This window comes from Sarcophilus harrisii, chromosome 2, assembly GCF_902635505.1.
Source record: "Sarcophilus harrisii chromosome 2, mSarHar1.11, whole genome shotgun sequence".
NCBI classification, from domain to species: Eukaryota; Metazoa; Chordata; class Mammalia; order Dasyuromorphia; family Dasyuridae; genus Sarcophilus; species Sarcophilus harrisii.
This window is the reverse complement of record NC_045427.1, coordinates 111,037,846-111,182,024: the sequence shown is the minus strand read 5'-3', so window position 1 is coordinate 111,182,024 and position 144,179 is coordinate 111,037,846.

The following is a 144,179-nucleotide window of genomic DNA, read 5'->3' as shown; positions in this document are numbered from 1 at the left end:
AATGAAATAATAGAAGGATCATGTATTATATCACAATGGGAGTACTTTAGCATGCTTATAAAGTGATTGTTTTAGTCCTTTTGAGGAATAAAGCAAGGAAGAAAATGTGTCTATCTTAGAAATGGAGTATTTGCCCATCCAATCTCTTCATTCCTGTGATTCCTATACCATTTGTTTTTGGTTCCACACAATTAAGCACTTGGCTAAAGATTTTCTTACATTGGTTTTGTTTTGGCTCTTGACTTAAATTTCTTGTGTTTAATTAAGTATCACTTACTAAACTGAATTGTAATAAAGAAAACAAGTGTTCCATCTTCCATTTCTGTTGTAAATCTAGAGTATCTATTATAGTGTTGGACATGGAATAGACACTCAAAACCTATTTGCTGATTATAGTCTAAAAACATAACTACTTCCTTGAAGCCCATTATAAAAGTCAATCAACTCACAAAAGACCTAGTAATGACAATAACAAGTATTCTTACTTTTTTCATTTCCACCTTAATGGCACTATGGCCAGAAAGAATCGAATTGTTGCCTCCAGCCTTAAATGTTAAGTCCCTGATTTCATCACAGAATTCATCATCTAAGACTTACATGGGCTATTAGCAACAAATTTGCTTAGAGTCTTGCAAATTTAATCAGAAGAGCTTTAAATCTACAAAAAAGGACGTTGGGGGTGTTTCCAATGTAAAGCTACCAAGTCAGATATCCTAGAGGATAACAATATGATGGAATGAAAGGAATGGCAGTAGAAACACCCAGGAATTCACCTGATATCCAAGAGTGTATCCAATAATAAACCTCATGGATAAAAAATGACCAGACACAAATGTAACGAGAAAGGAAAAAGTAATAAGCCAAATGAAGTAGCTTTCCTCATGCAAGGAGAAGAAAAATGACCTGAAAGGTGTCGCTGATATTGTAAATTTAATCCCAGGAACAAAATATGATTCCAAAAGTGCTTAGCTTTTTCCAAAGGAAAAAATATGCAAAAATATTTGCTTACCAAGCCAAAGAAATGAAGAGGTCAAGAGTTTTGTCTTCCATTTCTGTTTTACCTTTAAATATCTATTATAGTGATAGACTTGGATTTGAGTAGAACTGTATAATTTAAAAGATGGGTTACACATATAGATGATGTGATGCTGACTGATGGAATAATCCTTATTTGCTTGGTATCAATTATGAAGTAAAAGTTATCACAAGCAGCAGAGAACTGATTTATACTTTGCTGCATCTGAGCATCAGAAGCTGCATTGAGTGCATAATCATCTACAAACAAAATATCTCTCCAATCCTTCCATTTTAGTTTTAGCTCATAGCTTTTTCACAATTAAGAAACTACCACTGGTGCAATAGCAAACCTTGATGGTATATTCATTTTCATTGAAGGTGTTTGATAACATGCTAAAAATCATGCTAAAAAGCATGGGGAGCTAGTCTCACTCCATTGGTGACTATTTAGTGTGAGAGCATCACCCGTTGTTCAGAGCCCAAGCAAGCATGTCATTGTGAAATTGATATACAATATTGATGAACTTTTCTGGGCAATCAAATTTTTAACATGATTTTCTATAAGCCTTCACAACTGAAGATATCAAAGGCCTTGGTCAGAGATACAAATGTGGTATTCACACCTCTGTTTTGTTCCTGGCATTTTTCCTGGGCAAGGTATTTCTGTGGGGCAAGAAAAGGTCTGCAAATACTGTATCAACTATTTCGCAACCCTTCTGAAGCCACATTGACCTTCTTCCAGGTGTGGGATTTGCCTAATAGGGAGGATTCTGGAAAGAATCTTGCAAATGGAGAAGTTTTGAATGCTGTGAGTAAGCTCACTTTCCTTAGCAGTGTGCTTTCCAGGGATGTCCATGATGATTACATAGTCATTGCCAGAGTTAGCTCAGTATTTGAGAGGCTCTGAAATAAAATGCGGGAGAGGAGAAGTATTAGACTGACTACCAAATTAAAGGTCTACAGTAGCATTGTGCTGACCTCATTGTTGTATACCTGTGAAACTGGACTGTGTACCCATACTATATTAGGAAACTGAATTGCTTCCAGTTCAGTTATTTTCAAAAGATTCTGGAGATCACCTCGCAGAAAGAACTAAGGTCCTTTCTTGAACTAAATTGCCAAGCATTCAAACTCTACTGCAGAGAGCTCAACTCCATTGGGCTGGCCACATTGTTCAAATGCCAAATGTACACTTGCCAAAGACTATTTATGGAGAAGTCACACAGGACAAGTATTCATGTGGTGATCAGGAAAAAAAAATGATACAGGGACACTTTCAAGTTCTTAAGAACTTTGGAATATATTTCATGATATAATAGACATGGGCATAGGACCTCTCAAAATGCTGTGTCTTCATCAGAAAAAGTACTGTGCTCCATGAGCAAAGCAAAATTGAAGTAGCTCAGAAGAAACCTGAGATGCTCAAAGTTAGAGAATTTGCTCCAAATGCTAACACAGACTATTTGTGCCCAACCTGTGGCAGAACATTCCAAGCATGGATTGGTCTGATCAGTCACACTATATACAGACATACAAACATATATACATACAGACACACTGCAACTTGTTTCTCTTTGAGAATGAAGGACACCCAATCAACCAATTTAAAAGATATAACCATGTGAGAAAATCTAGAATGGAAAGGAAAGAAACATGGTAGAGAGCATAAGAGGGGAGGTGTAGATGTGTTTAGAATATACCAAGAATCACTGATATGAAAAGAAAAATAAAAATCATGAAGAGTTCAGGAAATAGAATGAGTCTGGAATAGAAATATAATATACTGGTGATAGATGACTTCACTTACACAGATATCTGTTGAAAGTCTGTATAAAAGCCAAATACCTAGTAATTTCTGGAAAACAATTTTGATTTCATATTCCAAAAGGAGGAGGAACTCTCACCTACTGTGAGGAATTTGCTACTAGGATGAAAATGGAGCATAGAATTGTGTTTCAAAGAAATAACCCTAAGTTTGCACTTAAATACCTTCGATTGACTGATTCAACCAAATTTTGTTCTCACTTAATCAAAGTATCAGGGCTAAGTTTGTTGGGCAGCTTGATTGCTTGGGTACAAGACAATAAGTATACATTTATTAAGTATCTCCTCTCCTTTAGTAATGTGTTACATGTTAGAAAAGAAACAAAGTTTAGATAAGTCACAATCTCTGTCCTAAATGAAGCTATGGTATCATAAATAAAATGAAAGAAATATTTCAATATAAAGAAATGAATAACAAAATAATTAATAAAAGACAAAAGCAATATACAAATTACTCTTATCAAGCAAAACTCAAGAAATATCTTTCTTTTTTTAAATCATGCTGAGCGAGGAAAGGACTAACAGTCATATTTCAGACAAGTAATGTTATATATCAAATATTCATCATGTGTAATTATGCTTTCAAAGACATGCTTTGATCTGTTTTATCCAAGTCCATGAAACAATAAAAATATATTTTTCCTGAAATTTGAAAGTATTTTATTTTAATTTCTTCATTTCATAAATGTGGTGACTGGATTGGACATCTTTAATCTATCTAGCTCTTAATTTATATCTATACTAAGTCAGTAAAGGTTTTTGAACCTCATCTCAGACAATAATTATAATTCTGAACAAGTCACTTTCTTCATCTCCAAAATAAATATGGTGACCATATCTTATTGTCTTCCTGGGAGGATCACGTTATATAATACACACACACACACACACACACACACACACGTGTGTGTGTATGTGTGTGTATATATATATATATATATTCTCTGGGAAGTCAATTCAAATTCTCAAATGCACTTGGCAAAAAACAAACCCAACAACATATATATATATATGTACACATATATATTTGTATATATATATATAAAATATTTTGCAAACATCTAAGCACTGTAAAATGTAAGTTGCTGTTATTGTTGTTTTTATCTTTCATCTATTAATTTATCTCTTTTTCTCAACTGGTAGTCTGGAAGATTTGCTCCTTTCTGTAACAGCAAATTTGAAGAAAGAAAAGAACCATGCTATGAGAATAGAAGGGCTGGTTGTGAGGATTGTTCCAGTAATACGTCCTTAATACCCATTAGCCCAACTTAAACTGTCCCTGGCCAGATGGATCTAATGGGTAAAGCTGGCACTACACTCAAGGATCTAGGGTTAATCTTGTGAGATTATATCTTCCCAAGCACTTGTTTAGAAAAACCCACTTGTCTGCTGCTCCTTAACAATCAACTAATTAGCTATTTACTCAAATGGCACCGTAAAAACAGTAAATATGAAAAAAAATTCCCTATATCAAAAATATACCTTTTTTTTAAATGAGAAGGAACCCAAAATATAATGGTGATGAGACATATAGTGAACACATATGGCCAAAATAGCTCAAAACTGCAGATCAGAACTATTTTCTTTGTCATTTCTCTCTCCTGAGGGTCCCTGTTAGAGTTAATTTTCCACACAGGGCTTGATTTCCACAGTGTTTTCCATGAACCAATATTACTGAATCCCAGAATACTAAAGGGGAGTAATGTATAAAAATATTGGAAATACATGTAGGTAGGGCTTCAAAAAGATAGATTTATATTTGACCCTGGAGCTAACAGTGAAACATTGGATAGCCATAAGCTTCAAAATGATCCCTTTGATGGTAGAGGAGTGGAAAGACTGCTGTGGGAAGAAGCTTAAGGCAGACAGAACAACCAACCATGGACTACTGCAATAGTCTAACCTAGGCTTTAGTCAATAAAGGTCTGTACCAGGGTAGTTTCAAGGTCAAAAGAGAAAAACAAGGTATACTGTAAAAGTAGAATTGGCAATACTTTGCAATGGATTGAATATGAGAAGAATCAAAGATGATGGCTAGTCTTTAAACCTGTAATTGGATGCATGCTGGTGCCCTCAAAAGTAATAGGAAGATAGGAGACTTTTGGGGAAAAGATAATAGAGTCAGTCTTGGACATGTTGAGTTTAAAATGTCCACAGATTTTTAGTTCTAGATGTCCAATAAACAATTGTAAATGTGAGACTAGAGGTCAAAATAGGGGATAGGTATGGATAAAATGGAGAATTATCTGCACAAAGATGCTATTGAATTCACAGAAGTTGATAAGATAGCCAAGTGAACTAGTTTAGAGGGTGAGGTGAAGTGGAACAATGGCGGAGCCTTCAGAGACATTCAGTTAGTGTATGGAACCTTCATGAAAATGCAGTAAGAAAGACTGACAAGGAGCATTAGAAGGTAGGAGAAGCAGGATAGAGTAATGTCACAAAAACTTAAAGAGATCTATTAGAAAACACAGTGTTAAAGGTTGCAATGAAATCAAGAATAATGAGAAAAGGTCATTAGATTTGGCAATTATGAAATCATTGGTAACTTTGGAAAGTGAAGTTTCAGTTTAATGGTAAAATTGGAACCCATACAATAGAGAATAAAAAGACTAAAAGAGAAAAGGAAGAGGAGAAATGAACTATAAATGCTATTCTCAAGAAGGTTAGCTATGAATTGGCATCTATTTAGGCTATCAAATAACATTGCTCACTTCTATTCAACTTGTAGTTCACTAAAATCTCATTGTTGGTTCCTCTATCTTTTGAAGGATGAAATTATCGTTACAAGAAGTAAAAAATATTTTAATTGCTCTGCTTTTATCAGAGTGACAGATCTCTAGTAAGCCTGGATAACTGAACATCTCCATCATAGCTACATGGTTCAATGAAAAGAGAACTGGACTGGAAAATCAGGAAAATTCATCTTTATGAGTTCAAAACTGGCCTCAGTTTTGAGGCAATTAGCTGTGTGACCCTGAACAAGTCACTAGCCCCTAAGACTGGTGGAGTCCCTTCCTCATTTGTAAAATTAGGTGGAGGAAGAAATGATAAACTACTTCAGTATGTCTGCCAAGAAAATCCTAAATGAGGTCATAAAGAATAGGACATAACTACAAAATAACGGAACAACAAATCACTATTCCCTCATGCTTATGAGCTTTATATCTGTTTTCCAAGTTCTTTATTTATTCCTTTTTTTTAAGTGTATGTCAGGATCACTGCCAGAATACATTGACTTAGAAAATCTTATGTTAAATTACCTACATTTCACTACATTTGTAATTGTGATAAATATTTTATATTACATTTTAATTTAGGTTAGACCTACACTAGAATGTTGGGTACTACATTCAACCCACAATTGGCATGTTTAACACACTAATAACACAATTAAAGAATTCCTTCCTTCCTTTGATCTTCATATAAATATGCTATTTTATGTTCCCTCTCTCTGATCCTGGATTTCTTCATATACACATGCATACATACACATGTGTATATATATATATATATATATGTGTGTGTGTGTGTGTGTGTGTCTGTATGGAAATATGCACAGAAAGTCTACCTACCTCATCCTGTTTCAGTGTAAAGCCTTTTTGGTTAGATTTGTAGAACACTTGGAAAATGAATTTTTCTATTTGTACTCTATCTCTGGCCAGGAATCTGTCAACCCATCTGTGATCCAGAAATCTAAATCCTCTTCTGAGACACCATATTTTTTGCCAGATATTTACTTCTCATATTAATTTTTCTCTTATGCATCCCTTACCTTTGATTGGTAATGAGTAGCAAAAGCATGATTTAAAATCATTCCTCTGGCTGCAAATAATGGGGCCATTTTTTTATACCGAGAGTCATTAGAGTATTGTTCTGTTAATGTATGCATGCATACATGCAAACATGTGTGTTTGTGTCTATACATATGCATGTATACACTTTGTTCAGATAAGTTGTTATTGTGTAAAATAAAAAAAAATTACCGTCTTTCTTGGCCCCTCTAAAAAGGAAAAAAAAGTCAGTTTATTTTGTCCAAGCTGGTTCAAAAGCTGAAGGTAATCTTATTCTCTCCAAAAGATGTTAAAAGCAGAGGGCTCTGAAATGAGAAAGCATAATCTTTGAGCTCCAGATATAATTAGTGCAAATGTCCTATTCATTCTCCATAATTAACTTGGCTTGGTATTGATAACAAGTGGACAATGGTAGGTGGATTGGTGGTCAGTTACATGGAAGACATTGAATCTTGAGGCTACATTTACCTCCAATTACCTCTGTAGAAGGCAAAGTAGAGGAAGGCCAGGGAAGACTAGTGATTCATCAGTAGCTTAGAAAGTTACTTTTGTCCCTACCTAATATTATTCTCAACATTGAAACCTTCAAATAAGAAACAAAACATCCCCATCAGCTGGTGAAAAACTTCCCTGAGTATATCTGGAACTAAGGTTTTGTTGATAGCTGACACTTGAGGGGGAACTGTGATTCAAATTATGAAAAGAACTAGAATATTTTTTATAGATGTAAGTTTGTAACTAATTTTTGTCTCTCTCCCTGCCAGTGTAACCGTTTGAATGTTAATTTAATTTTACAGAATATCATTTATGTAAATGTAATTAGAAGGGAAACATGATCGGGAGATGCACAGCACCAAAGAGAATTTATTACTCCGAGGGGTATTGCTCTAATCATTCAACTGCAATATTGAGTTTCCCCAGATTTAATCTAAAAGCAATAAATTACAAAAGGCTAATGTCCTGCCCAACAAAAAGCTGTCACGAACCCAAGTTTTAGAGGGAAAAAAAATAGAGCGAAAAGTCCTCAACTTCATTTTAGCAACAGGCTTTCTGATACAAAATTCAGTATACATAAAACAGAAAAATTGATTGTTTTTATATGAAAATAAAATTCCTACTTTAAATCCTTTCTCTATTCAATTGACCACCTTCTTTCTTTCTAGAAAATATTTCTAAGTACATGGTGATAAAGTAATGTTTAAATTTCCTTAATTATTCCATGTCCTGGATTCTCCAAAAAAAGAAAATGGAAGAATAGGACCAAAATTAACCTTCTTCTTATTATTCCTGTATAGAGGCTCTAAAAAGAAATTCTGTGATACAGAAAATAATGTACTGGATATGGAGCAAGAGAGCTCATGTTCAGATTCTGACTCTGCTACATATGTGACCTTGAACATAGCCTTTCTGACCTTTTGGTTATGCTTGTGTCCCACAAATTCTTCTGGAATTACTTGTTTTATTCAAGACTCACCCCAAGTGCCACTGATGATTTTCTCCAATGGGAGATCTTTCCTAGAATATCCTGAATTCTAATGCCTTCCCTTTTAAGTTTATATTAGAATATATTTGTCTCTGTTTCCTCTATACCTGAAGTATATATGTACATGTATTTCTCATTAAAGTGCAAATTCCTGAGAGTAGGAGCTGTTTCATTTTTGTCTTTATAACAATTAGAAAAGTGCAAGGAATGTAATATATGCTTCAAAATGCCTGTTGATTGACAAATGTAATTTCCTCATTTGCAATGAGAGGGTTGAAAACTATGACCACTTAGCCCTCCTTTTGCTTTAAGTCTCAAATTCCTCCAGAAGAAAGGGGGGGAAAAGCCCTGACCTGAATGTCAACATCTTGGTTTTTTTTTTATTGTTTCTGTATTTCAGGTAGGAATACTACCAAATATCTAGACTTGAAATTTCAGTCATTTTCATTTATTTATTGCACTAACTACAATATAAGAAAAAAAAAAAAAACAGAATAGAAAAAAAAGAAAGAAAAGGAAAATAAACAAAACAAAACATTGTCATGTGTCCAGCAGAACATCAGAGAATACATAAAAATATTTTATATTTACTTTTATATAAATATATATTACATATAAATATGTACATATTATATATACATATAAATCTATATGTACATAAAAGTAAATTTTCATTTCAAAAAAGAATATATAATAATAGAAGAGATTATTTTCATGAGTATCTATCTTTTCTTTGTTTCCTTGTAGGTTATTCTTTTGTTCTCACTGTATACTTTAAAAAACTTTATTATTTTTCCCCTTTCATGTCCCCCTATTCCTACAAAAGCTTATATATTTAAATTGTTTACAATATTGCCATATTGATAATCATATCATATAATTAATATAAATATATTCATATGATCATATATTGTTCAAGTTGTAAGAATTTTGGAAGTCATCTAGTCCTCTCTTTTTATTTTACAAATGAGGATGTTGAGGCTGAGAGAATTCTCAGAGTCTAATAATTAATGATAGAATTGTAACACAAAGCCCAAATCCTTATCTAATTTGTTGTGGGGGTGGTTTGTTTTTTTATTTTTCCCTACTATACTTGGCACCATATGTCTCACATCTATCTTCCTTTTTCCTTCCCATTGGTATTACCCCAGGTCAAGTATTTATTTCCTCTCTCTTGAATTACTCATTTCACCTCTTGCAATAACTTTCTAATAGATCTCCCCTTCTCCAGTCTCTCCTGCCACCAATCCATCCTACACACTACTGGAAGATTAATCTTGCTAAAGCATACTTGTAAGCATGTCATCATACTCTAAATGGTTTCCTATTGCTTTCACTGACCATTCAAGGCTCTTCACAACCTGACTTTCCAGAATTTTCTCTCACTACTTATTTGCCTTACATAGTTCTTTTGTAACACATTTGACTCTGGTCCCACTTTCTCAGTGGCAGGTGTGTTACTTTTTCTTTGTTGGAACTCTGATACATGGAAGCTCTCAAAAGAAGTTAGGGATTCTCTTTTCTCTGTCATTAGTTAAAGTCCCCAGGGGCTATAATTAATGTGATTTTAGGGGGACTCAATAACTAGTACCCCAATTCCATTTAAACACCCAACATTGGATTAGCTTTTGCAAAAATATATTTACTTCAAAGATATAGCAAGAACAAACATATAAACATCCCCTCAGTATCTTGGGGACATAATTCCCCCTCCCCAACAATCTTAATTTGGAGGGAAGAAGAACTAGGTTCACAGTGTAGCTCAGTTCTTACATAGCTTTTGTCCCACCAATTTCAAGTCCCATAGCAAGAAATACTTTCTTCTGATAATCTGGCATTCCCTCAGGATTTCACAACTGTGCTGGTGGCAACTGACTTGGATTCCTAGACTCTTGGCTCCCTGTGATTGGTGCTCGCAGACAGATTGGAGATGTACAGAGGAAAAGAGTAAACAAAATGGCTTAAGACTCAGGTCCATTGGCCACATGACCTATGTGGGAGGACAAGGCGAAAAAATGATGTCCTCAGTTTCCCACTCCCCTTAGTGGATGGAATGAGTAAAGAACTCCTTTATCTTCAGACTGAAATGGAAAATAATAGTATTATTGAGTGAGGACATTTTAAAAATATGTATAGTTCCAGCCATACAGCCAATCGAGAAAAAAAAAAAAAAAGACTGCCTTCAATTATGCAGTAATTCAGGAGAATCTCCACTTATGTTCCATTATTTCAAAAGCAATACCCCAGGATTGTATAAGGAAAAAAGGAAATAAAAATTTATTAATTATCTAACTGTCACAGTTGGACCATACCATCTTAGGAGACCTAAGCATGTACCAAATTCCAATTATAAATGTCTTAGCAGTCCCATCCTTTTTTTCACATAGATGTTTTTGTTCGGGCACAATATTCTTTCCTATCTTTCCTTAAAGGAATGCTACAAGGCCCGGAATAAATGCAGCATCCTTAGTGAAGTCTTCCATAATTTCTATTAGCCAGAAGAACAGAGGACATGGAGTTAGGAAGAAGCAAGTTGAAGTTTCCCTCAGAATTCATTTGTGACCATGAATAAGTCACTGAAACTCTCTCAGCCTCAGTTTCTTCATATTTACAATGGGATTAATAATAGCACTTATCTCACTGGGTTGTTGTGGGAATCAAATAGGACAGCTTATCTAAAGTTTTTTTTACAAATAATATTTTATAAGTATTATTATTAGCATTATCACTTTTTTCTCACACGTCTCATAACATTTTATTTCCTTTGTGCATTTAACATACTTGAGATGTTTTAAATTATATTTTATATAAATGTGCCTCTACTAAAATCTGACTCTGATGCCTCATCACTATATAGAAGGGAACTTGCTTTTTCTTCTGTTTTAACAGAAGAATATAAATTCCAGCAGTTTCTCCCTTGGTGGAAAAAACTCCATGTATGATATTGGGAACATATTGTGTCTACTTTCTAAGGATTGGTCTCACTTAAGGACAAGAAGTTACCAAAAAGCTAAATACCAAGTAATGAATTATTTGGCCATAGCCACCCACAAAACAAAGACAAACACAAAAAAGTCCTTAGCCTTGAATTATCTTTTTCCATTTTCCTTATAATGTTGGAAGCCTATCTATAAAATTGATTTAATTGCTGATCATTTAAAAGAAAAAAATTGTCAATTACCAATCACCATGACCATCAAACCTGAATCATATTAATCTTGCTATTCTCCCTATAAATGACACCAAGAGACAAACAGGAGTGGCCAATAAATAACAGATTTTCATTGGAGGGGCAAGTATAGCAGCTAGTAAAGTTAGTTTGATGATGCATTAAAAGGCAAGAAGAAATATTATTTCATGGGATATTCATCATCTTGTATGACATTGTCCAAAATGTTGTTATTCAGTCATTTCCAAATCTTTATGATTTCATTCAAGGTTTTCTTGGTAAAGATGTTGGAGTGATTTTTCTACAGCTCATTTTATTGATGAGAAAATGGAGGTAAACAGAGTTAAGCAACCTATCCAGCTATTAAGTGTATGAAGCTATATTTGAACTCAGGTCTTCTTGACTCCAGCAATAGTACTCTATTATACCACCTATTGTAACTTTGCTCATAATAAGCATTTTCAAAAACAAAACAAAATACCATAAAGAGAATTACAGCTTAATTACCAACATCTGTGACACAGTATGAGCAGGTAGAGAATTTCTATAAAGAGCTCCAACTTAAATCAACATAAATTTAATAATTGGTCATTTCAATGGAAAGGAAGGCATAAGAAGAAGAGCCAGAAAAATGATAGAAAATAGGACTGAGAAAAAATAGAGACTAAACTCTGATGCTCTATGAATTCCAGTGGCTCTCTACTACCTCTAACATCAAAGATAAAGTTCTTTACCACTTAAAGCTTCTGTCTAATCTTCCTCTTCTATTTTTCTGGGTTTTTTTTACTCCCCTTCATATATCTTACAATCCAGCTACACTGGTTTACTTGCTGTTTCTCAAAGAGAATACTCTATTTTCACCACCTTAGCTAAGACTCTGTTCTTGGAAGGCTGAGCTCAAATCTCACCATATACAAGAAAGCCAGTGCTTTCCCTTCTAAGATCACCTTCCATTTATGCCACATTCATCTTGTATGTATCTTGTTTTGTTTTGTTTTATATCATCTCTCACAGAAGAATGGAAGTTCCTTAAGGGAAAGCTAAGGCTTTCTTTTTCTCTGTACCCCAGTGCTCAACATAGCATCTGACATATTATAATGGCTTACTTAGTGAATGTCCAATTACTTACTGTAGAAACATTTTACAAAGATAAGAATTTACTTGGAGAGTAAACCAATCAAATAATCAATAAACAGACAAACCTTTGCCAAGAAAACTATAGGTTTCTTGGGAACAATTAAAACTATTAAGGAGTAAGAGTCAGTCTGGTATAGTATATATAGATAGATTTGTTCTTAGAGTCTGGATGTTATGGATTAAAATACACGTTCTTCCTATGTAACCCTGGACAAACCACTTAATTTCTTAGTGCCATAGGCAACTCTCTTATGCTATTATCTGCAGAGAAGGTGCTGGCTTGCATTGGTAGAGAGAGTTTACTTATCTGGGAATACAAATATAATCAGAGGTCTATTCAGAAGAATGGATGCTAAAACTAGAGTTTGGAGAAACCTGGAGGTTTTAGTCTGTCTCTAATAGTTTGGTATATAATAATGAACAAATCACTCAACTTCTCTGAGCCTGTTTTCTCTTCTATCATATAGGTATAATTCCTATGAGTTGCTATTAAGGTTACATGAGATAATGGATAAAAAGACTTTGCCACCTTAAAATTTGGGATTTGACCACTACAGGAGCTATGATTTCCAAGTTTAGGAAACTCTTAAATGAAACAACTCTTGTTTACCAATACAAATGGTCACTTTCTCTGTAGTTTTTTATCTTGAGGGTTTCTAAGCCATTGAAAACTTAAGTAACTTGTTCACTGTAACACAACTAATATATGTTAGAGGAAACCTTAAATGCTATAAAATAATAATTTGGGAAAGAAAAGAAGGAAGGAAGGAAGGAAGGAAGGAAGGAAGAGACAAATCTATTGAAAAGGAGAAAAGAAGATGAAATAAAAGCTCTATTTTTGTTATTAATTATTAAGTGCTGTTAGAATTATAAAATTATTTTTAAATATTCTTCTCCCCAAATTATAGATAAGGATGCAGTGACTGTATATTGTGCATCTGTCCATTATGTTATTTAATTATATTGTTTTTACTGAATTAAGTTACAGAAGTGATTTTTATAAAAGTAGGATCGACCCCTATCATGAATTGTTCAGGTTGTACTTCCTTACCTTTCCCCAGAGCACCAGGCTTCTTGTCATAAGGTATTCTATTTCAAGGCTATCATATTATATTTCTTACACAACTTTCTCCCCAAAGAAAACATCTCAAGAGCATTAAATTAAGTGATTTGTTGTCACGGCTCCTGGATCATATTACAAATTTAATCGGCTAATTATTTCTTTACCTCAGAGATGTTTAATTATTAGATAGTTTCTCTCTTTGGAGACAACCTATTCAGATAAGCCAGTCTACACAGATATCAAAAAAGTAAGTCCCATCCTTGTGTTCTTGTTAAAAAGAGATCATGAAGAGTTTCTTTTCATTTTAGAATACTTTTTTTTTCTATGATTCATTCCCACATGCTCACCAAATGAAATTTGCAACGGTCTATTTAGCTATTACTATATCACTCCTAACCCATGCCCACAAAATACTTGAGAAATTGTTGATAAACCTTTTCAGATTTATTGATGAAAACAATAAAGTATCATGAGAATGTGTATCTTCTTTGAGGAAGAACTGTGTTAGGAGAATTGGATTCTGGTTCTAGCTTTCTCCCTCTCTATGTGACTTTGGACAAGCACTTAGATCTTCAACTTTCTAATCTGTTCGGTATAAGGTATTAGAAAGATGAAAAGCAAAATTTTGCTAGAGACAGCTAGAATTTCCTCAGTTGAGCAGATTGTCAAAATTTCAACATGAGCATTTATACCTTTGAAATTGACAAGTGCTATATAAAGCAAGACTTTCTTTATTGCTTTATCAATTGCCTAGCTTAAACATGTGGTAGAGAAAATGTTAATAAAACAGATTAACTTTTTAAAATGTGTCATACATACTTTTTCCCCCTCTGGAGAGCTGGTTATTAAATATTTTTTCAGCATACCACTGAGAAAAGTTCATTTAAGTTCTAATACTCTATAATGATTGGAAGTGAATTATAGAGACACAGTCTGCTTGACAAGTTCACAATGGAATTCTACAAAAATAAAAAATAGCAATAGCTTTTAAATGTAAAACACTGTGAGATTTATAAAGCTTATATAATTATATGTTAATACATATAATTCACATGAAAGCCCTGTAAGGTAGGCATTATTATTATCACTCCCATTCTTTAAATGAGGAATATGAAGTTAAGTGATTTGTCCAGCTTTACATGTCGATTAAATACCTAAGGAAAGATTTCAATCTCAGATCTTTCTGATTCTCAGTCCCAAACACCAACTACTATTCTCTAGCCATGTGCTGGTTGGAGACCATAACACTCCAGAGTGAGGCCCAAACTGGATTAAAGTGTAACTGGGAAATATTTAATAAAATAAATAAAAACACAAAAAAATATAGCTGATGTTAATATGTGGTTTTTTAGTTCACTATGCTGCCCACAAAGATTCTTATATATGTTTTGGTTTAGTGGACTCATTTATATTCGAGCCTGATGCCACTGATCTAAACAACAAGATTGTCTTTGATTTTGGGTTCAAATCAAAGACAATTATATATATATATATATATATATATATATATATATAGTATGTATAATTGATCAATTATTAAAGTATGTAATCAGTATAGACTCTTAATCCAAAGGAATTCTTATACTCGTCTCTTTTTCTAAAAGATTACTTTTCACAGGAAATATCCTAAAATCTTTTCATTTAGCATATATAGACAAATGACATTCTGGCTTTTCTTGATGATTCTAATTTCACAGATTCAGAAGGAAGAACCTGGACAACCTGAAGATTTTTCTATAATCCCGAATCAAGGGAAAAAACTTAAAAGCTAAGATTATGTCATAGAATCAGGAGAAAAATAACACTCAACTTGGTGTTGAGGCATATAAGGACAGAATCTTGAAGAACAGTAAATGAAATATAGAGTCCCAAAGAGAGAACTATAAGAACATTCTATCTGAAAACAACAACAAAAGTAAGGATTCTCAGCAAAAGAAAAATATATTCTATGGGACCATAAAACTGGAAGAAACCTCATTGTTGTTCATTACTTTGTGGATGATTCTTCATGAAGCCAAGAACCACAGTACCCCTATACTGTCCATGGAGTTTTCTTGGAAAAAAAAAATTGGAGTGATTTCGCCTTTTTCTTCTCTAATGGATTAAGACAAACAGACTTGCCCAGGGTCACATAACTTATAAGTTTCTGAAGTCATATGTGAACTCAGGCTTTCCTCAGATATCATGTATTCTAGTTCTCTCGTTTTACAAACGAACAAGTTGAGGAAATACTTGCCCAAAGCTGTATAGTTTGTGATATAGTCATAATTTTAGTTTTAGCAAAATACTTGAGAATACTTCCATCAATAACCTTAGAAAGACATTCCTTTGGTTAGCAGATAGATCATACAATGGATAGATCATTACATTTGCAGCAAGACTCAAGTTCAAATCCATTCTCAGTCATTTACTATCCATGAAATCATGGGAAGTTTAACAATATTTGTTTCATTTTCCTCATCAATAAAATGATCAGGGGAAGGAAATGATAAATCACTGCAGTATCTTCACCAAGAAAAAACCCCAAAGACATCAAGAAGAGTTAGATGTGACTAAAAATGACTAAATAACAATACATATAAACCTTAACTTCAAAAGAATCATTTTCTGTAGCTAAACCAAGCCATGCAGTAACAATTTTAGAAGAAAGAAATAGAGGACAGAATTGTGGAGAGACAAAGGCAAGAGGGCCCAGATTCCCCAAAGACCCCAAATGCCAGTCGCAATGTATCTCCCATATCACATTGGGATTCACCAATGGTTAGCCATATGCATATAGCATGAAAGTTAGGTCATGACCATCTGCTCCAAGAACCACAGATGTTATTGACAATCATGCTGAGAGGGGAAAACTTCTGATCCCTTTGGCTTTTCAACCACTAGTGGGCTAGATAATTGCTAAGTGGCTAACATGTGAGCAGAGTTGGTATATTCCATTTGGCCAAGAGGACATATGTTACCCTCAAACTGGTAGTTTATAGATTCCAAACCCAAGAAATCTGTCAAGTTCAGTAAGCTATCAGACTGAAAAATACAATCCTATTTATGCCACAAGATGTCAGAATGTTATATTTCTCTGGCACTTTTTTAACTTTCCCATTTGAAATGTTGCCGTTGGTGAAGTCAGCTTGGGAAGCTGTAAATTTAGCAGTGAACAGAGTTCTGTGTGTGGAGAATCAAAGAATCTCAGAATCAAAAGGATTTTCAGGATCCTTTTTTTTTTAATCAAACTACATTAAAACATCAGTCTCCATATAATAACCCTAAAAAGTGGTAATTCAGAGTTTCCTAGAAACCCTCTAATAATGGAAAACCCTCTCCCTCTCAAAGTGGTACATTGCCCTTGGGAATAGTTCCAATGAAGGAAGGCAAGGAGTAAGCATTTACTAAGTACCTACTGTTTACCAGTAGCAAGCACTTCCAATCAATAAATTAAATGACTGCTATGTGCCAAGAACACTACAATTATTACCTAATTCAAATCTCAGATAACCCTTTGAAGTAAGTGCTATTAATATCCATACTTTACAGCTGAGGAAACTGAGGGGAGCAGTGTTTAAATGACTCGCCCAGGATCACCCATCTAGTCTTTGGGTCCAGATTTGAAGTTCCCAACTCTAGGTCTAGTATTCTACCCATTATAGTATATAACTTCCCATGACTAAAATGCTTATTCTTATAATCAACTAAAATCTGACCTTTCTCCATCTTACATCCATTATTCCTAGTTCAGTCCATTGAAGCCAAGTCTAAGACATTCTTCCACATGAAAGCTTTTCAAATACTTAGACAAACATAATTCAGTGTGAATGGATTCAAGAGAAGGAATTACTAAGATTTTTAATGTACACATTTATGCTTTGGGAATAGCAAATGTGACAAGTAAAAGACTGATTTGTTTTGTTGATTATTTAGATTTGTGAAAATGATGGGGAATTTTTAAGAATGCAGATTAAACTTGAACATGCTTTCTTTTTTTACTATTATTGTCCCAACTTTTTTCATCATTAGAAATGAAAAAAATATTATTTTTATAACCATTATATCCCTTATTTTACAAATGAGAAAATTGAGGCTGAGAGTGATTAAGTGACTTGCTCAGTTAAGTGGCTGAAAGTCCTCTTAATTCAAATCTTAACTCAAATCTACACTCTTTTGAGTGTATTCTACATACTTTTTTTCAGAAAGCCAAATATTAGAGAGGGGTAGGTAGTGCACTGGATAGCATGCTGAACCTCAAGTCAGCAACACCTGGGTTCAAATTTGACTTTACATACTTTGTATGATTATGGGAGAGTCATTTAATCTCTGTTTCCCTTAGTTTCTTTAATTATAAAGTTGGGATAATAATAGAATTTATCTCACAGGGTAGTTGTAAGGATTAATATAATGTTTATAAGATGCTTAGTATAGTGGCTGGTAATGGGCACCATATTATTAATTATTATTACACATTTACCAGCGTACCTCTAAACATAAGCTTTCAAAATAAACATCACTAGTTCCCTTCATAGAATCTCAGTGGTGTATTAACCAGACTCTTTATTTTTCTGGATTTTCCTACTAGACTGCTAATGTCCTTCCTAAAAGGTAGCACCCCAAACCAAATATATTGGTCCGAAGGTAGTCTGAAAAAGGAAAGAGTTCACAAGGTGATACCATTTTCCTTGGTATGTAGATTGTGTTTTTATTGATACAGCATAAAATCTATTTTTGGCTATCAAGTTACAATAAATTCATAATATACTTAGAGTCCCTCAAAACCCAATTTTATTTGAATTTTCCTCATTACACTTTAGAACTTAAAAAAATTAAATAATGTTATCCTTCTTTATGTATATACCTCTTGCAGTTTATTTTTATTTGACTTGGCCCATTATTGTAGGCTGTTGAAATTTTCTTGGATCATGACTTTTTCATACATTATGTTAACTATCCACAAAGTTGTTAAGCACGAAAATTGGGCATTCATTTGAATCATTGATGAAATGTTAAACAGTCCAAAGTTAGGTACAAGTTTTTAGGACATTCAAAGACAGAATTCCTTCCAGGGGGATAATAATCTATTAATCATTTAACTTGTTTTGTATTCAGTCAACTGTGCAATAATTGAGTACAGAGGTTCCTACTCAATGAATAAATTTTGAACAAAGTAGAATTATGTAAAGAAATTATTACTTCTTTCCTTTATCTATTTCTTGTATGAAATTTAAAAGAAAAAAAATTGTGAAAACTCACTTATCCAGCAATACTATGTGTTTTGTACTGTGCTGAATTACTGGAGATACAAATACAAAAACAAGAGACTCCTTGCTCTCAAGGAACTTTTATTATCTTTAGAGGAAAGGTTCATTTTAATGCAGATAATAGTCTGGTGGACCTTGAGGAGCAATGACCAAGCCAGGTCATTTCAACAAAAGCTTGGATAATAATAGGCAAGAACAGGGATAGGGAAGAGGATAAGTGGCCACTCAGGAGAGATATCCAGTACCTGCTAGCAAGTGAGTTTGGGGTTAATGCTAGGGAAGAACTCTATTCCTATTGTGCTATTAGACACCTGTTGGCACAAGGAAAATAGGGCAGGTTCCAAGGATTGTTCTTTCATTGACCGAGCATCAAGTAACTATTTTGACTGAATTTTTCACTTCAATTTTATTTTGGAATAATGTGGATACTGGCTATACTTATGTAAAGGAAATAAAAAATATTCATCAAATAAATTCAATTATCACACAATTTGGTTAATTCGGGCCTTTAAGACCTGATCATTCTTAATGGTAAGAGCTATTTATTTAGTTAGTTCTATATCAGAAGCGTAGGGTGACAGAGTTGAGTTATCTGGATGCTTGATAGATACTTATACTTCATTTTATTTCCTCTCATTATAGGCTAAAGCAGATCCAGAGCCTGAATTATTTTGATATTTATATTTGATCATTATACTCCAATCAGTTTACAATAGCATAGATTGAGACTCCTAGAGATGCATGATGGGAAATCTACACTATGGAAAATGCATTTGGCTCAGGTCAAGCAGTTATTTACAAAACTTTTGCCAAACACTGCTGTTTTCATTATGCCAGGGCTTTCCCAGAGCATCATTATTTATTACAATTCCTTAATTATTCATTCCAGCAAGGTTTATAATTATAAACCAACCACTAATGAGAAGGCAATATGTAATTCCTTAGGAATCTCATTTTATCTGACATTAATTAATGCCCACTTATAAATTGTGACTTAACTATAAAAACCACTTGGTGCTTGAATTTAATCTTCCACATTCACTGAGAAACTAGAAGGAATCTCTTCTATAGCAGCAATATTCGTCTAGAGTACCAGGCTTATTACCAATGGAATATACAACGTGTTTATTTCTATATGTGAATTGTGTGATTCCCCTACATAAGGCGACGCCTCCCCAGAATTTGAAAGGGGGTTTCATCATTTTTTTTCTTTAAGAGGCAGCTCTCTGTCAAGACTTCCACATTTTTAAATGTTGACAAGCATGCATACTCTATTGCTTGGATTTTTGCCTGGCTCATTATGCAAATTATATTCATGTAATGCATCACTCGGGTATTCAGGTGCAAGCCCATAGTGTCTAATACAAGTCCTTCTTGTCAGGAGCGACAGTAATGTACATTTTTAGTAAAGATAACCGATCAGGTGAAAGAGAAAAATAACTGCTATTTTCAATCAGAACTATAGAAAGTGCCTTCAGCCCGGAGAAGATGTGATGCCAGGCTAAGGCTGTAAAATACAACATCTCTGACCTTATTATTCAGGCTCCTGTGCTAAATAATGTGGATATAATGGAATTTGTATGCCCTAGTTTCTGACAGGTTGAATGTTACTTAGTGATCCAGAAGTGGGAAAATGGCTTCCTGCTTTCCAAGGGGACTACAGGTCTCCCAAATTTTTTTAGGCAATGCAATCAGAAGAATATTAAAATGGGGGTAGGCTTGAAAATATAGCCAATGACCATCTACATGATATGATTTAAGGAGTGTAAAGAAGAACTATTTGGAAAGAAAATCAGTCACTTATCCATTATGGTACTTGCAAATCATCCACTAGGGATTCATCCTTTTTGAAAGATAAAAAACTCCAGCAGGGTTAAATTTGGACCCTTATCCGAACCAAACTAGCAAAAAAATTATTAAAGAACTTATCATGTACAAAGAAATGTTTTTTGTGCTAGAAATTCAAAAACAAAAAGAGAAAAATGTGTTTGCCATCTTGGAATCTGCATTTGACTAAAAGAATATAACATGTAAACAGAGAAGAATGTACATCTAAGCACATCCTCAAAGTCAATAATGGACAAGCTCCAGTGAGAGTAAAACATAGTATAAAAATTACTGGGGGATGAAAAGAATGACAAAGTAAATTCAAGGCAAATTCATCCCACTTCGCATTTGGGATATTTTGCTGCTTGGGTTTTTTGTTTGTTTGTTTTAGTCCTTTTTTGGTGGGGGAGGGGGAGTTTTTTGCCCCTGCCCAGTACTAGTGCAGAAATGAACAAGGTTTAGAGAATATAATCTTCAGGTGAAATAGAATGAAGCATTTGTCTAATAACTCTTTGTGGTAACCTGCATTTTTGTCAAAGTAGGGAGGAAGCAGGAAATGAGATTAGTGGCCTAGCTTTCTGGGAATTTGTCCTGCCTCCTTTGTGAACATTTCCCCTCCCTCATAAAATCACACAATGAGGGAATATCTCATGAGTTCTCAACATTTCTTCTAGCTCTATGGGGAGGTGAAATTCTCACATCTCAAAATTGCTTCTGTCAGATCATCCTTTCCCCATATAGAATGATTTGGCTTTGATCTCAAAACCAAGTGAAGAGTTCAGAAAATGTTTGAAGCTGCATAGTGTATTGGTGAAGAAGAGTAGATCTACAACCAGAATGAAATGAGTGAAACTTTTTCCAAGAGCAGCAAAACAGGCTCCCTCAGAGCAGCTTTGCAATGTTCCAAGATCTTCTCCATGTGAAAAATTTCTGATTCTCTCTCTTGTCATGGCTGATTCAGATAGCATTTGTTAAGAATTCGGTGTGTTTCAGGCACTATCCTAAGCCTTGGAGATTTGAAAAAAGGCAAAAACATGGTTCTGACCATCACAGAGCTTAAGTTCTAATAGGGAAGACACTAAGCAGACTCCTACATATATAAGATATATATATAGTTATCCCTTTCGCATCATGGGGGATTGGGGTGTCCCCCTTCTAGCCTCTGTACCATCTGGAAAATCCATGTAAGGTTACTGAATCACATTTTGGGGATAGAGGGTGTAAGATGTAAGAAGACTGAAAAAGCAGAAATGGACTAGGTTATGGAGGTCTTTAAAAACTCCCCACACTGATGAGATCAGATCTTATAAAAATTATATATATATATATATATATATATATATATATATATAGTGTTAGGAACCTATGTAGAATAAGGGAAGAGTCATCTTAAATCATAGGTGCTTGTAAGATATGGTAGAGAGAGGGCTGTATCTAATGTCAAATTGAAATTTTGGATTCAAATTTCCACTCTACTTTTTCTCAACTGTATGACATTAGATAAATCATGTCCTCTCTAGCCCTTAGATTCCACTAATGTGAAATAAACAGAATTTGACTAAACTATTTTATTTAAAAAAGAAAGAAAGAAAGAAACTAAGGCTCAGAAAAATCAAATGACTTGCCAGGTTGTTACAAAGAAGTCTGAATTTTTGTGTTTACAGGACTATTATGCAATATATGTCTATTTTATAATTTCTAATTTCCTAAGCTTTTCTGTGTCATTTGCTGATCTTTACTCATTGCCAGCAGCTTCTACATAACTCACACACAGACAAAATCCCCATTTAATTTCTTATGCTGGCTCATGATACATTAAAACCACATTGGGGAAAGTCACAATGTAAAAGTGATAACTATTAAGGGGAAATGGAAGGAAATCTTGAAGGAAAGGGAAGAATAGGAGAGAGAAAAGAGTTCTGCAAAAGGTGGGATTTGAGTTAAATCTTGAAGGAATCAGAGATAATTGGAAGTAGAGGTGAGGAGAGACAACATTCTAACTATATGGCCTAGTCATTGAAAAGGCACAAGGAGACTGGGTGTAATTTTTGAGGTACAGCAAAAAGCCTATGTTGCTAGATTACAAAGTAAATGCAGGAAAGTAAGGTTTAAGAACATGAGAAAGTTAGAAAGAGGCCAGGTTATAAAGGATTTTAATTGGCAATTAAGATGCGTTTCAGAAACAAAATTATTAATTGTATATTTCTGAAGAAGTTGAAGGATTAAATAAGTTCATTGGCTAACTCTAAACTCATTGAGCTATAATACTCAAGATAAATTTATAAAATAAATTTGTATTTACCAATATAACACTGGATTTTAAAATTGTATGATGGGGAAAGAAGAGAGTCAAGAAAGACCATGGAAAGATCCTCAAGTCCAAATATCTGGATATGGTCAGAGTATACTTATTTGGTACAGACTGGTTGGTTTATGCTGGAATTTTAATTTTGAGTTTCCATTGTTGACCAGAGCATATATAGGTTAAAATGAGATCTGCAAAATAATGAGCTCTTAACACATCTTAAGGTAAATTTCCAGTGAGTTGTCTTGAATTGGTGTTTTCCTTGGGTGCAGTGGGAATAAAGGTGACTTATTTTCCTTAGTGTAGCTAATTACATTAAGTAAAAAATTTCAGGACATAAAAGGGAACTAGGAACTTGCTGCACACATGTCTTCTTTAAAGTTCATCAGAGACCTCTTGAACCCTCTCAATTTCAGTCACTATTCTTGCTATGAATACACCAACACCCCAGAATTAGAGATGGAACTCACAGTACCATATAATTATAACCCTGCTTAGAAGGAATTTAAAAGGCCATCTCATTTAGCTCATGTAAGCCTGGACTCAATGGAGCAAAATGTGTAAAGCGCCTATCTTTTGCAAGTTACTGTCCTAGTTGCTAGGAATAAAAACACAAAGATGAATAAGCAATCTATCTGCTCTCGGTGAGCTTACTTTTTTTCCCCTGGGGGAAACTGCAAAATATATATTAATAAATAAACATGAAATAATTTCAATAAGATAATTGTTGGAGGAGGTAATAAGGTATTTGAAAATTTTCCACAAAAATTGTATTCTTTAAGTTGAGCCTTAAGGGAAGCTGAAGATTCTAAGAGGCAGAAATGGGTGTATGTCAAATAGGACAACTTATATAAAAACATGAATATGAGAATAGAAAGCAAAGTACAGGGAACATGTTGAAAGCCAGTTTGATAGGTACAGTTTGATATGAATGGGAGTGATAGGAAATCAACCTGAAAATGTACATTGGAGTCAGGTTCTAAAGGATTTTACATGATAGGCTAAGGAGTTTGAATTTTATCCTTGAGACAAAAGAAATCCCTTGGAAATTTTAGGCTGAGGGAATGACATGGATTTGTGCCTTAGAAAGTTGTTTTGTTGCTGCTGCTGCTGTTGTTTGGCTATTTATTGATGATGATTCAGATAGAGGAGAGGGAGAAAGTCAAGGGAATCAATTAGGATGCTTTTTCAAATGATATAGTTCATGAAAACCTAATATAATATACTTAGATGCATATGTAGAAAGAAGGGAATAGATGCAAGACACATCCTAAGGGTAAAAGTAGTCAGACTTGGTAACCTATTAAATGTGGGTATTAATAGAGAGGGAAAACCAAAGATAATTCCAAAAAAAAAAGAATTTTAATAATCTCAACTCAAAATAGGAAATTCTAGAAGAGTGGGTAGATAATGAGATTTTTGCAATATTAACGCTGAGAAGTTTATTTGTCATTCAGATAGAGATTTCTAGCAAGTGATTGGTAATGAATTCATGGCATTATAGAGAGAAATTTGAAAAGAGTAAAAATCTATTTATCGTATTTTTAAAGGCAGAAAAATTGAAAACATGAAGATGTGATGAGAGAGAGAGACAGAGAGGAAGAGAGAGAAGAAAGGAAGGAGGGAGAGGCAGTAAGGGAAGAAAAAAAGAGAGAAGGTAAGAGGAAAGGAGAGAAGAACAACAACCAAAAAAAAAACAAGAAAAATAATAAGAATGAGAATAAGACAAAGGAGAACAAGAAGAGGAAGAGGGAGAAAAGAAGAGAGAGGAGAAGGAGGAGGAGGCGATAAGGAAAGAGAAGTGAGAAGCAGGAGGGAGAGAGGGAGAGAGGCACAGGAACAAATACAGAGATAAAAATGGTAGGTATAGGGAGATTGAAGACGGTTCAGAGGAGGAGCTTGAAAAATAATCACACTTAGGTGGTAGGAGATAGATGATGATCCATCAAGAAGACTAAGGAGCAATTAGATCAACAAAAGGAGAATATTTTTGCTCTCTCACTAGAAACAGTTTTCCAAGCTGACACCACATCATTACTGATGATTCTTTTACCAATTTTTTTTGTCCATTGAACAGTTCTAAATCTTCCTATCTATACCACATTTCTCCATCATAAGATAAAGATGGGGACTGGACCTGACTTTCTCATGACTTCAGAGAACTCTAGATAAAGAACTTTTTTTTTTCCTTTTTACTAACGTAGGCTAGAAGGTTTTAGCAAATGCCTAACATAAGTGTCAAACTCATAGCTGTAGCCATTGGCAACCAGCAAAAACACTGAATTTTGCCTGAACCAGATTAAAATGTAATTGTTTAATGTTTAAGAAAATATAAAAATGTGACAAAGCATAGATAAAGCTAATTTGTGGTTTTCTAAATCAATATATTGGGAGCAAGGATCTCATTCTATTTATACTTGACACCATTGATCTACAAGACTAGAAGATTAAATAAGTTGTCCAGAATCTCACAAACAGTCTGTGTCAGAATTAAATCCTAGTCTTCCTGGTTCCATGTCCAGGTCTATATCCATTATAGTATCATAAACTTTATCAAAAGTTTTTTTTTTCCTTTACTCTCTGATATTTGCCTAATAAGTCAGTATAGTAACTGATTTTTTTTTTTTAATGAAGTTAATCTAATTTGACTTTCTCTTGAAGAAACCATGCCAACTCTTTGATTATTGCTTCCTTTTCTTGACATTAACTAATGAACCTTTTGGCAGTAAGTTTTAGAATTTTGCCAGAAATTAAAGTCCAACTCTTTGACTTAATGTTTGTAGATTTCACCTCTTCTCATTAAAAGCTGGAATAACATTTTCATTTCTTTAATTCTGTGCCACCTCTATCATTGTCCTCAAACTTTCAGAGACCTCTGATTGAAAATAGCCATTCGATATAGTTTTGTTGTCATTGTCCTGTCCTTTACAATCCAAAGGATATTTTTTTGGTAGAGAAAATAGATGCAAAATAAGAGTTGAGAAATTCCTCCTCTCTCTATAACTACCCAATGCACATTGAATAACAACACCATCCCCTTTTCATCTACCTTTTTCCTCTAATACAGGTTAAAAAGACAAAATAAAATAAACCACCAATTATAGAATTTCTTAACAGATTCTCCTTATTTTGAGATTTACCTTTCTGATACTAACAAAACTATATCATGTTTTTTTATTTATTGTGTTACTTTTCCTTGTTTTCTTCTTCTATATATATATTTCTGAGTTGTGATTAATGAGTATTCTGTGAAACCATATTAACTCAATAACTGCCTCTATTCTTAACATGAGTTTTCAGAATTTCATTCCTGAAACCCATTTATCCCTCTTGAAGTAATTTATCCTATAGCATAATGACCTAAAGATCCAAGATCTTCTTTCCTTAAAACCTCTGAAATCTATACTCCTCAAATCTTGGCAACCTATCAGCTTATGTTTATCTCTTTTCTCTTTCTCTATTACAAATACTTTTCTCATCCAAAGATTTTTCTCTTTTCTTTTTAAGCAATTATGTTCTTGTGGTGGTGAGAATCAGGTCTATGTGTGAAGGGTCAAGTTCATTATAAAGTTAAGAAATTCCTAACTTTTCTGTTATGGGGAAAGACAAAATTCTTGTAGTTATACAGGTTAATTTCAGTTGCCCATCATTGTTATATTATTTTTCCATCTGAAACTTGTGACCTGTTTCTCAACTTCCTTACTTATCTCATCCTTCTAGTTAGCTGGTATTTGTAGGAGATACCAATATCAATCCTTCAAACTTTTTCAGTCTCCAATGTTCCTTACCCAAATTACTTTTTTTTATTCTATATTTCCTCTCTCTAATTTCCAAATTTTCTCTCACAAGTAGTATATCTGACTCCCCTAACACCTTTTCTCACTAACTCATTTTAAATAAGGTATACCTTTTCAAAACTATATTTTGTTCATGGGTTCTATCTCAAATTTGAACAACATCAATGAAATAAAAAATAATTTCCCCTAATCTCTAGTTTATTTGCTCCAGTGTGTGTGCGTGTGTGTGTGTGTGTGTGTGTGTGTGCGTTTTATAAGCAACTAAGTCCATGTGCTTAATTCTAGCTTCTTTCTTGGATCTTATCTCCTGTAATTTTGTCTTTTCTTTCTATGGCCTTCATACTGATATTTTTCCTTCATTATAATTACTCAACCTATGGTTTATATACCCTTGAGGGATCCAAAGAAAGATTCCAGAACATAGATGGAAACATATATCTTTATTTTAATCAACTCCTAACAGAAATTTAATATTTCTTTCAATTATCTCAGAGTATTATTCTGGAATATGGTATGTAATTTTTTTGGACTGTCAGATAGGTCCATGATACATATGCATAAGTTCAACACACATATACCTCTTCTCTATGGCATCTAGCATGATACATCTCTATATTTTTTTGATTCCTATTTTCTTTTTATTTTCCTAAATTTTTACTTAGTGTTGGAAAACATAAGAAAAAAATGTGTGTATATACATACACATACATAGATATAAATATATGCATATGTGTGGGTATTTATGTGTATATGTATGTGCTTGTGTGTGTATACCAACCATCCTGGGTTCATACTATCCCTTTATTTGATCTAGAAATCCAAAACCCATTCTCAGATAATATCTCCCTTTTTTGTACCCTATTTCTACCTTTTTTTTTTCCTGAAGCACTATTCATCAATAGTATGGAACATAATAGTAATGTCCTAAAAGCTTCAGTTTCTTGTCTAAGACGTCATAATCCTTAATGATATTTCCTAGGTTTCCTCTTGGTAACATCATTTGTGACCAAGTGAATCATTAAAAATGGGAGTAGTTATCCACTTTGACAAGTCTTAGGAAGTTTGGTCATATACTGGATATATGCATTAGGATAATAAAAACTTCTTTATTGTAAATTAAAGCTAATAATAAAAAATAGTAACCTTAATATTTTTATTAGGAAAATACTCCTTTATTTTTTCCTCTGACATAAGTTTATTGTGTTTTTTCTTTTAGACTGCAATCATGTATTGATATCATTCTTTAAAGGACAAGTAGCTACTTCCTCCTAAGAGGACTCAATACTCTCATCTGTGAAAAAAGCCTGTTTCTTGTTTGGATCCAAGAATTCATAATAGTCCTTCATTTTTGTATCTTTCATGTTTAAACCTCCTAGCATGAATAAGTACTCCTGCCTCTTCAGATATACTCATACACACATACAAATATATATGTATATATTTATTCTTTCTTTTTGACATTAATTTCCTTCTAATTTTAGCATGTAAATCTATGCATTTATATGTTGGTTTAGATAATTCACTTGTAGTTTTTATTCTGCTGATATAGAATCTTATAGAGACATCTTACATTAATCAACCAATAACTGAATATTCATACCATACCCTAGCTTGCTATTCAAAGAGTATCTTCCCATTTTTGATATATTAGCACTTACACCAGGGGGTAGGACATACATAGATTGAGTATAGACTATTATTGATAGTCATTGTTGGAATCATTGCAAATTTTCTGTGTTTAATTTTTATTTATGTGATTGCCTTTTCTCTCAATCTTTTAAAAAATGTTTTATTGATTATTTTTGTCCTGACATCACTGTTTCCTAATTCTTTGAAGAGCAATTAAACAAGTATATCTGATAGAGAAAACTTCTTGGACAATGTAAATAATATTCTGTTCTATTACTCCCTTACCTCTCATCTTTGAGGAGGAGCATATATTTTATTATTCCTTATCTGGAATCTTCATTGATTTTTCCATTATTCAAAGCTAAGCTTCCTTTTAGTATTAGTTTCATTTTCCTACTTGAAGTAATTATTTAGATTATTCACATGGTTCTACTTATTTTGTTCTGCATCAGATAAGATAAATTTCCCTAATTTTTCTGAATTCTTCCTAGTCATTATTTCTTACCTTACAATAGTATTCTATTGCATTTATATAGCTTAATTTTATTAGGCATTCTATCACTCCTTGGACATTCATTTTGTTTGTTGTTTTCTTAAATCACAATGGATACTGCAATAAATATTTTCATATATTTTGAGCCTTTATTTCTGTCTTTTATTTCTTTGAGGTATATGCCTATATATAGTAAAATAGCTGGCCCGAGCAAATGAAAAACTTAGTCCCTACTGAATTCCAAATAGGTATATACAATTTGACATTTACATCTCTACCCACCATACATCGGTGTGCCGGTCTTCTCTTAGCCCCTCTAAACTTGGTTGTCTTCATCTTTTTTTTTTTTCTTCTCCAAACTTGGTTGTCTCCAGGAAAGAAGGAAGGAAGAAAAGAAAGGAAGGAAGGAAGGGAGGATGAATGGAAGGAAGCAAGGAGGAAGGGAAAGAAAGTAAGGGAGGGAGATGAATAGAAGGAAGCAAGGAGAAAAGAAGGAAGAAAGAAAGGGTGGATGGAAGGAAGGAAGGAAGAAAAGAAGGAAGGAAGGAAGGAAGGAAGGAAGGAAGGAAGGAAGGAAGGAAGGAAGGAAGGAAGGAAGGAAGGAAATAAACATTTATTAAGCACCTGTTATGTGCCAGACATTGTGTTGAATCCTTTATAAATATTATCTCCTTTGACTCTCACAAGAGATTCTAGGATATTGGCTCTATCATTATCCCATTTTACAGTTGAGGAAACCAAGGAAGATAGTTTTTTAATATTTTCACAGCAATTTTCCTTTCACTCATTTTTTCCCTTCTTCCTTTGCAATTCTAGACCTTTTATTCTTTCAAATGAATTTTGTTTTCTTGTAGAAGGAAAGAGTGACTTTTATTTAAGTTGGGCGGATTCTATAAGAAAAAAGTATTCCCTGCCACAGGAAGCATAAAAGGCTCTGCCTATGGAGTTTCAATTCTGGGGAGTTTTAAACAAATTCTCAGTGTGCTGAGAGGATGCCTTTCTGAGCTAGCATTATAGCTTGCTGTGGTGAATGTATAATGAAGCAGTCTTTTGTTAGAATTTAATAAGGAATTTCAACAAATTTTTGTCTTTTAATCAATAAAGTTGTTTTTATTACAATTTATAATCCATGAGTATCTTGTTGCATTGTAACCTTGAGTTGCAATCACTGGCCTGGCCTGAGCTGGGCTCACTCCAAATATCTTATTTACTTTTAAAAAGTATATGCTTTATAATTTAATTTGTATAATAGGAAGATTATAAATTAATTTAGAAAATAACATTTTATTATATTGACATGACCCAATCGTGAGTAGTAAATACCTTTTCAAATATTTCTCTATTTCTGTCAAAAGTGTTTTGTAGTTTTATATATATATATATATATGTGTGTATATATATATATATATATATATATACACATATATATATGTCACTTGGTAGATTAACTTGGTAAATTAGATGTTATTTATTTTGTAGATATTTTAAATAGAATTTCTTTTATTTTTTTTTCTTTCTGGCTTTAGTTAATACTACACAAGATGGTAACTTTTTAATGGATTTATTTTTTATATTGTAACTTAACTGTGTTAAGTCTCCCAATTTATATCTTAACTGATTTTCTGGGTTAAATGTAATGTAGTAATGAATTGAAGCCTGATCCTGATTTTCTGGTCTCTGGGCCACTTTCAGTAGCAAAAACTAAGTGTTATTGATGAGGTCTTCAATGTTAAGTGTGGTTAGAAGAGGAAATGATCCCAAGGGGAAGCAGGCAGAGGCTCTGATAGAGATCGATTTAGCTCCATGGTCCCACCTTTTGGGGAGGTGGTCCAGTCTGAAATCCAAGTTCTGTCAAACTCCTGAGACCTAACAACAGAACAATTTGTTCTGTAAGAAAGGTTCAGGAAGATGATTTCAAAGAGGCCTGGAGAGACTTAAATGAACTGATGCTGAGTGAAGTGCGCAGAACCAGGGGATCATTATATACACAAGACTATATGATGATCAATTCTGATGGATGTGGCTCTCTTCAACAATGAGATGATTCAAACCAGTTACACTTGTTTAATAATGAAGAGAGCCATCTACATAAAGAGAGAGGTCTGTGGGAACTGAGTGTGTATCACAGCATAGCATTTTCACTCCTCTTTGTTGTTGTTTGCTGCATCTTGTTTTCTTTTTCTTTATTTTCTTTTTTGGTTTGATTTTTCTTGTGCAGAAAGAAAACTAGAAATTTTAGCTCTCTTCCATGGACCCATTTTATGAATGCTTAAAGGATTTATTACATTTTAATATAATCAAAAGTACATATTTTAAAACAAGACCTACTACTGTTTACAATAAACACGAAAAGCTTTACCAATACAAATAGGGGTAAAGATATTATCAGTCCCCACTATTATACACACAATATATTTTTTAAAAGAAATATTAGCTATAAAAATAACATTAGACAATAGAATCAAAGGAATAAAAATCAAAGAGGAGATAAAATTATTTGTATTTTCAAATAATTTGATGATGTTCTTATTTCATGGGATCATATATTTAGACCTGAAAAAGATATTAGATATCCTCCAGGTCTGTCCCTTTATTTTACAAATGAAGAAACTGAGGACAAAAGAAGTTATATGATTTATCCAGATGTTAAATTGCTGAAACAAGATTCAACCCACTCCTCCCTTTTTAAGTTCTGCATAAGATCTACTATACTACACAGCCTTGTACTTCTAGCCCAGGGCACCTGGGTGTTTGCCCACTACCTTTAAGGAGGTCCTTTAGCTCATTATTGAGCCTGACTTCCTTGTTAGGGAAATCTGTCTCTTTAAGTGAGAAGAAAGTTTTTTATCTCTAGAGCAAAATAATTATACGAATATGCATATATTGGACTTAATATATATTTTTACCATGTTTAATATATATTGCATTACTTGTTGTCTAGAGAAAGGGGTAGGGAGAAGGGGGAAGTGGAACACAAGGTTTTGCAAATGTTAATGTTGAAAAATTGTCCATGTATATCTTTTGAAAAGTAAAATGCTTTAATAAAAAAATGAAGGCAAAAAAAAAATCTACTTATGAGCCATTCCATGGCCACTACCCTCCTTTGGGTCAGTCTGCCTGGGAACTCTGCTTCATGCATTTTTCTTCTTACGTTTTCTCCCCCATGCCATGTGGTATCTCCCCTAATTCCCTAACTAATCATGTGGTAAGTCCCAATCCCATTTCTCCTCCTTACAGCTAACTAATTTTTTTCAGGGGGCTAAGTCCCTTTCAGGATTTAACCTGCCATTTAAGGGCATGCCCCAACATCATGGGATGTTTCCTTTCTTCTGAGTAATTGCAAATTTCCACTGAGGAATTTGTCTTTCTATGCTCTCCCACTCTATTTCATATTTACCATTCCTGGTGTCTATTGCATTCCTTCATTTTGTCTGTAAACCTTTTCCCTAAATAAATCTACTTTTTGCCAAAGAGAGTGGCCATTGTGAATTCTTCACATAACCAAATCCCAATTTTTGATGTCTGCTGTCATCTGTTGTCTACATCACCACATCATTTTGATCCAAGAAGGTTAAGTGACATGCCAAGTTATACACAAGTAAAATGACTAGGATTTGAATTGCCATTTGAATTCAGATTCTCTTTGGAATCAGATACTCCAAAATTCATTCTGTTCTCTAATGAATATAGCACAAGTGCCTTTCTCTTCATGAAGCCTTTCCTGATTCTCCCAACTGTTAGTGCCCTCTCTTCCAAACAACCTAGTATCTAACTCTTTGATAGAGATTTTTACTTGTTAACTTGGTATTAATGTGGTATATGATTTAAATGTACTTATTAACTTTCCTATGAGAATATAATCTAATTGAGGGTAAGTCATTCTTTGTACTTTTATTCCCAGAACCAAGAAATGTCCTTGAACATTATACATGCTTAAAAATGCTTATTGATTAATTGATTGCACCACCTTCATCCTGAGTCTTTATATTTGTGATCTGCTTATTATCATGCAATATATTCCCACAGATCTGAGTTCTCACATTTTTTTTGGATATTCAGTTTAGTCATGTTTCACTCTTCATGACCCTAATTTGGATTTTCTTGGCAAAGATACTGGCGAGGTTTGCCATTTCCTTCTCTAGCTCATATAGATGAGGAACTGAGGCAAACATGGTCACATGGTTAGTGAGTGTCTGAGTTCAGATTTTAACTCAGGAAAGTGAGTCTTACTGACTAGAAGTCTGGTTCTCTATCCATTGCACCACTTAACTGTCCCATTCATATTCTCAAACCCTTCTATTTATCCTCAGAAATAATGCAAAGTTATGCCTACAGATAATGTGAATTAGAAATTTGAGCAATACTCAAGGGACTTAAGATTTCAAAGTCAGTAATATATCTTATATACTTGATAGAATTATTGCCTTTATCCTATAGAGTTAACATTGAACTAAGAATCAGAAAGATCTGGATGTAAATGCCACTTTTGAAACTTAATAGCTATATGACCACGAGCATAACACAATTTTCCTGAGCCTCAGTTTATTTTTTAAAGAGGAGATAATCATCTCTACATATAACAGATTCGTTGAGTCAATCAAATGCATGAAGTACTTTCAAATTTTAGAATTCTCTATCTTAATTATTACTGAGGTTTTTCTTTGTGAAAGCAGAAAATAGTCCAAAGAGAAGGATAATTGCATTTTTCTGATTTTGATTTAATAGAATTGGAGGGAATTTTAAAATTTTAGAGAAATAAAATGAAAGTGGCAGGGTGGTGCAATGGAAAGAATATTTTTAGTCAGAAAATCTGGGCTAAACTACAACTTCTTTCATTTATTACTGCCTTCCACAAACTCAACAATCCAATATTACTGGCCTCTTTCCTGTTCCTCATGCAACATATTCCTACTCTTATCTGTGTATTTTCATTGGCTGCCACAATCTCTGAATTCTGTCTATCATCAGCTCTGCTCGTGGGTCCCCTGGCTTCCTTCAGGTATCAGCTAAAATCTTGCCATTTGCAAGAAGCCTTTTCCAGTCCCTCTTATTACATTCCTTTGGAAATTCCAGTTATTCCTTCACAGAGCCCTGGCAATCTGGAAAAAAAAAAAAATGTATAAAAAAATTTTGGCCTTCCCTTTGTACTAGCGAAATCTGAATTTTTCTTTTACGGGGTGTTTATAATACTTTATTGTAAAATTTGGATTAAATATTTAGTCATAGCCTCTGTATTGCCTGTTGGCCTTTGAATATTGTCTGCTGCTTCCACAAAACTCTCCCTAAATTATCATTTAATTTCTTATGATACAGCAAAAACATAATGGGGAAAATTGAAATGTGAAAGGAATTACTGTGCCTCCAACTTATCATGTCCATATCTTGTGTGAATATTGTTGTTTTTATAGTATCTCTCCCATTAAATTTTGAGCTTCTTAAAGACAGAGATTGTTTTTGATTTTCTTTAAACACTTCCCCAGAGCTTAACACAGGTCATGGCAAAACAGGCACAGAATAAAATGCTTTTTGACTTCTTCTAATTTGATTTCTGACTCTGGACAAGCTACTCATGCTCTCAGCTTTTGAGTACTCATTTGCAAAATGAGAGGTTTAGACAAGATAGCCTCTAATGCTCATTCAAGCTCTAGATTTTCCTAAAAATGTAGGAAATTATAATTTGACCTAAATCGCAACAAATGTTATTTTTGCTTGGAAGTTTTGTTTTGTTTCATTTTGTTTTTTTAAGTTTGCTTGCTGTAGGGAAGACCATAGGGAGCAGCAGCAGAACTCTGTTGAATCTTATCAACAGAAAATCATTTATGTGTCTTTTTGTGCCTTCTTTGGCTATGAATACATTGTAAAGGGCAGGCAAGACACAGATTATGCTTCAAGTGAGGACATTATGAAAGCCTAAACTACACAGAAAGTATATTTTACTCCTAATAATTAGTATTGGATGAAGAGCTAGAAAAAAATATGAGCTTGGCAAAATCCAATTGGTGTAGCTCTAACTGATCAAATGCAGTTTTCCAGGGAATAATTGATATTATATAATCATAACTGCCAGTTTATGTCAGAAAAGTGACACTTGACACTTTCTGGCTAACCAGCTTAATATCATCAATTAAAACATCACTGGCATAATGACATTTTAGTAACAAGTTTAACATCATCAATTATGACATCATCTCCTTTATGGCACCAGAGGGTTGAAAAAAGGGTTGAAGGAGGGGTGAGGAAGATAGACCAGAGGACATATTCCCTGAAAGTTAACATTTTCTACATATTTGTGATTTCAGGAGCTCTTAGGCTCAAATCTCCTCTTTGGTATACTTATTTCTAAGCAACAAGACCACAAAGCCACAAAGACCATTCTTGGTGAAAGCCATAAGAGCAAATTGTATATTTCTTTGCTTTCCTTAGTTATGGCTATATATCCCAAGGCAGCAATACTGTGCTATTTCACAGTATTACTGTTGTGTGACAGCTTCACAAAAAAAATCACTAGCAAATGGGGAAAAAAAAGAAAAAAAATTGGAGTTTAAGTTTGAATTATGAATCTTCAGTATTACAACCAACTCTAGAAACCCCCCCCCCTTTTTTTTGTTTAATACTTATGTGTCACATAATCTATATGCCATCTTTGGGATTTCCAAAGGCTAAATATTTGTTTTTTACCCAAAGTTCAGAGGAGCATACACAGAGGGCAGGGCAGTAAGTGGTTATTTTATGAAGAGAGGCTCCTGAGTTGACCATGAATTGTCATTAGCACAAATTTCTGCTGTAGAATGTAATTGCTAGAAGGAAACATAGCACTTTTTAGCCCAAATTTCTCATTCTGGAGATGAAAAAAACTGAGGCCCAGAGAAATTGTCACCTCTCCAAGGCTCCACAGATAACTCAGTGACAGAACTAAGAGAAACAGGGCTATCCTGGTCCCTAGACTTTTGCACTATACCAGGTTACCTGCTGCTGTTTAAAAGGCCATATTAAATTGATTTCTGTCAATTGGGGAAAATAATTTTCAAAACATAAGAGTGCATTATAGAAATGCTATATTTTAATGTTTCAATAAAGGAGGTGGGGTCCATAGAAATAAGCAATATGGCACTTTTGAAGTATTGCAATTTATTTCAGCAAACATTTACTAAGTGCCTATGATGTACAAAATGTTGACTATAGAGGTGATTCTGTGTTGTTTTCTAGAGATAGTAAAAATGAAAAGGAACATTTCCTGCCCTCAAGGACATTGCATTCTAGTAGGGCAATAAAACAGGAACCTATTTATATAATCATTAAATAATTTGAGGAAGTAGAAAGAAGCATTAGCAATGGTGATAGAAGGGAGATAAGAAAAAGTTTCAGAAAGAGGGACTATTTGAGCTGAACCTTGACAAAGAGAAGGTGATATATTCTAAAAATGGGAGATAGTCTGTGCAAATACAAGAAGGTAAAAAGTATACATAACACACCAATACATCATGAAAGCATTTATTAACAAGGCATCTCCTTTCTCTCCTTTTCCCTGTCATTCTCCCTCTCCCTCTCCCTCTCTTTCTCTGTCGATCTCTGTCTCTGTCTCTCTGCCTTTCTTTCTCTCTGTCTCTATTCTTTGTCTTCTCTATCTGTCTCTGTGTGCATGTTTCTGTCTATCTCAGTTTCAGAGTGTCTCCATCTCCTCAGTCTCCTCTGTATTTCTGTCTCTCTGTCTTCTCTCTCTTTTAGTAAAATAATTAGAGGAAAACAGTGCAAATTTTTAACTTACAACTTGTTTAGAGTGATGTTCACTCAATTCTCCTTCACCAGACTAAAAATGAATTTACTTTAAGCAATGTTCCCCTATTCAAAAAAAGAAGCATTACCTTTTCTAGTCACAGTCTCCAAAACATATTGTAATATACCACATCCAAATATTGTAGCCATAATGACAAACAATTCTAATCACTGTACCTCATTGGATTTTGTGGTTTTCTACACTATTCAAGGAGATAAAAAAATAACAGACCAGTAATATCAGAGCGGTATCTTATTTGTCACACAGAACGAGCCACTCCTTCAGTCCAACAAAACTGGTATATTGTAATTAATTTTAAAATTGATTAACCATCTCAGTCAAGGTCAAAATCGGACTGTCTCTACAAACCAGGCATATCAAATGCTTCAGATGTCAAGCAAAAGATAGTTTCCTTGGCTAGCAGACCACTGGACTAGAAAGGACAAAAAGAGCTGGTTACTTTATAGGCCTTATTGCACCTAGGGGAATTTCTCCCTACTAGAGAGTATATTTTTATCCTCTCTCCATACAGTCACTCAGAAAGCGTTTTAGACTTTACATTTTTAGAAAATCCTCTTCCAATTTAGTCCTTATGATAACATTGTTACCCATTAGAGGGCTTCAATTTCATGATTCTTAAGGGAAATCTACACTAGGCCAGACTTTTCTCAAGTTTCATAAGATGAGAATTAATCTTAATTCTGATAGTTGCAATAGGTACTACTATTGCTAGTGGATGTTTCTGGTCATATAGACAAAACATCTGGATATGAGGCTTAAAGATGGCATTGTAATAGATGTTTAGATTTTGTAAGATGGTTTTGACTATGAATAAATAGAACTAGAGAATAATCAAATGTGGACTAAATTCCAATTTTCCAAATGATTTAATGAAATAGGAGTTATCCTATTTTGAAACACAAAGAAGTTCCTAGCATTGTTAAAGGCACAAGGGAAAGAGAATAAGTTCATTTAAGGCAAAAGGAAAGTTTGATGGATTATAACAAGGTCCTTGCATTTCCTGTTTAGAGAGCAAGGTGTTAGTGAGACATCTGAGTACTAGGACAGGCTATGTGCAAGTTGCTATGATAACACTTCTTAAATAACAGAGAAAAATCTTAAGCAAATCCATGCAAATTGTCAAGGCACATCTTAGTGGTCTCTTGAGGGAGAAGTGATTTACACAGTCTCATTTTGTCACTTTTTTCCCAAAGTTTTTTGTCATGAATATTTATGCCAATACTTCATTTCCTGCCTGAATTTCCACTCTGTTGGAATTATGTATCCCTATAGTACACCCAGGAAAGGTGAGCAGTCAGAGGTGAGGAAAGAGATTTCCTGACCTTTTGGAAATAGCAAGTTACATTGGATTAAGCATAGCTTGAACTAGGTTTACATATGCATTGATGGGGCATAATCTTAGCACAATTTTCTCACTAAAACAATGAGTGTACCCTGAATCTGCTAAACTGCAATTGTGCTAGAGTAAGAGATTTTATTAAGTTCCAGTGCTGTCCTGGGAGACATGGAAGGATACTACATATTTCTATTCACAGGCTCGGGTTTATTTATAATCAATGTTTCTCAAGTGTTCTGTAAATTTGAAGGTGTTAGATTTCATGCTAATGATTTGTATTTCCTTGGAAGTAAAGCTTTCTCTAAACAGAACAGGTTATCCATGCCTGGGGATTGTGTAGTTCAAATATGAGACCAAATATGGGTTTTGGCTATTGGTCTTTTAGGTTGCATGTTACACTATTTTCATTTCCCAAATCTCTCCAACTAGTGCTTTTTAACAACAAAATTTTGGTAGAAGGGATTAAATTTGGATAGATAATGTGGTTTGCTGTTGCTTAAATTTAATTGGCATCTGGATGGTACTAGAAAGAGTATTAGACTTAAAGATAGGTGGATAGAAGTTCAACTTTTCCCAAGAACTTCTTGACTAACACATTAGTTAATATTTCTTAGCCTCAGTTTCCTTATCTGCAAAATAAGATTGATAAAAGCACTTTCCTTCTAGTATTTTGACAATCAAATGATATAATAATATTATAAAGTGGTGTTTAGACATTAAAGCATTTTTATTAATATTAGGTATTGTTATAATTTGAATGTATTGTTTTTTGCTAGAGAATATTCAGTTTTTATCTTAACTCTCAAATTATATATACACACACACACACACACACAATTATCACTTAATCTAATCTTAAATAAAAGTCAGTTGAAAAGATATCAACCAGGGAAGACTGACTATAAATGTTTGTGAGCCTTGAAAGACATGAGACATAAAATTATAGTATATTCTATTTGCATTCACAATCTATATCCAATGTTGTATACAAACCTTTCTGGACAGACTAGAAAACAAATACCATATTATTTCTATTGTCCACACAGGGAAAACAATCTATCCCAGTCAATACAGTATACTATCAGAATACTGGCATCAAAACAAACATCCAAGTCACACTTTATTCAATTTAGACAATGTGGCTTACAGAAAGGATGCAAAAGTAAGAAAATACATCTTCCCTACTGATTAGTTATGTGATTCCTGGCCAGGTTCCTCCCATTTATAAGACTCAGTTTCCTCTTCTGTAAAGTAGCCCTGACATTATTTTTAGTCTAGCTTATTAAATTGTGGTTTGTGACTCCATATGAGATTTCATAACTAAATGTGGAGATCAAAAAAGTATAATTTATTATCAGTAAATGCCTGATTTGGATATCTATTTTATATACATGTATACCCAAGATCATATAAAAATTTCTGGGTGAAAAAAGTGTGGAAGAGCAAGTGAAAAAGATTCAGAAACTCTGAATTATGGTATCTACCTATCTCATAGTATTATTTCAAGGCTCAAGTAATATAAAATATATAAAGCACTTTGCATTGTTAAAGTACAAGATGCCTATCAACTTATTATACGACAGCAGATTGATTTCCTTCTTTGGATAGGTATGTGTCTATTAACATTCAAATTGGAGATGCTATAATTTTCAACAGTCATCAAGCCTGAAATGGAAAGAAGTATATTAAAAATAGCATAGTGAAAGTTATGGGATGAGGACTGGTGAATTTGTATGTTAAAATCAATAGGATTTTAAAAAAATACTTTCAAGAAATACTTTAATGTGCTATGTGGATATCTAATCAGGACACAGAAGTTTCTATGTTCTAGATTTCATTCTGTTAGCAACATAATTTTGGCATATCTTCTGGGTTTCTGTTTTCTCATATATAAAATGAAAGCATTATACTAGATGATTTCTAAACCCCTTTACCTCATTATAATCTTTAAATTTAAGGTCTTTTTTTCAAAAGAATTTAAATGATCCTGTAAGTATAGCTGAGATTTGTCTCTGGACTATTTCAGTTGCCTAATTATTTGTTTCTGGTCTCTCTTGCCTTCCATTTATCCTTCATATAGCAACCAAATTGATATTTCTAAAACATCTTTGTCAACTTCTCTCCATTTAAAAACTATTCAATGGCTTCCTACTGCCTCTAAGGAAAAATATATGATCCTTAACCTGACATTTAAAACTCTCAACAATCTAACTCCCACTTACCTTCCAGCCTTATTTCATGTTAAATTCCTTCAGACTTTCTTTGTTCTAGTCAAACTGACCTGCTTCAAATATCTGTTGTTCTATACCAAATTCAGGTAAGTATCTAAGCTTGTCCAGGTATGTAATGAAAACATCATGGTACTGGTCATCGTCAAAATGTCCCAGCCTACAATGAAATTGTCTTCCATCTTCATCTAGATAAAAGAATCAGTTGCTTTCCTAAGTCTTTGCCCATTCATTCTTATCTTTTTTCTTAATGCTCTGCTTTTTCTTACATCATCCATGAACTGTGGTGACCTTTGAGAATGATAGGGATGATAGGGGCACATCTGGAGACCGGTCCATCAAGTGGTGTAGACAGCAGGGGCTAGGGTGATCCATCAGCCCCTCAAAAATCTGGTGTACAACTGCCCTCGACCAGATTAGTAATGGTGACCTAGAGGTGAAAGGCTCTGTATCCCATTACCAGTCTCTTGAGTAATCCCTCTAATTCAGTATCCTTTCATTTAATTGAAACATTATTTTCTCCCTGTTAGCCAATGCACTCAAGCCAGTGTATCAGTGTTAATCTTTCAGCTGATTTCCATCTTTGCAGAATTACCTTTCTGGCAATTAGGTGGACTGGTATAAATTTGTCTTGCACCTTGCTGGGGTTCACTATTAAAATAGAAATCTCCAAATCCAATGAGGTTTGCAAGAAGCTTACCCAGAGCAGATATTAATTAACTAGAGCTCTGGGAGAAGATTCAGTTCACAAAGTTAAAGGGGAGAATTTTTCTCTCTGGATGACTTTATGAACATATGGAACAAAGGATGAGGAAGGGACCTGACTCTGAAACCTGTGTTGAATTATTGGACCAATCATCAGAGTGACTGAAAAATGTCCAGACAAACACAGTTTTAGACTGCAAAACCTTAATGATGAATTCTGGATTCAGCACATTTTATGGAATTTGACATTATATTTATGAAATCAGGGCCACATTCTGAATAGCAGGAAGATGGCCTATTGCTTCCTTCCTTTCATTAACATTTAGAAACTTGTTTTTTAGTTTGCACTTGTGATTTTCCTTTTCTAATCATCATCCACTCACTCTTAACTCTCTGCAAGCTGAGACTTTTAACACTGCAAACTGAGATCCTTTTCATAACAGAGCTCTGGAGTACTAATCTAATCTTTATTCAAAGACATCCAGTAAAATGGAATCTGTTATATTCTGAGACAGCTCATTCGGCTTTGGAATAATTCTCTTTAAAATAATAAGATTTGGATTAATTTATGTATTGTGTGTGTTTTTTTCTTTTTCTTTTTTTCTTTGCCTTTGTATCCCCAGTGCCTTGAACATAGTAAGCTGGATATATGAGCTCTAAATTACATCATAAAATATAAAATTATATTATGTTTAAAGGATAGATTAGCAATGCCAAAGTCATTTTTTAATTCCCCATTTGTGAATAATTCAACTTGTGAGAGCTAAGACCAAAACCAAGAACAAATTAATATAAATGAAACCATTTGACATAAAACCAAAACAAGTCCAATCTGACCTTTAAATAAACATGAAATAAACAAACAGAGGAAAATAGGTAGCATTAACTTGAATTATTATTTCCTAATTAATTTTAACTAATCTAAAATAATCACTATAATGAAGATGCCAAAAGAATCTAGTAACTGTCTCAGCCAGCAGACACTCGATTTCCTTGCCAGGTGGCATTATATGTCTGTGAAACACAATACCAGTTTAGAATATAAACTAATTTATAAAATATTGCTAGAAATAATAACCAAGAAGAAAAAGGATTAAAAGCTTTAAGAAACTTTAAAAACATTAAAAGGAACAGAAAGAACACATTGCCAGGTAGGGCAATTATATTACTATCTTGTTCATTTTAATATACCATTAAAAAAAAAAAACTCTTGCAAGGTAAACAAAAGATAAATAAAAAGTGGAAAAGATCTGTCAAGAATTCTACAAAACATTGTTTTCTCCATGAGGGGAAGTAGAAACATCACTTTTAGATGCTAAAATCAGTCCCCAATATGCTGCATGAGGAAGAAGAGGCAGTATTAAAGAAAACAAGGCTGGAAAGTGCAGCTGCATCAGATGAAGTTTATTACTAAAAAGGTCTATGTTAATAGTGACACATTCTCGAAAATTCCTTCTCTGGGTATCTAAAAGAGGAAAAATGTTAAATGAGGGTAAAAACCATAAATGTATTAGAAATCTCCATCATTCATCAAAAGCAATAGTGTTGGATAGAGCACCAACCCTATAGTCAGGAGGACCTGAGATTAAATTCTGCTTCAAATACTAGCTGTGTATTGTCCAGTGAACCTGGGCAATCACTTACTTAACCCTGATTGCCTCCCAAAACAAACATAACAAACAAAACACAGTAGTTCAAGATGATGTCAGAAAAAGCCAACTTTTATGCCTACTTTTTCATCTCAAACTAATTTTTGAGAGCAGTTTATACTTTTGATATGGATATTCTTCATAATAATATGGAAAAAATTTGATAGATTTTTGAAAATTATATACATCTATAGATGACATGATTTGGTGAAAGGTACAGAAAAATAAACAACGTGCTTGCTATTTTCTGTTCAACTGCATATTACAAAGTTAGTCCACCAGTACATATACCTTGAAAACTCAATGCCAATAGGTCCAGTCAATGCATGAACACACATTTATTAAGTGCCTACTATGTTCCAGGTACTGTTTTAAATTCTGGGCAAATCAAGCCAGATACAATCCTTGCTCTCAAGGATCTCTATTGCAGTAAGCAATAGGCAAACAAAAAAGAGACAAACAAAATTAATTAGGAATATTCTTAGAAGGAAGGCCTAAGTTTTATTAGGAGAGAGGAAAACATGGCTTAAATTTGGGAAAATGGGAAAATGCTTTTGTTGACTTAAAAACTTCTTTCTGAAAAAAATTCCACTTTGGAAATAGAATTTGATCTTAAGAATAAACATAATACAATTCAAATCATAATATAAAACAAATGATATAAAGCTTCAAATCATGAAATTCCAATGAATCAAAATTACATATTACCTACAGAGTGATTTTAAAAAGGGAGATATGCATAAATAAGCTGTGGTAAATTGTCAGAGCATATAGGATCACATTAATGATATCATTAAATAAATAACTGAAAATAGAGGTACATCAATCATTTATTGAGAGCAAACTGAAAGGAAAAAAGCATTTTTAAACACCATCTATATGACAAGCACTGTTCCACATGATTTACAAATAATATCTCACTTGATTCTCATAGTTATCCTGGGTGGCAGATTCTATTATTATCCCCAATTTAAAATTGAACAAACTGAGGAAGACATAAATTAAATGACTTTCCCAGAATCATATAGCTAGTAAGTATAAGAGGCTAGAGTGAAACACATGGTTTCCTGACTCCAGGCCCAGAGATAGCAACTGTGCTATCTAGTTGTTTGGTACTTAAATATTGTTAGAAATTGAGTTGAAGATTCCCACAACATTAAACAGACCCAGGTCAAGGATTTATGGGGGAATGTGGTCAAGATGTGGTCTTCTCATCAAATGAGAAGACTTGCGTGGGTAGCAACCTATACCATGGGAGGGAATACTTACATCAGTAAAAATCTAGATCCATTAAACTATTAAAGAATCCCTATGTACTTTGCATTTGAAAGGATCAATAAATGTATGTTTCTTTCAATTGAATAATCTTGAGCAGAGGGACATAATAAAACTATGGTTGCTTTTTTGCATGCAATTGAGATTTATAATGCAGAAATAAATTGAAGAAAAGACTATGGTTCTATTAATGTAAGAATCCAAATTACTGAGTTTTAAGTTTTTGTAGGGAAAAAATGAAAGTGGGGGACAATATATTAGAATAGGTTGTTCAGAAACTTATTAATATACATTGGGGCATTGAGGTTAAGAATGGAAAGTGAATGCTTCAGATTTCTAATAAAGGCCTAGTAGAATGCTGAGGAAGGAGAGAAGGAGACCAGCCTACTCAATTTCTCTAAGAATCTATGTACCTTTAATATAAAGAATTTGTAAGAATATGACTTATATTTGTCAATGTATAGTGGCCAATATGGGAGTCTCCTAAGCAAAAATACACAAGCCTTATATCATTGTTTGGGAGGAAGAGATTTAAAAAAAGAACAGATTCCAGTTTTTGGCATAGTCCAGCTTGATTATTAGATGGTACACCATTAACCATGGATTCAGGCAGTAGCTGGGCTGTTTGTACCCTGGAAATTCAGGAGAAATAGGACTTCTGGGAACAGTTCTTAGAACTTGTATTTTCCCCAGATGTATAATTTGGGTTTCAGGGCAGATCTGCTTTAAGGTCAAAAACAAGAATTGCCATGGATATACTGGTCATAGTTTTCTCATTAGGACAAGGAACAGGCCTTTAATCACCTTAAAAACTTAAGAGTGGGGTAGGGTGGTTGTTTTTGTTTGTAGTTTGTTTTTATATCATGCTTACTGATAGTTTGATAGTAGTAGGTATCAATGTTGAAGGCCAGCTTGGTCAGCTCCATCAGGGAATAAGTCATGGGTAGGAAGCTCCGTTAGTGCTCCTCCCCAGGCACCTCTCAGAACAGTGCACAAGGCAGCCACTTAGTGACTGCCATGAGTAATTCGTTAAATGGTCCCCTCTTGCCCTGCCAGACTTAATAAAGTTCCCCTGCCCTTGGGATTCACAGACTCACTGGCAGAATCTGGCTGAGTACAAAATACACAGGAACATACATATCTTGGATTTTAAAGATAGAATTAGATCCCAATGGCCAAATATTATAGCAAAATGTGCTTAATATATCTTCCTATGATCAAAATGTTATCAAAAGCACCTCTGGGCAAACTAAAGCCTTGAGAAAGGAATCCCATAGCATCAGGTGTCAATTTCTTAAGCCTCTTTTATCAACACTGAGAAGCAAAAATATAAGATATAGTTCTTGGTATCCATAGATGGTTTTAAAAATGTAATATTGCTGTTATTTAGTCATGCCTAACTCTTCATGATCTTGTGGACAATATTATCTATTGCTTTTTCTTGGCAAAGATACTGAAGTGATTTGACATTTACTTCTCCAGTGAATTAAGATAAACAAAAATTAAGTAACTTGCCTGGTATCACTTAGGTAGAAAGCATCAGAAGTCGGATTTGAATTCAGGTTTTCCTGGTGCTATATTCACTGAGTTATGTAACTACCCAATTGACAACATAGCATGATGCATTGCACATAGTAGGAACTCAATAAAAATTATCAAGCTAAATTAAAACTGAATTGCATTTATTTAAAGAACACACATTGTGTCTAAAAACTAAGTCTAGTTGATGTGGCACATATATATATATATATATATATATATATATATATCACACACATATACTCACAGACACATCAAAATACATCAGTACAAGTTCAGAGAGAGAGAGAGGACCCAAAAACTATGTTCATACTTTTCCTAAAGATATCCATTTTTCTTAGACTAAGGTGTTTTTTATTTTCAAATGCAGCAAAGCCACACCAAATCTGATTAATCATGGGAAACCTGTCTGAATTACAGCATTTTTAAAATATGGGCACTATTTTTTAAAATTTTATTTCTAAATGTACAGAATGGAACTTTCTTTAAATACTTTTATCTATAATTAGTAGTATATATATATAAATACTAATGAAGCAGTAAAGCTTTTAGGGGAAACAAGAGATTTAAGCAGGTTAAAATTATTTATTGCTATTTACTTTTATGAGATTAGAAAAATCATCACTGTGGACCTCAGTTTCTTGATCGATGTGCATTGAAGCACTGGTCAATGGGTCCAGTCTTTATATATACACTTCATACAGAAAATAAGAATGTTGGATTAGGTAATCTTCAAGATCTCTTTAAACTCTCACTCTATTACCCTATACTCTACCATATAAGCTGCTTTAAATGAGTACTTGAATGAGAAAAACTTTTATTTATTTATATCAGTTATTTATATTTATTTATATTTAATAGCAATATTATACCAATATTATATATATAATATATTTAATACCAGTTATTTATATTTATTTATGTATATCAGTTAGTTTTCATCCTATTGTTCACAAATTCCACATTAGTAGAATTCAAGTTAATAGATTTTTATTGGATAAATTGGTATTTTTCCCTGTTTTCAATGCTATTTTGTTAGCTATTCTTCATAAGATGGCCCTGATTCAATCACTGTGAGTTCTCAACTTTCTTGTCGAGGGCTAAAAATATCATTTTGCGATGATGCCACAAATCATTCAAAACTGGGCAAAAGAGAGAATATAAAGGTAGGTTCTTGGTGGGATAGGAATGATAAGGCAGTGTGAAAAGATAAGACATCAAACAATATAAGCTATTCCTTTCTTACATCTCCTAAATAATTTCTGGGAACCTGATTTTTATTCTAGAAAATTCTTGAGATCACTAGAGGGAGCAGTCCCAAAGGGCAATGGGATATTTTTTAAGATATCCGGTTCCCTTCCACTGGACGTCTTCCAGTTTCTAGATTGTCAGAAATGTATAGAAGAGATTTAGGGTCATGTATAGTTTAGACTAGATAGCTTTTGAGAAGTGAAGGCACCAATGAGGGAAGGAGCACTGTGTCTCCTGGTGAAAACCCCAAACAAATTTGTGGGAGACAGGGCTATGGTGCAACAACTGGCTCAAGAAAAACCAAGAAAAACTCTGAGAAATAAAGTGCACCTGATTTTAGTAAATGAGGAATGGGGTGGGGTGAAGATTATGTAAATACAGTCAGAAATACTCTTTTTTTTTTTCTTTCTACAATCTCTGCTTTATTCTCCAGCCATCTCCTTTCACTCCTATAATCCCCCTCCAGGGTACCAGTGTCTTAATTGGTGGCTGCCTCACATCATTATATACAGCCTAAGTCCAGTAATGACTCACTTCATTCTCTGGCTGACCATTTTTATTATTAGCTCCTTTGTCAGTTGAATCAGAAACCTGGTCCTTGTGAATTTTAATCAATTAATTCATCAACAGGTATTTATTAGACATTTATTATTTTCTAGGTACTGAACTAAATACTGTGAATACAAAGAAAAGGAAAACCATAAAAAACAAACTCTGACCCTATTTGAATAAAGAGGAAATCCATGATACAATGTAAAAAGAAGGTAATACTAGAGAAGGTAAAAGCAGCTGGGGCACCTGTAATGCCTCTTGAAAAGACAATATTTGAACTGAAGTCTATTTTCACAAGAAGCTAGAGAAAGCAAGAGGCAAAATTATGGTGGGAGAGTATTTCAGATATAAGACACAAATAGTGCAAAAAATCAGTGATGAAATATACAGTATTGTGAGTGAGGAATTGCAAGTAGGCCAGTATCTTTGGTTTTAGAATGTGTGAAGTATAGTTTGAGAAGACCATATCTACAGGAAGAATCCAAATTGTCAAGACCTTAAAAGGGCAAACAAAAGACTTCATATATAATCCTGGAAGCAATTGGCAGCCATTAAAAATTACTGAGTAGGAATATGCTGTGATTAAGAAAATCATTTTGGCATCTGAGTGGAGGGTGGATTGAAGAGGAGAAAGCTTTGAAATAAGAGATGAACAGAAGACTACTAGAGGAGCACCATCCAGGACTTCCATGTCATATGACCAGCAAGAATAGACATTTCCTCCAATTATCATGACCTCTCAAACCGCTGTAAAATAGAAATTAGTGCAAGAGATAAAGCAACTCCAGCTATCTTCATGGTCTAAGACATCAAGAACCCAAATGAGGTAAAACAATAATAAAAAAATCAAAAAGCACCACAATTCTTAAACTTTGACTAACTCACTCACTATCCCCTCCTCTGTTCCCCATTATTCTGTGGTAGGATACTGGAATTAGTTAACTGAAGAGCTTTAAACAAAATTCAACTTTATGCTCACCTCCCTCTTCCAGTGCTGTAGAGACCTAAATTACAGGAGTTTCCTTAGGCTTCAGTAGCAATATACCGTTTTTAAAGTCTATGTGAGAACTCAGTCAGAGACTGAGGAATAGAGGAAATTCAGACAAAATGCTTTTATTTCTGTGTAGCACTCCACTAAATCCAAGTGAAAAAATTCAGCATCTATCTGGGTCTAATTGTGACACCAGTCTTATCCTCAGCAAATACTTGGGACTGAGACCAAGGCTGGTAAACCATGAATTTTCCTGTGTAGGAGGAGGCTGAGAGAGCTTTAAATTCAGCCCCCAGGGAAACTACCATCAAAATGTAAGGAGTCATAAAGTAGGCAATGAAGAAACATAAAGAAAAGAAAACTGACATCATGGAAGATCTGAAGTGATGATGAAGATAATTCAATTAAAGACTGAATATAATGAGATAAAGTAACAAGAAAGATTAATAATAGAAGGGAATATGGCTGTCAGATAAGGTAAAAGAGTTCTCTGACTATTATAAGACAAAAGGAAATTAATTAATACCTACCAAGGTAGAGGAACCTATAGATTTCCAAGTTTTTTAAATGATTTAGAATAAAAATTCGAATTTCAAATGTAGAATTTATGGATAGCATAGAAGAAATGATTGGTGAAATCAAAAAACTTAAATCCAAAGTATTAAGTCTCAGCAAATAACTGATTAGTAATAGGACTACATGGAAGTGAAGAACTATCTAGAAGAGAAGCAAAGATCAATAATATTAAAAGTATAATTTCCATACACTCAAAACATAGTGTTCTCAAATATATAATACATATAATATCATCCTCCATTTTGTACCCTTCCTTTCCTCACTTGTCCTCATAGTCAAATCATTTCTGTTATTGATCCTTAAAAGAGAATGTCACAATTATAGGGATGGTATTTGAATGCATTCCTATAATTTCCAAAAGAAAACATCCCTCTCTGGCCACTACAGCTCTATGTGCATTTTCTTCTCTTGTTAGAATGTAAGTATCTAAATGATAGGTACTTTCTTACCTTCTTTATATTTAAACCCAATGCTTAGTACCTAAAAAGCAATTTAAAAATACTTTTTCCAATTTCACCAAGCTAGAAATATCACATATCTTCCAGCAGCACTTCAACTATTAGACATCATTTTTGCAAAATGATGAATTAATTTATGAATCTTGTTAACATAATAGTTCTTGAACTCTGGTTCTAGAAATTCCTGTAACAAATAACAAGAATACTGTTTCAATCATGTGTTCTCTGTTGGGTAGAATAATCTTCATTAGAAATTATGGTCATGAAGACCTTAAGAGGGAAGAGAAAGTTATTCAATACTTCCTTTTCTTTAAGTCTTTTATGAGTCAGAAAAGAATGATTTTTATTTTTAATTTTCCCAGGTGCCCCACCTAGTCTTCATCACACCAATCTCAAACTCTTCCTTCCCTGAAGTAAACACAGAATTCTGAAATGATTGCCTTTCAAGATATATTGCACTAATACATCATCAACATTGTCATTATGATGTATTAACACAATGCATCATCATAGAACTGTCAGAGACATGATTTATGACTTGAAAATGTGTTGTGGTAAAGAGAGGCATCAGGGAACACCATTGACTGAATGCTTGTTTATTTTTACACTTAAGGGCTTTGAAAGAAGTCTTCGGCATATTTTCTTCTAAGTACTCAGAGAAGACTTTAAAAGAATGACTGGATTTCCAAACACTAGAATGAATAAGTCACATGTTTATATTCACATTTATATTTTCCAACAATCAAACTTCCATACCTTTCATCATTTCAGGACTACAAGGAACTATTTTGTCATTTTTGTTTCACTTTCTCTGCTTGGAACTCCTTCAATAGTTGAATGTCATAAGAAACTTAAATTCCTCTCCTATCCTCTTTCCCCCTAGTCCTACAATTTCATTCACAGGGAACAGAAATTTCCTCTAATAATACAAATTAATAACTATTCTGCCATTTAAAATCTTAGAGAGTTGCCTGAACCACCAAGAGGTTGAGAGAGTTGTGGAGAATTCAATAGACAGTGTCTTGGAAGAAGAATTTGAACATGTCTCCTTAATTTGAAGTTAGCTATTCATCCACTAAGTCATGTTGCCTAGCAAAGATATCTATCAGAATCCTTCTTCTATAGTCAACAGGACTAATTCTAACTCTGTCTTATTCACATGGGAGTATTGAATTGCCTACGTACACAGAGGAAATTAACCCAGAAGTTAGCTAGATGCCAGTACAGTGGTGTGCTTAATGAATGTACAAAGTGAATTATTTGTTTATCAATAATTTATACTATACATGTAAGTACATCATATTGGTCATGTAAATTATTCTTGAGAGATAAAAAAATGTAGGAGAGATAGACCCTACTCCCAAAAATCTTATTATCTAGTTAGATAAAATAAACATTCTTGGGATAATTTGGGCATACTAAACAATTAAAAATATAGTATTGTCCAAATCATATGTGCTGAAAGCTAATCAAGGGAGTGATTAGTGTAGAATAGGATTATTCAGGGAAAGCTTCTTAGAAAAGGTAACTATTGGAGAACTTAAAATAAAAGACGACTAATTAGAAAGCTAAACAAATAAACTGGTTACTAACTATTTAATTTCATCAATTATGAGATAATATTTCAGAGGCATAGTTTTTATCCATATTCACCAAGTTATTGAGATCTATAGCATTAAAACCAAAAGAAAAGTTTAAAGTTGAAATCTGTAAACTTAAATTAGACTAGTACTTTCCCTATTCCTTTGTTCTCCTGCCTTAGATTTATCTAGTCAAAGGCATGATCACTTGCATTAATGAAAAAATCTGCTAATGTCCCAAAATGCAGAAAATAAATGCCTTTGGCCAAGTGTTCTCTATTACAGCAACCAAGAGACCCCGGGGCAAAGCCACAAAACTTGGCTGGCCTGTGGAAATGTAACCTTAAGGATATCTGCATCCTAGGACAAACTCTTTCTCTTTGCCAAAAATGCTTAATGTAATTACAGTCAGGCCTGGTTCTTCCAGGCTCAATTCATCCATATGTCTGGGGAGCCGGAAATGTAACTGGTAAAGAATCCCATAGCATGCAACTCAGAGTATGTGCCAAGAGTTTGTTAATCTTAAGGTTTATTTTTTATCCAAATAAAAAGGGAGTTTGCAAACTGGTTCAGATTAACCAGGTCAGGTTGTATATTTTATTAACATTTAAAAGTTTTTTTTTTCTTTTTGCATTAAAAAGTACATATAGTTAGCCTGGGGTGGTGGGGATGGTAGGGAGGTTGTCTACTCAATAAAAGTGGAGATGTGTCAGCTGCTTAATTTCCACCCTCTGACTTCAGCCAGAAGCAGCTGCAAAGTATCTGCTCTATGCAAGTCATTTATTACATTTCCTGACTTATTTTTCAAAAATGTCTTTTATTGATTTTTTCCCTAAATAATATCACAATAAAGAGACCCACAGAGGGGGGGAAAGAGCAAACTTGCACACTTAATATCCTACTCATACAGTAGCCAAGTCAGAAAGGACATGGGAACTATTTTACATATTCAAGTTGGCCTCCTACATTCTTTGGACAAATAGCTCAACTTTCATCCCTTAACTTATGCCCAACTGTTACACTGCATACTCACTGAAATGTCAAACAAATTAAGGAGGTAATCATCAAATTCCAATCATTGCAAATATTATATGTCAATTCAATGCCCTTTTGTAATTTCTTACACTATGGCTTGGACGGTTTCTTAAGTGTATAAAATAACTTTAAATTATATGAAGGTAAGATCAAAAACTTAGTCTTTCTTAAATTTCCCACAATGCCTCACGATGTCTCTTGTACACATTAGCCACTCAAATATTTATTGATTGTATACTTTGAACTCAATGAGTATTTATTATCCACCTACTATGTGCAAGATATTTAAGAAATTTTGTAATCCATTTAACAGAATTCATAATTTTTTTGATTAATGGGGGAGACGGAAATGATCTTTTAAAAACAACTGGACCAGAGTTTCAACCTTTATTTCCTTAACAGAATTTTCACTGCTCACTAAACAAATCTTTATTGAATGTCTACTATGAGCAAATACTGAGCTAAGTCAAGTGGATTTAAAATTCAATAAGACATAGTCTTTGCCTGCAAGAAGTCTAAAATCTAGTAGAGTGAGTAAAACATGATCACAAATAACTATAATACAATATAAATATATACATATTTTTTAAAATTTAGAATGAAATAAATCCTTTCAAGGATATAAAAAATGCAAAGTAGCATAAAAATTCATAAGCAAGAGGAATCCTATCTGGTGGTATGGGTGTAGGTGGCTTTGGAGCTCTGTGAATGAATCATGGCTGGTCTTAATCCTAAGAATCTAAATGAATAATAAATAGACTCACAATTTATCTTAACTGTCATGGGGTCAGAGAAATAATCTAATTCAACTTTTATCTGATTAAGAACTTATTCCATAATATGTCTCACTTGAAGACTATGAATAAAAGTGAATAAAAGATGACTACTTTTTGAGTCACTCTATTCCACTATTAAGTATAAAATGTGCTTCTCCATAACAGTCATTCATCTCATCTAGTTCTACTTTTTAGGACAAATCTAAATCCTTTTCTATGTGACAACATTCTACATACTTGAAGACTTGTTTTCCCTCCACCCAATTTTCTCTTTATTCCTGAATCCCTAAGCCAAGGGCCCAGAACTAAACTCAAGATTACTTAGTCTGATCAGAAAGGAAGGGATAGAACAAAAACCTTTTTCATTCTCCAATAAGACTGGTTTTGATGCAGTCTAATATTCCATTAGTTGGGGGATCTTTTACATGTGAAGAAATCTCCTACTGAGTGCCTAAGCTGTTTTCATATGAATAACTTTTGAGTCACATCTCCCTTTTCTAATACTTGTGGATTTGAGTTTTTAAACTACATTCCATAAATCATGGAATAAGCTATATTGTTATTTAACTTAATAGGTTTCCCTTCCTATATAACTTAACTCCTTAACCAAGTTTAAATTCCTTGAAAACTTTAAGAGGTGATATTTGTGCTAGAAATTTCAGATATTAAGATATAAGTAACTAATCACAACAATGCTGTCCCAATAGAATTGAGCTAATTTGCAAACATTTTAGAGTTATTTGAAACTTCTTTAATTTATCTCATTATTTCACTCTGTTGAAATTTTTTTGAGTGCTGACTCTACTTTCCAATGTATTATCTAGATAACTGACTAGTCTTCATGACATCTAGAAATTTGATGATAATGTCATTGATGCTGGGGCATGTTGCATGGTATAATGCATCAAGTACTGGACCTGTAGTCTTCAGTTCAAATCTGACCTTAGACCAGGGGGTATCATTAAATTTCTGTTGCCTCAGTTTCCTCAACTGAAAAATGGGGATAATAATAGCACCTACCTCTGAGGGTTGCTATGCAAATTAAATGAGATAATATTCCTAAAGTGTTTAGCATGGTGCTTTGGCACATAGTCAGTACTAAAAAAATACTCAGTTTCTTCCTTCTGTTATCAAAAGACACTAAATAAAGAGGGACAAAGTCAGATTTCTCTATCTGTCCACTGAAAGATTCCTTCTTTTTTGTTTTTATCAGTCTATAAACTACATTTCTTTATATTTGATCATTTAATTAGTTCTCAAATCTTCCAGAACCCTCTGCTATCATCTAGTCTATACCTCTTCATCTTGCTTGCAAAAATACCATGATGAACTGTCAAATGGTTTGTTGAATACAATTGTACCAAACCAGCCTCATTTCCTTTTTGAGTAAAGTTAATAAAATAGAAATGAGGGGAATATTTTAGACATACTGTAGCAGAGTTTTATCAAAGCATTTGGCAAAGTCTTCCATGATGTTGTTGATGAGATGGAAAAAATGTGAATTAGATGTTAATATTTTTAGGGCAATTTAAAACAAATGGAATATCAAACCCCAAAAGTAATTGTGATTTGATCAATTGTAATTGATTGATTTCAAATTGAAAAGGGGTCATTAGTGGAGTATTACAGGAATCTATCCTTGATATATTGCTGTCCAAGATTGTTCTCAATGACTTGAATAAATGTATAAATAAAATAAATATTTTTTAAAAAACTGAATTGTTTAGCAAACTGAAAATACTATATAGAATAATGGTAGAATAAGGTAAAAAAACAAACAAACATATAATCTTAAACTACTTTGGGAAGGCATAGTGTGTACAGGAAAGTGATAATCCTGACTACACAGATCACTTATATAGTATTATGTTTAGTTCTAGGAACCGTATGAAAGGAACATTGGCAAATGAGTACAATATTCAGAATGTCAGAAGGTACAGAGGCTATGATATTGGGATCATTGCGAGCAACTTTAGATATTTGGCCCAGGAAAGAAATTTAGGAGGCTCATCATCAACCATTTAAAAAAAAAAACAAACTACCATTTGGAAGAGGGACTAGACATTACTTAGAACTAGGAATAATGGGTGAAAGATGTAGAGAGGCAGATTTAGGTTCAACATAAGGAAAAACTTCTAAATAATTTGTTGTTGTTTGTTATAGTTTAAATTATGTCTAATTCTATGTGACCCCATTTAGAGTCTTCTTGGCAAAAACATGGTGTTAGTCTGCCATTTCCTTCTCTGGCTCATTTTTGTAGATGAGAAAACTGAAACAGAGTTTTAAATGGTTTTTCAGGTTCGCACAACAAGTAAATATTTGAGGCCAGATTCTAATGTTGTGCCACAATTCTCTTTTAATGTCCTGATCCAATTTTCCTAACTGTCCTATTCAGTTACTCTGCCTTATAATCATTCCCTCTTAATGTTTGATGGGATAAAGGTCTTTATCATTAGAATATCAGGAGCCACTCCAGCACCTCCCATTATGTCATCCTAGGTGCCTCCCCTTCATTAGCTCGTTCCCATCCAGGTACTTCCCCCATTATGTCATTGTTCTTGTGACCCTATAAAAGAATCATGTATCTAACATTCGCTGCTAGATTCTTTGAGACGCCAGTCTCATTCAGCCCTGGGTTCAAACCAAATGGATCCATTTGGTCCCAGTAAATCTCTTCCATTTAATAAATTATTAAATACTTTCTAATCTCTATATTGCTCAGTTTCTCCAGCATTACACTAACCCAGGTTTTCCTGAATGTAAACCTGAAATTATTTCCAAAGTGAGCTATGGATTTTTAACATCAGCTGATGAATTCAAAAGAAGGATGGTTGACCAATGTCATGCTGCATCTAGATGACAAGTGAGGAAACCATAGAGCTAGAAAGATGAGTTCAAATTTCAATGTAGATTTTTAATAGTATGTGACCATAGGAATGTCATGTGGCCTATCAGCCTCAGTTTCCTCAAGAACAAAATGGAGATAATGATAGCATTTTCTTCCTAGGATTGTTGGGAGAATCCAATGAATTAATATACCCATAGTACCCACAGTGCTTTACAAACTTTCAAGTGATAAATAAATGCTTGTTGTTTCATTATTGTTGTTATTATTGTAGAAGCAATTAATTATTACATATTATACATCATTTTAATTTTATAAAGGTAAATGTACTAAATTACCTCTAATGTCCCTTTCCACTCTGAGGTATTGTCATTCTCTGAGATGTCTACAGATTTCTCCTAATCTACTTGTCAAATAAAGTGGGGAGGGGCAATATATGATGTGATTTCAAATGACCTTAGGAAGACCTGAACACTAAAATAATCCTCTTTCACTCAATGAATTGGAGTCTGACATTTTTCTATCAACATATACCTCCTTTGGTATAGTCCTTGAACTCCATAACTATGTCAATTCTCCTGGGAAGGGCAAAATTACTATAGTTAGTCATTTTTACTATAGTGTTTGAAATTCCTAACTTAAGCATGACTCTTGCCTTAAGTGCATTTTAACTTGGTTAAGGCATTATGTTACCTGGGAGGGGCAACTTATTAGAGAATTAACACAAAGGCAAGGACATCTTCATTGCTTAATAATTCTTTATCACCCACTGTCATCTAAGGAGGAAAAAAAAACCCTGAAGGAATAGTGTTGGGGATGGGGAATAATGGCGTGGTCAGGTTTGGTAAGGAGAGAAGAATGGGAATTCTAGGAAGACAAAGCATTATCCTGGGCTAGAAAAGTCCTGTCATGCTCCTGGGTCACCAAGAGGCAAAAAAAAAAAAAAAAAAAAAAACTGATTGGGGAAAACAACAAAAAGAAGAAAATGAAAAAAAAAAAAACAATTTGTAATGAGAAAAGAATAAAGAAAGGAAAGATGGAAGTTTATGAAACCAACTTAGCCTACTTCAAAGCTTTATTTAGCAGGCTTGGACCATTAGCAGTCTAACAATTCTTTTGACATGTGAAATTTTGAAAGAAACAATGTTTTGAATCACCTATGGAATGCCTCCAAGCATCCTTAGAGTACTTTGCAGGATTGCAATGTTGTTTTAGTTTGGGATTTTGGACATAGTCATCACCATTCTATGGATTATATTTTTGGCTTTATGTCTTTATCCCAAGTGGTAGATACATAGAATTCTGTCCACAGCTCTGACTTTTCTGACCAAAAGCAGATAATGTCTCGGTGTGTTGTTGCAGCTGGATAGAACTGTGTCATGGAGTCAAAACTCACATGATGATTTGAGTTGTGTTTATTTGATATTAAAATACGCAGGCTCATGAGGTCTTAGTTTACTCATCTATAAAATGAGATTGGAGTATATATCCTTTGGAGGGCCAGTGATAGATCTTAAAATAGACAATTGCTTCTCTCTTATAACTAAAGAAAACTCACCATAATTAAATAATTTTGTTCTGAGTTTTTGTCTGTCTAAATAATGAATGCTATTATTAATTCTATTAATAATAACTTATTACTACTTTAACAGCATTGTTATGGGTCATTTTGATTTGCAGTTAATGACACTACAAATAATAGAGCTCAGAAGTCAAATGACTAAAATATGTAGGTGTGTCTTTTTGTTATCTTCTAATCCTGACTGTCTACCAAACTATAGTTTGGCTGGCCTAAATATAATTCTGTAGACAAGTTAAAGAAATTCCAGAAGGGGAACAAGGGGGAATTCAGGCTTAAATAATAAGGGTAAATTGGTTTAAGCTTTTAAAAAAGGTTACTTCAGAAGTCACTTATCTCCATCAACTTCTATTTTTACAAACATTTTAATTTTTTTTTTAATTCCCTACAAGTTTCTATTCTCATTTTTGAAAAGATATTCTCTGACGAATTACAGACAGGCTTGCAGAATGGAAAGTCATAATCTGGGAAAACAGATTTTAAAAAGCTTTAGATAAATTAATGTATACTAATTTTTAAAAGACTTTAGCGGGAAACTAAAGTATGAGAAAATAATTCCCAACAAGTTCAAAGAATAAAAAGTTAGAAGCAATTTTTAAGATTATTTAATTCAAGCTTTTCTTTTTATATGTGAGGATGAGGCACAAAAAGTGAAGTGATACCCACTGTCACACAAATAACCAGATAACATAATTTTAAAGTATGTGCTCAAGTATCTGAATTGGAATCTCCTGTCACAGCCTCTGACTCCAAATCCAATAAGTGTTCTATTTAGAATGTTTCTCATCTTCAAGGACTAAAACACTGATGCCATCATCAGACAGAACAATGGCCTGAATGGATCAGCTGATCTTCAATCTTACACTCTTTTTCTCACTAAGTCTATAATATATATACATAGTAGTTTTCATAAATATAATTAAATCTTTTTGGAGGAAGAGCCAGTGTCTTCTCTGTGTACTTGTTCTCTCTAAATGATCTCATCAGCTTGATTGGTTCAATTATTTATGTAGATAACTTCAAAAACCACATTTCTCTCTTGATTTCTGGTGCCAGATCATTGGCTGAGTTTTGTTGATTTAAAATTTAACTTTATTATCATGAAGAACAAAATTCATAATAATGATTCACCTGATACTATAATATTTTAAAAAAAGAAATATATGCAATTCTCCTGAAATAGGTTTTCATTTTAACTGAACAGATTAGGCTAAAAATCCAAAACGAATTATTTGTTGTTTGCATGTTGGAATGAAAATTTACTATCAAGATAAACTAAGACATTCTAAAAACATTTGTAATATTATGGATCATTTCTTACTCTTTAAAATAAATTAATGACAAAAAGTTGTATTTTGAATGAGATTTTATTGAATAAAATATTATAATTATTCATAAACCCATGATATAATGACACCGAGTAGAGAGTATTTAATAATTTATTAAATTGGAGACATTTACTGGGACCAAATGGATCCATGGTTTGGTCCCAGAGCTGAATGAGACTATCATCTCAAAGAATCCAGCAGTGAATGTCAGATACAAGATTCTTTTATAGGGTAACAAGAGCAATGACATAATGGGGGAGGCACCTGGATGGGGATGACTTAATGGGGGGAGGAAAGGATGAGGATGACATGATGGAGGCAGGCACCTAGGATGACATAATGGAGGGAGGTACTGGAGAGGATTCTAATGATATCTAAAATGGATAAAGACCTTTATCCCATCAAACATTAAGTGGGAATGGTTATAACCTGAGGCAGAGTAATTGAATAGGACAATTAGGGAAACTGGGTCAGGACATTGAAAGAGAACTGTGACACAACAATGGAAATCAAAGGAGCTCCTACTTTTCAGGTCAACACACCATTTAAAATCTCAAATACCACTTTTGTTTATTAATAAGCCTCTATTGCTCTTTAAATTAGGTATTCTAGTTAGCTGACAAGAATATGGACAGAACCCTGTTATGTTGGTTTCTGAATGTGAATCTCTTATTAGTCTCATAAAGTTCATTTCAGTTCTCTTGGTCTCATTTTTCTTATCTGTAGAGTAAGAAGTTTGAAAGAGAAAACCTTTAAGATTCCAGCTAGTTCTAAATCTATAATGAGCATTTAGACCAACCATATTCAAAAACCTTTTTTCCATCTCTGTTCCTAACTTCTTGACCTTCTTCCTCTACCACTATCCAGCAGCTATCTCACCCTGGAACATCCCTATACTCTTGCAATAATAAATGGAAATGTGGAAGGAGAAGGTCCTTATTCAGAGATGTGATTCACTTTTGGCTATGCAACTAGCTTATTTCTCTATCACATCTCTGAATAAGGACCTTCTCCTTCCACATTTCCCATTTCTCTTCTTTTATCTGTTAACTTCCCCATTGGAATATAAGCTCATTGAGGACAGGAACTAGCTGTCATTTTGCTTGTATTTATGTTCCCAGTGCTTAACATAATGTCTAACAATTAGTAAGCTCTTAATAAATTCTTAGCAACATCTCTCTGTGTATAATGGGAAATCAAAAAATTATATGCACTCACATTATCATATATTTGGCTCAGTCCATACAACTAATCTGCTTTACAGAGTTTTAAAGAGACAAAACTATATCTTGATTAGCTATGGATTAGACAAGAAAGGGAGAAAAAGATCTTAGTGTCCATACCTTAAATTCTAGACATGAATATATGTAGGTATATTTTTAAATTTGAGAAATGCAGAGGAATACCAAGATGAACCTTTGTATATGGTTCATGACAATTGGATTGGGGAATTATTTAAAAGATCCTCTGTCAAGTCAGATTGTGCATTTTGGGATTGAAAGAATTGCTTTGGGGGTAAAGGTTTCTTTTAAAAGTGTTCAAAGGTTAAAAGTGCAATGTTGTACTTTTTTCCCTAGTGAACTCAATTAGTCTGCAAAGAACATCCCAAATTGAAAGTTTCAAATAAAACATATTACAGATGTTGGCTAATTTACAGTGTCAAGCTTTCTCCTATAAGAAGACAGTTGGGCAGGAAAAAGAGCGAATGAAGTCTGACTGTTCTATAGATGGGAATAAATAGAATCTGACAATGCCTTTGAATAGAAACATTTTTTCAAGTATAATATAAACAATTTGTAATTGTCAGGGTCTGAAATTAAAAACAAAACCAAAAAGCATGATTATAAACTATGCACAGAATTCCTGTATGTCAATATTACATGATTTAAAAGTCTATTGTCATGATCAAGAATCTGCCAATTTGGGAAACATTTTCAAGAAGATGTAGGTAACTCTGTGACTGTGTTTTAAAGGGATTTTGTATTTAAAGTGCAAATTAACCTTTAGTTTGATTGGAAGTCAATAATTTTGGAGCTGTTATCATTGTCATGTCAAAAAAATGGAAAAAGTAATAGAATAGATGTGCCTTTCCTTTCACGGAAAACATAGAATCAATAAAAGAACTTTACAATTTCTCCAAAGCAAACTATCTCCTCCCCACCCTGTTCAATTTTGAGTCCAGTTTCCTGTCCTTCTTCTATGTTTGTCCCATATAAACTATTAGATACTCTACAGTATGTCCATTCAGATTCATGCTGAAATCTAGGTAATAGATATTATTCATCCAGTTGGCTTCCTATGTGGATGAATAGGAAAAATTTCTTTGAGTGATTACAAATGCAATCAGCACAATTTCATCTGCAAAAAGGAACATTTGTAATATCTCATCAGGCATGCATATCCCTTTTCAGTTCTGCCAGATTTCTACCAAAACACTATTTAATACCTTTGGAAAGTATACTTTTTCATCTTTTGTGCCATGTCAGATTTCACTCACAGGGTCATTGAACAAATTATTTCTATTGTTCATCTTCTAAAGAATCATGAATACTTTTGATACACACACACACACACACACACACACACACATACACACACACACACACACGCACTTTTGATATATTTTGATATGTTGTTGCAAAAGATCTATAAGCAAAAATAACAACCTAAATAATTAGAGAGATGTTCATTGTTCATGGATAGCTGAGCCAATATAATAAAAATGGCTAGCAATTTATTTAATGCTATACACACTTGATCTAACAAAGGATTACTTTTATGGACAAAGAAAAAGCAATAATGAAATTCATCTGGCAGGAAAAAAATTTCTCAAAGGAAATAATGTTGAAAATTTGGAGAGAAAATGGTCCTCACAGTATCAGATCTCAAACCATACTTCAGAGTAGTAATCTTCAAAACAATTGGGTACTAGGTAAGAAAAAAATAGAAGTTAATCAGTGCAATAGAATAGAATAGGTACATAAAATATAGTATCAAATAAGGATAGTAGCCTAGAGCTTTATAAACTCAAATATCCCAGCAACTTGATTAGGAATTAATTATTCTTTTTTATGATTAAATATTTTTATTTTAGTTTTAGTTTTTAGTTTTTTCATTTATCTTTTTATTATTTTTAAAGTTTTTTTTATTTTCAAAATATATACATGCATAATTTTCAACATTTACTCCTACAAAGCTCTATGTTCTAATTTTTTTCCCTCCTTTCTCCTACCTCCTCCCCCAGTCAGCAAATGATCCAATATATGTTAAAGACGTGCAAAGGAATTAATTATTCTAAAAAAAAAAAAAAAAACTGCTGGAAAACCTGGGAGCATTCTGGTAGAAATCAAGAATAGACCAACATCACATAGCATATGCCAAGATAAAATTCAAAGGGTTGTATGAAATAGACATAAAGGGTGACAACATAAACAAATTATAAAATGGGCAATTTTGAATATATAATTTTAATAAAGTTTTACACAAACAAAATGTAACTAAATGTAACTAAAGAGAATTCAGTACCTCTAAAGATCTTTGCAGTAAGTTTCTCTGATAAATAATAATAGCTACAGAGAAATCTGAAAAGATGAATAGGAACTCATATGCAGCAAAATAAGCAGAAGTAGGAGAACAATTTATTGATTGATTGATTTTTTATTATAGCTTTTTATTTACAAGTTATATGCATGGGTAATTTTTTTTTCTTTTTTTTTTTTAATTTAATAGCCTTTTATTTACAGGATATATACATGGGTAACTTTACAGCATTAACAATTGCCAAACCTCTTGTTCCAATTTTTCACCTCTTACCCCCCCCCCCTCCCCTAAATGGCAGGATGACCAGTAGATGTTAAATATATTAAAATATAACTTAGATACACAATAAGTATACACCAAAACATTATTTTGCTGTACAAAAAGAATCAGACTCTGAATTATTGTACAATTAGCTTGTGAAGGAAATCAAAAATGCAGGTGTGCATAAATATAGGGATTGGGAATTCAATGTAAGGGTTTTAGTCATCTCCCAGAGTTCTTTTTCTGGGTATAGCTAGTTCAGTTCATTACTGCTCCATTAGAAATGATTTGGTTGATCTCGTTGCTGAGGATGGCCTGGTCCATCAGAACTGGTCATCATCTAGTATTGTTGTTGAAGTATATAATGATCTCCTGGTCCTGCTCATTTCACTCCATCAGTTAGGTAAGTCTCTCCAGGCCTTTCTGAAATCATCCTGTTGGTCATTTCTTACAGAACAGTAATATTCCATAATTTTCATATACCACAATTTATTCAGCCATTCTCCAACTGATGGACATCCATTCAGTTTCCAGTTTCTAGCCACTACAAAAAGGGCTGCCACAAACATTCGATGCATGGGTAATTTTACAGCATTGACAATTGCCTAACCTTTTGTTGCAATTTTTCCCCTCCTTCCCCTCATCCCCTCCCCCAGATGGCAGGTTGACCAATACATGCTAAATATGTTAAAGTATAAATTAAATACAATATAAGTATACATGTCCAAACAGTTATTTTGCTGTACAAAAAGAATCGGACTTTGAAATTGTGTACTATTAGCCTGTGAAGGAAATCAAAAATGCAGGTGGACAAAAATATAGAGATTGGGAATTCTATGTAATGATTCATATTCATCTCCCAGAGTTCTTTTGCTGGGTGTAGTTCAATTCATTGCCTTTCTATTGGAACTGATTTGGTTCATCTCATTGCTGGAGATGGACACATCCATCAGAATTGATCATCATATAGTATTGTTGTTGAAGTATACAGTGATCTAAGAGAACAATTTATAAAATAACATTATAGAAAAACAACTTTGAAAAAGCTAAGAACTCCAATTAACGTAATAATCAATTATGATGCTAAACATTGCTAGTGAGTTTTTGGCGAAGAGGTGATGGACTTAGGGTAAGAATAAGATGTATTTTGTAGACATGGTCATTGAGGGAATTAGTTTTGATTGACTATACTTATTTGTGACTTTTTTTTTTCCTTTTCAGGGAAGGTAGACTGAAAGGGATAAAAAATAGATTTTCATTAATTAAAGTTCAATTCAAAATTAAAATAGCATAAGGCTATACATATATTTTTTTGTTCTACTTACCTAATGATTTTTCATAATAAACAATCATTACCCTTCTGTAAAAAGGAATTGGGAACTTTAAGAGTTGCCTTGGCCAAAAAACAGAAAATGTAGGAGGAAATATAAATAATATTAAGTTCAGTTCCCAGTTTCGTTTGACTTCTTCAGAATAGTCACAGAAGGGTAGAGTATTGTGAGACATTAATTGGGGAACTAGAATGGAATCTGACCAGATGTCAAAACTGTTAGAGTTTTGAAGGAAGAAAAAAATGAAACTGCAAATGCCAGGTTAGGGCATAAAAAAGCAAAACTGTTTAAGAAGATGTCAATATTTCTTGCACAATCAATCACAGAAAGTGTGTCAGAAAACAGAAAGCCACATTTAACTGGCAATAACACAAGAGAAACAGATCACTTGAGGAAGGGAATCATAATTCCTGAGCTCAGCATGGATAGTAGTAAAGTATGAGAAAAGAACAGAACAGAAATGTTGAGGCCTTAATGTGAATGAACATTTTCCAATTCAGAGTTAAAAAACAAAAACAAAAACAAAATCAACCATACATGTTCAAAAAATATTCCTTTGGTGGACATTTTCCAATACCTTAAATATAGCCAGTTATAATTATTTTTGAAGTATTATCTTATTCAACAGTCGAAAATAATTAATTTATCTTATAATGTAAAATCTGCATTTCATCATAAAGTTGGAATCCAATGGCCTAATTATGCAACAAGAAAGTAGGAAAAAAGGAACAACTTTATAGACAAGGAAATTTATTTTCAGTGGAACTTGTTTCAGAAGAAGAAAACAATGTATGCGTAAACAGAGAGAATGCCACAAAAATGCTCCCTTTTCCATTCTAGTGGATTTATATAATCCACTATAGAGTGAAATGTACTGAAATGTAATCTGCTTTAAGATAGGAACAGTACTAGATCTAAATTTGACATCTTCAGCATCTAGGACAATGTGATACATTGAGTCAATTGTAGGTTTGTTGAATTGAATCAAATTGAGGTCTTTTGGAAGTTATCTGATAAAATCTTTATTTCAGAAATAGGAGTGTTGTGAGAATAGAAGGTCAAGAAAAGGTCATTGGTAAAAATAGATGCAGTATTAAAAAAAATAAATCAGCAACATTTGGAAGTCATTACATATTTCTTGTGTTTTTGTTTATTAGCAGCTTCTATGATGGGTTAATCACAGAGAACTTTAAATCTGCAATAATTTTGAGAACAAATTTTAAACGTCATAGAGGAAGAAATATACAATTCTATCTGATAAAGTGACTACTCTATTATTTGGGTAAATATGAACTATGAATGGGCTGCTAGGTGACACAACTGCCTGGAGTTAGGAAGAGCTGAGTTAAAATGCATTCTCAGATGATTGCTCTTTGAGTGATTCTGGACAGTCACTTAACCCTGTTTTCCTCAGTTTCCTCACCTGTAAAATGATATGGAGAAGGAAATGACAAACCACTCCAGTATCTTTGTCAAGAAAACCACAAATCAGCTCACAAAGAGTAGGACACAATTGAAACAATTAAACAACACCAACAAAATATAAATGGTAATCTTTCTTTACTTCTTTAGAATATGACCAGATTCTGAAATATGTTCTTCATTCTCCAAGGCCCAAATAACATTATCACTTCTATGAAAATTTCATTGGGCCCAGAAACAATTTGTTCTTCTTCTAAATGCTTATGTTTCTTAATTGCTTTTATAAATGTATAAGATTTATTAATTTGTTAATCATTAATTTCTTTTTATCAATTAATTTTTTACATTTCTAAATTAGATTTCTTAATGGATTTTCATCCATTTATAATAGTCTATATGTATTACTGTTCTGTGTGCTTATTTGCTCTGCTAAGCTTACGTTTTTTAGGACAGGATCTGAGTGTTATTTAACTCAATATATCTTGCAGCACTTAACAGCAGAATGACTTTCACATAATAAACAATAATTGCTAATTGAATGAATAAATAATGTCAAAATTGTTGTTTTTCAGTTCAAATTGAGATTACTTTATCAATCCAGAATAATGTAATGTTTCTTTACTAACATTGATAAATCATAAAAGCTGTAACAGAATTTGTCCTCTGTACAAAAAGCTTAAAGTTATAGATGGTTATTTCTTGAATAATTCCAAAGAATATTCAATTAAAGAGCATCAAAAATAGATGAAATATTCAATTTATTTGTAATATTATTTATTTAAAACATGGCATCATAGAATCCAATGACATGTTTAACTGATAACCCAAGATATGGGCTTCAATGCAAATCCAGACTCTGCTACTTAATTTTTATCTGGGGACATCACTATATATCTTTGAACTGCAGCTTCCGTTTCTGGAAAATATGGGTAATAATGCTTCTGCTCCCTATCTCACAGAATTGTCATAAGAAAATTGTGCCAACCTTGAAGCACTAGAGAAATGTGTTGTTATTAGCTGACTCACAAGCATTTTTTTTTCTCTTTAATCTGATAACTGGCTATAAAAGTAGCACCAGAAGAAGCTGCATCATGATACTTATCCATCCATCAAAAGGAGAATACTGGTTTTCTGGAAAAGCTAAACTTCACTGATCAAACTTTGCGGTTTCCCAAAGGCAATCTAGTTCACGCTAATGCTTCTCTTCATTCTTGCAACTGACTGTTTTCAATGCCTGTCCAAAATGAATAATATGCTAATGAATGAACTCCACATATTGTACATTCACTTTCATATTGTAGCCTGAGCAATCATCATTCTTCATCCACTTGTTCTATTTTTCCCTGTATGGATAGTTAGGTCAAACTATTTTGAATGATTACCAAATATGCCAATTTGTCAGGAGCATAAGAAGTACATATGTACCCCTATGCCATCAAATCCCCATCTTCCCTCAAATGCTGTCTGCCATGATAAGAGATTTTACTTATATCAATTTTAATAAGCTTCATTGCACTTTTAAAACCGCTGTAAAATAAGATATAATTAAGGTATGAAAAAAAGCAATATTTCCAAACTGTGCTTAGAGATTGAAAGAGATTGAAATAACTTCTGCCCAAATACCATGAAAGCAGAATAGAAAACTGAGTGAGAAGAGGAAGAATGCCAATGTTGCACAAACAACCACAATGGAAAAGCAAATATTTGGCAAAACTTGGTGTTATTGAACAAAGTAATGTCCGTACATCCAAATCATTACAATTTCAATGGTTATTCAAATGCCATCACTTTACTGGGCTGATCTATAAACTTAAGCCAATATTTTCAAGGCTACACAACTAACTAGTCAAAAAATCAAAATTATCTTTAGAGAGGACATATAGTTGACCCCATAGAAGATTATTATTTTTTCCCCCATAGAAGATTATAAGCTCTCTGTAGGAGAGAATATATTAAGAGAGAAAAGAAGAGGGGGGAATTACTAACTTTCTCCCTCTTAAAACCTCAATGAAATGACTGATGCCTTAATAATAATAAGAAATCCCTTAGGAATACAGACAAAGCTTTTCAGTTCATGTGAAAAAGTTAACAGTGCCTTAGCAAAAAGAACCAAATCATATGTCTATACATATGACAATACACATACAGGGATGAACTGAAGCAGCAAGAATGTTATTACAATTAAAGCTCATGGGTTATTGTCACCTTCAAAACCACCGTGTTAAGAAATTCTTTAAGAAATAAAAGTTTATGATCCAAGAATTCTGGAGAGCAATTTGGAAATGTGTCCAAAGGAATATCAAACTGTATATATCTTTTGATCCAGCTGTATCTCTACTGGCCTGTATGCCAAAAAGATCATAAAAAATGGAAAAGGACCCACATGTACAAAAAGGTTTGTAGCAGCTCTTTTTTGTAGTGGCAAGGAACTTCAAATTGAGTGGAACCTCATCAGTTGGAGAATGACTGAATAAGTTATGATATATGAATGTTATGGAATATTAGTGTTCTATAAGAAATGATCAGCAAGATGATTTCAGAAAAAACCTGGAAAGACTTACATGAACTGATGCTGAGTAAAGCAAGTAGAACCAGGAGAACATTATACACAGCAATAAAATTATATGATGATAAATGTTGATTGATGTAGCTCTTTTCAACAGCAAGGTGATTCATGCCAGTTCCAATGGTCTTGTGATGGAGAAAGCCATCTGTACAGAGAGAGAGGATTGTGGAGACTGAGTATAGATCACAACACAGTATTTTCACTTTTGTTGTTTGCTTGTATTTTGTTTTCTTTCTCATTTTTTTTCCTTTTTGATCTGATTTTTCTTGTGAAAGATGATAATTGTGGAAATATGTATAGAATAACTGCACATGTTTAATATATATTTAATTACTTGCTGTCTAAGGTAGGGGGTGAAAGGAAGGGAGGGGAAAAATTGGAACACAAGGTTTTGCAAGAGTGAATGTTGAAAATTATCTATGCATATGTTTTGAAAACAAAAAGCTTTAATTAAAAAACTAGCAAGATTACAAAACAAATCAAAAAGAAAGATATAGAAGTTTAGCAGTTTCTTTAATAAGTTGCTAACTGAAGTAGGTAAGTAGAGCTCTAAAGGACAGTACCTACTTACTCTTTGCATCCCTTTCTTTGCAGGGATCCTAGGGGAAAGAGGAGATTTTTTAGTCCATTTAAAGCCTGTTATTTGAGGTTGAAGTTTATTTTACAGAATTTTGTTTTTACCCCTTTGTTTTAAGGATTTAACCCTTTGTAAAAAAGGTTATCATTGTTAAAGGGCCCTTACCCAAAAATCAAACTTTTTAAATTCCTTTTAAAATTTTCCAAGAAACCTTATTTCCCATAAATCATATTTGTTAATATGATTTTATTTTTTTAATCATCATTTTAACTTTAAATTTTCAATTCCAAATTCTCTCCCTCCCTCTAGCTTCTCCACCATCCACTGACAAGGCAAGCAATCTGCTATCAATTATGTATATGGAATCATACAAGAAATATTACATTTGGGTATATGAAAAAAGCAAGAAAAATAAAGTCAAAAAGTATTGTGCTCAGTTCATCAGTTTTCTCTCCAGATTACATTTTTCATTATTAGTCAGATAGAATTGTCTTAGATCACTGTTTTCACCATAGTAGCTAAATCTTTCACAGTTGATCATGTCAATATTGTATTGCTGTGTATAATGATCTTCTCATTCTGCTCACATGACCTTGCATCAATTGATATGTCTTCCGATGTCTTTTTCCTAAAACAACTCCTTTTGTCATTTCTAAAAGCATATCACAATTATGTACCACAACTTAATTCAGTTATTCCCCCAACTGATAGGTATCTCCTCAATTTCAAAGTTGTTACCACCACAGAAAGAGATTTTACAAATATTTTTCTTGTTTTAATCTCTTTGGGATACAGAGCTACTACTGTTTCTAGATCGTAGGGTATTCACAGTCTTATAACCCTTTGCATGTAGTTCTAAAATATTATCTAGAATTCTTGGACAAATTCATAACTGCACCAACAGTTTATTAGTGTGCCTATTTTCCCCATATCCTCTAGTATTTGTCATTTCTGATAAGGGTGAGATTATATTTCAGTTATTTTAATTTGTGCTTCTCTAAGCAATAGTAATTTAGAACACTTTTTATGTGACTATTGATAATTGGTTATGTCTTCTAAAAAATGGTTGTTTGTGTCCTTTGGTCATTTATTAATTGGGGAATGGCTTCCATTTTTACAAATTTTACTTAGTTCTCTTTATATTTAATCAAAGAGGCCTTTATCAGAGAAACTTGCTGCAAAATGTTTGATACTACTTTATTATCTGTGATATCTTTTAGCAAAATATAGTTTCAGTGTTTTCCTCATCTAATTAGATCTAGTTTTGCTTTTACTTCATCTGAGATCATTATTACTTCAGGTGATGCATAAGAGATTCTCCTCTAGCTCCTTCATTTAATTTTATTGTGGATATCTCTTAACAACATATTTTAAAATTCCGATTTTTAATCCACTCTGCTATCTATTTCAATTTTATGAGTGAGTTCATCCCATTTACATTCAGTTATGATGATTAATTGTGTATCTCTCCATATTGTATTTCTTCCCTGTTTATACTCCTCTTTTCATCCTGTCCCTTCTCAGTCTGCTTTGCTTCTGACCACTACCTTCTTTAATATACTCTGCTTTCGCCCTCTTTGTAGTGGCTAGAAACTGGAAACTGAGTGGATGCCCATCAGTTGGAGAATGGCTGAATAAATTGTGGTATATGAATAGTATGGAATATTATTGTTCTGTAAGAAATGACCAACAGGAGGATTTCAGAAAGGCCTGGAGAGACTTACACGAACTGATGCTGAGTGAAATGAGCAGGACCAGGAGATCATTATATACTTCAACAACAATATTATATGATGACCAGTTCTGATGGACTTGGCCATCCTCAGCAATGAGATCAACCAAATCATTTCCAATGGAGCAGTAATGAACTGAACCAGCTATGCCCGGAGAAAGAACTCTGGGAGATGACTAAAAACCATTACATTGAATTCCCAATCCCTATATTTATGCCCACCTGTATTTTTGATTTCCTTCACAAGCTAATTGTACAATATTTCAGAGTCTGATTCTTTTTGTACAGCAAAATAACAGTTTGGTCATGTATACTTATTGTGTATCTAATTTATATTTTAATATATTTAACATCTACTGGTCATCCTGCCATCTGGGGGAGGGGGTGGGGGGTAAGAGGTGAAAAATTGGAACAAGAGATTTGGCAATTGTTAATGCTGTAAAGTTACTCATACATATAACCTGTAAATAAAAGGCTATTAAATAAAAAAGAAAAATAAATAAATAAATAAATAAAAATTTAAAAAAATATACTCTGCCTTCTATTACTTTTCTCATTTTCAATTCCTCCCTTTGCCTCCAACTTCCTTGCTGGGCAAGCTACATTTCCATATCTCACTGAGATGTATATACAATACACATAAATGCACATATATGAGTATATATATATATATATATATTTGTAAGTGTTCATGTGTATGTATGAATCCATATGTACTATGTGAATGTATGTATATACATGTATATGTACATGTATATGTATACATGTATGTATATATGAATGTATATATACATATATATTCTTCCCTGTTTGATGAGAATTGGGTTCAAGTCTTGCTTGTCACCCTGCCCCCACATTTTCCTCTTTATTGTAAAAGCTCTTCCTTGCATGTCTCTTTTGTGTGAGATAATTGCTCTGTCTTCTCCCTTCTCCCAGTACATAGCTCTTTCTCATTCCTAAATTTTATATTTGGAGATGATCCCAACATAATCAACTGAGACTCATGCCCTCTGAATTTATAGATTCCTTCTAATTGCCTTTATAATAACAAAGTTCTTAGGAGTTGGATGTAACATCTTCCTATTTAGGAATTAACCTTCTTGAGTCCCTTATGATTTTTCTTTCATGTTTACCTTTTTATACTTCTCCTGAGTCTTGTGTTTGAAGGTCAAATTTTCTGGTCTTTTTAAGCTTTGGTGTTTTAATGAGGAATGTTTGAAAGCTCTCTATTTCATTAAATATTTATTTTCTTCTGAAAGATTATAGTCAATTTTACTAGTTATTTTATTCTGTATTGCATTTCCAACTTCATTGTCTTCTGAAATATCATATCCTAGGCACTCTTATCCTTTAACAGGTAAACTGGTAAATCTTGTGTGATACTAACTAAGGCTCCATGATGTTTGAATTTTTTTCCTGGTTGCTTGAAATATTTTCTCCTTGACCTGAGAACTTTGGAATTTAATTATAATATACCATGGAGTTTTCGATTGGGGATCTATTTCAGAAGATAATCAATGGATATCTGTTGTGCTCTCTGTATCTAGGATAGCCTTTATAATTTCTTTAAACATATTGTCTGCCCTTTTTTCTCTCATGACTGTCACATAAATCCAATAGTTCTTGAATGATGATTCTTCAATTTATTTGCCAGGTAAGTTGTTTTCCTGTATATCACATTTTCTCTTCCTCCTCCCCTCTTCCCACTGCTTCTCCTCTTGGTCTGCTTTTCCATCTTCCTCCTCTTCCTTTTCCTCTTCTCCTCTTTCTCTTAGTTCTCTTCTTCCTCTTCTTCTCTTCCTCCTCCTTCTCCTCCTCTTTTTCTTCTCCTTGTTTCTTGGACTTTTCTTCAGTACTTTTTTTGTGCTACATTTACCAAGCCTTTAATCCTTTTTTCACTTTTTTTTTTTCATTATTCTCATATCTTTTCCCAGTTTTTTTCATCTACCACTCTTATCTTTTTAACTCTTCTGGGACTTCTTCTTGGGCTTGGGTCCAAATTGCATTTGTCTTTAGGACTTTGTAGCTATTTCCCAGTGTTTTCTTCTGATTATATCTTAAGTCTTCTCTGCTATTGTATTAGCTTTTTATTGTCAACTTCATTTTTGCTGTTTGCTAATTTTCCAAGCCTTTTTTTTTTTCTTTGAACTTTATATTGAAGTTGGAATGTACATTCAATTGGGTGGAGAGGCACTAACTCAAGCGTTTTTTTTTTTTTTTTTTTTTTTTTTTTTTTTTTGTGCTACTGTTTTCAGAGTTAGTTCTGGGATTTTCTGTGTTTCAAAAATTGTATGTTCCTGAGAGAAGTTTGGTCACTGATTTCTTGATCCGTGTTCTGGTCTTTTCCCAGGAAGGGTCCTTGTTCTCTTATAGCCACAAGGGCTAGTGCTCCTTTTGGCTTTTATCCCCTTCAGCTACAAGCAACAGCACTCCTCCTAGCCATGGAACTATGATCAGGTCTCCTACTCTCCTGATATTTTGCTTTCTCCTGCTTCCTTTGGCTTTAGCACTAATGCTATTCTCTGCTCTGGCACTGGATCTGGAACTGCAAATGGGCAATGCAACAGAGTCCTCATAATCTCTTTTTGATCAGTTGACTGACCCTCTTAGCATCTCTGGGTCAGAATCTCCCAAGCTGCTGTCACACTTCACAGCTGCCTACAAGATCCTGTTCTTGTGTCTCCACTGGGTATGGTCCAGGCCTGCCCCCACCACAGTATCACTGACCCCTTTTTCTGACTTCTAAAGTAGATTTAGACTTGTTATTTTATTTATCTGCAGCTCCAAAATTCAAGTTGAGGTAATGTTTTATAGTTTTTTGGAGGGGACTATTGGAAGAGTCAGTTTGAGTTGTATATTCTACTTCACCATCTTCTGTCACTATGGTCTTCAAAGTAGTACCATTGAACAATGGGGGATGCAAAATGCTTTCTGGGTTCTCCATCTCTAAAAGGAATATAAACTATTTCTATTCATTTAAAAAAAGAAAAGTCCATCAAAATTAAGTGCAGAGAAACTGGCATTGTTTTCAGTACATTTAGGATCCTGAAAAAAATTGATTTTTCAGCTTTAATGAATGAGATTTCTAACATTTAAGCATAAGAGTAAAACATTCCACAGAAAGAGGGCATGTGCATGCAGGACTGGATATGTTCTTGGAAGAGCCCCAGTAACTCTGGAAATATGACATAGGTTATATTTTATTAAACACCTTCCCATCAGCTGGCATGAGATAATGAGATTTAACAGCAAGCATGTTAATGCAACATGACCACTAACATTTGGAAAACATCTACCTTTGTAGCCAACATGAGCTATCAGTATAGTTACTCATGTTAGATCCAATTTTCTTTTGGCACTGGGCAATAACAAATTTTTTTTCTCTGAAGTATTGGCCATGTTTGCAAAGTGGCAAGGGCAGAAAATAGAGAATAATTTAATGTGGTTCTAAATGGAGCCTCCAAAATGTCGCTAAAAATAAATCCTTTCTGACTCTTCATTATGTAGCATGAATGAGAGTCCCAAAATTATGGCTCTACACCCATTTTATATTCAAGGTCAGATAGGCAACAATCAGGAGAAGGTATTTTATTTTCCTGCACATATGAAATTCTGTTTCAACTCATCAAAATGAATTTATAGATGTGCTAAACTATCCAGTGAGAAGATGGGAAATAAGTAGAACAAGTACCCTACTCAGTTTCTTAATACAAGTAAATTACTACTGGGCATGATTTCACCTGGTGTAAAGGAGAGAAGTTAATATCCTAACCTTGACCAAAATATAGAGTTTCAAGAACAATTTTAAAGATCTTATGTCTTTTTATGGGCTGTTCTAATTTGTAGAATCCTTTCACCTCTCCCTTTCCCCCTCTGCCTCCTGGAATCTCTGGCCCTCTTAAAGGCTCAACTCAAATTTCAGCTTTTGTGGGACATATTTCCCAGTCCCACCCTCCCTTGCTAATGTCCAACACCATACCTAGTGCTTTTCCTCTAAGGTATCTGCAGTGTTCCTGCCTCTAACTTACATATATTTTCGTTTGATGTTACATTCCCCACTAGAAGGTGACCTCCGCGCGAATAGGGGCCATATTTTCACCTTTGTATCTCCAGTTTTCTGAACAGTGCCTGACACGTACATACCAAGAGATTATTAGATGCTTATTGACTGACTGATTAATTCAACATTTTTTTTTTTTCTGAAGAGGTTACATTCACTTTTATTGCTTCTTTCCTTCTTTTCCTTGACAGAATATCTGTAATGGTGAAGTATATAAAAGTATGAAAAGAAAACGTCTGAGTGTTAAATGACAGAGTTGAATATTTATTCACTTTGATTTAAATTTAAATCTATGCCTTTCTATCATTTAGGGTTTGGTTTAATCCCACAAACCTCAGCAATATTCAAGCAAAGACTGATGCTCTGTCCTTATTTCACCTCTCTCTCTATCAGACTTTTGTGGGTGTAAGTGAAGCTCACAATGTCAAGATGTGATTTAACCTCTCTTCAGTGGTTAAAATCATGTTGTATTTTTAGTTAGAGGTTTTCTTGAAAGACCTTGGCATTGAAGACTCATATATTCCAAAATATTCTGTCTTGCCATAGGGATGAGACTCAGGGCTGGAGAAGAATCCAGTCTTACAAACAAAAAGCAGGCCAAAGAAAATGTTTCATTAAACCTTAATAGCACAACAATAGCAGGAAGATTTGAGGATACCACATATAATTAATAGAGTAGAACTAAACATACTACATACACTTCCAAGAATCACCACAGAAGACATTCTAGAAATAAGCAATATAATAGTTAATCATTTCAGATAACTTATGCATAAAGTGCTACATGTACCATAGCCAAGATAATGACCAAGAATCTTCAGAATCATCCCATCTGTTGAGTATGTTTAAAAGTCTATTCACCCAGTTTTCCTCAACAGTTCTTCAGCTTTGTGAACCCAGGGGGTTAGTATTACCTTACTCAGAATGTCATGCAACTGAATGCATGTAAAAAAATCATTTCTCTTATTGTGTAATGATAGTCTATCTATATTCACCAAGATAAAAAAAGGGAAAAAAGCATGTATCTACCTTCACATTGATTTTTTAAGGGGACTGAGGAGTACAAAAGTGATCCCACCAAGAATAAAAAATCTGTATCTGCTGAAAATAATTTGGTCAATTTCAAATGAAAACATTTTTTTTTGTTCAGCAGCATCTCTCTCAACAGCAGTACATGAATTTTAGCATTAATTCCACAAAGTAAATGCAGCTCTAATAGTTAAAAATATTTTTAAAAGCAGAAATTTTCTAGGCTAATGTCATGCATAGTCAAATGTTCAACCACAAGTGAAATTTTGTGCCTCTTTTCTAATACCAAAAATCTGCTTTGGTACCCAAAACTGCCTAAATTTACAGGATTGAGCTGTTATGATTTTAATTAGGATGCAATGTGACATATTAAAAACAGATCTGACCAAAGATAGAGTGAATTAAGAGGGTGAGGTTTTAAGAAGGGAATAATAACTAGCATTTGGTGGTTTCCTGTAAAATACTCAGAGATTGAATCAGAGCAAAGTATTATTGGCTCACAGATTTCCAATGGGGAGGGGGAATTTTGTTTTCAACCTTTGTTTAGGGGAAAAGTGCATGTGTTGATCAGGTATTTGAGCTGAGGGAGATAAGGTACATAGTGACTTCTGATCTTGCCTCTAATTTTTTTTTATATATAAATTCACATACCTCCTTTATTTTAGTTCAGTTCAGGATAATCAGTTTGGGGGTACTAAAGAAAATTCTGGAACAAAACAAAATTTCTTTGCTAGAAAAATTACATGCCCAATTTAGTTTGGAACAGATTCTTAAGGCTGAAGGAAAAAAAACTATGAATACAGAAATTCTGAAAATTCTTAACTAAGGAAGAACTAGTGAGAGCTCCAATTTGTTCCTAAATGCTGCCAGCATTTGAGCATTGTTATAAGCAAGGTTAATATGCCCATTTTACTTCTTTCTGCAACTCTAATTTAAACAAGTTGCACACGTAAGTGATGTTATATGCATAGGGGTTTGCATTAAGTTTGCAAAGTCTGGTTTGTTTATAAAAATCATATTTTTAACCACTTGCCCCAGGGGCTCAGTTCTGGGGAGCTATAAGCTCTAGCCATTTCAGTCCTGATTTTTAAAGAGGCAGCTTTCATATTCCATGCACTTTTAATAGAGAGTATATTTTTTAGAGAATGCTTGGCTTATGCTTTGCATGGCTCCAAAAACCTACAATTAGATTTGTTTACTTAGCAACAGAAAGTTTGATATTTTAGATGTTTTAGATGATTGGCATGTGACCCTTGTCATACCTTCAGAGATTTGTTGTATTTCATTCCCTTCCACCTCTGCCACCCATCCCCTTGGATGAAGAAAAGTATTCCTCCATACTTTTGAGGCCATTTACAATGTTTTTGTTCTATTCAGCAATTTTTACATCATCCATAAACCTAATGGTCACACAGTAGTTAATAAGGGGCAGAAAGTTTTATAGTCTTTTCCACAATGGTTAAAGGCCTGCTACTGTAATTGACTCCTAGCCATTACAAAGTATATAGGCACTTGCACAGAGTAAGAGGTCAATAGTTATGCATATTCTGGTATTTTAAGAAAAAGAGCTACCTTTATGTTTATGGGAATACAGTGCATGTATTTTTGATTCAGCTTATTTCAATATGACCATTTTAGAGTCAGGGATGCTTTATTCAGACTTCTAACTGTTAATTCACTTATATGCCTTGATGTTTTATCTTTCTTAAAATAAAAATCCTTTTAGGAGCACATGATCACAAGAAGAATGTGGAAATGATTGTAAGACTACAATGAAATTGACCTCTCTTTCCAGATAAGTTTATATGGCAACAAACTCTTCAGCCAATGAAAACTATATATCTATATCATCTCCCCAAATATCAAGAATGTTGAGGGGAAAAAAGATAATGATTCTAGGAGTGTATTACTCTAATTCTGTTTAGGAAATATAATTATTTGGGATATGAAATATATTTCTATAAACTTGGTCTCTGGATCTCAAAGAGATTGTGGAGCTGAAACTACGGGATTGATTTGACTCGGAAATAAGTTAAACCTCAGAAATGAAGCCTCTTGGCTGAGTTAACCTGGATAAGGTATAAATCAAAGCTTTTCCTGCAGTTTGTTATATATAGGGGGTGATTCTATCACAAACCAACCTCAGTATACAAGGTTATATTAAGAGCCCCAAAATGGTAGCTAACATGGCATTATTTACATGACAATCGTTGTGAAAATGGAAATGTCATTTTTTTCCCTAAGGAACAGAGTAAAGAGACACATTTGGAGGTGATGACACTTAATAAGGGACTGTTTATGATTATTCATTTTATAACAATATGTTGTCATTCCTCAGAGACATATAATAGAATTGTAACCAGGGAAGGATGTCAGAAAGCCACCCAGTCCATCAATGTCTTCTGGTAGAACTACACTTAAATGAAGATATTAGTGTACCTTTTACATTAAAATCTCCATTAGTAAAACTATCATTACATAATATAATGGATTTGTATTCAGAAGAATTGGGTTTAAATCTTGATTCTGTCCCTTTTTCACCAGAGTAACATTGGGCAAGTCATTTCATTCCTCCATGCCTGATCTTTAAAATAAAAAGATTGAACTCAATGATTGCAAAGTATTTTCTACTCATGAGTCTTTGACCACTAGCATTATCAAAAAGTATTCAACAAGTACCTTATTACCCATATCTCTACCTTATGAACCATATGACATAAACCACAGAGTTGCAGTAAGTTCAACATTGAATTGGAAATACGGGTATAGACAAAAGAACAGTAATATAAATGCATGGAGCCAAGATGTGAGAATTGCCTATTAAGTTATCTACATTATGTATAAATAGAGAAGGGCAGTATGTCATAGGGGCAGAGGCCTAATCTAAGAGTCCAAAAGACTTGGTCGTTGACATATGCTAACTATGTCTGCTTTGGTAAATCACTTAACCTATTTGCCTCAAATTCCTTATCTGTAAAATGGGAATAATAATATCACCTATTTCTCAGGGCTGTGAGAATCAAATGAAATAATAATTGTAAAGTATTTAATACAATGGCTGACATACATAATAAGTATGCAATTGTTAGCCATTTATTCTTTTACTAATCATCATTATCAGTGCCCCTCAATTAGTAGAAGGCATTTCCTTACTTTAGTGTTCAATGAAATCACAGGTCAGTATTAAATATTAACAGGATGACATTAAAAATCATATATTATCTGCTGTGCATATAACATTGTTTTGTTTTGTTTGGTTTATTCTCCTTTTCTTTTTCTATTCATTTTTTCTTATTTTGTATTTAGTTCAAAAATCATTTTAAATCATATGTTAGTTCAATTGGTTTCAACATGAGAATGAGTTGCCATGTATTTTGATCTTCAATTCAGAGGTAAAAAAAAAAAAGTTTATCCTTACAAGTTAGGATTTTAAAAGATGATTAAATGATAGATTTATTTGGTAATAATAGAATTCAAAACCCCCATTCCACTTTGGCTGTCATGCTTCTTTCAAAAACCCTACTATAAAGTTAGAGCTAAAATAACTTTTTTTTTGAAACTGTAAAATAACTAGTTCAAATATATTCATTGCTTTATTCTTTTCTCATAAATAAAGACTGAAAATTTAGTAGCCTATGGAGCTTTGTTTCAAAACTAGTTCTTTATATTATATATTATTCTTTTTTTCTCATTTTCTGGCCCAAACTGCAAATATATGTGTATGTGTGTGTGTGTGTGTGAGTGTTTGTGTGTGTGTGTGTGACTAATTCTCTAAGAATGGGAAGCACATTAGAATTGGAGCAAGAGGTCTTGGGTTCAAATCCTTCCTTAGCTGCTTAATACTTATATAACCTTGGACAAAATATTTCTCCTTATACTTTCTGGATGTTTTTGTTTTTGTTTTATTTTGTTTTCTATCTGTAAAATGAAGTGGTTTTCTGTATGCTCTGTGAGGGCTCTTCCAGCTCTAGAAATACATTCATATTAGAACCTGTGAAAGTGTCATGCCTTAGCTTTATGAAAATAAACAAAATCCCACTTCTGATCTAATTCACCTCTTTTCTGTTTCCTTTGATCACTTTTCTTCTTGTTGTCCAAATTCATATGTATCTGTGAATTTATACTTACACACACACACACATATATATATATATATATATATATATATATATGCATGTATCATGTAAATGAGATTCTGTAAATTATCCTTTTTTCTTTTTCTCTGAATTCTTACTCTTTGAGGGTACCTCTCCTTTAGCTATTATACAAATGATGCTCAAATAGATAGGTCTACTGTGACTTCTCATCTAAGTACTCATTTCTATTTGAGTTTTACACTTCTGATCTAGAAAACCAACAAAACAATAAAACAAACCCCACCTTGATAGATGTTTTTTTTTTCCAGAATGTAAATGTTCACATCAAAAATTTAATAATAGACTCTAGTCAGCTTGTTTAAGCTGGCTCCAATAAAATGCTGGCTCCTCCATCATATTCATCTACCATAACTTTTTCCACCATTCTTCAGTTGTTGGACATCCTCTTATTTTCCTTTTTTTTTTCTTGCCACCACAAAAAGCTGCTATAAATATGTTTGTCTATAAAAGAAATTTTTTCTCTCTTTAACAAAAAAGCAACTTTTTTGCATCTAGATCTAGCAATAGTCTAGCTGTCTCAAAAGGCATACATTGTTTAATAACTTTTTTATAACTTCATAACTTTTTATCTTTTCAAATTATTTTCCAGAATGTCTATACCCAAATACATGTTCCTGTTAAATGTTCTTCCCAGAACATCCATTTTGAGAAAACTCCCCAAATAAGTTATCTTTTTCTCTCTGAAGTTCACAATCATGTGTCTGACCAAGTATATCCTTTACTTCTCTCTCCTTTTCATAGCGGTCTCTGTCTCTTAGATTTTTAAGCTTCTTGAAGATTTAGCTTATCTTTCTTTTTGCTCACATTTATATTCCCAGGACTTGACACAACACAGTGTCAGGCATGTGGTTAGCACTTCATAAATGCTTGTTGATTTCTTGATTTCTTGATTGATTGAATTACCACACCAAAAAAAATCACATTACTAACATTTTGGAGAGCATGAAAACTTTCTGTATTTGACTTCCTTGAGGTTTATGGCTGGTATTGAGACAAGTCAATGTATGAGTATGTGTCATTTTTTTCATCATAAATTGTTTTCCATAATGTTTAGACAAATTCAGAGTTTTACAAATAACATATAAATGTATCTATCTTTCTTCAGCATATACAATATTTATGATATCAACTAGCTTTCTGATTTTGAGAAGAAACATCAAATATATTATGATTTATACTTATAGTAGTAATTTGGAATAATTCTGCTTTGTAACTATTCATATCTTTTGGTCACTTATCTATTTGGAAATTAACTTCTGTTCTATACTATATTTGTTGTATTAAATATACATACATAAATATATACTAGTTTCCAATAGATCTCAAAAATCAAATGCTTATCACAAATATCTAATGCAATTTTTTTTCTAATTGAAACTTTCTTATTATAGGTGTGTGAGTTAATTTTTTGCATGTAAAAGGTTTTTGTTATTTTTGTAATTGCATATATTTTATCTTTTATGATCACTGTCTCCCCTCCTTCTTTTTGGGCAAGGACTTTTCCCACCATAGTTATGATTATTTGGTTTATTTTATTAGCTTTTTAATAGGACTCCCTTGCCAAATAAATCCAAAGAGATTTGCAACCTTTTTTTCCTACTCCATAAACTAAGTTCCAGTATGTTTTAGTGGAAATAGTATTGGCTTGGGAATCAGAAGTTGCTTAGAAAATGTTAATAGTAAGTGATTTGATTCATGTCACTTTGTATTTTTGGATCTCAGTGCCCCAATTTAGATTCAACAATCTCTAAGACATGGATTCTTAGCCTAGAGTTTGTGAACTTTTAAAAAATATTTTAGTAACTGCATACCACCATAATTGTTTTCCATTATACTTTTATGTATATTATTTTATGAATTCTAAAATGTCATTTTGAAACATCGTTCATAGTCTTTAGTTCATTGTCAAGGGAATCTATGATACACAAAAATTGTTAAGAATATGTTATGTACATGCATATATAATAGAAGTATACATACATACACACACATATATAGGATGTTTTAGCATATATCCATATATATAAAAGCATATTTCTGTCTAATGGTAGTCTTCTCTAAGGCAGGGTGGAGAGTGAGGGAGGAAAAAGTAAAAAAAAAAAAAAAAAACACACACACAAAAGAAAACTTAGAAGGAAGTAAAAAAAAGTTTTTAAAATGATGTAAAGTATTCCATAATTTTTCCAAAAAAGAAAGAGTGGGAAATGGACATTCATGGCTTTATATTGAAAACTTTTTATGTGTATGTGGAAATGTATTTTTTTGTCTTTTTGTATTTAAGTTCAAAATGCATTAAATATTTAAAAAATGGAATTTTTGAAAAAGAAATGTAGTTTTAAGTATTGTTTCAGGCTTAAGATTTTGTGAGGTTTTGGCTGATGGACAGAACCCTGGTCTTGGGATCAGGATGCACTGAATTTGTATCCTGCCTCAGACATTTATCTTCTCTTTGTGTGATTATGAGCATGTCATTTATCCTTTAAGAATATGTTTCCACTTCTATAAAATGGAGGATATAATAGTTGCCCCACCTATCTCACAGATTTGTGAAAAAAGCTAAAATTACACAAGTATCTATTGTCTTCATTGACGTGTAGAAGGCATCTAAGTGGTACAGGAGAGGACAACTGGACATGGAATCAAAAAGACCTAAATTTAAATCCAGCCTCAGATATCTATTAGCTATGTGTCCTCTGCCTCAATTTCCTCCATTAAAAAATGAGGATAATAAAAGTATCTGCCTTTCAGAGTTGTAATGAGGATAAAACAAGATTATCTATGTAAAGTGCTATGCAGACTTTTTTTTTCCCCAAATTTATTTTATTTGAAGTAACAGAATAAGCAAAAAGAAAAATAGAATAGCAGTATAAAACAAAATGAAACACAACAAAAAGAGAACATTATTATGTTCCCAGCCGAATATATGACAACAAATACCAATTTAAGAAAGTACATATATGTGTGTGTGTGTGTGTGTGTGTATATATATATATATATAAAGAAATATTCATGAGTGTTGTCTTTTCTTTACTTCTTTTAAATTGTTCTTTTGTTTCTGCTGTGCACCTTATTTACTTTATTTTTTTTCCTCTTTCATCCTCCCCACTTTAAGCAGGCTATAGAAGAAAGGATATATTTATACTTACATATGTAGATATATACATATACATACATACATATACACATATCCCTCTTTCATCCCCTCCCACCATCCCCAAGCAAGTTACAATTAAGGAAAGATATATTTCTGTGTCCATATGTAGATATATACATACATACATTCACATACACATATACTCTAGATACACACATGTCTTCCTCTCCCTACTGACTCTTTCATTAAATTCTGTTCCATAACTTGGGTTATTATTACTTAACCTCTTCCCATCCAGGGAGCCCTCCTTTTTTACTTCTTCCCTCACCTTTGCTTCCCCATCCAACTACTTTTCCCCTTTATGGTTTTTATAGATTTTGGAGGGTGTTATACAATGTTGCCTATTGAACCCATTCCCATTATAAATAGGTTTTCAGAACTATGAGCTCTCCTTCCCTGTCTAATGCCTCTTCATTTATTCTTCTGCACATCATTTGTATAATTACTATTTTTATTTCAACTCTGCCAATCTTTCTTTTGAGTTTACCCAATTGTTTATGTAAATCTTATACAAAGTATGCTTGCTCATGTTAAAAAAAAAAAAAAACAATTTTTCCATGTTTAAACAGTTTGTCTATATTGAATTCCTTAAAATTGCCTTTTGATTTTGGCTCTTATATGTTAAAATTTTCTGTTAAATTTGGGTTTGGTTAATAGGAAGTTCTGAAAATCTGCAAATCCATTGAATGTATGTTTTTTTTCTCATTGAAAATTATACATAAACTAGCTAGATATTTTTGGCCCCAGACCTAGTTCTTTTACTTGTGTGTAGATATGATTCCAAGGCCTATAGTTATTGTTATTGTATATTGTATAGTTATTGTAGCTCCTGGTGGGTCTTATATAATTCTAATTGTTTGTTTCTTGTTTCTTGCAGAATTTTCTCTTTGATCTGAGGCTTTCGAAATTTAGCAATAATATTCCTATGGGTTTTCCACAAATGATCTCTGAGGTGGGAATCAGTGGATTTTTTCTATTTCTACTTTCCCCTCAAGTTCTATCACTCCAAGACAATTTTTAAGGATTATTCCCTGCCTTATTGTGTCAAGGTTCTCTTATATTTTCTTTTTTTGATCTGTTCTCCAGATCTGTTGTTTTTCTTAGGAAATGTTTCACCTTCTGTTCTATTTTCTCATTCTTTATAATGTTTTGTTATTTCTTGATTTCTCATAGCTTCACTGGCTTCTCCTTTGCCCAATTCTGATTTTTTTAACATAATTTTTTTTCTTACCTTTTTACTTTTTTTTTTTTTTTTTTTGGTTAAGGCAAATGGGGTCAAGTGACTTGCCTAGGGTCACACAGCTGGGAAGTGTTAAGTGTCTGAGGTCTGATCTGAACTCAGGTCCTCTTGACTTCAGAGCTGGTGCTCTATCTACTGTACCACCTAGCTGACTCCCATTCTGATTTTCAAATAATTATTTTCATCTTTGAAACTCTGAACCTCCTTTTCTAATTGTCTTATTTTTTTTGGAAGGTTTTAAATTTTTTCTTTAGTTTTTTCTCAGTGTCTCTCATTTGATTTTTGAATTCTTTTTTTTGAGATTTTCAATAAATTCTGTCTGGATAGGGAGCTATTTCACATTATTCTTTGGGACAGAAGCTTTTTTTTTTTTTTAACTAACGTGTCCTTCTCTGAAGATGAATGCCGGGTCTGACCTGTTCCCAAAATGTATTTCAGTGGTGGGGTTCTTTTGTAATGACCTCTGATCGTATGGTGGGGGTGTGCCTTAAGCTTCCCTTCAGATCAGAAACCCCACACCAAGAGCTATACCCCCTGCAATTGCTCACAGCCAGCAGTGCCGATGCCTTGCTGCTTCTGCACTCACCGGATGCTGATTCCTTCTTGCCCAGGGCTCTGTCTCAGCAGCACAGCTGGGCCTGGTGTTTCCAATCAGCCAACATTCACTCTGTCCTCCCAGATTCAAACCCCCACTCAACAAAGAACCCCCACTCAAAAAGAAGCCCCACTCAACAAAGAACCCCCACTCAACAAAGTCTGGGAGGTGAAAGTCTGCTGAGGTTCTAGACACACCTAACTATCCAGAGGAATCCCCCACGTGATGTTCCTGTGATGTGAGTCCAGAGGTGTTTGCACTTCAGACATGTCAATCCCCAGTTTGGGGTCTTTCCTTCAGATTTTATTGCATTGTATCAGGAGGATCCCTTGTTCTGCCCCGTCTTGGTTTTTCTCCAGTCTTTGTTTGCCCTGTGAGGGAAATTGGGAGAGCTTGGAATTAGCCAACCTAGTCCATCATCTTCCCAGAATCCTCCCTTTGCAGACAAATGCTCACTCTTATTCATTTTTGGTTTTGTCTGTAATGAAACAAATATTCATTAAGCACTTACTATATGCAAGACACTGAGTTATGTGCTAAGCAATATAAAGACAGAAGAAAACAGTCTCTGAGAAGAATATTATTCTCCTAGAACTCTCTCACCTCCCCTTATCCCAATTCTATTCATTCTTCAAAGGCCAATTCATTTCTTCCATAAAAGTCTTTCTTGACTCATCCACTCCTCATTGTATCTTCTCTATGAACTTTAACAATTGTAGCATAGCCTTGAATATTAGTCTTTAAACTGTTCTTCTGTTCTTTATATAGTACTTTCTCCTCAACACTTATGTTTCTATATAATATATAGCACAACTTTCATTTTTGTGTCCCAATGTCTCGATGGTCACTATGCAACAGCATAGTGGAGAGCAGTGTGACCTAGTAATGTGTTTAAAGTTTAGCACCAAAAGATGAGATGAATAAAATTCACTATGACCATTATCTCTGGCAAAAACATTTATTTAGGAGAAGGGGTTATAGACCAAATGAAGAGATACAATAGACACTAGGGATGGCAAATATGGATTAGATTTGGGAGGACAGTAGACTTACCAAGGAAAGGGGTTTTAACAATTAACAATGGAAAAGATGAATTCATTAGTGGAACTTACAATTGACCAAGAGAAAGGGAATACATCATGAGGCAAAGGGGAAGAGTGAGGAGAAACACACTATTAGGCAAAAGCCATGGTGGGCTTAATCCAAAGGTCACCAAAGCTGGCATGGGCCATGGGCAGATTTATAGGGGAAATTTAACTTTGGAGATTTGACATAATTGAATTTCTGACTGGCCACATCAAGATGTGGCTTCCCATGACCTCCACACAGGGTGGGACCATAAGGTTGAACTGATCCTCGTTAGTGTTCTTCCCTGTTTGCCTTAGGAAGTATTATTATCAGTACTCCAGACTCTCTCTTCCAAACCCAGCTATTTACTAAAGCCCTCATCACTTGGAGTTAGGATTTGCCTTTCAATTTTACTTCTGATATGTACTGACCATATAACTCTGGGCAAGGCAAAACTTCTCAGACAACTCACTTGAACTATATGTTACAGAGAAGAGGTTGAATTGACTTAGTAAAGGAGGAAGCTATTCACCAAGAAATCCCAATACCATTCTAAACAACCACCACCACAAAATGTGGCATTATGGTGAGCACAGAATAGGCTTAGTTAATACTTACTGATTTGTCCTTTGTTGCTGTTGTTGTTGTTTTTCAGTTGTAATTGACTATGATCCCATTTGAAGTTTTCTTGGCAAAAATACTGAACTTGTTTGCCATTTTTTCTCCAGTTCATTTTGCAGATGAAGAAACTGAGGCAAACAGGGTTAAATGATTTTACCAAGGTCCACAGATAGCAGGTATCTGAATATGAATCTTAGAATTAGAATTCCAACCCAGTACTCTATTTATTGTGCCACCCAGCTGCCCTTGATGTGTCTACCAGGGATTTTCTTTCCACTTCAAAAAGGCTTTGCTTTCATATTCCATATGAATGAATTCAAAGGAGTTCATGCTCAGTGATTTCCTGTGTATACAAGACCTACCTTCCACAATTCAATCACTCATGTTTAGATTTCATTCAACACATTTTTTGTGGCATTTACACTCTATTTTGTATGTCTACAGTTATTTCTATTTTAATTACACATTTATATGGTATTTATGGATGATAAATTATTTTATTTATAGTAACTCTAGGAATATGTATTACAATATTATCATCCACAGTTTACAAATATAGAAACTGAGCCTTATAGTTTAAATGATATGTCAATAGTCCTGTAGCTAGAGAATGTAAGAGTCAAAATTATAACCAAAACTATTATGATTTGAAATTCAGTACTTATTCCACTCTAATCCATTCCTCTCTTTTGTCTTATCTACATATTTAATTTTTTTTTGTATTTTTTCTTATAAACTAATTTCTTCACAAACCTTTATTCAAGTTCCACCTCTACCTCTCACCTACGCCCACACAATATTACAGCTGCCTTTTGGGATAATCAGATACAGCCATTGGGGTGGCAACAGTCCTTTTCTTCTCCTCAGCATCTTCCTATTCTTATTATTCTCAAACAGGCATTAGAATTTTGCAAGAGGGGGAAGTATCCCAAGATATATACTTATGGAGAGGACATATAAATGTAAAGAGAAGAAGTTGTTCAGGGAAAATTGAGTTAGATATGGGAGGGTGGGCATAAAAGCCCCCAGGGAAAATATTCTGTCCAAAAAATACTTCCCATTAACTTCCACTTTTAACCTCACCCTCCCCAAATTCAAATGGCTAATTCCACCCAACAAATACAGGTTTCCTTATTTTTGATAGGTTATAAGTTACAATATTTTTCACATAATTAAAAAAAATTTTTAGCAGTTGGCCCATTTAACACGATGGCATTGGGAAGCAGGATTTTCCCATCCCAACAACTAGTTCAGAGATCTAGTGCCACTATACTAGCAGCTGATGTGAAGAGAGGCTGAGTGGCAGTTCTAATTGACCATTTCTACCCATGTTCCTCTTAGGAAGGTACAGTGCAAGCTGTCATGACTTCCTGCCAATCACATGAAATCTGACCTAGAGAAAATACCAACTAAGGGTGAATGCTGTTTATACATCCAATAAATTCAGTTTCCATCACATTAGCTTATTTTTAGGCCTGTCTGGAGAAGAGCCTGCCTAATCATATCATAAAATCATGAATTTAGTGGATTATATATGGTGACTTTAAATCTAAATTCATATCCTCTGGGTATCCAGTTCATAGCATTTGATATTAGATTCCATCTAATACCTCAGCTCCAAAGCTAGCCCTTTAAGAAACTTAGGACTCCTGAGGGATTTGCAAAGAAAGAGCTTATGAAAGTATGTTGTAATAGTACTGATTTACAAAGAAACTAAGGAAAGAAAATGAATTTGTTTCCTGATGCCCAATGAACAAAGTTTATATATGAGCCAATGCTGAAACATGAGTGGTTAAAGCTACTCTGGAGATTTATTCCAACAATCTTCATGCCATATTGCCTGTTTTCGCCCTTTTACAGCCGTTGAGAGATTTTCACTCTGACACAGTTTCGACAACACATATGTCATAAGCAATGGTAACTGGGAAGGAAGAGTCACTCACAAAGGCAAACTAACTAGACAGGTAGCACCTCATCAGTGCCTCATGCTCCTCCACAGCAGCCGCAGAGGAATCTTGCCATAATGGAGCCAGACACATGGATTTTTTAAATGCTTCTACAAGTGGTTAGTTAGCAAGGTGGCCACACACCCAGGGATACAGTGACAAAGAAACTACATGCTGAAACATGGGATTTCAGTTTTGCACCTGCCAACCTCATTCTGTCAGGAGCCACAGCTGTTGCCTCCCTTCCTAAACTTATCAAGTTATTGAGGAAATGATTCTAAAGAAGCATATATATTAGACTTCACTCAGTAAGAAGAGGCAGATTCTCTTCATTTGAGAGGTGTACATGTGGAATGGAGTGTGATGGAGGGTGCATATGTATGACTTGGTTTACCCCAAAATATATCAGTGCATTTGAATTAAAATAAAAGTAATTTATTTTACTCTGAATATGATCAATGGTGGCTTTGGGGAGGTAATAGTTACGGGCAGCATGGTAATGTAGGAAGAGCATTAAGCAAAAAGTCTTGGATTAATTCTATATTTTGTTACTCCATCACTTTGTGGACTTGGGCAAGCCACTTTCTATTTTGGGACCTTCCCATAATTGCAAAATGAGGAGATTGGGTTAGACGATCTCTGAAGGCTCTTCCAACCCCAACTATAAGTTGTTTTCTATAAGGTAACAATATCTATTGATAGAAAGACCCTTCTGCTTGCTATAATTTCATTTTCTCCTTTGACCTTCTACAGTCTTCATTTTGTTTTGAAGTTTCTCTGAAGAGACTTTTGATAACTTTTTCTTCCCTAAAAAATCCTTTCCTGTACAAAGAATAAGTCTCTTGGCTGGCAGGCTGGTTGATGACTTAGTGAAACGCCTGCTGATTTTCTGTTCTTCATAGACTTCTTTCCCTAGACAGAGCATCATGTTGGGTTGACCTCACAAAGGCAATGATGATCATATCTTAGATTGAGTAGATAAATGCTACTAGGAATGACTGGGTAGAGCTATGTTATTGCATGGTGGCATTTTTCATGGTCAGGTATGACTTTGTTCTCTTTGAAGAGAAGTGATGTGACAAAATATATAGGACAATTTGAAAAAATCTGTTATAACCTAACTTGAAAAAACTCTGGTCAAGCAAACCACTTAGGCACTGTTACTGGGAAATAGTCTAGTGTACTTAACAAAGAAGAATACCAATTATATATACTCTATTGGATTTCTAGCACCTTAAACAGTTTTTTTGCACATGATAGTTTGCTGACATGAGCTGAAAAAATTGAAACACTTCTTATAGTTGAGAAGTATTTCAGATGATTGGGGTGAGAAGAAATAGGACAGAAACATTGATAAAATACAAGGTAGAAGCAATGGGAACAAAGGGGAGATACAGAAAAAATATCCTGGGAAGATCCAAGAAGAGAAAATAAAATTTTAAGGGAAAGAGTAAATTGAGCAGCATCTGAGTTGAATTTTGAGGAATCTAAAATATACCCAGCATGGTTTCTCAGAGATGGGAAATGACATTTGAATTCTGAAAATATTTCAATCTGATTTCAATGGAACATAGATTTATAAAGGGGAATAATATGAACTATGACTAGTAAAATGGTATGAATCAAATTATCTTAATTGCACATAGGATCTAATCTTAGTAAAACCACAAAATTAGAGCTTTTATTTATTGTGGGATGTGATGTAAGAATTATATAGTAGAGTATAACATAGTTAGATGGTGTTTACTGTCATTAATTTTTAAATAGTCCTCAGATGATTAGTTCATTTAGTAAGCAATGTATGTCTGATTTATCAATTGCTGATAAAATATTGGTAATATGAATTTATACTAAACTTAACTGAAATTCATTGTTGTTACCATTAAGATAATACATGTATACATGATATACATATTGTCTATAAACCTTTCACTTATATAGCTCTTATAAAGACAAGAGAATCCAAATTTTCATGAAAAATGTGGTTAACTTGGCTGTGTAACATTTGCCAAAATTCATTAAAATTTGATATTTTAAAAAGTAAAGTCTTTTTTATACTTGACACTTTTGTGTTGAACTTAAAGCCTCTGCCCTTATTCTTCTGAATGTCATTATATTTGATTTTTAAAAAATAGAAAATGAAATCAAGAAAATGAACAATGAACAAGGTAAGATAATGACAAATCCAGAAAAAAATAAAAGGGATTATTAGAACTAACTCTTCAATTATATGCCATTAAAACCAAGAACTCCAAGAAAAGAATTATTTACACAATTATAAACCACCCAAACTCATGAAGTACCAAATAGGGATATTAAGTAATTTAGAAATAGAAATTGAAAAAAAAAATTTTTAAAGGGGAAGGGGACCCTAACTCAGATATACTTATAAGGAAACTATCAAACTTTTAAATTAATACATATACAAAACAAAATTTGAGAAAGATCTACCAAAATTCTCATAAGATTAGTCTGATTTTTAAATGAGAGTATGCAAAGTAAGAATAAAGCAAAGAATGAATATCAAATTAAAAATTAGGCATAATGTCCCAGACAAATGACTATCTTATGTTTTTAAAAAAATATCTTTACATTCAATTTGAATTTATACCAGGAATGCAGGCACAATTCACCATTAAATTAAAAATTTAGCAAATTAATCCTATTAAAAACTATTAATATCCAAAACCATGTGGTTTGTTGAAATCAACAAATTCAGAAAAAGTCTTTAAGTCCAACATTTATTTATATTAAATATAAACCAAAAACAAACAAAAATCTATTCTACGAAGGCAGAGATGTACATTTTCTTTTTCTTTATTTGCTTTTATTTTTTTCTTTCTTTTTTTTTTAAACCATCATAAAGAGTGTCTATATAAAACCAAATACTAATACTATATGTAATGGGGAAACATTAAAAAACTTGAATGAATTCCTTTTGCTGTTACTTCATATAGCTCTAGAAGTGCTAATAGCAAAAACAGGCAAGAAAAATATCAAAAGCAGAGCTATAATAAAGGGAAAACAAAGTATCTTATTTGTTAATGTAACAGTAGCTTGCTTAGAAAATCATGGGAAAAAAAGCTAAGAAACAACAATTTCTTTGAAGTTGTAAGCTATTTAAAAAAGTCATATTAACATTTCTCCATAATAATAAAAAATCTGTGAGTCAACCATTCAAAATAACTATAAAACACATAAAATATGTATGAGTTGAATCTACCGAAACATATAAAATACTTGTAGAGATTCAATTACCAAATTCTCCTTAAAGAAATAAAGAACACATTATATAACTAAAGGAATTCAGTGTTTATTGCTGTGCCATGTCAATATAACAAAAAGGGAAGTATTATGTAAGTTAAGTTATAGCTTTCGTTCTATATGAATCAATATGACCAAGGAATACTTTGCAGAGCTAGACAAAATAACAAAAAAGTTAGTCAAAGTAACACCAAAATTAATTTGAAGAAACAAAAGATCTAGAGTACAAAGGGGAATAACAAGAAATGGTAGGAATGAGGAGGAAATAGCCTTTTAGGCCTTGAGTTATATTACAAAGCATCATCATTAAATCTGTTTGATACCAGTTGAAAATAGAAAAAGTAGATCAATGAAACGGACTAGAAAAAAATAAAACAGATGGGGGAAATCCCATTTTCTTTCTCACTGAAAACTGTTTCTTTTTGTGTCTTCAGAATTTTGTTCTTGAGCATTTTCCGTTCCTCTTGGGCTGACTTTTCCTGCAGCATTTTTAGTCCAACGAATTCAAACATTTGCAATATACTTTTTCAAAATTAAAGTTGTATGTCAGACTATTCTTAGATACTCTCTCCTATTCTAACATAGACTTCAGATTGCATTATTCACTTTCACACATTCCCCATCATTTCCATCCCAACAACTAGTTCATTTGATTTAATGAAAATTGAATTCCCAATATAATTTTTTTTTCTTATTAGTTCCTCCACCTTTTAAAGAATGATATATTGAATCAAGTGAAGAAACTATTATTTGCCTTATTGATTTGCTTTTGGAAAGGTAAAGAAAGAGGGGGAAGGAGAAAGAGAGAGTAGAAGAAAGAGGGAAACAGAAAGAGAGATAGAGTCCCAACAAATATAGGTCTAAATAATTGAGGCCTCTTATTATTACTCTACCATATCTCTGCATTAGACTTCTAATCTGTTTCCTAAAATCCTCATATATTTTGAATAATAATAGAAATTAAATAGACTTACACTAACTAAATGATGTTCTTATCTTTCCTCTTAATGTTTAAGTGGACTTGAGTATACTCCAATGACAAAATCACTAGTTTCTCTTTTCTTGTGATTTCAACTGAATACTTTCCATCACGCTTCTCCATTCTTAATTATTGCTTTTCTTCACATAAACATGCCTTCTATTTCTTTTGAACAAAGAATATACTCACAACCACATACATGCATACAACACACACATTCATAACTATCCAGAACCTGAGTCCAGTTACAGGATTCATCTTACCAAGCCTTATTAATATTCATAAAACAATATGTGTAATCTTGCATTAAGACCTTTGGTTCCTCTTGGTGATGGGTAAAATTTGGTCATAATTGTACCAACACTGGGGATTACAGATTTCATTAATGACTCCTTAAAAATTTATTTTTATGAACTCCTTGATGTCCAAGCTGATAATTTTATTTTTATTTGTGTCTACTCTCACAATGTGAGGAGTTTTAAATAGTCTTCTTGAAGATGGTGGAGTAAAGGCAGGGACTTGCCAAGCTCTACCCCAAAACTAGTCCAATTTCATTTTTTTCTTTTTTCTTTTTTTTTCTTTTTTTGCTGAGGTAATTGAAGTTAAGTGACTTGCCCAGGGTCACATTACCAGGACATATTAAGTGTCAGAGGTAAGATTTGAACTGAGGTCCTCCTGATTTCAGGGCTGGTGCTCTATCTACTGCATCACCTAGCTGTCCCTTTTAAATAATAACTCTAACCAAATTTTAGAGCATCAGAATCCACAAAAAGATGGAGTGGAACATTTTTATCCAAAAACAACTTGGAGGTCAGCAGGAAAGGTCTATGGCACTAGGGTGGGAGTCTAACACAGTCCTGACATAGACTGTGCCAGCATAGCCTTACTCCAGCCCTAGTTCTGACCTAAAGCAGGAATGGTCTTGGGTCCTCTGAATCCCTGGCAGTTTTGCTGAATTCTAGACCTCTCAGCTCAAAGATACCAAAGGCTACTTGTAAGATCAGCAGGAAAGATTTATCTCAACTTTCAGAATGAGAGAGTCTTAGGAGACCAACAAACTAGGACTGGGCATAAGCAATAGTGGCAGCTGCAGTTTCCAGAAACCTCAGCTCACTGGAGTATTCTTTCCTAGAACAGAGGAAGGATTCAGTTATTTTAGCAGTCTAAAACTTAACAGCCACTGTGGAGTAAAAGCTCTTCTCACAGTCCAAAGGTAAAAAAGGGTTAGGTCCCTAGAAAAATCTCTGAAAACGGCTTAGGACAGTTCACCCTCCAACCTGGAAGTTGAGCCTTATTTCAACAGAGTTAAAAACCTAATAATAGGCTGGAAAACCAAGCACACAACAGAAAGATATTCTGACCAAAGTTATTACGTGATAAGGAATATCAAAATATACACTCAGAAGAAGATAACAAAGTCAAAGGTCCTACATCAAAAGCATCCAAGAAAAAGAATTGGTCTCAGGCCATGGAAGAGTTCAAAAAATATTTTTTAAAATCAAATAAGAGAGATAGAAGGAAAATGGGAAAAGAATTAAAGAGTGTTGCAAAAAAAAAAAAAAAAGAGCTAATGAGGAAAAGAATGCCTCAAGAAACAAAACAAAATTGGCCAAATAGAAAAGGAGGTACAAAAGCTCAAACAGGTTTAAATAGTCTTCTTTCTCCTCCATTCATTTTTGCTTAAAGTTTTTTTTTTTTTATGAGATGTGCAAAATGCTAGCAAATGGATTTTTTTTTTTTTACTAGTCTCTATTATGTCTGCTCCATCTGTCTACCCAACATTGTAAGCCATACTCCAGAAATCCAAATATTATTCTCAGACATAAGAAGACAATGGCTTCTTACTGAGTTCTTGAATTCTCAAACTAATTCTTCTCCTCTGTGTCCCTTACCTTCAGTAAATAAAATAAAAAAGTATCCTATGATTTTATGGTATTCAATTTATTGCTCAGATTTTATAACTATTATCAATACATTTTTAGGTTCCATCTGGTCATGTCATTTGAGTCCGTGTGAATCAACAAAAATAGGTAACTGTCACCTGTTTTTAATAAGTCTTAAGTAAGTCTCTCATAAATATACAGTGTACCTGAAAAGAGCTAAGTAAATTATGGTTGATCAACATATAATGCTGCTGTTATTTCTCAGTTGGGAAATAAATTGCAATTCTATAAATTGAATTTAATTCTCTATATATTTGAAAAATAATGCCTTCATCTGAGACCCTTGCAGTATAGTATAGTTCCAAAGGCTAAGTGTTTTGCAAATATTATTTCATTTGATCCTCACAAAGATTACCCCACTTAAATTTTTAAGTTGAGGAAACTGAGGCAAACAGAAAGTAAGTGATTTCCTAGGGTTATACAAATATTATTTATCTGAACCTTAATTTGAGCTTAGTTATTCATGAGATCTAAGGCCCAGGCTTCTATCTATTGCATTACTAAAACATACCTCTAGATTGTTTCTGTTGGGTCAATAAATAATTACCTCAGTACTGAAGAGGGAATCACCAAATAATACAACACTTATTTCTTCATCTTTCCCTTATTAGATGGTTTTCAAATGATAGCCTCTGTGGGAAGACAAATAAATATTTTTCCCCTCAGAGCATCCATCTCTATTTTTCAGTCAAGAGCCCCAAATCTATTTTAAGTTACTTTTATTTTGCTAATTACACATGAATATTAAAATGATTATGTTAATATTTTATTTTTCTAATTACATGTAAAGACAATTCTAACATTCCTTTTTTCTCTCTCCCCTCTGAATGAAGTAATTTGATTTGTTTCATATATGTGCAATCATGTAAAACATTACCATATTAGGCATGTTATGAAAGAAGAAACAATAAAAGAATAAAAAAGCTAAAGTGAAAATAGCATACTTAGATCTGCATTCAGATTCTATCAGTTCTTTCTCTGCATATGAAAAGAATTTTCTATCAAGAATATTTTGGAATTATCTTGGATCATAGTGTACCTGAAAAGAGCTAAGTAAATTATGGTTGATCAACATATAATGCTGCTATTATTTCTCAGTTGGGAAATAAATTGTAATTCTATAAATTGAATTTAATTCTCTATATATTTGAAAAATATATTTGCCTTCATCTGAGACCCTTGCAGTAAAAATTATTTACAAACTTTCTCTTTTGATAAAATTAATTAATGGTTTGGCTATTTTATATTTTTCTTCATAAAACAAGGTTAGTTTTATTTATTAGGTTGTTTTCTGATTTTCAATTTTATTGATCTCTTCTTTGTATTTCAAAATTTTCAATTTGGTGTTTTATTGGAGATTTTTAATTTGTTTGTTTTTTTTAGCTTTTTATTTTTAAGTTATATGCCCAATTCACTGACCTGCTATTGCTCTATTTCATTGATATAAGCATTTAGAGATAGAAATTTTCCTAAGTAGAATTTTTGGCATGTTGTTTCATTATTGTCATTTTTTGGATAAAATTATTGATTGTTATTCTTTTGGATAAAATTATTGATTACTTCCATAATTTGTTCTTTGATCCATTCATTCTTTAGGTTTAGATTATTTATTTTGCAAATACTTTTTAATCTATTTTCAAGGCTTTATGGAATGTGATTTTATTGCATCATGATATGAAAAGGATGTATTTAATATTTCTGCCTTTTTGTATTTGATGGGGTGGTTTCTTTGCACTAATACAGAGTCAATTTATATGTAAGTGATATATATCATTGGGAAAAAAAAGAACATATATTCCTTCCTATACACTCAATTTTCTCCAGAGGTCTATCCTATCTAATTTTTTTTAAAACCTCCTTAACTTTTTTTTTTTTTTTTTTTTTGCTTATTATGTGGTTAAATTAATGCAGTTCTGAGTGGGAAAAGTTGAAATAGTTTTACTATTTTCTCCTGTAATGCATTTAACTTCTTTAGGAATTTGAATGCTATGCTATTTGGTACATATATGTTTAGTACAGATATTATTTTATTGTCTGTGGTACCTTTAGAAAGATGTAATTTCCTTCCTTGTCCTTTTAATCAGATTTGCTTTTGCTTTTCTGAGATCGTGATTGCTACCCCTGCTTTTCTTTCATTGTTTTTTACTTTAGTGAAGCATCTAATATATTCCAGTTTTTACCTTTATTCTTTGTATCTCTTTCTGCTTCAAATGTGTTTCTTGTAAACAATGTATTCTAGGATTCTGGTTTTCATTGCATCTTGCTTTCTATTTCCATTTTATGGGAAAGTTCCTTCTATTCACATTCAGTTATGATGATAATTGTGTTTTTCCCTGCATTCTATTTTCCCTCATTTATTATTTTATCTCTTGCTTAATTTTTCTCTTCTCCATTCTGACTAGCACCTCCTTCAATATGTCCTCTCATCTATCAGTACACCTTCTTTTTTTTTTTTTTTTTTTGGTTCCCCTCTCATTCTATTTCTTTATAATGTAGGAGAGATTCCAATGTCCGACTGAATGTGTATGTTATTCCCTCTTTGAGACAGATCTGATAAGAGTAAGGTTCAAATAATATTCATCCCTGCCCTCCTTTGTTTCTCACCACTGTAACAGGTCTTTTGGGCCTCTTCATGTAATATCATTTAATCTATTTTTTATATCATTCATCAAAGTCAACTTATAATCACAACATTTTTCAACGCATACTTTCTAAATGCTCTAATAATAATACATTTCTTAAGAGTTGAAAGTATCATCTTCCCATGTAGGGACAAACATTTTAACTTTATTGAATAACTTGTGAATTTTTCTTCTTTCCTGTTTACCTTTTTATGCTTCTTTCAAGTCCTGTATTTGAAAATTTGAATTTTCCATTCTGCTTTGCTCTTTTCATCAGGAATATGTTCTCTTTTTTTAATGATCATTTTTCCCCTAAAAGATTATGCAGTGTTGCTTGGCAATTGATTTTGGGTTACTTGGTAACCCAGGCTTTTCTGCCTTCCAGAATATCATATTCTAAGCACTTTCATCTTATATTACGGAAGCTGGTAAATCCTGTGCAATTCTGACTTTGTCTCCTTGGTGTATGATTATTTCTTTCTGGTTTCTTACCATATTTTCTCCTTGATCTGAGAGTTCTGGAATTTGATGATAATATTCTTTGGAGTTTTCATTTTGGGATTTCTGTCATAAAGTGATCAGTTGTTTCTATTAATTATTATTCTACCTTCTGGTGTAAAAAATATAACAGGGAAGTTTTCTTTGATAAGTTCATGAAAGGTGATGTCCAAATTCTATTTTTTTAATCATGGTTTTCAGGTAGTTTAATAATTCTTAAATTATCTCTTTGGGAGCTATTTTCCAACTCAATTATTTTCACAAAAGAGGTATTTTACATTTTTGTCTATTTTTCATTCTTATGTGTTATTTTGCTTGATTGATTCTTGATGTCTCATAAAATCAATGATTTCGCTTTACCAATTCCAATTTTTAAAGAATTCTTTTCTTCAGCTTGCTTTTGTATCTCTTTTTCCATTTGGTCATTTCTCCTTTTTTAGAGTTGGTTTCTTCAGTGATTTTTTTTTATATTTTTGTGTTTTGTTTTGTTTTGGTTTTTTTGCAACCAAGCTATTGACTCATTTTTTCATGATTCTCTTGTATCACTTTCATTTATTTTCCCAGTTTTTCTTCTACCTCACATTTTGCTTACTTTTGGGACTCTCCCAAGAAGATTTTTTAGACCTGAGACCAATTCACATTTCCATTTGGACTTCACAGGCATTTTAACATTATTGACCTCTTCCAAATCTGTGTTTTGTTCTTCTTTTTTCGCATAGTAATTTTTTATGGTTGGGACGTGTGTGTGTGTGTGTGTGTGTGTGTGTGTGTGTGTGTGTGCTGGCTCATTTTCCAACCTATTTCATGGCTTTTAAAGTTGAACTCTGCTCCTAGGGAATGGGGGACACTCTTCCATAATTCTTCCACTAGACATAGAGATTTTGTGCATGGAGGCATATGCCTGGCCTGCTGTGCTGAGGTTGCCTAGCCTAACCACCTCTGCTCCAGATCTGTCAGACTGGTCACTAGCCTGCTGCACTGAGGCTGATGGCCTTAAACTGGCCCACTGTTTTTCTTTCCTGTTTAACTAGGACTGTAGGGTATCACTTGTGATCTCTACTGGAGTTAGAGGCCTCTTTCTGGCTTGCCTGAATACTCTGCAGTGGGCTGTCCTTCCCTTTTATCCAAATGAGACAGCCCTTCACTACAATTCTCTGATGTTATCTTGGCCTGGAAAAAATAGTTTCACCCCATCCATTTTGTGGATACTGTTGCTCCAAAGTTTATTTTGAGATTTTATTTAAAGTTGTTTTGATAGAAATTTAGGAGAGTTCCAGCAACTTCTTGTAAATTCTCTTAACATCTTGGCTTCACCATTTAACAATCACTTTTTTGAGGCAACCATTGTTAAGTGGACTTGCCCAGACTCACACATCTAAGAGGGGCCTAAGGCCAAATTTGAACTCAGATCTTCTAGCGCTCAATATATTATGCCCCTTACCTGCCCCAACAATCATTTTCAAATTTATTTCAATTCCAAAATTTCCCCTACCTTGCCTCACTCTTTTATGAGAAGGCAAATAGTTTGATACCAATTACACATGTGAAATCATGAAACATATATTTACCCCCTAGCTATGTTGATGAAGAAAACAAAAACAAAATAAAACAATGTAAGTGGAGTAAAAAACAAAAACAAAAACAAATATGCTTCAATATGCAATCAGATTTTATCAGTTCTCTCTCTGAAGTTGGATAGTTTTTTCATTATTAGTCCTTTAAAATTGTCTGGATCAGAGTATCTAAGTCTTTCATAGTTGATCTTACTTATATTATCACTACTAACTGTGAACACTGTTCTCCTGGTTCTGCTCACTTCACTTTTTATGAATTCATATAAGTCCTCCCAGGTTTTTCTGAAACTACCCTGCTTCTCATTTCTTATAGCACAATAGTATTCCAACACAATAATGGACACCCCTCTTGATTTCTAATTTTTTGCCACTACAAAAAAAGCTGTTATAAATATATTTATATACATAAGGTCTTTCTTTTTTTTCTTTGATCTCTGATCCCCTTTTCTTTCATCTCCAAATAGTTCTCCAGAATGCAATAGCAGTAACAGTGCATTATTTTCCACATGTTCTCCAGCATTTGACATTTTCCTTTGCTGTATGTTAGCTAATCTGATGGATATGAAGTGTTATCTCAGAGCTGTTGTCATTTGCATTTCTCTAATCACTATTAATTTAAAAGTATTTTTTCATGTGATTACTGAGAGCTTTGATTTCTTCTTCTAAAAACTATATTTCCATATCCTTTGACCATTTTTCAAATAGGGAATAGGTCTAATTTATATATATTTGCCTGTTACTTATTTGAAAAATCAGGTCTTTATCAGATAAACATGCTATACATATCTCCTCAATTTTCTGTTCTGCTTTAAATTTTGGGTCCTTTTATTTTATTTGTGCAAAAGTATTTAATCTCCTATAGTCAAAAGTTTCCATTTTATATGCTGTGATGCATGATATTTCATGTTTGGTTATAAACTCTTCCATTATTCATAGATCAGCCAGGTACCTTTTTCCTTTCTCCTTTAATTTATGTAGGACATAACTCTTTATGTCTAAATAATTTTCCTATTTTTACCTCATCATGGTAAATATTATGAGATTTTGTTCTAGGCATAGTTTTTCCCAAACTATTTTCTAGTTTTTTATGTAATTTTTGTCAAATGTGATTTCTTACTCCCCAAAGTTCATTCTTTGGGTTTATCAAACACTGGATTACTCTAATTATCTACTACTATGTATTATATATAAAATCTATTCCATTGATTCACCACTCTATTTCTTAGCCAATACCAGATTGCTCTGATGCTTACTATTTTGTGATATAGTTTGAAATCTGGAACTGCATGATCACCCTTTCTTAAATTTTTTTCATTGATCTCCTTAACATTTTTTAAAATATGATTTTTGTTACTATTTTCTAGCCCCAAAATTATTTTTTTGATAGTTGGTTAGTATGGCACCAAATAAATTGACTTAGGTAGAATTGTCATTTTTATTCTATTGGCCTATCAATGAGAAATTCTCCAATTGTTTAGCTATGTCTTTATTTCTGTTAAAAAAAAAAAAAAAAGTTTTGCGATTGTGTTCACGTGATACTTGGGTTTATCTTGGCAAGTAGACTGTCAAGTATTTTATATTTTCTACAATTATTTTTAATGGAATTTCTCTTTCTATCTCTTGCTATTGGGTTTTATTGGTGGCATGTAGAAATGCTGATGATTTGTGTGGATTTGCTTTATATCCTATAACTGATGATTTTGATAATTTCAACTAGTGATTTTTTTTTTCAGTTTATTCTTTAGGGTTTTCTAAGTATACCATCATATTATGTGCAAAAGATAATAGTTTTGTTTCTTAGTTTTTTATTTCTTCCATTTCTTTTTTATCTATTTTGATATAACTAGAATCTCCATACAATGTTTAATAATAGTGGTGATAATGGACATTCTTTTTTCACCTCTAAGCTTACTGGGAAGGTTGCAAGTTTATCTTCATTATAGATAATGCTTATTCTTGGTTTTAGATAGGTATTTCTTATGACTTAAGAAAAGCTCCTTCATTTTCTGTTTTATAATTTGTTTTTTTGTTTGTTTATTTGTTTTTAAGGAATGGATGCTGTATTGTGTCAAAAACTTTTTCTGTAACTACTGATATAAGATTTTTGTTGTTTTCATTATAAATATATTCAAATACTTTTATAGTTTCCTGTATATAGAACAAACACTGAATTCCTGGTATAAATCACACCTGATAAAAGTATATGATTTTTGTGATTTATTGCTGTTATGTCCTTGCTGCTATTTTATTTTAAATGTTCAATGCAATGGGAGTTGTTCTATAGTTCTCTTTCCCTTTTTTGCTCTCCCTGGCTTAGATGTCAAAACTATATTTGTGTCATAAAAGAAATTTGGCAAAACTCCTTCTTTATATTTTTCATATGATTTATAGAGTATTAACTATTCCTTAGATATTTGCTAAAATGCACTTGGAAATCAGTCTGGTCCTGGGGATTTATTCTTAAGCAGTTCACTGATGGTGGGGTAAATTTCTTTTCCCAACATTGTTAAAATATTTCATTTCTTATTTTGTTAATTGGGCAGCTTATATTTTTGTAAATATTCATTCATTTCATTTAGATTGCAGTTTTACAGGCATACACTTTGTAAAATGACTTTAAATTATTGCTTTTATGTCATCTTTATTGGTTGTATATTCACTATTTTCATTTTTTTGATGCAGGTAATTAGTTTTCTTTTTTACTTTTAAAATCAAATTAACCAATCATTTATCTATTTGATTTTTAAAAAATAAGATCAACTCCTAATTTTATTTATTAGTTTAATAATTTCATATATTCTATTTCATTAATCTCTCCTTTGATTTTGATTATTTCAATTTTGGTATTCAATTAAGGATTTTTAATTTTTTCTTTTTCAGTGTTTTGTTACTTGCATTTTTCATTGATCTACTATTTCTCTGTTTGATTGATGCATACATTTAGTGATGTAAATTTTCCCTTTTAGTATTGCTTTGTCTACATTCTACAAATTTTGGAATATTTTCTCAGTGTTCTCATTCTCATTAATGAAATTATGGATTGTCGGATTGTAGTATTTGTTCTTTGATCCATTCATTCTTTAGGTTTAGATTGTTTCGTTTTTAATTGACTTTTAATATATGCTTCCATACTCCCTGTTTATTGTAATTTTTATTGCTTTGCAATCTAAAAAGGATGCATTTAAATTTTCCACTTTTCTGAATTTGCTTGTAAAATTGTTATGTCCTATTGCATAGTCAATATTTGTGAAAATACCAGACACAGTTGAGAAAGAGTCACATTCCTTTTTAGACCAATTCAGTTTTCCCTTCCTACTTTGTTGAGTAAGATATATTTCTGTTTTGAATTAAATATGTATATGTATTTTTTTTCTCTCTTTAAAGAAATCTAGATGTGAGGTTAAAACATTGCCCATTTCCTTATACTATGTCTTACTCCATTATAAAAGTTCTTCATTGCACACCTATTATGTAATAATTTTTACTATTCTTTCTCTCCCTTTCCCCTTCTCCCAAGGCACCCTTATTTCTTGCCTTTTTTTTTTTTTAACTATTCTTTCTCTCCCTTTCCCCTTCTCCCAAGGCACCCTTATTTTTTGCCTTTTTATTTTTTTTTTACAACATCTGAACATAATTGATTCATACCCATAGCCTCTTTCTGTGTAGACTATTCTAACTGTCATAATAATGGACAAATTCTTAAAAGATACATGTTTTATCTTCCCATATAGAAAGGCAAACACAGTTTAACCTTAGGGAATTTCTTATTATCTTCTTTCATATATACCTTTTTATGCATCTCTTGAATCTTGTATTTCAAAGTCATATCTTCTAGTTATCTCCAATTTTAATCAGGAATTTTTTCATTAAATACTCTTTTCCTTAGAAGAATTATACTCAATATAGGGCTTGTTTGTTTGTTTGTTTCGTATTCCTGAATATCACATTCCAAATCCTCCACTCTTTTTAACATGGTAGCTGCTAAATCTTGTGTGATTCTGTCTATTGGCTTCATGATGTTTGAATAGTTTCTTTCTGGTAGCTTTAGGTGACTCTTTGACCTAAAAATTCTGTGATTTGACTGTAATATTCCTGGCAGTTTTCATTTTGGCTGTTTTCAGGTAGGGGTTGGTAGATTCTTTCAACAGCTATTTCATCATCTTGGTTTGAGGATACCAAAGCAAGTTCTTGAAATATAGTGCCTACTCCCTTTTTTTTTAAATCATGAATTTCAGGTAACCCAATAATTCTTAAATTATTTCTCACTGATCTATTTTCCAGGTCAATTGTTTTTCTGATTTGATAGTTAGTTACCTTTTCTTTTTTTCATTTTTTTTTTTTTACTTTTTTAGTTTTTTTTTAAAGCCTTTATAGAGTTATCAGTTTCCACTAGCCCAATTCTAATTTTTTAAAAAAAAATATATTCTTCAATGAGTTTTTGTGTCTCTTTTCCCCCCGAGGCAATTCTTAAATGAATCTTTTGTTGCCTCTTATCATTTGGCCAATTTTCAAGATGGTATTTTTTTTTTCAGTACTGGTGCCTATTTTTACCAAGTTGTTCATTGTCTCTTCATAAATCTCTTCTCTTCTTTCATTTCTTTCCCTAATTTTTACTCTAAAATTCATTTGTTTTTGGAAAAATAATTAGCTTTTCTAGGAGTTCTTGTGGGGCTTGTGTTTAATTCATATGTTTTCTTTGAGGCTGTGCTTGTAGCTACTTTGATTTTATTGTCTTATGAGTTTGCATCTTTATTTTCCCAGTTACTATCATAGATTTTTATGGTCAAATTCTTTTTTGGTCTTTTTTGGACCTTGAACTATGACTCAAAAGTAGTTGTTGGCAATGAAGTTGCCAAATAGTGTCTGGTCCTATGTTAAGTGCTAATAGAGCAATCCTCATGATCTTTTTCTAACCATTTGTCAAGTCCCCAAGCATCTCTGACTTGAGAACTCTTAAATCTGCTGCTGTGTCTGTTGCCCCAACCTAATTCCACCTTTGGTTTTTCATTCACAGGGACTCTGGGCCAGCCTTCCTTTCTCCTCGTTATATATCTTTTTCTCACCTCCTATGTTGTCTTGGGCTGAAAGAAAACCTCACTCTAATCTTTTGTTGACTCTGCCAATCTAGAATTATATTTCAGTCATTATTTCAAAGATTATTGTACAGAAATGTTGGAAAAGCTCAGCTAGGAGCCTTCTCTGCTCCATCATCTTGACTCCATGCCCCAATTTTATTTTAAAGCTATAATTGTTTAAGTATTGCTTCTTTTCTTTTTCTCCTTTATGTAGCATTTTTCCATTTTCCATTATCCAGAAGAGTTTCAGGTTTCCTCTTTCCACCTCAGAACTATTTTTCCCCATTGAAGTGTTTCTTATCATTGTTTAGAAAGTATGTATTCTCCCTAACTACCAGGGTTATAAAGAAGAATTCTTTTAGTCCCTTTATATTATCTTCCAGAAAGGAAATCAGGCCATACTTGTCAAACAGATAACAATCATTCAGTTTCTGACAAAATTAAAACTTCAAACAGTTGATTCATTCATTGCCAGTTCCCACTACTCTCCAAAATAGTAGAGATTTTTAGCTTTGTTTCTTGACATTAATTTTGAACATTTATACTACAATGCTAAGCAATTAATTAAAACTTTTTTCAGGCAATTTACATTTCTAAGTAATTTGACAAACCTCCTCAAATTTCTTTTGTTTATCAAAATAACTGGACAACTACAGACACACATTTCCTTTTAGATTTGCACCAATCTTTTGTTTCTTTCACTAATTTTCTCTACTCTCTTATCTGCTCTAACAATTTACTTACCCATTAACTATTTTGCTTACTTTTTATTACTTACCTTTGCATTGCCAACTACCTTCCTCAAATCCTTCTTATGTTTACTTCAAATACTACTGCCTAATTTTCTTTAAAGCTCACCAGTCTTTCATAATCATTTTCTATCCTCCTTAATTGTTCTTTGTCCTTGTTCTCTTACAAAACAGAAATGGAATCTGGACCAATTTCTAGTTCTGGATTGTGTTATTCAAATTTTCCTAAATTTTTCCTCCCTAAATTCTCCTCCCCTCTTACAGTCCAAAAATCTCCAAATCACTTAAGAATTTTTTTTTTCCTTCCTCTTTATTTGGCTGGAAACCTTTCATCCCCACCCCTACTCCCATGAACTTTATGCATGAGAGTCAGAAGTAAAATGTAGCCCCCCCAAATCTCTGAAAGAAATGTATGTTCCACTTCTCCAAGATGTTCATTGCTTTTTCCCATTATTTGGCTGCATATTTTTTTTGGTAATCTCTTTATTGACATTATTAGAGTCTTTTAGTTAGTGTTCTTTTCATTGTAGATATCTTGTTCTAGACAAAAAAAAATAGATAACTTGTTCTAACAAAAGGTTAGAGTGAGATATTCTTTCAGCCCAAGACAACATAGGAGGTCATTCAGTATTCATTCATGTAAATCTACCTACACTTTTCCGAATTTCTCACATTTACAAATTCTTGCTGCAGAATAATATCTCATTATATTCACATGCCATTATTTTTTCAGTAATACACTAACTGATTGGCTCTCACATATATAGTTTTGCAAGAAATATATTTTGAATATACAACAATATACAACAATCCTTTAAAAACACTAATTTTCTGTCACTAGAGTCACTGAAATATCCCTAATCAGATTTTTGCCTTTATTATTTTCTTATTTGAAGAACTATTTTCTGATCTGCCCCCTCATTTTGGCTCTGACAGTAAGCTGTGAATCTTTTTTTTAATCTTTCTTTTCTTTCACTTTAATCCAAACTGGCTCTTCTGCTTCCCATAACATCTCTAGCCTTTCTCAGTAATCTCATGGACCAAACAATTTCCTGAGGTAATGAAATGTTTATATAAAATTATTATTAAAAATTTTCTCAAGTTATAAAAAATATTTATGTTTACCTAAAAGCCTGAAAACAATAGATGTATGCATATGTTCATATTTCCAGAAGCTTTTGTGGATTGTTTGTGTACTTACAGGAATATAGTTATCAAATTTCTGGGAACAGGATCCACTTGATTTTCATTCACCCAGTTAATGGTCATTCACTTACTTCCCACAAAGGATATAATTCTTTTATTGACTAAATACCCCATGCAAGTCAATAGCTAAGAAGTTATAGAAAAACCCTTTGGTCTTTGGCTTACTTCTCTGGTAAACTTTGGAATTTTTCCCTTCCATGAAGAGCTCTGGATGAAATATGGGAAAGAACTCAGCCTGAACCTGTTGTTTATTTAAAGGGAGGGTGGCACTGACTCATGCTGTTTAAGAAACTGGGTACACCCTGAGGAAGGGGGAAAATTTGTACAAAGTGAGTTATCAAAATCTAAATTCAAAGCCAGCAGGAAGAGATTGAAAGAATCATTTAGTCACTTGGCTCAAGTGTTCAGAGCTATCCCTATGGCATGAAAAATGAAAGCAGTTGGCTGGCCTTGCTTTTTGAAGGGTCCTTCTTATCTTGCTGATAGATGGAAAATGACTCAAGGAGACATTCAAGTCTAGCATCATGGAGACTGAAGAAAGGAGAAAGGTGGGAGATGAACTTTGAAATAATATGATTAATATATAACATCCCATAACACACCACATTCAATTTCAAACAAGAGGATCTGATAGGATGGCTGGAATACAAACAAACAAACAAAAAAAATCTTTTAATTACCTATAGGTATATGGCTTGATGCTAGAATTTCAATAATGAAAAGGACTCCCCATTCAAGGAGTTTTTATTCTAATTAAAATGTATAGCTAGGTGTGATAGATTTGACTTTTTTCAGAAATACAGTATTCAAGGCAATTCCAAAAGACTTGTGATGTAAAGTGTCATCTGTATTCAGATAATTATGGTGACTGAATATGGATCAAAGCATAGTATTTTCACTTTTGTTATTGCTGTTATTATTGTTGAAGCTGTTTTTTTTTTCCTTTTGATCTAATTTTTCTTGATTTTTTTTTCTTCTGCAGCATGTTATGGAAATGTTTAGAACTGCACAACTGTGTTGGATTGTCTTGGGGGAGGAGGAAGAAAAAGAAAGGGAGAAACTTCTGGAGCATAAACTATCTTTGCATGTATTTGGAAAAATAAAATATTATTAAAATAGAATTTATAGTTAGAAAACTACATATGGAATAATTTGAGAAGGAAAACAACACTTCAATGACTTGTTTTACTTTAGAGATGTTCTTAGATATTCATTTGAACATGATTTCACCTATAAAAATATGTTTTTATGAGTGAATATTGGAAATCAACACTAAATAAATAAACATTTTTAAGTAACTACTATATGCTAAATATACTATTAAGCACTGAGACTGATTTTCTTTTTTTTTCTTTTTTTTCCCCTGTATCCACCAGCCCTCTGGGAAACACCAAACTTGTTAGTCAAAGAACTGGTCAGGCTAATCCCATAATTCATTGAGTTTGTTTTTTTCTTCCAGAAATTTGTATTGTATTCATTGGAGAATTGGCAATAACAGGCAAGAATGCTGCCAGCATAAAAGAAGATTCAGTGTAATTTTGCTGAGGAAATGTTTTACCCAGATATTATAATAAGCTTGTCTTCTATAACCTTGCATCAATGGAATTGAGTCCCTTCCATCAGAAAAAGCACGTACACACACACACACACACACACACACACACATATATATATATATATATATATATATTTACTGCTACTAAAGTGAAGCACCTTCAAAAATTAAAGCATTTCTCTAAGATGCTTTTGAAAAGGATCTTGGAGAATTCTCTAAATGAGGAGATCCAGCAATGAAGAACTCTGATAGATTGTGAGTCATGAAATCTTGACTTCTGATTTGGCAAACAGTATTCCCGGCTTTGGGCTCATGACTGTCACTTGCTGAAACTTGTAGCCTCTCAGCAAATAATACAAACATACTCCCCTCACTGGGACAATGTAGAAAATTAGCAATGGAGTGAAAACAGCCCTATCTAAATGTCTTCTCTTTGCCCTCAATAAAACAGCCCATAGCTTGAGAGACCGGAGAATTTCTCAGCAGACACTTTTAGTTAAACAAAGCATTTTGCATACCTCTAGTATAAGGGTGATATTTATTTTTTTTTCATTATTCATGAAACAACTTTAATCTGAATGCTGATTTTCCGAAGAGAACGCTCAGTTACAACATGGCAGAACTCATGCTGCGTCGTAGCTGAAGATGTCACCCACAATAAACATGAACCGCTGTGACAATGGGATGGCAGAAGGTGAAGAATTGCTTTTCTTGTGGGGGGGTAGTACGCATTGAGAAAGAGAGAGATGCATTTGATTGTGTTTACAAGATTCATTCACAGCACAGCAGGCAGTATTCACACTATAATATTCACCCTAACACAGATAATTTGATTTTCAACCTGGTTATCATGCATTCAGACATAGCAATACATGAAAATATATGCTTTAGCAGTGCATTTTAAACAAGGTTGCACACTTTAAGTCGGAATATATTAGAGGTGAGTGTTGAAGTTAACAATTGTAGAAGTCCTAGAAAGCTCCATTCAGCACATGGCATATGTTAGGAAATTTCTCAAAAAATCTTTTTTAATTTATGCTCCAGATGCTGACAATACATACAGTATGCAGTGGAAATGATAGAATTGCTTGGTTTTGAACTTTTCACAGTTTGAGAAATATTTCTCTAACTTTTTAGAGTGTGAAAGTAAATTGAACATCAAATCCCCTGGACAACATTTGCCCACATATGCATCCCAGTATTAATATTGTGGTGTCCCAGAGATGGAAGGAACCTTGTTTCTTAATTTACAGATAAATAAACTGAGTTCTATAAGGTTAAAAATGTCAATAAACTTTTCATTGGCAAATGTAAGAATCAGGTCTCATTGTAAGGCCAGTACTCCTTTCATGGCATTGTACTGTTTTTCATTATTAAAGAAATTTAAGTTAAATGATGATAATTTGAATAGTATAAAAAGATGGTAACCAAGGTTGTGATGTCTTAAGATCATTCTATAAGATTAATTGATGAAGCTGAGGATATATAACATGAAGAAAAGATAAGATGTATATGATTACTTTATTATAGTATTTGAGAGGTAACTTGGGAGAGGGAGTAAATTTATTTATTTTGCAGAGTGGAGGCAGATCTAGAAGCAATAGGTAAAAAGATTTACAGAAATCAATCTAAGATTGATGTCAGGAAAACTTCCTTATAATTAGAGCTGTCTAAAAGCAGAATGTACTGTCTTGAAACATATTGGGTCTTGATTAAATGGAAGACAGCAGGATTGGCCAACTATTTCCTTAGTGTATTATAGAAAAGATTCTTGTTCAGGTATATTGGTTGGACAGGGAACCTTTAAAGTTCAGCTCCAAGAATAGTAAGCTGCAATGTTAAAGCCAACCCACGTTATAGTTAAATTTTAGGAGTATGCATAAAATGATCTTATTGTTTTATGCATATCTGAATTTTTTCAGATCTTCAAGTTTGAAAATGTTGTAAAGATTTATTCACTGTGAAGATTGTTTCACTACTTCATTCATATTTCCTACCTCTCTAGGTTTTGTTCATTAAAAAAGTATTTTTTTTCTAACATGAGGAAGCTATAATAGATAGCATTGACCTTGGTCTTAAAAAAAAAAAAAAAACTTTAAACTAACCTCCTGGGTCTGTGGACAACTCCTAAAGCAATACTGATTTCAGGATTTATAAATTGAATTGTCTTTTCCTTAGTGATGAATTTATTTCTTAAGTATGTAACTGAAAAGCTTGAATTGAATCATGAATCGATATTCCCTGTTCATCACTAAAACATTTCTATTCAATATCAATGGAGAAATGAATAATTGCAATACATCAAAAGAATATATAGAGAAGAATGTATAGATCAAGTAGTTCAGGGAAGAAGAAAAAGGAGTCAATTTCATCTCTAAAGTCATACACATATAAAAGTCCTTATTCTGTCAATTATCTAGATTATCTAATCTGTAGGATCAAAAGCTACTTTACTGGAAAATATCACTTTGCATGACTTTCTAGTATTATCAGAATTAGAACCCTAAAATGCCCCTCAAAGTTCAGAAGGTCAGTTCAGAAGTCTGGCTTCTCAAATCTCTCCATGTTCTATATGTAGAATACCCACTGAACTCAGTGTTCTGTATGTGATGACTTATTACACAAAAATTAGTGGCTAAGTATTATAAATCTTTACTGAGTACCAAGTCAGATCAAATGAGTTTCAATTATAGAAGAAAAGATTTAAATTAGCTATGAAGAAGAATTGCCTAATAGAGAGAAGAATTAAATATTGGAACAGATTATCATGGAAGGTTCATTCATCTACCATATTGGTCCATTCAAAGGAACGTACTATATCATTCACTACATTGATAGGATGCTCTCAAATATGATAACTGCAACTAAAATTGGAATAAAAATTAAGATATGATAACTGCAACTAAAATTAGGGGAAAAATTAAGGGAAAAACACATGTCTATACTTTGAAAAAACAAATTGCCTTATAAGAATGATTCACATATTTTAAAGACATTTGATTTTTTAAAGTAAATAAATTATTTCTGCCTCAAAAATATGATATAAAGAAGGGAAACTATACATGGAACTTTATGAAGAAGTTAAATTTTTAAAAATCCAAATCATTTAAGTTTATAGAAGACTTTATTATCTCAAACATTTCAAAATCTACTAGACTGGATAAGGAATTCAATATGATATCTTTGGGAAACACATAAATCTTCCAGCTTTCTCTAGTAAATTGGCCACTAGCAAAAAAATGGACATCCTTTACTACAGTATTAAGATCAAAATTATATGAATATTGACCCTCTTATAATATGGAATAATTTTTTTAAAAAAAAAAGCAAAGGAAATCAAATGCATCCATGAGCATAAAAAGCTCCCTCAATCCACAGACTTTTGCATTTGTAGAGGTGGACTCTTCATTTTAATGGTTTTTTTTTTTCTTTCCTTTTTCTGTTGTGGTTAATCCACAGTGTTCAGAGAAAATTTTATGCTGTTTTATGCTTTTTTTCTACTTTATTATCTGACAACACTATCCCAAGAACATCTCTTGAAGATTTTTTTAAAGACTTGATCTATGATTTCATTGATTTAGAGAACTCTGTGTGTGGAAATTCACTTTATCAATGTAAATTTATATCCTGTCTATAATTTATAATAAAAATGATTTCTTGAACTTTGACAAGTTAAATGACTTGTTGATAGTTATGCAATTTTGGACATATTTTGTTTATATGTGCCCATCTTTTCTTCATTAATGTAAGATACATCGAAACATGGGCTGATTCATTTTTTAATAGAATTTTCATTTTTATTGTGAACTTAATATCAGTAAGCACATATAGAAACAAAAAAGTACTTGCATATGAAACTAGAAATTTCTGATACATAATTTGCATTTTAGAAGCTTATACAAGTATATATATATACATATATAATATTATAACACTCATACACATATGTGTAGACATATAAATTTTATTAAAAGGCAGTATAAAAATTGTTGTTTTTCATGTACTTCCTCCCATACATACTTTTTATTTTATTTTCTATCATTACCCAACAATCTTCTCCTTATATTCCCATTTAATGTTTGCTTTTGTATCCACATCAATTTAAGAAGTGCCTAGCAAAGAACAGAGACTTTAAAATCTTGGTTAATTAATTGGCTCACTTAAGCCAATTTTTTCCAGTTCTAAGACTAACCCTCTATTAACTCTGTCAGGTTATCTTTTTCTATCCATTTTCTTGACAAAATCTGTAGTATAAACAAAAAGCTAAAGGATAATAGGGAAAGGTGCTTTAGGAAATAATTTTTTTATGCCAATTCTACCCTTTCTCTCAGAGGCTCCTTTTGGTGAAACAGAAAGGACCTTATCAACTTCTGCCTCTTTCCATTTCTCTAATCCCAAAATACCTAATCCAACTTCATTTTGCCATCCCCACTTCAGATTTGGATAACGCCTCTGTGATATGAACAAGTGACACTCTTATTTTCTATGTCTTGTCACTGGCACAGCTAATTTTCTCATCAGTTTTCTTAACTCGGTTTGGGATCTAGAGACCTTAAATTAAGGTTTAGTTTATTCAGACTCCTTAAAGGCTCTGTACCACTAGCTCATTTGGGAGGCAAAGTTTGTTCTCTGCAGGAAGAAAGTTGATCCCAAAAAATGAGACAGAATTTTGAAGGTACTTCATAAAGTAGGCTCATCCTCACTTGTTTCAATCTTTGCATACTATCCTCCCAACCCATCTTTCACTTTTTTCAAGGAAAGCTTCTCACTTAAAAATGTTTAGAAGCTCACACTACTCAAAGGAACTTATCATCCCTATGTTTTTCAAATCCCAATGAGTTCCAAGGAACCAGCATCTGAAATTATAAACCAAAATAGAAAAAGTACATCTGACTAACAAAATTTGAAATATTTGGAAAGAGAATTCCTGGGGATCCTTCTCACTAGATACTTCTAGCAGCTTCAGGGGATAAAGGGAAGGAATTAATTTCATGGACTTATGCTGAATGTGCCAGTGGGAAAGATGGTTCTACTAATTCTGCTACTGATAAAAAGACTAGAAATTTAAGCTATGCTTTATAATATCTTCAGAGAAGGTGCTATGTGAGGTTTAAAATAATAATAATAATAATAATAATAAATAATTGTATTTCTAATGAATAAAATAGCTATGTTAGATTTAGGTCAGACATGCAACCTGTATTTGAACAAGTACAGTATTTATCCAATGAACATTTACTGACCACCAACTAAGCACAAATAATGATACTAGATCCTATAGAATATAGATGAGCACATAGATAGAGCACTGGATAGAGCATTGGGCCTGGAATAAGGAAGATCTGATTTCAAATTCTATCTCAAACACTTACTAGCTGTATGACCCTGAGCAAGTCACTTAAAACTTTGTTTGCTTTAATATATTAGAGAAGGAATGGCAAACCACACCAATATCTTTGCCAAGAAAAACCTCAGGGGCAATATGGCCCATGAGCTAATGAAGAGTTAGATACAACTGAATGACAACATGTAATTTTCACTTTCTGAAATGTTTAAACTTGAAAGATATTCTAGTCCAAATATTGATCTACATTCTATCCTTAAACCAAGCAGACAGACTGAATTATAATGTACTCAAAATTCTTACCACTTCTGAATTCTATAACTTTTCTTATTGGATTAGGTCAGAAACTATAGGGGGGAAAAAGAAAATTAGATTTAAATTTTATTTAATACAGTTTATTGTTGTTCAGTCATTTTTCAGGTTCGTCCAACTCTTAATGATTGCATTTAGGATTTTTTTTTTTTGATAGATACACTAGAGTGGTTTGCCATTTCCATCTCCAGCTCATTTTATAGAGGAGGTAGTGAGGAAAACAGAACAAAATGGCTTCCCCAGTATCACCTAATTAAACTCAGGAAGAGGAGTCTTCCTAACTTCACCCTTGTTATTCAATGTATCACTTAGCTGTCCATTTAACTCAGATTGGACAAGTATTCCTTTAATGTATTCATTTTAAAGTATAACTATCTTAGCCTTTTTAAATTTGTCTTTCTTTTATTTCAGTGTTTTCTCTCTCACCCAACAAAATCATAACTTAAAGTACATTTCTGATTTATACCCAGCATTGTTTCAATAAATATCTAAATTTCTAATATAAACAGGGAAAGAGCACTTTTAAATTGCAAATTTCTTCTTAGAGTATAAGTTCTTTGATACCAGACATATTATATGCATTCTTTTTGTATATTACTTAGCAAAGCACCTAACTACATAATGAATGCCTTTTTAGTTGTTTTTTTATGGTGGTTGTTAAAAAATAGAATAAGAATATCCTCTTTATATGTAGAAGAAAGCAAACTGCACCTTTGCTAAATTTAGAAAGTATCTTCCCTTGTTTCTCTCATCCTAGATTAAATCTGTACATTGAACTTTGCTGAAATTACAGAGACAAGCTCTCCTTCATAGTTATTGCCAACACAGTATCTTCCTGCTGCTTTAAAAAATGATGGGCATAATTAAGGGCAGTTATTTCCTGATGAGGAAAATCACTAGCTTTGTGACCTCAGTCCCAACACTGGTATGTCTTGCAACTAGCTCTCTGTGCTAAATACTGGGACAAAATATATGTCAACGTTATTTTTTCCCTGTTTTGCTCTATTCAGACATATTGGTCCATGCCTCTGCCTTTGTACACTTACAAGAGCCATATCAGTGAGTATGCCATTTCTAAAAAAAAATAAAATAAAATAAAATAAAATAAAAAGGAAGGATTGGAATTACTGTGGTATAAAAGTATGTTGTTGATGTTTTCATCAATGGATTTTGCTTCCACCCCATGCTAAGTAAAGCAGCTGGTGAATGTTATGTTACATACTACAGATGGATCAGCAGTGGCAGGCATATAGCTCTACATATCTAGTAAACAGGTGTTTGATTTTGTGTTTTCCAGTTATCCAGAAGGAGCCAGATTATTTTCGGGGAAAGAGAGTATAAGCTGTGGGGGAGAAGAGACCTTCCAGTAGTTGGCAAGGAGAGTAGTTGTCCCCTGCTTGGCTTTAATCCACCCATTCACCAGACATTGTTTTTAAGCCAAAATAACTCATCTCTGCTTCACATCTTGACTTTAAATTTAAATGAGCAGATAGTAGGCGCTACTTTTAGCTAACACTCTTCATTAGAAAGTGATGTGTGGTCAGTAACCTGACAGAGGCTCTGGAAATGGTAGCAGGGGAATATTCTTTGTAGTGCCATGTCTAGCTCAACAAAATGAAGTGTCAAGCATGGCTTCTTAAGCTGAGGTAATTGCACTAGGTTTGATTTATCCACTTTGTTCTTCTCATTTATGAACAGGAAGGTGATATTCTTTTTTGAGACAAGAAAGAACAAATGTTATGAAAAGTGGTCAGGAGAGGAGAGTCTTTTTAAAGAAAGAAGAAATCAGAAAAAAAAAGAAAACTGGTTGGACTTTTTTGGGGTCAAGGGTCCCACTTATGTGTGGAGCATAATGATGGATTTCACATACTCACCTCAATTGGAGTTTGGGTATTTGAAAGCTTTTACTGTAATCGTTTTCAATGAAATCACCTCTTTTTCATCATTTATGCTGCTATTTCTGACAGATGTGTAAAGTAACCCAAAACAGAACAACCAGTTTCAGGACCAAATGAAACAGCTCAATAACATAGTCAAAGGCCAGGAGGAAAAACAAACTGATAGCAGAGGGTGAGGTGAGCAAGAAAAAATATTTTCTGGGGAGAGGTGCATGGGGTCGAAAGAGGAATTCAACAGAAACAGTGATAGCTTGTGAAGTTTAAATGGAGCTTATTTAATAGCAATTCAGCAAGTTGAACAGAGGAGGTTCCTGGTTGTGAAAAAAAAATCTAAGGAAAGAAGAGAACAAATCGAAAAAATCATAAGACACCTTACTCAATTAAAGCTGAGTTAGAAATTTGATCAGAAAGGGAAATCCATGCTATTTAACCAACATTTTCTCTGAGTGCTCTAGATTAGTTGTTAACAATGAGGAATGAAAAGGAAGTCAATTTAAAACATTGTAATCACTACATACAAGGGTCTTTCCTAGGAGTCAGACGTGAATAGGGAAGCAATACCTGGTGCCACCTGCTCCAAGAGTTGGCACTGAGCTGGAGGGTTTGCTGCTCCCTCCATCCTAAAAATAAGCCATCAGGCTCAGGAAGAGTAGGAGAGGCAGCTGTCTGCCTCCACATGGTACTAGCTACTGGCAAGGTAGCAAGCCCAGTCTGCGACCCAATACAATGAATCAGCAGTGCACTCACAGGGTTTATACGGCACTGGCCATCAGTCAGAGGAGTGTGGGAGCACATCTGCCTCATGTGTCTGGATTCCTAAGCAGCACCATCTCCATCCAAAAAGCATCTAAGAGTTATTACATTTACAGTGATGGCATCTCTCTTGGGAAAGTGAGAGGCTTTGTGGTCTCTAATAACTAACTTTCTAGGTTTCTAGTAACAAGACTGGTCTCCCACAGATGAACAGATAAATGACAAAGGGCTATCTGTTGCTCTGGGCTAGGCATACAAAAGCATGAAATACCCTGCAGTCAAGAACCATTCTAATGAAGGGGGCAACATATACAAGAGAGTGGTGATTGTGGAAAGGGATTTTTGGTCTAAAAGAGGGGTGCTCAAACTTGTGTCATTGATCTTTTTGGCAATCTGATTAAACTTACTGACCTCAGAATAATGATGTCTTTAAACACACAAAATACATAGAATTTTTAAAAGTCAATGACTTTGAACATAGTTCTCTCTCATATATATGTATATAGTTTTATATAATGCACATAAATGTGCATATGCATATGAATATGTGTATAGGACAAGTATGTGAATATAAATGGGTTTGCCCTGTATAAATGGAGATTACCTAAAAATGGAGGCAACTCTGCATCCTCATTTTTTTCTCTAACCTTGTGAATGGGAATAATATCCTTACATATCTAGAACAAGCTATATGTCTTTAAAATTAGCCAGCCTGAGAAAGTCTTTCTCTTTTCTTGAGCATTTCTATTGTTTTCAGATAATGAGAATGAAGATCACCATTCACAGGATATATGCCTTTGTTTTACCCTAACTCCAAGATCTGTCTGGGAGGGTATATGAATTTTGCTTCATTTGTCCTTCTGGGTTTCAGTTGACAATAATGATTCCTCACAGACCTAGGAGTTCAAGCTAGAATTTCAGAATGTTGTCAACCAGTCTCAAAGAGAAGCCCAGAAAAGCCAAAGTACCTTGGATTTGAGCTCAAGAGCAATTTTGGACTTGGAGCTTAGGACTGTGCTCCATAGACACCGAGCAAAGGTATGAACTTAATCTCCTTTCCTCCCCCAAAGACTGATGTGATCAGGGAGAGGTTAGGTGGAATTAAGCCCAATGTTTTAGGGAATAGATTTGTATATATATGATTATACTTTTTGAAATATTGTTTCTAAAAGCTATTCCAACTGTTAGCAAGTAAATTGAACTAAATGGAGCTACTCCCTACACTTTGGGAAAGATCATTGCTCGGGGCTAGAGAAAGTCTAGATACCTCCCACCCTTTCAAAGCTGAAAATTCCTAGAGAAAGGGTGAAATGTAACATACCTGACCTTTCAACAATGGGGGCCAATATAATTTTCATGTATGTATGTATGTATCCATGCATTCATATATGCATCTATTCATCTATATGTATATATACAAATATTCACGCACCCAAACTCATATATATAGTGTACATTTGTATATATATATAAACAAATATGTGTATATGTACACATAATATATCTGTGTATGTATGTAATGTAAATGTAAATGTAAAAATAATATATTTATAAAGTAGTGTATATATATATATAATCAATAGATGTATATTGTATGTATATGTGAATATATGCACACACATATATACATCTATCCATCCACATACATATACACACAACCTAAAGGGTGAAATATTTACACATATGTAAATGGGTATATTCTATATATGCTTAGATTTTATGTATATGTAAGTATATATATATGCATATATGTGTATTGCCTATATAATATGTGTGTATTATATATTGTTTATATACATAAATGTGTATATATTCTATGAATATTTAGATAATGTGAATGTATATCCATATACATGTTCATATGTGTATATATATGTGTGTGTGTGAGAGTGTGTGTGTGTGTGTGTGTACATGTGATATTGTTGATTTGATGACAATTTCCAGATAAAGAGGTGACAAGGACTTTATATGTCAAGGACCTATAGCATATCAAGGCAGAAAATTAACTGTTAAAATCATAGTTGCTGTTGTGGGGTATCTAAATATAATAAAGTCTCACAAATTAGAAGTTAAATACCAAATTTATTCCAGAGTGTATTATGCAGAGGAAAAGAAGTTGGGAAATGACTAAGGCAGACAAAAAGGCAAAGTGGGCATTTGGTTCAGTTTAATTCACTCCATCTTAAACATGAACAGTATATACTATGCAACATTTTATGAAAGATTTTTAAAAGTATATGACTCAGATTATGATTTTAAGCTTATTACCTTGTTTGGAACAAAGAACTTGCACACTACAAACAATTAAACGCTGACAAAAGACAATATAATTAAATTTTTTAAGAGAAAAAGAAAAGATATTTATGACCTATAAGAGGTCAGAAAAGAGTTATGTGAGTGGAAGATTCAAAGAAAATCTTCATAAGAATAGGACTGAGGTCTAACCAGAGAAAATACATGTCCCCTACTTCCTCCTTAGGATCACTCTCTCTTCCTACATGACCTGAAAATGTCACCATAACAGTTATTCTCTGTGGTAATAGGAAGCAGAAGGCCATCATTAAAATCTATAATGTTCAACTTACGGATTGTTGTTCACTTATGTCTGTCTCTTTGCGACCTCATTTGGGATTTTATTGGCAAAGATACGGGAGTTATTTGCCATTTCTTCTCAAGGTCATTTTACAGATAAGGAACTGAGACAAATAGGGTTCACTGACTTGCTGAGAATCACAGAGCTAGTATCTAAGATCAAATTGAACTCAAGAAGATGAGTCTTCCTAAGCCCAGACCTGGTATTCTATCCATATCACCACCTAGCTGCCAAATCTAAGAGCAGAATGTATCTTTTTATTCATCTTCTTCCATCATTATTCATCTTTACTGATTATCAGAACAGCTAGGCAAGTCTTTATTAGATAAAGAGTTTGATCGTAATGTATGCAGGGACAATTCAGTAATGCTACTAATAATTTTAGATCAAATTTAACAACAATCTTTTCTTTTGCAGTTGCTTGTCTTACCGCATCATGATATAGGTAACACATGTATTTTAGTCCCCATTTTATAGATGGGGAAAACAGAAACCAAAAATATCAAGGGACTTGCCACAGCCTCACAGATTGTAAATGACTCAAACCTGTGTTCTATCCAACTATACCATGCTGCCTTTCTGAAAATATTCAAAAGGCTAAAAGAGGAAAAAAATTTACATGACTCTGAACACACATACGTTGTAATTTGTAAAGCATTTCTAAATTATTGGTCTTTTAAAGTTTTCCTAACTTTCCAAAAAAGAGGAAGATCTCTTGGGATTGGGAAGAAGAGTATGTAAGAAAAAAAATAAAATTATTGAATGTTTTCAAGTATGACTCCAACCTCAATGTATTCTTTTTCTTCCCAATGAAAACAAAATTGAAATAAGAATCAATAAGCAGTTCTTATTACTGTATTACCTTCCATAGAATATATTTATTATTATTACTATTATTAAGCTTGTACATAAACTTGTGCATTGGCAAGTATATAACTTGCCAATTTTCATTTTGGCTTTCTGTCCTTTAGGCAATCTCATTCTTCCTATGAAATGAAGCTTTTATCCTTAGCAATTATTTAAGGAATCATGAAGAGAAAATGCACAAGAGAAGCTAAAACTAATAAAAACTATAAAGACAATTTAAGAAGATACATCCAAGAAAACAAAGTAAATAACAAAAATAATCCCAGAGCTAAAAAAATATGATACTCTTACAGTATCATTTGGAATCTTATTGATGGAAAGATTCTGGTTTGCATTGTATTTTTTATAACAAATAGTTTGACACTATGCATCACATACTATCTTACAAGTGCATATTAGAATATGTTGGTAAAACAAGATTTTTTTTCCAGGAAAAATTAAATGAGCAGAAAAAAAGTCTTTAAAAATCATGACATCAAAAAGATTATATATATATATATATATATATATATATATATATATATATATATACACAGTATTGATTCCTTAAAGAATTGCTAAGAATAGAAAGCCTGATTTGACAGGAAGAGCAAGACTACCAGAGGGGACTTGTAAGATCAACATTATAATTGGTAAATTATGTGCAAATAAGCCTAAAAACCTTAATAATAGTAATAATGATAAATATGGAAATACATAAGGGAAAACTGCCCATATTATATATTTGAAGACCTTTGCAAGCCATTAACTGAGGTACTAAAATTTCCTCTACTATCATTCTTTGCAAATAGACATAGCAAGCGATATAAAAATGTTCTTATGATTACATGTATACAACTTATCATTGAAATAGACACTAGAGGGATGTCATTATGTGAATCTGTTGATGATATTATCACATGCTAAGAAATTTTCAAGAAAATCTAAGAAATTTTTAAAGTAGAAGAATTGTATTGAACAGTACATTAATGGTGTCTTGCTGATGTTAGGACAAAATTTGGTTCTACAAGATAAGTTTCAAGCATGGCTCTTAAAGTCATTTGGACACATTGTAGGATTCACAACAATAACTTCTATGAAGATATACAGATAAAGCAGCTCATCATATTATTTAAGCTGTTTCAAGAGTAATCAGTTTTCTAAAGAAAAATTCACTAAAACAAAAAAGCTCTTTGTGAAATTATGTGACAGTGTGAGGACTACAAAGAGGGCATTTCTATATTATTTTGAAATATGAATTTTATTGTGCAAAAGTACTTCAAAGGAAATCAAATTTTAAAAAATATTGTTTTTCTTAGTGATGATAATAAAGGAAATTAATTTTATAAAAAAATTCTCTCTGAAACATATTTAGTGAATATTTTTGGACAAGTATTAAGTAAATCAACAATACAATCAATCCATACATCAAATTTATATTTTGATCTATAAAGAAAAAATGATTATATGAAAAAGTTAAAGATATGGATAATAAGTTTACAAGATTATTTTCAAAGGATAAAAACTTATTATACAGAAGAAATTGAAAAAGATAATTTTTCTGCCCACTTATCATTTTGCCAGTCTTTAGGTACAATTCTCATTTTTTTTTTTTAATTTTAAGACCTAAATATTTCTAAATACCAATGAACAAAGAATTTATTGTCAAGGTCAAATATGCTCACACATATACACATGTTATACATATATACATACAGATACAGATACAACATACATACATAGAGTATTTATTCATGTATATACACACATATAAACATTTTGTGGAGAGTGTCATATTCCATAATAGATAGATAGATAGATAGATATAGACATACTATGTTATCTAGGGCAAATCACTTAACTTCTGTTTGCCTTAATCCATTGAAAAGCTAAATGACAAATCTTTCCAGTATTTTTGCTAAGAAAACACCTTGGACAGTATGGTGTATGGGGTCACAAAGAGTTGTATACAACTGAATGATAGAGCAAAACAAAAATGATTTTGTTCCTAGGAATTTTTAATAGTCTTAACATATGACAGTACTTCAAAAGAATCTGAAACATTTGCTATTGGTTGCATTTGCATTTATGTTGGTTATAGCTGAATAGTTTTCTGCTTTATCTAAGTGACACAATTTTTTTTAATTATTCATAATTGTTTATTATGTCAAATAGGCTTTCCGGATATACCTGTTAATAAATAAAATATTTTTATTAATAATTGAGTATCAGTGTCACCAATGACACTGCATTTTGACAAACTTGCTGCCCCCAAAATCCTCATCCCATCAATATTTTGATGATTATTACACATTTTATTAGTGGTGCATTATATTATTATATTTAAAATTATTTATGTTATTATTAAAATCATATCAAATGTTTAATTTTACTTTAACATAATATAAGCCAAGAACATTATTTGAGGAAATTATTTCAGGAAAGGGTAAACTGATATACAGAAATAGTCCATTGTTGAATAAAATTGGGAAGTCTCTCTTTTTTAATCGTACAATAACACTGTGAGGAAAGTAAGGCAGTATTATTTCATGTTACAATTAAGCAAACATACTAAAATTTTAAATGTCTTGCTCAAGGTCACACAGCTAATAACTGGTGAAATAGAATAAAATTAAAAACTCAATTCTGACTTCATGTTCATTTGCTCATTTCCATACTGCCTATCACTATTTTAGCTTGATCTGTGGCAAAGATTCTAAAATCATAAACATTGTCATCATCTTTAGGATCATAGTAAAATAAAAAAATAATCCTTTCTCCTTTTGGACAGAAAATGTCATCTCGATGTGGAAAATACCCCAGAGTGTGTGTGTGTGTGTGTGTGTGTGTGTGTGTGTTTATGTGTGATATCTATATCTATATCCATATATAGATTTTATATATACATATATGTATATATTTATGCATACATGTATATTATATATAGATGATATGTACATTTATATATGTCATTATACACACATATAGTTATCTGCCTAGATAAATAGCATGGAACTTCAAATGATTTGCATTCAATAAGCACCTAAATTCATTATTTAGACCTACTTTTTACCATAGTTATTTGGAACACTCTTTTTATCAGGAGACTACAAAGGACTTTGGCTTTCCATATTTTATGGACAAGCTTATTACCACCTGAGAAATAAGAACTATTTTCAATTATTCATACATATTACTCTTCCGTACCAGTTTACTCATGCCTTCATTATATTCTGTCATAATAATTTAGGCAACCTCATTTATAATTCTTTTCTTATTTATGAGTACATACTTCAATTGATCTCAAAACATCAAGGACATATTATATTTCTTAATGGTGAGAATATGCCACCTATTTAATAAGCTTCTCCCAAAATATTTTCTAATTTCCTTATTTCACAGAACCTTGTACATTCCTGTTCTCTAAATGTATTTATTATTCTTTCACACTCTTATATTCTTATGCATTTCTTACATGATATTCCCATCAATCTGGTCCCACCTTCTACTAAATTTTAAGGTTTGCCCTCTAAGCCTATTATGCTTTTCACCCATCCTGAAAGAAGGAAGACAATTTAGTAAATTTAGAAAGCCACAGTTCCCTTCATGTTTGCTTGCCATCATTCTCCTTCAATGTGACATTACACTTGGACTCTCCTGGGCCCTTCTCCACTATAGCAGCTGAACTTCTGATAAATTTGACACAGTTCTTGTCAACAAATTCTTCTATGGCACTAAGCATCTAGTGTCCCTAGACATTACTAAACATCTTACTGTGATTTCTCAATGTGGCAAAGATTCTAAAATGTGAACCATTTATATAACTTACTTTGAGGATACTTCTGTTGTGACCCCCATTCACTTTCCCACGTACTCCACCATTCTCTGCCCTACCTTCTCCACCCCCACCAAATTAGGAGATTGTTTCTTTGGCTGAGAAAATATGTTGTTTAAAATATGAGAGAGGCATGTAGGACTACACAGAAAACAGTAGACGTGGAGAACTCAGACAAATTTTGCCAAGAGAAAAGTTGGTGCTAGTACTTTATTTTTAGAGTTCTCTGTATATCTCTGATCATCTTACAATCAAAATTATGTGATTTAGGACCAAAGCCGAGGGATTTGTTTCAAATCAGTAAATCCTCCAAAGAGGAAATCTCTAAAGCAGACTGCAAGCACTCACACCCAGAAGCAGCATCCAACAGTCTGGAAAGGCTTTATTTGAAAGAACTTTGGGGCTGCACTCAATTCCAATTTGGGCCTGGGCAATTATAATATAAAACAAAAGCAGACTGCTTGTTGGAAACCAGAAGAATGCCATCCCCCAAGATTGGCTTCTGCAATAAACCACCCTGGTCAATAATCTGAGACGGATGAGGGTACCCGCTGAATAACCTCACTTTGCAACTTTTATGTGAAGGTTTGATAAATGAAGTCAGGGAGAGGTACAAGAAAGTGATTAAAACCAGCCTGCACAAAACCAGAGATAACCTTCTCTGGGCTTCTGACTTGTTGATCCTCCCCACCCCCACCCTCCACCTCTATCCCACAACCTCCACAAAACTCAGGTTCCAGAATCTTAACCCCTTCTAACCAGCCACTTCTCTGTTTATTTACAATATGTTTTCTTCCAGTTTTTGCATTAATAAAAGAAAATATTCATCAACCTAATAAAATGTTTGAGGCTGATTAGACATAGTGAACTTGTCTAATTCACATCCACATATATATGTATGTATAATGTATACGTGTGTGTGTTTTTACAGTGTTCCTCCAATGGATTGGGATGCTTCTGTATCATCTGTGTCTCATACAAAAGGAAAGGCAGCAAGTCACCCAGCAAAATCTGGAAAAGTCATGTAGAGACCCCAGCTGGGATAAAAAATATCAGGCGCCTTTTATGACATTATGAAAATTGATTACCCTTAGAAATGGCAATCCTCAATTTGGTCTTAATCTACACTGCATTACTCAGTGCTGTTGTGAAGTGTCACTCTGATTGCTAGTAAAAGTGACAGTTTCTAGATCTCTCTACCACACCCACTGGCGGGAAAGTATTTATCCAAAGCCCTGTTTCTGAGCATGTCCTGACCAGCTTCAGTGTAGGGTAAGGAGATAGTAATATGTTGTAAGCAACTTCTTAAAAGAACTGGTTTAGGAATCTGGGCCTAAAATAACAAATGACTTGATTGGACACAAAATAGGTGCTCTTTTGGAAACTAAGGTTTCTTCCCCCTCATCTGGGAAAAGGATAAAAAAAACACTCTTCCAGTGAACTATGTGGTATCATTGACTGTACTGTTTATTATCTTAGCATATTACTCAACTTCGGAGGAAAAGACTGAGTAAGCTAAGCCTTCTGGCCTCTGTAAATCATAAGTGTATCTTTAAAATGCTGAACAACCTCCAAAATGGTTCCTTTCTTTCTTGATTACAATATCTGTATTAAATGTAGTTCTTGATAAATCCCATGAAAGCCTTAATAGAGGCTCAAACAAATTATTGTTTAAAGTAAAGTGTGTAACACATAATACATACATACATAAGTTTGTATATAATACATACGTTTCAATAAAAGAATATTAAAATATTAAAATCAAAAAAGGATTATGATTCATTATCTCTGTTGCCATCAGCCACACCTCTCTATTGACATCACATATAATGCTAGTGAGGACATTCTTTATATCACAAATGCTAATTTTAAAAATCAGATTTGTCCTCAATATCAATATTTTTGTTTGTCAAGAGAGGGTGCTGTTAAGAATAAAGAAAGACAGAATGAACTAGAGATTCTGACCAGAGGTATTGGTTGGTATTGTACACACACCCTTGAAAGGAGGGGGACTGCAGTCAAGTACATTATGCAGAAATCTGAAAATGATCACATAAAGAAATTCAATGAAGAGAAAAATGGTCTGAGTTTAAAAGAAAGGAGTTTGGTGTTACCTGTCTGGTTTATGACCTTTTCCTTTTCCTTTTCTTTTTTTAAACTGTCCTTCAAGGGGGTTGAAAAGCAATTTTCATGCTATGACTCTAAATATCAGTTTATCCCACTGACAGGGTTTTGAGCATGCCCAGTAGGAATGATTTAACACTTTGTTGATGACTTCCAACAGAAGAACGTCAACTGAAAAGGTAGTCTGCTATAGCTAATGGGCTCTTGTTTCAAAGGGATGCTATGTGTACATTACTAGTGTATGGAGAAGGTGCAGAAAGGCCCAGGCAGACATTAGGAATGGAGTGTTGTTGATGATGAAAAGGCACTTTGCTGGTGAGGGAATGGTGGGAAAGAGAAGGCTTATCTGTCTTTTTGATTAGAAATGCATGCTTCCTTTCATCATCTGAGCTGAAAAATTGGCTTCTGCTCTTGGTTTATGAAACCATTTTTCTTTTTCCTTTCTTCCCAGGTTTGCAAACTGCTTAATAAATTAGTTACTGTGCGGTACATGGGTGCCACAATAACCTTAGAGGCTTTTCCCAAATGCATCCTTAATATTTTATAAGTATTTAAATAGATTTATTCAATTTGAACAGACTGATTTATTAAAGCTAGCATTCTGACATGAAAAGGGAGTTTGACATAGATTGTTGAGAGTCAAAAATGTTAAAGAAGGTGTCAATTCAACCAAAGATTTTCATAAGTCAGAAAAAAAATCTGAAACATATCTAATTAAACAGAACCAAAAAATTGGTCCCCAAGAATAAAAACTGTTAAAGAAGGATATTGAAGCTACAGATTCTAAACTTATTTTTTAAAATCATAATAAATGTTCTTATTGGAACCTACCATTCATTATTCTTGGCTAATGTAGATAGTTGCAATTCATAACTCATATATGAACCTCTACCAAGTATCATCAACCCTAGGGAAGTAATTGGTGGTAAAGAACAACCCACCTTATATGATGCATCATTCTAACTGCCAAACACACTAATAATTTCGGTCTCACAGAGTGGTTCCTAAAGGATTCTACCTATTTGGCCACACACAAAAAAAAGTAGAAAAATTTGGGGCACTATTATAATGGAAATTTTCATTTCAAGTTGGTTAGTAAGGCCTGCCTACAAAGCAACACTACTGAAATGAACAAACACTTGCAGATTTTTGATGATTATGTCATGCAGATTGATTTGAGCAAAAGTTATAACTAGAGTGTTCAAGACTATCCTGGACTACTGATCATGCAGGCATAATATCAGATTCTTATGGTTATAGATATAATACATCTTGTACAACTAATCTATAGCAAACTATTTTTTTTTCTTGGAGACAAAAATCTTATCCTAAGGCAAATACTTTGGAACATATGGAAGTTTTTCAGAAAGTAGCTAGTACTATCTATCTGTCTGTCTATATATCTATCATCTATCCATCTTCTGTGCATGTGAAATAATACTTCATTTTGATTCTATTTTTTCATTCTCTTTCCATATTTATAATATTGTATTAAATCTAAAAATTCAGAGAACCAGTCATAAAGAGACTAAAATATATTAGAGCAGTGCCAAATGATCATTTTTATGCAGCACAATGGATGACAGCCTATGATGCTTTTAGCATAGGAGCAATTAAGATAATTATCCATACAGAAAACTATTTTGAAGTAATGCATCAGAAAACACAAGGTTAGGGTTTGAGTGGTCAGAAAATATGGTCACTAGTTGCTCTAAATTCAATCACACAGAGACTCTGCCTTTTCTTCTCTATTTATGTGAGCAGTATTTATAGAACTTCAAAGAGGTGAAAATTGTGCCGTTTGTGGTAGAATCAAATGCAAATAGAATAATTGTCCCTTCTCTAATCAAAACACATTTGTGTATTGAAATGCCACATGGGGAAATTTTCAGTTAATCATGGATGTTCATAAATATGACTCGGCTTTTATAAACATTACTTTGACTAATATAATATAGAAAATTATTGTTAAGCTTGATCAGACATGCAACAATACGTGAACTTTGTTGGAAAGCCAGTAAATTAACCATCCAAAGATATGGATCGGCATCAGCAGGAGTGAAAGATTAGATTTAACTGTAATGCTTAAACAAATCATGCATTAGCTCTAGGAAATATTTTGAAGCCAGTTTAGTTAAAATGGAAAATGTTACGTATTATTAGATTATCAGTCTTTTAAGAAGAATCAAACAAATGTCTAGTGAACATTGATCTATAATCCCACAAAATCAGTTTACCAAAGTCAAAGTAAGTCCATCTTTCAATATCAAGAGTTGAAATTATCAGAGCCTATTAAAACTCCAAATGGTATTTTCAAATAAAGCAGAAACATAGAGGATTCTCAATATTTCTATCTCCAGGCAACATGCACTGATTTTCTCATCTTTCATTCCTTATTCTTTCTAAAACATTATATGTATGTATGTATATATATATATATATATATATATATACATACATACATATGTTTATATATATACATACACATGTGTCTATATAACATATATGTGCATATATACATGTATATTTGTTTAGATAATAAAATAGGTCGGTGCACAGTATCAAGTCCCTTACAAGAAATCCTGCCATTAGAAGGAAGCCACTGCTGAAGTCTCCTTTGATTTTCATATGGTTGTTGGCCTGGGTCATAGACTTTTCGAGCTGAATAGAATTTTTGAATTCATCAAGTCCAAAGTCCAGCTTTTACAAATTACAAAGCATAACCTCTCAAAGACTGTAAAATATATCTAAAGTCAGATACTTAATAAGTGCCAGGACTAAGACTCCCACATAAGTCTGCTATTTCCTAAGCTGATATTCTTTCTACTGTGATGATGGAGTACTCCTGGTTAGTACATCTTTGCTAACCATTGAGAGTCATCTCCTCTCCTTTATATATACCCCATTCATCTAGATATGCTTATGGAAAAGGAGATGGTATAGAACTTTTTCTTATAATAGGTCTAAGAGAGTATTAGGTATATGTTGACCATAGAAAGTATATAAATCCACATAGAATATCTTAAAATATAAACAGAGAACATACAAGGAGGCATTGATAGCTATCTCTGGAATCTTTTCCTCCACTCTCCCAAGGAAACTGAAATCTCTATCTTGAGCAGAGCAGGGAGATTATCCATTTGGAACATTCAAGTAGAATTCAATTCAATTCAGCTGGCTCTCATTAAATTTCTACAGGTTCAAAGTCACTGTGTTAGGTTCTAGGACTATAAAAACAAAATTAAAACAACCTCTACCTTCAAACAGCCTACATTCTAAAAGCAAGATACAGTTTCACAAGGTAGATAGTGGAGGTGATGAAAGAAAGATCAAAATTCTTGATGAAGAAGAGAAGACTAGGAACTGAGGGTAAGGAAGGAACACTTCAAAAAAGATATAGCATCTGAGCTGAGACTTGAAGGAAGGGAAGGATTCTAACAAGCCCAGATACAGAATGCACATTCCAATCATGGAGCAAGCTCATGTGAATATACCAGTGTAGGAAAGAAATAGGTAAAACAGTTTTCATAGACAAGAAGCACAGTCAGTAATCAAGTGCTTATTATGTTCCAGGATATATGAAATATCATTTATGTCTTGGAAATGTCTTTGGAATTCCAAGAACCAAGCCTACAAAAAAGACTTTTTAAAACTTAAACTAGTTGTAATAAAAACCATTTAGATATTGAAACTATTTTTTCTTTACATTAGCTAAATGTGGGTCAAGATAAGTGCCAGGAATATAGATTAAAGTGAGAGTTTTTTCAATTGGCCATGAGACTAGAAAAAGAGAAAGCCAAGAAGTACTTTGATGAATTGTCATCTATAAATACTTTGACTCTTATTAGGGAACTCTTATATTCCTGTTTCAGTTTTTTTTAAAAATGTGTCTAATCAATGAACTGAAAATTTGGCATTTGAATCAATTCTGTGGTTTGTGTTAATCAGTTACATTTTTAAATGTCTTTGTAAGTTATGATTCCAAAAAAAAGACTATATTACATTGTGAAAGAAAGCAATTGTAATTTTATAGAAAGGGTCTATTTTTAGCTTAAAAATGTGGTTTTGTCAATCTATTTAATACAACATAGAGGAAATTGGTTAAAAGAAATATTTATTGTGCTTCATGGGCTTCTCTGAATTCATTTGCCCCTATCTTTTACAGAAAGGCAGACTAAACATCTCTGTCCATCTATACTTGGAAAGTTCGAACAGTAACCAACCAACTTTACCTGGGCTACTATAGACAGATCCCAGAATTGTTAGCAAACATGAGAATCTACTGATACAATTCCTGTAAGTGAACTTTACTTTTACTAGCTTGCCAATATGTGGTCTTAGCTTGAACAGCCAAGTTTTGTTTTTTTTGTTGTTGCTGTTGTTGTTGTTTTTTTTTTTTAATAAAGTACTGCCTTGGTCTGAAAATCATTGTTGGAAGACTATTAGGAAACAAATGAACTTGAAATGCATAGTATCTTAAAGGAAACTATAAATGGGATAGGTCAAGGACAAGGCATGTAAGCAGTAGAGGGGAAAAAAAAAAAAAAAAACCTTCCATTTAGTTTATATAACTTCAGTTTACATGTCTGTACATATTCCAAATAAGGAATGGTAACTTTTCAAGCAACTAGGCCTGGATATATTTCCTGACCTTATAATTCTCACAGTTCTAGACATTCCAAGGTAGAGGGTCATTCAAACAGAGTTGTAATTTTTTGTGTATATTTATTTCCAAAGTATCTTTTGCATAGTTTCCCAGTGAAATCATGGACTGAGACTGGGGAATGCTAAATAGGTTATTTTTCAAGCCTGCGTGTAAGAGGCTGTCAAACAGAAATGTTTTGGACTTACCAAGTGAAAGTGCCAGATTCAAGCTGGAATGCTGTAACTGCTACTTTACAAAACTGCTGTTACCTTGGACTTCAACATTTGTCCAGGATGTGATGTAAGAAACAAAGTATGGAAGGGAAGAAGATTGGAGAGGGGGAGAAAGTTCATGAGATATGAAGTACATATTTACCCAATTGGTATCTGTGACCATTAAAAGTAAGAATAAGTCATTTAGGTAGGAGAGGCAATATGCTATTATGAGAAAAACACTGTCCTAGGAAATCAGGGGACCACATTGAATTTCCTTAACCACTCACTTCCATCCAGTTAATGTATTGATAAATGTGATCAAAACTTCCAAAGTAGTACAATTCAAATAACGGTTGGTACATAGGAACTGGACTCCTGATTTCATCGGTATAGGGAATTCTGAATCCAGGAAAACACTTACTAGTATATTGTCAGAGTTGCTTAGAGCAAAGTACATACTTAGAGTATATGGAATCACTGCAACTGAATGTTGGGGTGGTGAAAAATTTGGCAACAGTAAAAAGCATCAAATATTCTGCCAAGATTTAATTCTTTATGTAAAAGTAAACAAACAATCCATCTCATTAGTATACAAATTTATTTTCTTTTTAATAAATGGCAAAATTATATGTATACCAAGAAATTGCTTTAAAATAAATTTCTTCATAATTTATCATCAGTAAATGTTTGCTTTGCATATCTATTTTATATTACATATATAGCTAGGATTATGTAAAAAAATTCAGGCCAAAAAGAGGTCATGAGTGGAAAAAGTTTAAGAAGCCCTGACTTAGAACACTGAAAGATTAAAACTTTTCCAGTGTTACAGAGCCAATATGTCATAGAGACAAGACTTCCTCCATATCCTCCTGTCTTTGAGGTTCACTCTATCTATTTCATGATATTGCCTTAACTAAATTTGTGAAGTGTTTGGTTGAACAAAACTTTTTTAAAGGTTTTGTTGCATAACTTTTAAAATATCCTGGGTTGTCTCCAGGTTTGAATGTAATAATTATTGATCCACCATAATATATATTTATATATACATATATATATTATGGTGGATCAATAATTATATATATAAATAATCATATATAATAATTTTACATATAAATCAAGATGGATGTGTTAATCTATTTATATATTTTTAATGTGGTCACCATTTGTTTTTTGGGAAGCATTTATATGAACATTTAAAAAACTGATATGAACTGGACTATATGGGAATCAAGCACTAATAATATTCTAACAAAAGTCACAATTAAGTTTTGTCCTAACTGAGACTTAAAGAGGTTAGTCTAAAAAGATGGAATTTTTTCTATTCAAAAATGGTCAAACAAGATGCCAGTTCCTGAAAGGGAGGTGCCTTTAAAGAATATGAAATCTTACCTTGCTAGGGTTTATGAGAATATCATCAGGGAAGACATCCAAACTGAATTTTAAAAAACTTTAAATTAATTTAAAGGCTCTGGCACCTTTGTGTAAGCAGAGCTGTTGGCCATTTCTAATCACATAGACCAAGTTATTTAAGAGGTAATTCTAAAGTCCAAATTACAATGTGTCTGTAAAGTTTACACAAGTACTAATTATAACCTGGTTGTTTTTAGACATATAAAATAGCCAAAGTAAAAAACCTGCTCTTTATTTTAGCTTGACATATTTTAAACCATCTTTAGGCTATATTTTCCATATATTGTTTTTAGTCATAATTGAAGCTTTTATGGGATCTTTTTCAAAAATGTTCACTTTTCATCTCTTAGCATACCTTCCATGAAATCACCCCCTGTAATCCTATCACTTTTTTACTATTCCCACCAACTTTCTTGGTGATATTAAAGGGTTAGCTGATGTAAAATTCATTTCCTTTCTAAAGCATTTGTGTGGGGTTATTTTAAAGATGGAATTCTTCTAATCTATTGAAAAGCCTCAAATACCCACAGAACTCCACTATACTAATAGAATTTAAGCTCTCACATGAAGGAGTTGTTTGGGAGCTATGTGGTTTGTCAGATATGTATAAAAATCGCATATCATCTGTCCACTTCTAAGTCCAGTCTTGAGTGTGAGGGATGTGGAGAAAGATTGAGTACAAGTACCAGTAAGCTAACCAAAAACCTGGCTCCAAAGTATCCTATCTTCAAGGTACACATTTTTTAGTATTGCCAAAACAGAACCATCGGTTTTCTATTCCCAAGTCACTAGATATTAAGATCACTCTTAATGGAAGGAAGGGAGGGAAAAAAGAGGAAAGAAGGAAGGAAGGGAGAGAGGGAAGAAAAAAAGAAGGAGGTAAGGGAGGGAGGGAGAGAGGGAAGGAAGGAAAAGAGAGAGTGAAGAAGGGAGGAAAAAAAGAGATGAATGAAAGAACGGAGAAATGAATCCCTATCCTCAAGGAGCATATCTTATAATCAGGCAGATGAATATCTAAGAATCTACTTTTGACTGAGACACTCATGTGATGTTAGCAAAAGTGAGCCAATAATATTGCTCTGATATTCCATGAACTAGGAGTAACTTTTGTTTAAAAAAAAAAAAAAAAAGTAGGAGAAATTTGCTTCCCTTCATATGGTAGCTGAAAACACTGTATTCTACTTGGGCATACGGACTCTAAAATTATTTGCCCTGTATTATAAGTCATTTATCTTGTCAATCTAATATCCTTCCCTTATGAATCTTAATACTTCAATTAACTATTATGGGTCGTTTGTTATTTGTATACCAGAAAACTGCTTTCTGTGTTATTACTTATTGGTCATAATCAATTAGGATAGTTTTTGGGCTGTGGCAGTCTTATATAAATACACTGGTAAAGTTCAGCTCCTACAATTTCTGACAATTAAATTGTTCTGTCACTTTGGGCCTCTCATTAATCTCAACTTGTCATCCTTGTTTATGCAGGTTATAATGGGCCGTGTGTATGTAAGTGAAATGAGATGCTAAAAGCCTTTTGCTCTTTAACTATTTGATGAAAGTAAAACTGAAACACTTTCTTGAAGGAATGAGTTTCATTTTTATGTATAAAGAAACAGTATACTGGGAAAATAATCACATCAACTTTTTAAAAAATAAACTCTAGCAACTTCTATATTTTAAACACAGAATCTGGGAACACAGAAGAATATGACTGACGTTACCGATAGAGATGCAGCTAAAGAAAAAAGTGAAGAGAAGAAACTCATTTAATAGGAATAGAAATCTAAAACATAATGTTCTCGACAGACTAGACTTCTACTCTGAACTTGTTTGAACAAGAGACTTGTCTAAGGTCACCCAGTGAGGCACTGACAAAATTGGGTCTTCAATCTACATTTCAGTGAGAAAATGAATGGGACAGACACTAAGAAGATAGATACATTCTGTTTCTGACTTCATATAGAAATCCTAGTGAGTTGGCCCTTGGTCATTTATCTTTTCACTGTATTTAAGCTCTCAGAAGCAAATTCATCCCTGTGAAAAATATTTGCAAATCAGTGTCTGGGAGGATGGGGGTAAAAAAAAAAATGTGAAGAGTGAGTCTCTTCAATTGCCAGAGCCTGCCCAGTACATGAGTACAATGCTATGGATTTTCCCTCACATGGAATATATCTAATGCCCAACTCCTTATGTTCTCTTTACCCCCAAGTCAATGCATACACATTTGCTCACTTTCAGAATTACATCCATCTATGTTGACTACCAGTTGTGTCTTTCTCTTTCCAATTCTTATCCAAATTTAGAAGACAATCATTGAGCTAACTTGAAGTAAGCCTATCCTATACATGATTGAATTAATCCAAAAATTCAAATTAAACTGACAAAAAGGGAGGAGAGACAGACAGACAGACAGAGACAGAAAGACACACACACACACACACACACACACAGAGAGACAGAGAAACTGGTACCTGATTTAGCTGCTCCAGAGGGCATTAAGAAGTCTTAGGAAATAGAGAAGGACAATGATGATGAGCAATAGGAGATCCTGGCAAAGACTGAGGGGTATGACCTAAGTTCTCTTAAAATGTCCTATCTATAGCTAGTTGTCAAGGACCTGACCCTCACTATGGTATAGAAAATGTATAAGTTCTCAAGGGCAGTATTATGCATGGGGACCACATCTTTCACAATCCTGGCTTTTCTAGTTATTTTTGAAATGAAGAAGTTGCAAATGGAACACCATCTGCTGTCACAGTAGTTTTTCCTAGGGTTTTACATGGACAGGTTTGTCTGGAGGGATGCCAGAGGTTCTCCCTCCATTTCCTGGAAATGTGTACAGAGTAGCATTTGAAGCTTGCTTCTATGAGGGGGACATTTCAAAATCAACTGTGTCTGAGTTGTTGATTATTTGAAATATTTTTTTTTTCATTTTTGGTATAGAGCCATCTGAACACAATGGGCAAAATCCTTTCCATGCCCTAATAATGCCTTTTTCTCAGCTCTTCCTTCCTCATTAGCAGAATTTTTTTCTTCAGTCTAATATGAGTGAGTACACAATGAGGTTATCCTAGCTCTGGCCTTCCCACCCCATTTTGCTAAAACATTGCCACTAAGTGGTTCTTTGACCTACCTTTGAGAAATGAATTTTTTAATGGAAGCAAGGGAGAAAAAATTGGAGTTATATCCAATGTATAGTGTATAGTTTTAAACAGGTACTATGAATTCTTATGTGTTCTGGAGAGCAGGAATCTGGGGGCAGGGAGAGGCAAGCAGGGTACACTTTACATTATAATGAGAATGGAGAAGTGATGAGTAATTTCTTCTGTTTGTTTATGTTTTTTGCCCTATAAAGTAATGCACAAATTAAAAATTAGTGATAAATTTTGTATTAAATATTTTAAAATAATTCAGGCTAAAAAGGAAAAGTATATAACAATAAGGCAGGACTTCAACTGATCCTGAGCCTTCATATGGCCAAAACCCCCATCAAATAGTGCACATTCTTCGTGAACAAGTCCAAGTATCCTGACATAAATAACTCATCCACTAGAAGGAACATAGTGATCTGCACAGAGAAATCACAAGAAGACACTGGGAGAAGGCAGGGGAATCAGACAAACAATTAAATTTGTTTAGTTTTATGTCCCCACTTCTACTCTCATATGCCCCATGGACATCCAATCTTTCCCTTAAAGATTTATTTGGGAGAGGAGATGGTCCAGGTTTACAGAATGCCTGTTTTGTTGCTACTTTTTTTTTATAATGCCATTTCAGTAAATGCCTATGCTTCGAGCTAGCTTTGTTCTTTGACTGATTACTAAAAAGTAAATACATTGGTGGGGGTTTCAAATATATAATATAGGATCATAAGGTCATAGATTTAAACATGGAAGGTACCTTTGGAGGCATTTAGCCCAGTCCATTCATTTCAAAATTAAAGAAAATTTGAGGACCAGAAAATTTAAGTGATTTGCCTAATTTCTCATAAGTAATCAGTGGCACAACCAAGATCTGAACCCTTGTCTTCTAACTCCACATCCATTCTGTCCACCAAACTAGTTGTCTTCCATGAGTGCACACCCATAAAATACTTTTTAACTGGTTGGAATAGCTCAGAAAAACATGGTGCTACCTATGAGATTGGCTAGTGTCATTAATTAATTTCAGGAAAATCAACTAATCAAGAACTTAAGAGATTGTCATGTGGCCAACAATGTGCTAGATGATGAAGACATAAAAACAAAAATATACACCAACCTGTACATAGTCCTGCTCCAAAATCTCATGGCACAAAAGCAACCTTGTATTTTGGAAGATCAAGTTAGAAAATATAATTTATGATAGTTTATATCAAACTAGAAAGATTTTAATGGAAACAAACTGATTTTACTGTCTGAAAACCAATTTAAATAAGTATGGAGAAAATCATCGCTAACTAAAGGGTGAGGTAAGGGTTCTCCTTAGAAAGAAAAACAAAGAGCCTGGTGGAAATAATTTCACTGTGTCTATAAATAATACATTGTGCTAGATAAAAATAATATGGTAGCATTTATATGGCACCATAAGTTTTACAAGGCATTTTAAAAATATTATTACATTTTATCCATATACCAACCTTGAGAGATAAGTGCCATTATCTTCATTTTATAGATGGAAATTGAAGCAGATAGTGATGAGCCTAGTTTCAATCAAGACAAACTACTAGCTAGAGAAAATATAAATATCAACACCAAATTAGAATAAAGACGAAAAAAACACTGCAACCAAACATCCAAACAACACCAAAAATGTTTTTTTTAAAGTAGGATATGAAAAAAAATAGAACAATTTTGACTTTGAGTATCAATTATCAACATTTTCTGCAGAAATTCAATCTATAAAACCTTATCATCAAGAAGACAATTGATCTCCTTGCCAAGGAGATACATAAATCTTCAAAGTAACAACATTTTGTAATAAAACTAATATTTTTAGAAGATAGTAGGAGATTAAAAAATATTATTTATAAAATATGGAAAAGCAATGGAGGTTTAACACCTTAAGAAACATTTAAAGAAAGGTTGGAGTAATACCTAACCAAGCTGTATTACCTCTAAAACATTCATTGATGAACAGACAGCAAAATAATTAATAGATGGGAAATGAATCAGATTTACTAGCATTTATATAATCTATTTTCACCATCAGAAAACAATAAAACCACTATATTTAGACTCCAGGAGTAATATGCTTATTTGAGGATTTTAAAAAATATTTCTTTAATAATACAAAATGAGGATGAGAAGATATATGTACCACACTGAGACAACACAGTTGAAACTGATGCTGAATATGCAACTATCATGAAAGCATTCAGAGACTTCTTGACAAGCTATTACTAGACAAGAATACAGGAAAAAAATAGGAGAAGATAACTATGTAGAAAAGGCAATAAAAAGTATATTATTAACTATTGATTTCTATCATATGTGTTGACTGGTGTGCATTGATATATTTATAGAATCTATAAGAGAGTGACACATATGTTGAAGTTGTCTTCATAAAGAGAAATAAGGAGGCTTTTTCAGACAATACTTTATAAAATAACACATCTTTTCAGTCATATAACAGATCAAAATATTTAGAAAATCTAATATTTTATTTTTGTTGTCATTTGTAAAAAAAATTTAGAAAACAATGATCTGGATACAGAAATAAAAAGAAGGAAGAGAGGTCTAGATTTTGTTGTTGTGTTAAATAATACTTTTAACCTCTCAGTCTACTGCGCAACTACCTTATCCCTCCTCCCCCCAAAAAAACTTTCACTCTATGTATAGTGGAGTACCTTGGATAATCAAAATATTTGAAGAATCACAGTTCCAAAGCTACAGAGATACAAGTAGGCAAATTATATTGCTGATGATAACCTAAATGCCAAAACAAAATGCAAGAAACATCATCTTAGAGATATCTCATCAAAAAATTAAGTATACAGCCTATACATGGGGCAAATACAAAAATAACTGTGATAATTGACTACTACACAGTTCCTATGTAATGCTTCCATGTATTGTTCCCATGAAATACAAAGCCCTTTAGCACATTGGGAAGGAGAGATAAAAAACAAGTATTTATAAAGTACCTACTATGTGCCAGACACTATGCTAAATGCTCTAAGATTTTATTTGATTAAGTTAAAGAAAGAATACACTGTGGGACTAGCATGCATAATAAAATATCTGTATTGAACATAAATGGAGTGGAGGAAATGCACATTGATAAAATCACACATTCTCTGAAGTGGCAATATGGAAGCAACTAGTATAGATATCATCATATATGGTTATTAGAGCCACAGAGTTGATAGAGGTTGACTGGAAAAGTCAGAAGTCAGATTATACAAGATTTAGAAGCCAACAGGCAGAGAAAAAATTAAGGCAACAATTTTTTCCTAAGAATTTGACTGTGAAAAGAAGATATAAAAAATGATAAATTGAAGAAATTGAAGGATCTGATAAGAGGTTTTTTTTTTTAACAGAATAAGCATATAAGGTTGTAGATGAAAAGTAGGGGAAAAATCAGTAGCTAGGGAAAGAGAAGAAAAAAGATGGAAAGGCTGTTGTAGGGGAAAACTGCAAGAGAAATAGATAAAATCAAGGGTACAAGTAACTGGTCTGGCAATTTAGTTAGTCTTGACAAGAGAGTTTGCTACTTCATTAGAGGCTGGAGTAAATGATGGTAATTGTGAACATCAAGAGATTTTGTCAGGCAGATAAAGGAAGAAGGAGGAGCTTGTGGCAAATGGTCTCTTTTCCATAAAATATAAGGATAGGGTCTTAGTTGATTAAAATAGGAGGGAGGGGGTAATGTGAAAATCTTCAGAAGTGAAAGCTTGAATCAGCTTCTATGGGAGAAGAATTAAGTAAGATGCACAATGCATTGCCTTCATTCAGTGAAAGCCCTTTTGAAATTAAATAATCTAAATTGAAAATGGATTGTCTGTTTGGTTATATGGCTTCTATCAAGCAGCATGTAAACAGGAGTGAAAGAAGCAGTAACCATTGTTGTGATTGGAATTGCAATAGAATATAGAATGAAGAAATCAAGAATAGAGGAACATCATATAGTGAAATGTATTAACTCTGTGATCAAGATTGGGAAGAAAATAAAATGATGTTAACATAGGTGTGATAGTGTGGTTGGTGGAAGTGAGGGTCCCAGAGAAGATAAAAAATAAGCTTAAGAGGGATAAGGCATACAGAGAGGTAGAAAAATAAAGTATTTCAATCTAATGAACATATTTGAGGGATTTGATCATGGAAGTGGAAAAATCTCCAGTCCAAACCTCAGTCATTTCTCACTATTTTTTGCCCTCATGCTACATACTCAATTATTTGATGAGTTTTGTTGAATCTATTCCTTTATGATTTCTTACTATCATCAATTTTTTTATACTACCACTTCTTCCATTATAATTCAAGCCATCAGTATCTCTCACTTGGATTATTGCATTAGCCTCTTAATCCTCCAGCCTCTACCCTTTTTTCTAAGTCATTTTTCACATCACTGCCAAAATAATCTTCCTAAATTATAAGTCCTTTATGTCACTTACTTCCTACAAAAATCACTGGATCCAACACTTTAACTTAATGGACTAGAGAGCTAAAGACCAGAGATGTTAGGTAGTTATAATGGGTGGCAGACTTGGGATTCAAACCTAGAGCCTCCAAGTCCAGGATCAGCATACTGCCCACCAAGCCCTACTTGCTTCTGTGGTTCCCATTGGCAATAATTTAAGATATGAATTCCTTAGTCTGTCATTTAAGACTTTTCATGATTTGGCTCTAATCTCTCTTTCTAGACATTATTTAATAGTACTCCCCTGCATCACTCTATGTTCCAGCCAAACTGCACTAGGAGCTTTGTTCAGTCTTAATTTGGCTGTTATTGCTTCTGTATTTTGCACAGGCCATCACATCATTTATGCTTCCCATTGAAATTCTCTTCTTCTTTTAAAAACCAACTCAGGTATCACTTCCTTTAAACTAATTCTCTTGCTAAGATCCCTCTCTTCTCAAATTTTCTTGAAGAATTTCATATGAAATAACTTCTTTCTCCTTGTCACATATTATTTTTTATTGAACTTATTTGTGTATGGTGTTTTACTCAATTAGAAAGTCAGTTTATTTTGTATTTTTTGGTACTTAGTTCCTTGCATAAGGTAGATACTCAACAAATGTTTGTTTTATTAAGAAATTAGTGAAAAAAACAAAGCAATATTTCAGAAGGACATTTTAAACAGTATAGATGTGACAGAAGTTAAAATAGTTGATCTGGGGAAGAGATCAAGAAGAAGCAATATTAAAATTACAGGGTTTCCTGGGGAGTGGAGAAAGGAAATCTGTAGGTCTTTATTCAAAAATTGCTGTCAGAAATCTCCAACTTCCTTAAGGAATTCATTATAGAGATTGAGAGGGCACATTGCTCATCTGCACAAAAAGAAAAAAAAACTCACTGGAAAACTGAGCAAGATCCTTCCTAGTCAAATCAACTAAGATAAATAACTGAAGAAAAATATTATAGAAGGTGAGCGAGACAGGTGAATTAATTGGAGAGGAGAGTAGGAGGCAAGTATTCAGAATTAAAAAAGAATGGTTTTCCAGTATCTCAGCCAAGAATTTGCAAGAAAAGGCAAAAGTTCAGGGGAGAAAGAGAAATTAATTGTCAAAACCAAAGATATCTAGGTCTTCATGGTATACCTCATGGCCCTCAAATCCTGGCTCTGTGACCAATAATATAACTTCTCATAGCTTTAGGGAGCAGAAAATTTTATTAAATCTTATTAAATGTGATCAAGCTCTTCTTTAATTAACCTTAAAACCTATGCAGGCGTTGATTCAAGATTGCTTCCATTTTATTAGCGATCATCGACCCTCTCCTTACAGAATTATACAATACACAAATGAGTATAAAAATTCATTAGAGCTCCTTTGTTGAGAAAGACATTTCAAGTGATCACCTTCTTTAAAAGGAGAAAGTTAAATGATTTGGGGGGTCAGAGTGGAATTTTTACACATTTGTTAGAATAGCACTACAACTCTGGGAGACAAGGGTTACTTTGTCCTATAGAATCCCATAGAAGGAAAAAAAATCTTAATATATGAAGGGAATCAATTAGTGCTAGTCACCATCCAGAAGAATTTCTAATCTATAAATGCAAAAAAGGACACAGAGGAAAGAGAAAGAAAAATGTCTGAGGTCAGAGAAGAGAAGAAAGGTCTACTAGGGGAAAGAAAATAGTCAACATAAAGGGAGGAAGAGTGGCGATTAGTAGTATAAAATTTCTAGTCTTTGTCTGCCACAACGTGTTTCCTGCCTGCCTACCTCTGAACATTTTAATGTTTTATTTCTTCAGTTCTCCAAGCACTGCCAAACAGTTATTATCTGAGCTCCTAACAAACAATTATTCCAGCTCCTAATTTATATTTCAATCATTTTAACTACTGATCTTATGATCACATCCAGGCTCTGATCACATTAGTGTCTATTAACTATGCAGCAACCAATAAAATCTGCATGAAAGACTTATTTCATATATACTCCCTTAGCTCAATTTATTAAATTAATGTAGACTATTAACGTTTAAACTAAATGTAATATATATATTTAATATAAAAATTCTCATTACTGTGATTAATAAAATTTTTAGTGTAAGCTGATATTTAGTTAGAGAAAATGAACAAGTTAAGCCAACTGAACTATCTCAGTTACATTAATTTAATTAAATATGACTTTTACATTATAGTAGGATTACATACATACCACTGGTAATTCTAACATATTTAAGGATATGAGAAGTAGAATTCTAACATTAAAAGTTATAATTAAATCATAAGTGATCATTCTGGATAAAATGTATTATATTACTTCAAAGAAATCCCTTCACGTTGCCAATTGGCCTTTTACTAGTTACTAGAGCTAAAAAATCCTATAGTTAATAAACTAGCTTTCTTTCTAAATATCCTATTGCCAATTCTCTTTATAGTTGATATAAATGTTGCACTGAAATAAAAAAGTGTTTTTTTTTAATTATATTAATTTCTTCATATTACCTCCATTCATACTGAATTTTTTTCTAAAAATGTTTTCATATAGGATCTATTATTCAAACATTAGGTTGAACATCATTTCCCTATCCTTGCCCACCATTTTATTCTGTACTCTGAATGGATTTGTGGCCAAGACATGTACCTCAACCCTTCTTCATCCTCACCTCTACTCTAAGAGTGTTAGAACTAAAGTTAATTCTACCTTTCTTCAAGTGTGTTAAGATACTCTCCTATATCTCTATTTATTATTCTTGTAATTTTCCAGGCCAAAGAATCCCTCCCAGACCACGACTCTCCTGTTTATCACCCCATTAAATTAAGCTCCTTGAAGACAATAGATTATTTTGTTTTAGTACTTATAACCCTGTATGGTCTTTGGCCCATAGGAAAACTTTGTTCAAGTGATTTTCTGCTGTTATTTCTCCCATAAGAGAAACTGATTCAGTTGTAGGGGAATTTGAGATCTAGCTACAAAATATTTATTCACATTCTTTTCCCCTTTCTTCATCATGATGCTTGAAATTTTCTTTAATCTTTTATCCCTCTAGGTCCATTCTATCCCTTGTTAATCACTCTTTGTTTTCTTTGTTGCTCTGCTCATTTACTTATTCTAAACAATAGTCTATAAACATGAGAAAATTTATTTCATTCCATGGATTTGTTTCTTTGTTTTTGTGTGCAAGTCAAATTGTTTACTCATCTCAATTTTTTTTTTCAGGAATGTCTCAAATGTCTTTACTTTAGTGCAGTCCTTTTTATATTGAATAAATTTAGCTTTCTAAGATAAGCTAATGTGATAGTTATAGCTTAAGTTCTCTGGCTTTCTGAATTATCATATTTCATTCCCTCTTGATTTCCATGGTTGCAGAATAAAACTGAGATCTTCAAAATGGTATAATACTAAAGTACTTTTCATGGATGTTTGTTTGCAACAATTGGTATATGACATTGAAATTTTGAAATTTAATTACTACATGACTTGGCGTTTGAAATGTGTTGATTTTTCTCTAGTGATGAGCTATGGGTTTGATTAGTTCAGAAGGTTGGATTAGTGAATTAAAAGTCATGGAATTTGTTGAATAAATGAATGTTACTCATTGATCTTTTGAGGATCTATTTACAGATATTATTTAGGAAAAGGTATAGAAACTGTCAGAATGTTCAGGCAAGCCCTAGAAAGAGCATTTGAGTTGGAATACAATTCATCAAGTTCAAAACTCACCTCTATCAATTACTAGTTATACTATAGTATAGTAAGTCACTTTTCTCTGTCTCTGTCTCTGCAATATAAGTGACATGACTCTGCAATATAAGTGACATGAATTAGATAGTTGTGGAAGTTGTGCCAGAGGAGAAATTACTCTTGAGAAAGGGATGGTCTGCAGAATTAACTGTTTCTTGGTAGTCAAAGAATTAAAAATGAGAAAAATCTGTAATATTTAGGAATTGGGGGGAGCTCAAAGGCTCAATGGATACAGTGATGGGCCTGAACTCAAGAAGACCTGAGTTCAAATCTGGCTTAAGTCATTTAACTTCTATGTGACCCTGGGGACAACATTTCTGTTTGCTTTAATCTACTGGAGAAGGGAATGGCAAACCACTTCAATATGTTTGCTAGAAAAATTCCAATAGACAATATAGTTCACAGAATCATGAAGAATAGAATGTGACTGAACAACAAACTTAATAATTAAGAAATTATGGGTGCCCTCTATGAGAGCAATCCGAATCAAGTGATGGAGTTGGAGCAAATACTGCAAGGGGTTGAAGTCTGAATAAGTGATGAGGAAATAGAAGCAACCAAGTTGTAGACTACTCTTTCTAAGAATTTCCTAATGTAGAGGAGAAACGCTATAAGATGATAATGGTTATAGAAAATTTTGTTTCTTTTAAGAACAGAAATATTAGGGGGCGGAGCCAAGATGGCGGAGAAGACACACGCGACTTTTTAAGCTCTTCTCTTACCCTCTTTATCAATATTATCGAGTCTCCATAAATAGCTCTGAACTCTAATTCACGATATTAGATGTTAGAGAATAACTCCATCTGTCATAGAAAATCTGTCAGATCTGCATCCATAAAAAGGCTTGATGTTTGGATGATGCCAGGTTTGGAGATCATGTCAGACTTGGAGAGAAATTAGGTTCGAGGAGAACTTCAAACTGTATCTTGGGTGAGTGCACAGATCTCAGTCATAACTGCCAGCCTCTATCAACAATCGTCTAAGTCATAGGAGCTTTTCTTCAGGTTTGTTCCTGCGCAGTGATGGACCAAGCTCAAAGGTTATGCCTCAATCTGCAGAGTGGGAGCTTCCTTGAGGGCACATAGAGTCTTTTCTCTAGGGCTATTTGAATTGGAGCTAGAGAACTGGGGCAAAGTCCAGGCGTTCAGGTCTGTGGCTTGGTCTGCGTAGCTATTATACTCCAGTTTCCAGTCCAGAAGAGCCTGGCTTGCAACACTTATACTTCTCACTCTTGTCCTCAGCGAATGGGTCAACATTAAACTTTGCATCTAGCTCTACTACAGTTTGATTAGCATCGAGCCAGTGCTGAATCCTTACTTCCTGTTGGATGTAAGGGAAAACTTCACCATGAGCCCATCTCCATACGAGTCGAAATTCGTTACATCTTTCGACAAAGTATAGAGCAAGAGGACAAGTGGTAACCCAACTTTGCTAGAGACTACCCTCAAGTACTCTTTAATACATGATATAAAAGATAAAAGAATTATTCTTCTTGCAGAAAAATACAGGTAGCAAACCTGAAGAGACCTCAAACAGCAATAAAATGCATGCAGATGTCCTTATCGACATGATGCTCTCATAGAATAGATGCTAGTACAAAGTCCTAAAAGAGATAGATCAGATTAAATGGGGAAAGAAGAGAGCCTTCAAGGACAACAGACTTCCTGAAATGATTCAAATTGAAAAGTTAAATAAATTCAGGACAGTGGGAACACAAATTGTGAATTGGAAAGAATAAAACCTTCAGAATAAGAATTGTGAATGAAAAATGATCACTAGAAAGTAGACTAGGAATTGAAGACAGAATCTGAAGAAAGTAGGA